At 50.2% G+C, this 113,514-nt stretch overlaps 5 protein-coding genes across 6 annotated transcripts; 2 read left to right on the top strand and 3 right to left on the bottom strand.

Annotated features, from left to right (window-relative positions):
- The first annotated feature begins 6,649 nt into the window (after nucleotides 1-6,649).
- Nucleotides 6,650-7,723, top strand: CMKLR1 (chemerin chemokine-like receptor 1). The gene has a single exon (XM_070950893.1). It carries the CDS (start codon nucleotides 6,650-6,652, stop codon nucleotides 7,721-7,723), a length of 1,074 nt encoding a protein of 357 aa, XP_070806994.1.
- Nucleotides 7,724-16,162: 8,439 nt separating this feature from the next.
- On the bottom strand, nucleotides 16,163-27,604 carry WSCD2 (WSC domain containing 2). Its single transcript, XM_070950912.1, has 8 exons — nucleotides 27,229-27,604; nucleotides 23,250-23,364; nucleotides 21,933-22,117; nucleotides 21,663-21,784; nucleotides 21,043-21,217; nucleotides 20,169-20,333; nucleotides 17,487-17,687; nucleotides 16,163-16,730 (listed from the first exon to the last, which is right to left on the bottom strand). Exons 1-8 carry the CDS (start codon nucleotides 27,602-27,604, stop codon nucleotides 16,378-16,380), a joined length of 1,692 nt encoding a protein of 563 aa, XP_070807013.1. The 3' UTR covers nucleotides 16,163-16,377.
- Nucleotides 27,605-49,950: 22,346 nt separating this feature from the next.
- RPH3A (rabphilin 3A) lies at nucleotides 49,951-78,539 on the bottom strand. The gene is made up of 19 exons (XM_070950429.1): nucleotides 78,491-78,539; nucleotides 67,695-67,789; nucleotides 64,882-65,025; nucleotides 61,882-62,011; nucleotides 61,275-61,361; nucleotides 60,281-60,437; nucleotides 59,259-59,294; nucleotides 58,128-58,289; nucleotides 57,626-57,718; nucleotides 57,118-57,336; nucleotides 55,691-55,770; nucleotides 54,643-54,717; nucleotides 54,416-54,525; nucleotides 53,330-53,456; nucleotides 52,574-52,630; nucleotides 51,945-52,096; nucleotides 51,275-51,356; nucleotides 50,639-50,735; nucleotides 49,951-50,126 (listed from the first exon to the last, which is right to left on the bottom strand). The coding sequence occupies exons 2-19, from the start codon at nucleotides 67,769-67,771 to the stop codon at nucleotides 49,996-49,998; spliced, it is 2,016 nt and encodes a 671-aa protein (XP_070806530.1). The 5' UTR covers nucleotides 67,772-67,789; nucleotides 78,491-78,539; the 3' UTR covers nucleotides 49,951-49,995.
- A 9,747-nt stretch (nucleotides 78,540-88,286) lies between these two features.
- PTPN11 (protein tyrosine phosphatase non-receptor type 11) lies at nucleotides 88,287-104,046 on the bottom strand. Of its 2 annotated transcripts, none has more exons than XM_070950430.1 (16): nucleotides 103,875-104,046; nucleotides 100,232-100,354; nucleotides 99,675-99,869; nucleotides 98,734-98,926; nucleotides 97,831-97,947; nucleotides 97,074-97,187; nucleotides 96,224-96,320; nucleotides 95,516-95,595; nucleotides 95,134-95,292; nucleotides 94,143-94,274; nucleotides 93,756-93,910; nucleotides 93,454-93,521; nucleotides 92,650-92,801; nucleotides 91,701-91,813; nucleotides 91,459-91,561; nucleotides 88,287-90,742 (listed from the first exon to the last, which is right to left on the bottom strand). In XM_070950430.1, the coding sequence occupies exons 1-15, from the start codon at nucleotides 103,886-103,888 to the stop codon at nucleotides 91,489-91,491; spliced, it is 1,785 nt and encodes a 594-aa protein (XP_070806531.1). In that variant the 5' UTR covers nucleotides 103,889-104,046; the 3' UTR covers nucleotides 88,287-90,742; nucleotides 91,459-91,488. The 2 variants fall into 2 exon arrangements, with proteins under 2 accessions (XP_070806531.1, XP_070806532.1); XM_070950431.1 differs by having other exon boundaries at nucleotides 91,701-91,810.
- Nucleotides 104,047-104,642: 596 nt separating this feature from the next.
- Nucleotides 104,643-107,720, top strand: RPL6 (ribosomal protein L6). Its single transcript, XM_070950432.1, has 7 exons — nucleotides 104,643-104,662; nucleotides 105,466-105,615; nucleotides 106,197-106,295; nucleotides 106,417-106,560; nucleotides 106,659-106,707; nucleotides 106,948-107,132; nucleotides 107,518-107,720. The coding sequence occupies exons 2-7, from the start codon at nucleotides 105,466-105,468 to the stop codon at nucleotides 107,668-107,670; spliced, it is 780 nt and encodes a 259-aa protein (XP_070806533.1). The 5' UTR covers nucleotides 104,643-104,662; the 3' UTR covers nucleotides 107,671-107,720.
- Nucleotides 107,721-113,514: the final 5,794 nt, after the last annotated feature.

Below are 113,514 nucleotides of genomic sequence, written 5' to 3'. Positions count from 1 at the left end.
GTCTGCCAGCTGAGATGATCCCTTGGCCTGATCCAGCTTCCAGGCACTTTTGGAGATCTTCCATGGCAGGGGTGGGTTCTACTTATCTTTACTACCGGTTCGCAACGGGATTGCGTGCCTTGGTTCTGCTCATGCACAGAAGCTTCTGCGCATGTGCAGATCACTTCTAATGACCTTAGGGTCAGTGGGCGGAGCCTCCCGCCAGTTTTACTACCGGTTCTATAGAACCGGTCCAAACCAGGGGCAACCCACCACTGTTCCATGGGGTGCCCAAGAACCCCTCACTCCAAAGAAGCCTGAGTGAATGAATTTTCTTAGGAAGTTGAGGGCACATTCTACCATGATTTCTATCATCCATGGCCCCAGCTTGATCTCCTGTTAAGCTTTCTTCTTTCCTTGTCCCTGGGGAAGCAGCTAAACCCAGAATTGTCAAAGAGAGGGCAGGGGTTAAGTCTGTTTGCAATGCAACCTGGGCTAGAGATAAGCAGGGGAGCTATCTTAGATCAAAGCAACTGAGAGCCTGGGAAAACTTCTCCCCATCTGTGTCCCCACCCTGGCTGTGCAAAGCCACGCCTGGGTGGCTGTTTATCTGGGCCGGAGCATGAAACAATATTTCGTCTCCCTGCCTCTTTCCAGCTGGCATCCATGCTCAACAAGTGCCAAAGAGCATTGTGGGAGGATCTGAAAATCTTTCCGAGGGCAGCACTGAAAATAATTTCACTCTGATCGGAGCACCTGGCATACCCGGAAAGAGGCTCGCCCTGAGCCAGGTGATCACGTCATAAATTAAATACTTCCCTCTGATCCTGAAGGAATCACCTTAAGACTCTCCCCTCTTCAGTTTCACGGCTTCTGCATTTCAGGCTTCTGGGCAGACTCCAACTAGGGCTACAAATGCTTGTCTTTCCCAGTTGGGCTCCGATTTCACTCGGGGGTGGAACTCCAGCTGGCCAAAAGAGATGGTTGCCTTGATGTAGATTAAATGCTTGGGAAGGACAGTATGTCAGCAAGCATGGAGAGCCTTGATGGATGGAAGTTGGGTATTGTCTCAAGGAAGAGGTGGCCATTGGGTCCTTGAAATCAGTGGCCACCTTTGCTTGAGACAATGCCCAAGTCTCATCTTGTGGCCAGGATCATGAGATGGCAGAAGATGAAGGTGGTGGGGGTTGCACCAGAAATGACAAATACAGGAAGTCAAGAAGGATAAGGGAGTTAATAATATCTTATCACACTTGCTCCACCTTCTCTTCCTTTCTTTGCATGTTGCTTCTTCTTTTCCTTGCATTGTTTTCTAATTTATGCAGGTTAGCATCCAGATTGCTGGTCTTGAAGACTTCCTTGAGCCAAAACATCTTCTGAAAGGGACGTTTCCTCACCAGCAAAATAAGACCACCATCTCTTCACAAGGTGAGGAGTCCAGGGAGTCCCTCTATGCTGGTTGGGTGGGGAGGGGGCTTGAGGAATGATAGACAGCCACATCACCTCCTGGGGCAAATTAGAGTAGCAAGGAAGTTGGGAGTGCAGAGCCAAAGACCTCCTGGGAAGAGCTACCATTTGCCTGAGGGTGAGACCAATTTTCTCTCAATCCATTCCAAGGGACAGAGCCACTAAGATTTAAAATTGGCTGCAACCCAATTTGTGGGTGGGTGGGGGATGAGTGGGTGGGGGGGTGGGAGATGCTTTGCAAACTCAGCACACCTGGCTTATTTTTCATGCAACCAAACTGGTGTGATGGGTCACCAAATTGGAAGTTCTTCCACCTTCCCCTTCTGTCTTTGTCGATCTAGGGGTCCCTGGTGAAATCAGTTGATCTCCTTGGATAAACCAAACGTGGCCTAGGATCCATTTTCCGGGGTGCATCTAGAAAAGAGGTGCAACTTAGATCGCACTGTGGTGGCCACAACTCTCTTGACTTTTTTGACTCTACTCTGTAGGCACCTCTGGCGACTTGCATCAGAAGGGAGAGATATTAGTCACCCATTCAGGCACAGCTAGGCTCACCTCCTCTTAAAAACACAGTCCTGACTTGGAATGCATGCGCACATTTTTTTTTGGGGGGGGGGGGCTATGGGCAGGAATTCCAGGATATCAGCAATTTTGGATAGAAAGCAGAGGGAGCAGGTGGCTGCATGGCTAAACCAGGCCAAGGTTTGTCTTGGGGGAGGCAGGAACTCTTTAGCCAGATCCTAAGCAGAGAGGGGGATGGAGAAGGCCGCCTTTGTTCTGTGGTTTGTGTAGCCTTCTTCCATCTTGACCTCCCTCCCGGCCTGAGATTCCCTTAGTTTTCCTTTTCGGCTTGTGGCTGGGTTTCCAAGCACCTGATAGCCTTGGCATTGTGCGCACAAAAGCTGGGCAGATAATTCTACAGACACCCTTATCTCCTAGACAGCAACAATTTGGGTGCCCTGGAGCCTGCCAGGAATAACAAAGCTCTGCAGGTTGCCCGTCCTTGGTGGGGCAGAGATAGAAAACCAAGGGAAAGGCAGCCCTTTAGCTTGGGGGGGGGGGTTGCTTGGGGGGGCTGACTATGTTGGTGGCCAGGGCCTGAGTCAGGAGGCTTCTAAATCAGGACATCCTGTTTGGGTTTTGAGAAGAAAAAGTGCTGAGTTGGTTGCACGTGTTGCTTTGCAGAATCTCTTTGCAAAGTTGGAGGAGGCTGCTGGAAGTCCACCCAGATTGAGAACAGAAATAAAACTGTGAATGTTCCCATCAGAAGTAGAGCCACCGCCCTTAATCCCAAGGCTCTCTCTGGCAGTGCTTTATGGGCCATTGGGCATTCTGATGACACACAAAAATGTGAAGAATCGGTCCCACCAGCCCAAGAAGGACATGCTTAGAAGCTCTGGTACTTATTCTGAAGTCCTAGTTGGGCTTTTCCTCAGGCCTGTTCCACCTTCCGAGAAGTTCTGCTCCACCCTCAGAAACCCCTTCTTTGGAGATGTCAATTCTGAGGTCAAAAGCAGAGGAAGGTCATTCATTAGCTTGAAGGGACATTCCAGGGGACTTTGTTGGTCCCAGGACACAGAAACTATTGGGTGATCAGGACATGTTTTCATTTATTCAGAGACATTGCCCCAAAGTATTTATGCAATGAATCTGACCAGGTAGGCTACGTTCGTACATGCATCCTATCACCTTCTTGGCAGAACACTTCCCTTCACACCTATCCTGCTCCTTGAAGTAACCACTAGAGTAGGAGGGCTACTCCAGGGCTAGCTACGTGGTCTGACCAGAGCTTGTGTTGAAAGGCACAATAGGCAGCCAGGGGAGAAAATCCCCTTCACTGAGCAGTATTATCCATAGCCCTTCAGTCTTGAGGACACAAAATTCTTGTCGTGCCTCTGAGACGCCTTGGGCCACAACCTCCAGTCCGTCTCTCAGAGATTAATTCCTTTTCATCCCCAAAGAGTCCATGGTGGCACTCCAGAGAGAGGTGGGATTCTGATTTGACCAGAATTCTCTCCCTGGAGCATTTCTTAACCAACCACTTTTCCCCCTGAGTGAAGCTTTCCGAAGGGCCGTGGCCAGGAATCTCTCTGCAGCCAGCCAATTGAGGGTTGCTGAGGCGTAAGGAAGATCCCTGAGGGAATAAAGAATGAATTAGATGGAGCCACCGGGGAGTTTTTCTCCCCAAATAGGTCCCATTAATTAGTCCGTGGTGAAGAACTGCATCAGGAGAAGAAAGGAAACCTTGGCTGGGTTAGGACACGTATAGGAAGTAGGAATGAAAAGGCCACAGATGTTGCCCTGCTCTTCTTGAAAAAAGATCCTTGCATTTCTAAAAAAAACTTTCAAAAAAAGTTGGAAGGGTCCCTGGAGGTCTTCTATTCCAACCCCCTGTTCAAGCAGGAGGCCTTAGACAATTCCAGACAAATGGCCGTCCAATCTCTTCTTAGAAACCCCCAATGTTGGAGCACTCACAGCTTCTGGGGTCAAGTCGTTCCACGGATGAAACGTTCTACTGGTTAATTGAATTAATTAAACGAGGGGGTGAAATCCCACAAGGCAGTCCTTTTCTGGAAAGAAGCCATGTTTGTCCTTACAAAAATGCACGACTCCAACCTGCCCAATCCAGAACCTTCATTTTGTAGGATCCTCCCAAACTTCCTCTCCTTGAGAGAGAACTTACACCACCCCCCTCACTCCCCCCTCCCCAAGCTCAGCCTTTTTGGATGGCCATTGCTGGCTCCATCCAGGATGGCAGAGTTTCTGATTCTGCCAATTCACAGGCACCCAAACCTCTGCCCACCTGCCAACCCGGACCAGGAGGGAAAGCGAAACAAAGACAAACTTCCCTGAAAGAGTTTCCTCTTTCCAAAAAAAACGCCTGCAAAGCAGCAGAAACCCAGTCCTCGCCTCGAATGGCTCATGAAAGAGGAACATTGCTTTCTTGTCGTTGGCTGATATTCTTCATTCCGCCGGGTGTCATTATTGTATGTTTTGTACCCTTGGCAGGAAAAGTTCCCGTAAGGCCGATTCAGCTGAACTCGCCCCGGCTGCTCTTTCTCCGTATTCCTGCTTTAAGCCTCGCTTGTTGACGGTAAGAAGACTCAGCTCTTTCTTCGCTCCTGTCCCTGGCTTTGTCTCTCTGGCTCAGAAAATCTGTGGTTTGCCTATGATTTGGGATGCCGTTTGGAGAAACGAAACCTGTGCAGATAGAATAGAATAACAAAGTGGAAGGGACCTTGGAGGTCTTCTAGTCCAGCCCCCTGCTTAGGCAGGAAACCTTACACCACTTCAGACAAATGGTTATCCAACCTCTTCTTAAAAACTTCCAGTGTTGGAGCATTCACAACTTCAGTTGTTCCACTGTTTAATTGTTCTAACTGTCAAGAAATTTCTCTTTAGTTCTAAGTCGCTTCCCTCCTCGATTAGTATCCACCCATTGCTTCTTGTCCTACCTTCGGGTGCTTTGGAGAATAGCTTGACTCCCTCTTCTTTGGGGCAGCCCCTGAGATATTGGAACCCTGCTATCATGTCTCCCCTAGTCCTTCTCTTCATCAGACTAGACATACCCAGTTCCTGCAACTGTTCTTCATATGTTTTAGCTCTTGCTCTTCTCTGCACTCTTTCTAGAGTCTCCACATCTTTTTAACATCAGGGCAACCAAAACTGGACGCAATATTCTAAGTGTGGCCTTACCAAGGCTTTATAAAGTGGTATTAACACTTCACGTGTAGATATTATTGTACCTGGCTGGGCGTGTGTGATTTTGCAGTGGGTCCTTGGGAGCCACCTTCAGGGAGAGCAGCATGGAAGCTGATCAAAGAGAGATAAAATCCTAGAATTAAAGAGACATTTCCTGACTTTGAGAACTATCAATCAGTGGAAGAGTTTGCCTCTGGAAGTTGTGGGTGCTCCATCACTGGAGGTTTTTAACGAGATTGGATCATTTGTCCAGCATGGTAGAGGGTCTCCTGCTTGAGCAGGGAATTGGAACTTCAAGGTTTTTTCCAACTCTGTTTATTCTGTATTCTGATCCAACTGGACAATAACTTGCAATGTCTGCTCTCTTGGCTTCATCATATGATCACTGACATGGTCAAGGAACCTTGGATCTGGAACCGTTCTGGAATCCTATTACAGCTCGCCCACAGCTTTGGAAAGACAGTTCATCTGGGTCTTCTAGAGGCCAGATGGCTTGGCCTCATCTTGGTGGCAGAAGCCCATTGCCCGTCTATTTCCTTGCCCCCAAATGTAAAACCTGGCCATGAAATATTAATGTTTTTGTTTGCTTGGAAATCCTTTGTCTGACTTTTAAGCTCCAGCTTAAAATTTCTCACTTGGTTCCATTCGGCAGGATCTCCAAGAAGAAGAGCAGTGCTGAAAAAAAATCTGAATGCTTTTGAGTTGCATTCTTAGATTAGATTTAACCCAGTTTCTCTCAACACATGGACTTCAGCTCCCAGAATTCTCCAGCCAGTCATGCTGGGAGCTGAAGTCCACGTATCTTAAAGTGTCCACGGTTAAGAAACATTGTCCTAACCAATCAAAGTTTTCTACTCCCATTTGTATTGTCTTTGACAACAGTTTTGAACATTGCAAGTGATGCCATTACAATTTCAAAGCTCACCAGGGCTTTTCTTTCACATAAAAAACATGTTAGCCTTCTATTTATTATGTATTAAATAATTTACACCACTGTGCTCTACTTTTCCTTCTTCTTTCTTAAATGTCAGCTAGACAAAGTCTACCGGTGCTTTAATACAGTTTGATCTAACAGAGGTACCGGACCGATGTTCCACCACTAGACGTGTGATCTACCTTGTCTCTCCTGCAAGGGATTCTGGGACATTTTCCAAGGCAGCGCAGGATGCTCATTTATTTTGTAGAATGCCGTATTCAGCCTCCTCTGTCCGTCCATGCATTGGAATTGGCGTCACTGGGTAGGATTGGGGTCATCCAAGGAAGAAGTTGTGTACAAATTAGGCTATGTTCTTCTCCATCCATCCATATCAATTAGTTTTGACTTGCAACAATAGTTCTTTGTTGTTACTCAGTTGTTACTCAGCCGTTATCGGCAGTTTTAGATGAGGCTAACTCTCACTGGCTTGTCCTATCAGCCTTCACTCTTCTGTGTTTCCTAACCGTGGTGTGAAGCTACTTTGGCACCATGTCAGTTTTTGACCAATCTGTGTTCCAACAGGTCATGGGAGAATTGGAGAACACTACGGATTACTTAGACTATATTTTCGAAGACCTCATCCCTGTTAGAGACACATATAGCAAAAAACCCCAAATAGACCCCCTGACCGTCGTTCAAGTGGTCGCTGCTGTCATCTACAGCGTCACCTGCCTCCTGGGTCTATTGGGCAATGGTTTGGTCATCGCCATTATCTTCAAGATGAAGAAGTCGGTCACCACGATCTGGTTCCTCAACTTGGCAGCCGCTGACTTCCTGTTCAACGTCTTCCTGCCCCTGAACATCGCCTACACCGCCATGGGCTTCCACTGGGTTTTCGGCAGAGACATGTGCAAAGTCAACAATTTGCTTCTCAACCTCAACATGTACACCAGCCTGTTTCTGCTGACCACAATCAGCTTTGATCGCTGCATTTTGGTGGTCTTCCCAGTCCAATCCCAAAAGCGTCGGACCCCGACTATTGCCTGGTTGCTCTGCATCCTAATTTGGGTGACTGGATTTCTAATGAGCTCCCCTTCCCTTGTTTTTCGAGACACCACAACCTTCCACGACCGCATCCTTTGTTTTCACAACTTCTCCTTGTCCAGTTCTCCAAACGACACCGCCCTTGGCCACCAGAGACATAAAATGGTAACCATCATTCGCTTCTTGTTGGGGTTTATCATACCGATGATCATTATCACAGTATGTTACATTACCATAATTTTTCGGCTGAAAAAGAATCGTCTCGCCAAGTCCAAGAAGCCCTTGAGGATTATTGTCGCCATTATCACCACCTTCTTCTTGTGTTGGTGTCCATACCATACTCTCCACCTCCTGGAAACTGATCACCACTCAGTTCCAAACAGCGTCTTCGAGATTGGGCTTCCCCTTGTCACCGCCATCGCTGCTTCTAACAGCTGCATGAACCCCATTCTGTACGTCTTCATGGGCCAAGATTTCAAGAAGTTCAAGGTAACCATCCTATCCAGACTGGCTAATGCCCTGACCGAGGACACAATCAATTCGGTCCACTCATTCTCACGCAAAAGCATCACCAAAGCCAGTTCGATGACTGAAAAAGAATCATTTTTACTCTGAGCTTTGGAACCCAACGTGGATTACAGTAGATCATTGGTTTCCAGCAATGGTCGAAAACTCCTCGTGGTTGCCTTCTTGGATTACTCCAGTGGTTTCAGGAGAAACTTGACATTGGCTTGGTGAATCTAAGCCAATGGTGGCTATGTGATTCTGAGTACACTCTTGTTTATTCTTGTCACAGCTTTTTGAAGGTTATGGCATAAACACCTGCTCCTAACCACATAAACAAACTTCACGACAAAGGAAGGCCCAACGGTTGAACTTCAGCCTGCAAAGTCTTCACTGCATCCTACAAATTCTTGGCAATAAGCATATTTTGAGCTCTGGGGGAAATTGAGCACCCCCTTCACTGGTCTGAGAATTGGGAAGCTTAGGGTTAACTCATTTTAGACAGGACACCGAAACAGGTGTGTGTGTGTGTGTGTGTGTTTCCTATTCATTTGTACCTGTGTAAATTCAGGTGTGATTTCTCATTCTATCACCTTCCATGTGAGCAGACATGCAACAGGCTCATTTTCTGCAATCCCCAATTTTCCCTGTGGAGAATTTAATTCTAGTAAAACAACTATAACCACAACCCTTTCCTTCCACACTATACAGGTTTTGTCCAGCAACTTTTTCTCTTTTGTTGACTTTTCCATGAGATTTCATAGTCCACAAATAAATCTTTTCTCTAGGAGGTGGGCTGGGCATCCCGTCTATTCAATTTCATGCCCAGTTAATTTGGGAAATCATTCATTTCCTCCTTTTTTTCCTTTTCACTGAATAGACTTAAATCTGAGACGCTGAGCTAGAATCCAGCCCTGGGTTTATAGCTTGATAAGTTACTATTACTTATCCCAAATCTAACAAAATCGCTTTTGATTGTATCTGGAAAGACACAGACTATGGAACCTCTCCTTCTGTCCCCAAAAGGGTCAGGCAGAACAACTTCTCCACCTCTGGAATAGATCAACAAGGATTTCTAACTACTGGTGGTTTACAAAAATACCATCAAAATTAAAAGGAAGTTGTGTAAATTTGCTGCATCAGGAACAATCTCTTGCATGGAAGAAATAGTCCCTGGTCTCAGAACACAGGCAGAGGCATCCAACGATCTTTTCCAGTTGGTGAATCTTGAGGATTTAGTAAATAAAAGTAACTTCAACTATTGGCATGAGAGTCCATTGCCCTCAGTCCAAGTCCTAGCAATATGGCATGTGTTGAAAATTGATCTGTTGTGTCAGGTTTTCTACAAATGAAAAAGTATGTACCAGTAATTGTGTTGTAGGTAACATTCCTAACAAATATATCTGTATTTAAGATAAGTTGGGGGTTTTTTTAAACTTGGTATTTCTAAAGATATGTGCTGAGTTTTTTTTTTCCATAAGCAATTTTGTAAGGTCCATCTTTTATAAATGAAAAATAATAAATTCCAAACAGTGATATCCTGTAGCATTTGTGTTGCCAAGTGGAGCGTACATTAAATAAAGAGACACGCTTTTGTGCGATGGTTTGAGTGAAGAAATATTTGGAGAGGAATTACTAATAAGAAAGGTGGCTGGGGAATTCTGGGTGTTGAAGTCCAGCAGTCTTAAAGTTGCCAAGATTGGACATCCCTGAAATAAATACCCCAGAGAAATCTGGTGTCTTCATTGGTCTCTTCTATAAGAACCTTAATTGTGGAGTTTTTCATGATCTCTGCTTCTTCTCGGTTCTGGAGGGACTGCTAAAAAACATCACCAATAAACAACAGCCTTTAGCACCTCCATGTTTTTCATCTTCAAAGTGTTTTGCACATTTTCATCTAATTAATCAGAGTGTTACCCAAAGAGGGCAAATTTGTGAGGGAGATGATCAAGAAAAAATTCCTCTTGGAAGCAGACCAAGAGGCGTTGGATGAGCCAACGGAAGCTTCGTCTTAAGACGAAGGCTGCAGTCTCAAATAATGTATTTTCATACTTATTTCCACATAGGCATGCACCTTTAGGCAGATTTTTAAGTTGCAGTTGCAGTTCTACAAGGAAGACCTTCCAGAACAGGTCCTCTCCATTGAGGTCAAGAAGGGGCTTGGAGAAACATCTGCTGAAGAACCTAAGAGAGAAAGAAAGAGTCTGGAAACATTTGTAAGATTTTTGGGAATTGTAAGCCAATTATTGGGCAGGCAGTGACTTGAGGGCTGCCACGTTCTCTTGTTGACCTCCAACCTGATCCTGTTGCTCATACAAAGATCCTGGAACTCAGCTGCCCAACTGCAAGAGGTCTTGGCACAATGAAGTCATGGCCTCCACACCTCTAAGGAAGCTCAACCTCTTGAACATAATCTGGGGTAATTGACTGGAATGACCTCTGCTTGAGACCCTGGGGAGTGGGTCTAGAGGCACAAGCCCACCTGTCGTGGCCATGTGAGCCAGGATGTGTCTTCTGAAGAGACAGATGCACGTTGTCTTCAATTGCTGCAGAAGTTCCATTTGTCATCTGTTGTTTATTTCCCCAGCTCGTCCTCTCCAGAAAGCCGTAATCTCTGCAAACAGCTTTCCCGAACTGATGAGTGATGCACATACCCTTGGGTTAAACCACCAACATAAAGCACACTTGGTGAAAGCAAATATTTGATTTCCATCCTTCCAGTTTGTTTGCCTGTTTAATGTGGCTCCAACCTCTTTCACATACAAATAAGGGTGTCTTGGAGGAAGCCGCTTTTCGTGCTTTTCACAAGCTAGAGATGCTTTTTTTTCTGCTTTTTTTTTCCATGAGGAAATATGTTCAGTTTTGGGGTACAATTAGATGCCATCAAATTAGCCCCAACTCTGGAAACTCAACAAACACCCTCATCGTGACCTGACTCCAGACAGAGTTATCCTCAGCTCCCCCCAACAGCCTCCTTGATCTTCTTCCTTCAAAGGGGCCTCCAAACTTGGCAACATGAAGACTTGAGGACTTCCAACTCCCAGAATTCCTCAGCCAGTCTTCAGGTGGCCAAGTTTGAAGGCCCCTGACCTCATCCATCATCTCTTTCTTCTACTTCTCATACCTTCACCTGGTTTAGAAGTTTCTTCTCATCCATCATCTCAGTGTTTCTCAATCTTTGCAACTTTAAGAGGTGAGGAACACAAGTACCAGAATTCCCCAGCCAGCATATCTAAGGCTTAGACAGTGGTATATCAAAGATAAATCAACTAAATCCACCATTGGGCCGTAATGTGATCCCATGGTCTAAGTGTGGTTTCAGATACAAGATGTTGGCTCTTCCAATTGTATCACCAACCATGTCCACATTCAAGGTTGCCCGAGAACCCCTTAGATCCCAGGATCCATTTCTGCCCTCCTTTTTGTGAAACGGGGCCACGTCTTCTGGTGGCACCAAGCAGGGGAGAAAAGAGGTCCTTTTGAGCATGCTGAAGAGCGGCTCTTGAAATGCCATCAAGCTGAGAGGGGGATGTTGTCCTTGGCGCGCCTGAGGCTGAGCAAGATGTAAATTGCTCCAAAACAGAGAGCAATCTTGTCTGTGTCATTAATAATTCTCTCTGAAATAAACATAACTGCATATTTGCTTGATCGTATCGGAGGGCGAACGCAGCCGGCTGACATGACTACAGAGGGAGATATTGTTGGCCAGTTGCAAGGGAATAAGTGAAGAGAAGGAAGGAAAGAGAGGAAGGAAGGAAGGAAGGATGGAAGGAAGGGGATGGTGTAGGGAAGGAGGGAGGAGGGAAGGAGAGGAAAGGGAGGGAGGAGAGGGAGGGAAGGAAGGAGGGAAAGAAAGAAAGAAGGAAAGAAAGAAGGAAGGAAAGAATGAAAAAAGGAAAGAAGGAAAGGACAAGAACTATCTCTTGTGGATAGTTTTCTGGTTTCATGCTTGTTACAAGAGTTCAATAGCAGGTGTCCTTATTCCATTTCCCTTCCTTCTGCTTCCATTGTCTTCTTGGAATCGCTCAGAGCCCTCCTCCCCCTCGCCTGCCTCTCTCCCTTTCCGTGTGTCAGGAGCTGATGGGTGCTGGTGAAGCCACGTTGCGCAATTACGCTCCTTCTCTGCATCCTTTCAGGCATCTGGGCTGGTTCCAATCGCACGCTCATGTCAACATTGGAAGAGATTCCTCTCTCAGTGACACCCATAACATTTGGGTCTAGCCTGCCTTGCTTTCCATAATTACGGGGTGGCGTGCGGTCCTCCCCACTCCCAGTTAGCTGTCGGGCTTTGGAAACAAAGCTGCGTGGCATGTTCTTTCCATCAATCACCCCCTTTTGTTTGAGAAATGGATGGGAGCAAAACAAAAGGAAGACATATTTGTTTTCTTCCCGGATGCCATGTTGCTTGGACGGATCCCCATCTCAATCCCAGCTCCCCGTGTTCTGGCAGATGGTTGACCGTAAATTTTATGGAAAAAGCGTAAAAGTGATAAACAAACATGTTTCTTTTGTGAATGTCGCGGCATGCAAGACTTATGTTCTCATCTTCCTATGCGTTTTATTGCTTTTATTAACATACGCGTGGAAGACTCTCTGGGTTGTATCATTAACCACCCTCTCCTCAAATCATCTAAATTAAAACTGACATTTGTGATGTTCAGCAGAGGGAAGATCCCCGTTTTTCTGCTCCCATTAATTGCAACGGCCTTACTTCTCCACTGGAGGAATTTTCTTGGTATCCTGTCTCCTTCTTCCCCATAACAGGCGTGGTATGGTGTGCTCGTCTTCCCTCAAGAGTGTGTATTCTTATTTGTGAAAAGGTGGTCATAACAAATTGTTTCCCATATGGATTGTGTTTCCCCAACTAAGGCAACTGCGTTTTCCAAGTGCAGATGTCAACATCCCATAGTTTTATACGCTTACAGAGCTCCATTGCAAATATTTGGGGAGTGCTGAGTCTTCAAGATAAATGAATAAACACAATATATTCAGAATAACAAGGAATCCATCTCTCCAGTCTGGGTTTAAAGTCACACTTGGGGCTTCAGAAAGACAATAAAAACTTGAAACAAGAAGGAAAGTGGGTAGATCTAAAGATGGCTTGAGGTGCCCCCAAGGATTCCCTACTGACCAATAAGATTGTTGACTTTCTTCCTTTAAACAGATGATTTCCTTCATACAGTGATGTCATCATTTGAAAATATTTTGCAGTTCTGTCTAGGTTGGGGATCAGTGATGGAGCTGAAGCCTTGGGAATCCAGGGGCTTTTGATTAATTTCTGGGGTACAAAGCTTTGCTCTGACACATAACAATTTAGTGCAATATTGAGATGATGGGAGAACTGAAGAACTGAAAACCCTCCAGAAGATATATAAAAAAACAGGTTTTAATGCTGCCTTCTGAAGGACTGGAAACAGGATCTCTCAATTTGCCATTGAGACATCATGACAAATCCAAAGGACTTCATTCCCAATTCTCTCTCTCTCTCTCTCTCCTCTTTTGAGGATCTTAGGAAATTGATTATTTCCTAGAGTTGCTCAATGTTTCATTGGGAGCCAACTTAGAAACCAATGAATTCCTTCACTGGATGCCTCTGGGACCAGTCTTGGTCTCCACAGAGGAGGAGATCAAAAGAGCTTTCAGTTCATTGTGTGTGTGTGTGTGTGTGGCCATTTTTATCTGTGCAAAAGGGAACATCTCTTCATTTTTCAGGCCTCACGTTCACCTATTTCCGTTCTGAATCATTTCTCTCCATCTGCTGAAACAGCCCCCCGTCCAAAGTATTTTTAAATTTTACAGGGAGAGCCAGCCTGGGTTTCAATGGGAAGGCAGGGTTGCTATAGCAACCACTAGGTATAACCAACCAGCAGTTGTCTATGCCTCCCGGGGAGGGGTGGCATCTCAAAATTAATAAGCCAGTGGGATGCAAAGCAAAGCAAAATCCTAAGGAAGGTTAGAGACTAAACGGGAGACCCACATCCATCTTTGAATGGGTCAAGGAGCTGGGTGCGATTCTCTGGAATGAACAGCCCTCTTCATTCCTGCCTAGGCAGCAACATCTTGGGGGGGGCACCCTCCACACAACTTCTACTGCAGTGGGAAATGGGGTGCAGAAGCAGCTGGAGTTTGCATGATGGGCATTTCTTTCCGTTCCAGGGCATTTCTGGAGGGTTTTGAGTAGCTCAGCAGCTCTGCAAGGCGGCAGGAAAACATCCGCCTCACGAGCCAAAGGGCTGAAAAAAGAGAAACAGGCAGACAGGCAGAAGATTTGTTTTCCTAGCTCTCTTATCTGCCTATTTTGAATTTTCCTGATCTGGCGTAATCCAGCGATAAGTCCCTCCGATGGCGAAATCCGACGCTTGTGAATTAATCAATTTGGAGGGATTTGCACCATATCCTGAGTCACAGTCTAGCCAAGCAAGCTTCGTTTACGCAACATGGGGATGGCAAATCCGAATCACAATTAACACTCACACGTTTCAGCCTTTTGTGGGAATGTCATTGCTCAGTCTTGGCCTGACCTGGTTAACTATGATGTGCGAGCACAATTAGGATGAAAGCAAATTTCAGATAGACACTGGAAAATCTTATCTTGAAGGCTGCAGTTATTTCTTAGTGAGTCTGGACTCTCATAACTATGCAATAGTGGAGACATTATTATTTTTTTCCTTCCTTCCTCCCTCCCTCCCTCCCTCCCTCCCTCCTCCCTCCCTCCCTCCCCTCAACATCTCATCCCCCAAACAGCCTTCAGTCAGTTAATTTTCCTATTTTTGTGCCTACCAGGGACATCAAAGCATGCGTGCAGGATGTCTTAAGAACTTCTGGAATTACATTCTTGGCCTTGCTTATATTTCCCAAGAAGTTGTGATTGTGAACTCCCTTTTTCTCCATTAGCTACTGCATCAACACAAGGAAAGGGCAGTGAGAGACAGTCCCAGGCCTTGGCCTGGAAGGAGAGGCCACCCAGGGCAGAGGAGATCTGCAGCCCCTCCTCAAAATGATCTGATCAAAATGCGTTGACATCTCCGGGGGGGGGGGGGCTGAGTGAAAGACCTGGCAGTGGGAGCACCTGTGAAAACACTCAACCGGAGCCCCTCATTTTGTATTCAGCACCATGGTCAGTGCAAGCTGGAAGGGAGGGATGTGCAGGAAAGGAGAGAGGGGATAGAAACAAGAGAGGGGAGGGCACAGACCCCTTCTGGTAGGAAGCATTCCAGCCCCTCCTTTCCCCACCCACAGTCCTGTAAACCCACACCAAGCCCCAGTGATGTTCCTGCTGCCGCTGGACTGAAGCCGCCGTCACGTTCAGCTCAGCTCTGCCCCTTCCCCAGCGCCCCCCTGCTCATCCCTCATCCTGCCCGGTAGCTGATGGGCAGGGGAGGCTTGCTTTGCAAGCAGATTCTTTGCCAAAGGAGAAGCATCAGCACAATGCAAAACAGGAATGCTCTGTTCGGAAATACAAAACGACACCCCACCAACGAGTGGAAGCTGCAGAGAAATGTCGCAATGGGCAGTGTGGCTATTCTGGACTTTGGACAGACAGTTATGCTATGCCATTCTCACAAGGCTGCCATTCGCGTTCTCTGAGCTTCTTCTCCTCCTCAGCATTGGGTGATCCCAGAACGTAGCTGGTACTCGTTAGGTAATTGAAAAACAGCCTCATGGATTTTTTTTCCAGTCTAACTTTTTTTTTTTTGCTTTTATGCAGACAAAAGAAGGAAGAAGGAAGAAGGAAGGAGGAGGAGGAGGAAAAGAAGGAAGGAAGGAAGGAAGGAAGGAAGGAAGGAATGAAAGAAAGAAAGAGAGAGAGAGAGAGAGATATGATAGACAGACAGCAGATATAAATAAATAGAGGCGATGGATGATAGGTGACATAGATAGGCTAAATCATATCTGGAATCTATGTTATTTAAGACATGAGATAAAATTCTAATCCATGTGAACATCTTCATAGCATGGCAACTGCCTAGTTGCTCCTTGAAAGATCAGAAGGAGGTAGAGATACAACTGGATGATGAATATAGATTAGGGAGAGACAGATGCTTAGTTGTATCTGTGACTAGATCCACCAACTCATACCCCAAATAGTGCCATCCCCCCAAACACGGACGCCGAATGCCACAAAAGACCCACAGCTGTGGAGATTTTAACAAAATGTTGGTTTAATGGGCAGCATTTAACCTGAGGATTGTTCAGATGGAGTCCAGCAGCTCTGAGGCTGCCCCAAGAAGGAAGATGCAGAAACTATATTGCTAGCACAAAGCTCAGCATCGATCAGTTGAACCATCCTAACCAGCCTTTGAAAGTAAACAGGTTCTAAATGTCGAGGATTCCAAAAAAGAGGATTCTTCTTGGGTCAGCAGAATCAAGGAAGGTGATCACACGGTGGGATTTTTAACCAAATTGTTTGTTTAGAACTGGGTTCAAAAAGGCAACCAGCTAAGGAAGAGCAGAGTGATCTTACTTGGGCAGGAAGGAACACAAAAATTCTGGGGTGGGGAGGAAGCAGCAGCAGAAGCAGCAACAGCAGCAGCAAAGATCTCCCACCGATGGGCCTCGTTTTCTGGAGACTGGTTGGCCAAAACATCTTCTGTCAACCATGAATATCGCCATCTTTGCTCATGCAAAAGAGTTCTTTAAAAGCGAGCACCGGCAGGATGAGTCCTCCTACACCCCCACCCACTGGGTGGAAATGGTTCCTGGCCAGGAGGAAGCGAATTTGCACCTCCAAAGGAGATCAGTTCCTCGGCCCCAACCACTGTCCATCATCTGGGATAGTAGTCTTTGGGGACACCGGTGAGGTTCCTGAGTTTCAGAGCCATGTCCACCGTTTTGATGTAGCCGTTGATCATTTTCTTCATCTCTGGGGTGTAAGGGTCATACTCCAGTTTCCTCAGCCCTGATCGCTTGAAGTTTCCGTCCTTCTGCCCCTCAACGCACAGCAAGCGGTCCTCGTGAACCGCGATGTCCAGCAGGCTGACCATCCTCTTGAGCTGGACGAAGAGATCCTGCTTGAGGTCCTCAAAATGGACCACCAAGACCTTCTTGCCAAATTTCAACCAGTCGAGGGTGTGAGTCACCCACCACGGAGCATAGTTCTTGACAAACTCCGGCCATTCTGAGTGAAGGAAGAAAATACGTTATTCGCTAAGCCTTCCTTGGCATCTTCAGGGTCTGTCTGGACTTTTATTCCCCCCCACAACCAGAGATAAAAGCTTTAAATAGCCTCTTTGCTTCATTTAAACATCTTGTCAAATCCTATCTCTAGAGCGGTGGAGATATTTAGCCATAATAACATTCCTTTCTCTGAGAGTCAAGGACATTCGGGCCTGGAGTGGCGTGACTGTGAGGCCTCTCCAGTTGGGACAGTGCATTGATTGGACCATATGATGGACATGGGGGTGCAGGGGGGGAGGGACGTGGACTGTCCTTTGGGTGGGGAAAACCTGGAAGCTTTCAGATTCAGGTTTTCCCAGATGTGCCAATATGACATCTCTCATAAAATGGAACTTTGAGGAACTTCTAGCCTCGGAGTCTTCTTTCGTTGGGGGTGCTACTTGGAACCCTGACAGTAGAGAGCTGGAGGTCCTAGGACTGAACGGGTCCATGACAGTCACAAAATATGGACATCCACCCTCCTCCCAAGACATGACCCTCACTCAGAGCACAGAGGTGGGAAGAAGCAGGAGAAGCCATATCGATGAAAGTTGAGGCTTATCCTGGTCAGTTGTGGCTCTTCTAAAGCCTGCGGTCAACCTGGCTTCTCTTGAAGCTCTGTCTCTGCATCTGAGCTTCTGGGTCTTGAAGTTCAAGGAAGGTGGTGGAGCTGCAGAAACCCGTAATTTGGAAGAGCATCCCAGCCGGGCAGACCTACCCTTGCCCTTCCAGTGGGCATGAGAAGCAAAGCCGATGTGACCCCCGTACTTCCGGTTGAACTCCGCCATCAGTGCTTTGAAGGGGTTGCGAACCAGGAGGATGGCCGAGTCAAAGGCTTCGATCTCCTTCTGCCCACTCTCGTGGGTTTTGATGCATATCGTCCGACCGCTGCGCCAGTGATCCCGTTCGCCTTTGAACCCTTGGGGCAAGGTGGGGGAGGGGAGAGGGAGGAAATGAAAGAGTCAACCGTGAGCATCAAACAGGGGGAAAGGGAAGGAGGGTGACAGAAGTGGCCTGGCAACTCTTTAGCTGGTCTAATGACTCTGGGAAGGCCAGGCAGGGCACGGGGCAGAGAAGGAGAAAGGCATGGAGAATTATTTAAAGCCAGGAGGGGCTTCCCCTTGACTGGCTGTTGAAAAATAATTTAAAATAGGAACTAATTGGGAGGAAATCCTAAAATAAAAATGGCCCTCCACGTAGGGATAAAGCTGGCAGGTTTTCAGGAATCTCTCCCTCCCTCCCTCCCTCCCTCCTTCTCTCTCTCTCTCTCAATCATCTCTTAATCATCTCTCATATCTAATCATCTATTATCTCTCTCTCTCATCAACTACCCCCTTTCTTTCTTATCTATCTATGACTATCATTAAGTGTTGTACCTTATGATTCTTGGCGAATGTATCTTTTCTTTCATGTACTCCGAGAGCGTATGCACCAAAGACAAATTCCTTGTGTGTCCAATCACACTTGGCCAATAAAGAATTCTATCCTATCCTATTCTATTTATCTATCATCTATCTATCGTATCTAATCATCTATTCTCTCTCCCTCTCCCCCCCCTCCTCTCCCTCTCGCTGCATCACTGGAGGTTTTCAAGAAGAGATGGGACAATCGCTTGTCTGAAATGGTCTTGGGTCTCCTGTTGGATCAGGGGGCTGGACCAGAAGACCTCCGAGGACCCTTCCGACTCTGTCCTTCTGTTTTCTGCTTTACTCTTCAACTTCTTGGGCAGGTTGGCTTCAGGCCTTCTTCTCTGCATTTCCTCCTCCCAAATCAGCTTAACGGATGCTTTTCAGACAGGGGAGTCCCGCATGGACGGAATCCTTAAATCTCAGCACATCCCTCCTTTCCCTGGTGAGAGGATCAGAGGCTGATCACTGTAACGGAGCTTTCCGTGGGATGCCAAGCTACCCTTGAAAATTTACCGGGGCTTTCTCTATGAAGTGGCTGCTTGTTAACCGATTTGTCTTTTTTCTCCCACGGATCTTTTAAAACTATAATGAGCTAGAACTACCAAGGTTTGGTCTCCAGGCAACTGCAAATTCCAGGAAAAGGATCTGAAGCTGGCTTGACAATTTGAAAGGAACAGAGGGAGGGAGGGAGAGAGAGAAAGAAAGAAAGGAAGATGATAAAGCGATGGCCAGAAGAGGCGAATTCCCAAATTGTCTGGGCTGGGCTGAGTTTGAAAGAAATGGTGGGGTCAAAGCTCCAGTCTTCCAGCGATGACCTTGATCTCTCTGGAGTTCTTTCTGACAAGGCCAGATGCCAACAGGGCAGCCTAGGCCAGAGGCCTACAGCCTTGGCAACTTGTGGACTTCTGGGCTGGGGAATTCTGGGAGTTGAAGTCCACAAGTCTTAAAGTTGCCCGACCTAGGAGATGTTCTACCAGGTAGTTGAAGCAAAGCCAGAAGACCAAGAGTTGTGCAGAAAAAGTGTTCCACTATTTAGGCCACGGGTCTCCAACCTTGGCAACTTTAAGACTTGTGGACTTCAACTCCCAGGATTACTCAGCCAGCAAACTCTGGGAGTTGAAGTCCACAAGTCTTAAAGTTGCCAAGGTTGGAGACCCCTGATTTAGACTACAGAGAAGAGAATCCATTCACTGTGTTCTGACCTAGGCTCCCTTAAAAAGCAGGAAGCAGGAATTGGTCCCTGCAAAACCTCTTTTATTTACATGACTGAGGATTCCTTTCATTCACAGTCAGCAAGGTTTGTCCAAACAGTTTTTCAAAGGAATATTTATCAACACACCTTATCTTGCTTGGCAAGCTGCCATGTAACTTGTTTCCAAATGCAGAGTAAAGCAAAACTTGGCACAAAGTCTCTGGGATACATGGACAGATCTTTCCACTCTTGAAACTACCGAACGGACGAATTGTTTCCTGAAAAAGCCCCCTCCCTGTTTGCTCCTCTTTTGTTTCCTATAGGAGGGGCCAATCACCTCCAAGGTATGGCTTTACTCCCGAGTTGACCCTGCTTTCTTAATTGTTCTTGTCTTCTAGCAGCTCTGTGCATGCGCACATTGGGAACAGGTTCCAGTTGTTCCTCTGTCTCACTGCTGTCTATCTCCCTCTCTGCCTCTGACGCAGAGCCCTCATCCGAGCCTTCCCCAGCCATCCCAGGACTGGCCCATGTTCCTCCCCAATCTCCTCACTGTCTGACCCTCCTGCCAGCTCTGCTGTCTGCCTGCTGGCCAAAACACACTGCCTGGATTTTGTGGGAGACATGCTGGTTGGTCTTCCATGGTGGAAGCTGCTGAGGTAGGGAGGGTCAAATTCATAGCTGAGTGAGGTTTTCAGCTGAGTTCTCCTCCAATGGCTCAGGGCAAGTCCGGCCCACTCTCCAATCCCACCCCCCCTTCCACACCCATTTCAACTCCCAAGGAAGCCATGCTTGCCATCACCTTTATTATAAAGAGAGCCATCAAAATAATAACTCCCCGTATAGAAACCCGTGGCCAGTTCAATCAGATGCCGTGCCCACGTGTTGCCCGCTCCGGGAAAGCTGGCAAGTGCAACCAATTGTTTTGCTCGAGCTGTGAGAAATCTCCGATCCATACATCGGTTATCTGTGAAGCAGAGAACAAGAGAAGGTCCCTGAGGTCACGGAGGAGATGTTTCTGAGGGCCACTGGTGCAACTCCCACCTCTGAAGGTGTCCTGGATGGCATGGGGAAAGGAGAAGGAGTTTCAAGACCCCTTGCTCATCCCAGACCACTCATTCTGGTGGCCTTCTCTCGGTTGCCCCAGGCTGGCTGGCAGTGCTGCAGAGCAGAAGGTTTTGAAGCTATCTCATTGAGCTTCTCAAAGAGATGCTTGGCTTAAAAAATTTTTATTTATTTATTTTACATGGAAGCTGAGACTCAGATTGTCAGCTGGGAGGTGACCACACTCCCAAGATTTACATCTGAAACCTTCTCCAGCTCTCAAGTGATGGAGGGAGGACACCTTCCTTCTTTGAGCCCTCAGACCAGGGCTCGAAGAAAGAGAAGTGTCCTCTCTCATCCGGCTGCAGTTCTGGAAGGCCACCCATCTGGAAGGGGCAGAGGCTGAGAAACACTAGAGGCTCTGTGTATTTTGGGCCCCCACCCCAAAGCAGGGACTATGCTATGGTTTTACAAATTAATAACCAGAGAAAGGAGCTCCAAGAGGTGATGGGCACAGTGTACCCGGGACTCCAGACTCCCTTGTTGATGGAACAGGAGGCTGCCAGGGTGCCCAGGATATCTTCTGAATGCCACCAGCCCCCCATCCCCACCACCTCCCCTGCCCCTGATACCTTGCACTTGGGTCTGGTATACAATGAAATAGTCGGAAGTGCCGCAGCTTTCAAATTCCTCCCCGTTGCATCTCTGGGCGCAAAGATGCTCTCCTTCTCGTTCATGCAAGGAGAAAAGAGTGGTGGGGAAACCACAGTGGCAGAAGGTGCCAGCCAGAGCTGCCAGAGGGTATTCCTAGGAGGGAGGGAGGGAGAATTCACTGCTAGGCATGGGGCAAATGCTTTGGGAGCAGAGAGGGACGGAGGTCAGCTCCTGCCTGCCACATGGGAAGGGCTGATGCAGAGGTCCTGGCATTCTCATGAAGACCGTGGGAAGGGAGAAGGGATGCCCAGCCCTCTTGATTCTGCCCTTCAGGGCCCTGCGTGGCTCCTGCCCCCATGGTCCAGCCCCTGTTTTCCGCTGGCCTCCCTGGCAGCCCCTGGAGAGGAGATGCTGCCCCACCCAGGAGTCAAGTAGTGACCGCTGGTGGCCAAAGAATGCCTCCATGGAGCCTGCATTGGCACCCAGGAAGAGTGGAGGCATATGGACCCTGGTGGTCCAACCCAGGCAGGGAACTTTGGAGAAAAGCCACGTCCTTGTGCCAGACTTTGGGGCACAAGGCAGCCCCCCTTCTGCTCACCTTTCCTGTGCAGAGGTCAACGCATCGGTCCACAGACATGTTCCTCATGGGCCTGCTTGCCAACAAAGCCGAGGAGAGGTTCTCTGGCCGGCGGAAGCAGCCGCGGAAGATGGCGCTGCCATCTGGGGAGAGAAGCAGAGGGAGGTTTCTTTGCTAGAATTCAGAGAGAGAGATCCAAAAGGCACAAGGCCCTTCCTCATTCCGCCCATCCAGTTAACCAAAACACCTCGACACTGTGCCAAGGCCCTCAACAACGGAGGCCACACTCACACCTCCTGGTGGATTCCTGGGCCAGCTCCAGGCGGTAGATGGACAGCCGGTTTGGTCCCCCACAAAAGCTGCTCTTTTCTCCTTTGCACTCCATGTTGCACTCGATGTCGCTCACGTTCACGGCCAGGATCTTGTGCCCACAGTAGCACTCTGCCCCGAACTCCAGCCCCGCGTAGAGGTAGCCCCTGCCACAGACAAAGGCACCCTGAATGTGGGAATCCTCCAGACACAGAGACCGGATGTCCCTGAACGACGGGGATTCCTGGGCCGTGTCATCATCGTACACTAACTGGGTTAGTTGAACCAAGGCCACACCTGGGCTTAACTTGAGGAATTCTGAGCAATTGGGTGGAGATTTACAGGGCAGGAGAAAGGGACGAAATCAGGATGGATCTCTGGGCACTGATCCTATCGCCTTTCAGCTTTAACCATATTTCACCGTTTCCCACCCCAACCATTAGCTTGACGAGGAATAAATTCAGCAAGTAGAAAAAATCAAAGTGGCCTCTACTTTTCCTCTCAAGTAGGTCAGGGAGAGAAACGCGATTCGGTGTCTTGTGTGACTCCTGACCAGGCAGGTAGAAAAACACATATTTCCCAAGAGGAAAGGCTACCATCACTCTATGGATGGTAGACAGCCATATTACTTCAAGACTGGCTGGATTGTGTGATATATTGTGTGTGGGGGTGGAGGGGAGTAATATGTGTCTTTTGCCACTGCTATCATCTTTTGAAGCAATCACTTAGGGGAAAATCTCCCGCAGGTAGCAGTCAGAGGAGGAAGTCCTGCCCCAGAGCAGAATTGCAAAGTATTTGTGGTTCAAGAAATTGGAGAAGAAGGAAATTCATGGATGTTCTCTAGGGAAGGAATGTCTTCTTGGTCTATAGGGCTCAGCATTTCTTTTTTCCTCTGTCCCACCCTCTTTGAATTGCTCCCAACCTCCCCCCCCAGTACAAAAAAGTCTCCCAGATAACCTCAATTCAGCATGATTTGGCTCCAACCATTTGGCATCATGTCCCTCGCTTCCCCCCTCCCCAACCATTCAACGCAAGGTAACCCAAGAGGCATCAAGACCTTCCTTCCAATTTATAAAATGGAACGGATCAACGTCTGCCTTCCCTGGGAGCTCCCCCTGGTCCTGAAATGTCTGGCAGTCATTGCCACAGGAGTCCATCCATAGGCCCTGTGCAACATCTGGACTGGCTGCCCTCATGGCAAAGAGTCCCAGGGAGAACCTGAAACTGCCAATCCCAACAAGAAGGAGACGCACTCGATGCCTGGAGTTAATGAACTCCTGGTGTCGTTTGCCACCCTACCGTTCGGCGCAGTTGTCCTGGCAACGGAACAGTGTCATTTTTTTGTAGTCAAAGAAGGACACTCCGCGGAGGGCTCTCTGGTGGGTGTTGTCGACATAACAGCCGATGTATTTTGCTGGTGGAAGGAGAAAAAATGTTAGCATCCACCCTTTGGAAGGAAGAGGCCGCTTCAAGAGAGGGGCAGACCTGATACACTCCAGATCTTGAGTCAGGGAGTCCAGGGAAGGCTGGGCTAAAGGGATTATCCAGAGTGACAATTCTCAGTACTAGCGTGGCCTGGGGAGAATTCCCATGCTGTTTTTCCAGATTCTGCATTTTTAAAAAATTATTGTAAGACCTACGAGATCCCATCCGAAAGCTGCTGCACCTAGCAGGTTTCTCTAACCACCGCACAGCCTCCCTCCTCCCACCAAAGTTTGCACTGCTTGTCCAGGGAACCATCCATCAGAGTGACAAGCCAGCTTCGCTAGTGCCTGGATGTGAATTCAAAGCACGCTCTCCTGCATACCGATGGCTCTTTCGATTTACAAGACCAGACTTGGCGCAAGGAAACCTGTTGGGCGTGCCTCTTTCTGGCTCGGCAAGGGGAAGAAAGAGGTGGCACTGCCAGTCCACCTTCGGCCTTCGGTTTGCCAAGATGAGTCACCTACACAGCTGGGGAAGAGTTGCCTCAACTCCCCAAAGCTTACAGCTCTGATCTTTCCAGAGTCAGTCTTCAATCTGAAAGAAGACCAAGGCTGAAGTTAGTCCAGTGATCCATCTGGACTGGACTGAGGTGCTGAACTACCACTCCCATCATCCCCAGCCAGCAAGGCAAACTCTAATAATAATAATAATAACAATCTGGCTTTATAATAAAACGCCATCGGCATTGACAACATCCCCACCCGTCAATTGCAAAAGGCAGTTTTACTGGGAACAGCTGTCACCCTACAACGATGCCTTGATCACCATCAAACCTCCACATCTGCCTATTCTGGGTCTTTGGGAAGGGCTCGATAGGCGGATAAAAATGCCTATCTGAAAATCTGGCTGAGTGTGCGACAAACCACACTTGTGCAACCTTCTGAGAGGAAGCTTGAGGCCTGAAACATCCTACCCTTTTGCTTTAGCTTTCGGGAGAAACTGACTTTTTTAAAAAAAGTCAATTGCATGGATACCCCCACACCCCAAATCCTGTCACTAAATTGTAGGAGGTTTAGAAGGGAGGAAAAAGAGGTTGGCAATTGATAGCAAAATCCTTTCAGTTCAGTCTTGGGGAAAATCCCCCAACTCCTCTCCCCCCCACTACTGTCCATGGGTTTTTTTCAAAGGTCTGGTTTGCTCCGCCCCCTCCCCCCTAGCCCCCCTTGCCCTGGTCCAGATGGGGCTCCTGGCCAAAGAAAAGGAGTGGTGGGGTGAGATGGGCCCAGTGGGAATGGGGACCCCCCTCTGCTCTTGCCCTCCTGTGGAGCATCAACCAAGAAAGGGAGGATGGATCGTGTCCAGGAGAGACACCCCCACTTTGTTCCGATGATTTCCAGGCTCGGCCTCCCTTCCCGGCAGCCAGAGCAGAGAGCCACCTTCCCGGAGGTTAATTGTGGGGGATGCATTGCATATGGCTGGGCCTGCCAAGCAAGGCTGCCGTCGGTGGCAATCGGATCTCCCTCGCCATCTGCTAGAAATTCTGGGAATGTCAAATCAAATTAGACTAATGAGCCTGGCTGAACGGGTTTCCAGAACGGGCCCACCACCTCCCTGCCATTCATTGGGTGGGTGGGGGGGAACCCTTAGCTGAAGCCAAAAAGCCACCAGGAAGCCAAAATTCAGGTGCTTCTTTTGGGGAACTGCCAAAGCAAAAGATCTTTGGGTCAGGAATCTGCTATGCAGGACGAACGATGGGGAGCCTTTTCAGCTCTTTTGGATTATCTTGCCAGCTGAGACGAGGTCTGCCCCATTCCTTTGGCCTTCCTGGAGGGCATTAAAGCCAGGCTCCGCCCTTCATCTGGGGTCCTGGGGCAAGAGGTGGGTTTCAGCAGGTTCTGACCAGTTCTGGAGAACCGGTAGCAGAAATTTTGAGTAGTTTGGAGAACCGGCAAATACCATCTCTGACTGGCCCCGCCCCCATCTATTCTCTGCCTCCTGAGTCCCAGCTGATTGGGAGGAAATGGGGATTTTGAAGTATCCTTCCCCTGGAATGGGGAGGGAATGGAGATTTTACAGTATCCTTCCCCTGCCATGCCCACCAAGCCACACCTACAGAACCGGTAGTATTTGAAATTTGAAACCCACCACTGCCTGGGGCCCTGATGGGTCCCTCTGTGTTGGATGCGGCCGGTGGATTAACAGAGAGGATGCAATCCCCGTACAATCTTCTCTTTGGCTGTTTATCTTGGCAGTTAATGCTTCTTATTATTTTCTATTTACGGTTTTAAAGGTAAGCTGGCCAGAGTTGCCAGGCAGAGTGAGATGGGCAGCCTATCTCACTGAATATATAAATAAAAATAAGAAATAAATGGCAGCAGCTGGGGAAGGCAGCTCTGGGCAATCTTGACACTAAAGCATCTTCCTGCACCCGTGCCAGGAAGGAGTAATGATCCTTGGGCTCTCCAGATGTCTTTCTCGGCCCAAACGAGGCAGCCTTAAACGCTAGAAACCAGGAACTAACTCTTTAAAAATGCAATTACGATGTGGATGTGGAGAGAGGAAGGGAAGGAGGGAGGGAGGGAGGGAGGGGAGGTCTTTCTATTTTAGGAGATGATTGTCCCCCCCAGGTGAGCAGCTTCTCAGATGGAGGAAATGAGGAAGATGTTGAGCTTCACTCAGGCCACAGATGCCACCCAACAGGCAGCATGAAAAGGGAAGCTGGTGAAGCTGGAAACTTTCCAGACTGGGCCAGCAGCTCTGTCCCATCTCCACCTTTCAGAAGATCTCAGAATCTCTCTCTATTTTCCTGGGTCTTTTCTGCAGAAGAAACGTTTCGTCTCAGCCCCGATGTTTCCTTATTTACTACATTTCTTGGGTTGGGGGGTGGGGGTGGGGCGAGGGAATGCAGTGATTTATTCTTCCCCACCCGATTTCTAACAGAGAACTGTCTTGGCAAAGTCAGACAAAGTGCTTTGGGTTTTTTTGTTTTTGTTTTCCTGGAAATAAAGTTATGTTCTTTGAAGTATATTAAAAAGAGAGAGAGAGAAAGAAAGAAAGAAAGATTAATCATTTAGACGGATTACTTCTACCTGCTGGCTGCAATCGTAGGAGATTCTGGTGGGAATAGATGAGGAATTGAGACAATGAACATGTCCGAATGTTGAGCCCATCTTTAAGATAGAGGTCGAGAGGGGCAGTTTGAAATCCATCTGATTTCAGAAGCAGGTAAAATTCCGGAAGAAAGGATTAAGCAATCCTTTGATGGACAGCAAGAAAATAATTCATTTATTTTGGGCAGCAGCAGATTATCAAGAATAAGGAATGTTTACCTCCCACCTCCCTCCACTGCCAGTAAAATCACCCAGTTGATAGATAAGGGGTTCATCAGGAACATAGTATAACTTGATTTCAAAAACCTAACACAGCTGCCAAAAGAACCTTCTTGTAAAGTGATCAGAAGAACTCAACTATGAGATGAGTGGGTAACAGATCAAGCCCCCCCCCACCCCCCAAGAGAACCTCTGAAGCAAACCAAGAGCATTTTGGAATGAATGGATGAAGATGTGTGAAATCAATGGAAAGAACATTGAAACGATGTGCAAAAATGTGAAGGACACAAGGGAAGGATTTGGGTTGGAGCAACACAAGGGTTTAACAGAATGAGCCAACCCTCTGATGTGGCAGCTAAAAATGACCAATGCCATCTTAAACGGCAGCCTGTCCCAAAACTAGAGAATGTTTTGATCAAATTAAGGCAACCCTACCGTCCGAGGGACCGGGATAAAAAAATAAGATTTCCATTTCCATTCTCCGCATGCTATTCCCAATTTATCCTGAAGCAAAAGACCGTTACCTCTATCTTCCTCCTTCTCATGAACACTCCTCCCCTTGAGTACTCGAGTCCACGTCTCCCCATAATCACCTCTGCTCCTCCCAGCTGCGTCCTTCGGAGGGTTCTTGAACCAAGTCCCGTACCTCCGGGCCAAGACCAGAGACTCCGGCATCGCTCTAAATTCCCGGCCAAGCGGCAGCGCCCCCAACTGAGCTTCCGTCCCTTCTGCAGCACCGTTGCTGGGCCGGGGGGCAGCCCCCGGGACCCTCGTCTCCCCACTGAAGCCAGCATGGAGGAAGACCAAACTGCCAGCCGTCAGGTAGAGCACGATCAAGGTGAAGAAACGGATGGGTTTCCGCCAAAAGTATCTTTGGAATTTCAGCAAGAGCTTGGCCATGTCAGCGTCATTACGGATTTTCACGGAGTCCGGGTGGAGAAACGAGCAAAGAAGCAGCCTGCCCACACTTGGAAAACACCCTTCTGAGCAGAGAGGAGGAACCTCTTCCTGCCGTCTAAGAGGCCATGGGTCTGATGCCACGAATCTGGTGCCACGGTTGGGTCCTCAGTGCCGTTCTCTCAATAAATCAGCCCAGCTTGGATACTCCTGTCCATGCATTGATTCAAAATGAGAAGGTTGCAGAGTTGCTCCAGATAAAGGACTTGTTCTTTGCACTAGTTCTTGGTCTTCTCCTGCCACAGAGCAGCCAAGGATGAAGTTATCATGGTCAACCTGGAGGTCAGGAGTTGCCGCTGCTGCTTTTAACCTGGCAAGTCCACCTGCCTTGGAAAGGAAGTTCACCAACGTTCACCAAAGCGGAGACGCATCCAAGGAGTTTTGAGGTATCCAATAATGTCCAGGAACACATCTGAACCAACTGCCATTCATTGTCACGGGGTGGGAAGAAAATTGAACCTAGAAATCAATGGAAAAGAGAATATTAGGACAAAAAAGACATTTCTCTTTGAGCTAAGCACTAAAGAGGATCTCTCCATCATGATTTTAAACCATGCTTGTCTCTGGAGGTGAGGAAGGGGACAGTTTTCCTACAGTTTCCGTTCTCTTTCCCAGTTTTTAGAAGAGTTAACATGATCAAGGAGGGATTCCAGATCCCGGCTGCTATTTCACAAAAGTCGGTCTCAGAGCAAGGGCTGAAAACAGGGTGGGAGGACCTTTATGACATCATCACACGGACACCTCTGATTGGCTACTGGAGCCAATCGCAAGGGTTTCTCTTGGTCCCACCCTCTCCAAAGGAGAGTTTCCCAACCTTAGCCACTTTAAGAAGTGTGGACTTCAACTCCCAGAATCTCCCAGCCAGTATGGCTGGCTGGGGGATTCTGGGAGTTGAAGTCTACACTTCTTAAAGTGGCCAAGGTTGAGAAACATTGCCCCATACCTCCCTCCCAGCCAAGGGAGGCTTCAGAAAGCAAGAACTTGTTCAGACAACATTGCCAATACTCTACTGCCCAATGACGTTGCCATCACCCTGATCTCCACAATCTTCCTCAGGAACACCATGTTCCAAGGCAAAAAAAGCTGGGCTGTTTCCTCCCCAATGACCCATCATCCTTGCCCTGGCTCATCTTAAGATGCTAAAACCACCCTGGCCTACTTGAAGAGGCCCTTGTTCTCCTACCACCAGGTGGATGCTGTAAGAAGCCCAGGAGAGAGGCAAAATCTCCTAACAAGGATAAAATCTTGTCTCTCGCTTGCTTTCTTCGGCTTTAGAGAGATTCATGAGAGCCGTGGCTGCACTGCAGGGTCCCCTTCTGCTCTCAGAGCTGAGTTAAGGTCTCCCCTGCAAGCGGAGGCGAAGAAAACTACGACCCAAAAACCAGGAACAAACGAAGAAGCAAATAAATGGGGAAGACTGAATGCCATTAGTTTAATGGACTCTAATGTTCCTACCATCTGTCTTGAGATGATTAAGTAAAAAATATCACTGGGGCAGACGGCGTGGAGTATAAATAAATGTTTTAATTCTGCTTCCTCGTATAACGATCCAAACACGACTTTGTCTCTGAAGCGTGAAGTTTATGGCAATCGACGGAAGGAGGTGGGGGGAGGGGGGAACCTTCTGTGGTTGCAGGGAAGAAAGCAATTTGAAAGAGAGAGAGAGAGACAAAATGAAGCTTTTAAACAAGCCTTTTTAAAAATCTTTTCTTCTAATCTACAACCTTGAGTCCTTGGGAATCTCCGTTCCGCTTTGCAATTCCTTATTCCCTGTTTGTTGCACCATTCAAAATCATCGTCTGCAGCCGTCTGGAGGGCGGGGGTCTGCAGGGAATTATTCTCCGCTAGCAAGAGTGAACTTTGAAAGCCTTGTTATTGCCTCATGCACGGTCAAAATCAAGATCTCTCAACCGTGCCATCCCTGTCAATCATTCCATCAGGCAAGGAGGCTACAGTAAGGAAGGCTGGATAGGAGGAATGGGAGAATTCCCAGCTGTCTGACCCCCTTCTGGGAGGGAAGGAGGGAGACGAGGGCTTTGTTTCTGGCGACACTGTTGAGTTTGCCATAGTTGTGAGACCGGAAGGGGTGTCTCGGGGAAGCCCAGGACTGTAGCAAGAGAAACCCCTCAAGCCTAAAGTGGGCGGAAATGGGAGAACGCATCACTGAGCAATTCCCCCTTGTTTACACCTGGGATAAAGCTGATCTTCAGAATCGCTTGGACGGGTTTTCAAGAGTGCATCGTCTCGTGGAGAGACGAGTGATCCTTCTCCCTTGAGGATAACGTGGCTCAACAGGTAGGGCGGTGCTTGTCTCACTGCCTCCGTCGCAGTCGTTCTGAGCCTCGACTGGGGTCTCCGTACGGCTCGTGGCTGCTCTTAACCTGGTTTGGCTTCTCTCCGCAGTGCCTCCAGCGGCCCGTGAGGAAAAGCCTGATTTAGAGCCATGGCAGGCAAGTCAATCGCTTTCTCTGCCTGCAGGACCACCCACCCACCCACCCGCCGCAAAGGCGAATGGCTGCTCAGCTGCAGACTTGGCCACCTTCTGCAGGCCAAGGCATCAAAGGACCATCCTTTCCCCTCCTTTCAGCTCAGGAAGAAGCTAAAGAGAGCCAGGCAAACCCTTCGCGTCAAGCAGGCAGTTAAGCCGGAACAGCGAGGTTGTGGGTGCAAATTCAGCCCCAACTGGCTAAAGGCTCTTAGGAAGCAGGAAGGAGAGAGAGACAGAATTCTGCATTCTGCATTCAATTCAGAGAATAGACAGGCAGCCTTTGACTTACAGCAGGTCGTTTACCGTCCACTCGAGGTTACAATGGCACTGAAACAAGTGACTTAGGACCATTTTTCACACTTACGACCGTTGCAGCTTCCTTGTGGCCAGGCAATCAAATTTAAGACGCATGGACAACGGATTCGTATTTATGACGGTTGCATTTTTATGGACTTTCTGACAAGCCAGATTCACTTAACAAGCAGGTTACAACCGCAGTGATTCACTTAACACCCATGGCAAGAAAGGTTGTAAAATGGGGCAAAGCTCACTTCACTGCCTCGCTTAACGGCAGAAATGTTGGGCTCAATGGTGGTCGTAAATCGAGGACCCCCTGTATAAGGTTTCGTAATGAAGGCCCTAAGAAGCTGGAGAGATTCCCAGGGACTGATTTACGTGAGGCCTGGAAGCCATCCGGCCACCTCAGGCGGGAGCTGCAGGAGCAAAATCCAACACAGGCTGAAGGAGAAGTGGGGCAAGCCAGTTCCCCAGCATTTGGGGCAATGGGCTATTTAGTGCATTGCTGGAAGAAAAGTGAAACGCTTGTCTTGCCTTCTGTTATTCTTGCTTTGAACAGTGATGCTGATCTCTCAACCTGGGGGTTGCCTCTTAGTAGCAGAGAGGAAAAATTAAAACAATAATCCAGGGAAACGTACACACGCCTGGCCCTTTCCTAAGGCCCTCGACTTCAGCGGGCTTTAATGGGTCAGTTTTGTAAAGTCACAATAAGCTGACAAGGGAACACAAGGGACACTAAATTATTCAGTTCCCTCAATTGCTCTGTTACCAGCGAACAGTAGAACAAGCTTGGCCTTCTCTTCCGAGCGGTGGTGGCTGGGTTGTTGGGTTTTTTTTGCAAAGTGTGCCCGAGTGCTACCCAACGTCTGTGGAAACCCCAGATACTTCGGACAAGAGAAAGAAAAGAAGAGAACCACAACTGAGCAAAGACAATGTCTCTATTGTGGCTAGAGTTTCCAGCCAAGGAGGAGGAGGAGGAGGGGTTGGAAAGTTACTGCAAGGATGGAAAACCACCTGCCAATCGCCCAAAGCTGATGCCCCTCCCCATTCAGCTGAAGGATGGCATTCATTCTCTCCCCCCCCTTCCTCTGGCCCAGGCTGGCATTCCTGCATATTCAGCCTCTTCAAACGTGGGCAGGGAGCGCCTTTCTCTCTGAGAGAAAGCTGAGCTTTTCAGAAGGGCTGGGCAGCGTCCCGAGAAGAATCTGCAGAGCCTGAGAAAAGTTACGAGTTCAGGAAAGGCCGGGAAGACGAGACAAGCCAAGAAAAGATGATTGAGAAGAACTCAACCCAGAATGGAGCTAAGGCACCGCCATGGATGCGCCTGACGGCAAAGCTTGAAAATGGGGACATGCCCTAAGATTGTCGGTTTGCTATTCCCCTGGTTTACTAGGATTTATTTTCCCCCCCTCTATATCTAAGTTTTCTTCTTACGTGAAATTGCAACCAGTAGAAGACTGTTAAGATTGGGTTGCAAAGAGCAGTCCAGCGTCTGGTGATAAATGAAGTTCTCCTCTGAAACGCTGGCTGGGGCTACAGGTCAGGTCATCCCAGGAGGGAGGGAGCCAGCCAAGGACACGATTCTTAGGGTTGGAGGACTGCCCTCCCAAAGCCTAGGAGATCTCGTTGCCCCCCCAGAAGTCAAAAGGCCAGCTGGAGGACCAGGAGACCCTGCAGAAGGTTGCAATCAAAGAGGGCCGGGCTTCTCCATCTTCTGCACCCCCATCGCCCAGCGACTTGCCCCGCCTGGTTCACCCCAAAGACAGGAATTCTCTCTTGAAAGCCAACATTTGAACAGGGCAGGATGGGGACAGTTAGTGAAGAGGCAAAGCATTGGGGACCAAGGTTTGGAAATCAAACAGAGACGTTTGAGAATAGAGAGAAAGACCTGGAGACAGGCAGAACTTCCTTCATTCAAGGGGCTGATCTCCCCCTGGGGCTGGTGGGGGAGGGGGAAGCCTGTCCTGGGGTTTCTTGAGGAGGTGCCTGTCTCAGGTGGTAATAGGAGGCCCCCGACAGTCCAAGAAAGCCACATTCTTCCCTTTGTAAGGTGATATATCAGCAGCCCTGAACAACCAACAAAAGGAATTGTGCTTCAAGTGCAAGACCAGGCTAAGTGGCCAGCTCAGCTTTGGTTCACTGACTGAAGGAGGAATTTTCTCTACCTCTGGTCATATAGTCTACCTTTAGACCAGGTAGGTGGAGTCTGGAGGCTCCAGGAAGATGGCAGCCCTGCCAGGTACTCTCAGCACTCCAAAAAGCACCCGCAAGACAGGTGGTGGGTGACTTTGGTTACGCAATCAGGATCCGCTCTCATTAGAAAACTATGGATTTTGCATTTTAAGTACCCTTTAATCCTAGGCAACCCCTTTCCACAACCTGGTGCCTTCCAGATTACTGGATGCGACTCCCATAATCCCAGGCAATTTATAGAGGGCACGGGTTCATTCCCTTCCGAGAGGTGGAGGTTGAAGGACATCAGCCCCTGGCTCAATGGAGAGCCCCCGTGCCAGCCTTGCCAACTTAACACTTTGGGGTTTCCTGGTTCGGCTGATCTTTTCCATAAGCTCTGGCCAAACTTGGGTTTCTCTCGGGGAACGGGGGGGGGGGCTCTAAATGATGGAGAACAGGCCACTGTGGGAGGGGGTGTTGCACGGTTAAACCACAAGGCCGCTTCTGCTTCCTCCATAGGAAACCCTGAGCTTGGGGAGGGTGGGGAAACCACACACCCCTCCAAGAAAAGGGGGAAGTGAATTCTGGGTAGCTGCCAGCCCTCTCCTCTCTCCCCCTCCCCAGAAATAGATAAGAAAGCAGCTCCTTCTTCCAAGGAAGTCAAAAAAAAGACACAACCACAACCACAGGATCAAATCCCACCCCATTTTACACGCGTCACATATCCAACATGCCAAAGAAGGGGAAGGGACCTTGAACCCAGGGTCCAGCCATTCTGGCTTTTTAGACACTCCACCCCACGTCTGGGGGGGGGGACGCCCTTGGCCACACAAAACCCCCCAGCAGGATTAGACCCGATCAAAGGAATCTGACACCGTGGAAATTTTAACCCCGCCCTGCCTGTCCCTCTTCACAACAGCCTCACAACAGCCTTCAGACCTAACAGGTTCTGGAGAACCCGTAGCGGAAATTTTAAGTAGTTCAGAGAACCGGCAAATACCACCTCTGGCTGGCCCCAGAGTGGGGTGGGAATGGAGATTTTGCAGTATCCTTCCCCTGGAGTGGGGTGGGAATGGAGATTTTGCAGTATCTTTCCCATGCCACGCCCACCAAGCCACGTCCACAGAACCGGTAGGGGAAAAATTTGGATTTCACCCCTGCGTCAGACAAAAATTAAAATTGCTCCTCCCGGGGTGGGGGGTTGCAACATGTGAAAATGAGAAGGAAAATAAATAAATAAATAAATTTGGAGGAAAAGCGAGCAACTTGCCCTGCGCTCAGAGAGATTATTTGAAGGCTGCCAACTTTCAATATGTTTGCAGAGGAAGGCAAGCACAGGCATCAAGTATTAATCAAGCCTCTAATTAATTGTGACTCGCCTTGATGCAAATTTAATGCATTCGGCGTCACTACAGATTGTCATGTTGTTGTTTTTAAGGGATGAGATCAAGGTGATCGTATTTCTCTGGCTTTTTTTAAAAGAATGCCATCCACCCAAAGGAACAGCTGTTTTTCTACAGACGCCGAAATATGTCAGCCGAGGCGGGGAGCGAGAGCCCGTCTGGACGGGGGCAGCCAGAGGTGGTGGGACCACAGGGCCATCCCATCCATCGGGCCTTGCCAGGCTGAGCCTGTTTCTAATTTCCCCCTGGGTGGTTATGGCTGTTCTGTCACGAAAGCCATAACTGAGGCTTGCAAGTCTATTTTTTCCCCCTTGTTTTAAGATTCTTTTAAAAATAAAACAGGGGAAAAAAAACCACATAAAGCCAATATTAGCCTGTAATATTGTTTGGCCTTCTTCCCTTAAAGCTGGAGGAAGCATGGTCAAAAAGGAAGCGAGGGGTTTGTTCCACTGCTGTTTGAGAATCAGAAGACCGTCGAGAGAAAAAAGCAAGAAAATTCTTCCACCCGAGGCCTCTGTGGACCAAAGAGAAGGGAGCTGTTATTCTGAGGAACAGCTTCAGAGGAGAGGAAAAAAACGAGACCCAGAGACACAGGCGCAACCTATGTGCACAAGCCACATCTAACAAGGCTCCATAAAGGACCCATGAAGGGGGACTCTGATCTACAAAATGCCTTTTCCCACAATACATTTAAATGCTAGACTCAAAACAGCACACAATCCTTGGGAATGCCTTGGCACAACCTTGGTTTGGCACATGTCAAGCAGTGGTGGGTTGCCCCCGGTTCGGACCGGTTTGCAAGAACCGGTAGTAAAACCGGCAGGAGGCTCCGCCCACTGACCGAGATGTCATCATAAGTGAGAGCGCACGCGCGGGCATGATGGGAACCGATAGTAAACCGGTTTAGTAGAACCCACCCCTGATGTCAAGTATCCAAATTAGCTGTATTTAAGCTAATTTATCTCTTGCAAGCTCAGAAAATGGGCTTCTTCAGTAACCAGGTTGAGAAAGTTCTCCAGACATGACTGTCCAACATTTCTCTCTTCAGTTACAGGCTTGTCTTCTCCGGCTGAGTTCAATGGTCAAAGAAAAGCTGGAAGATTTAGATCTGGGAAAAAAGAGTCACTAGAATATGCGTGCAGTCTTGGTGGACGAGGGAAGCCAATTAAAATTATGAACATATGTTGGAAGAACTAAAAAGAGACGTTTGTTCTCTCTTTTCTAATTTGGGAGTGTGGCGTCAGCTGGTTTTCCTTGGTGGCACTTTCGGGGCAGACCAAAGAAAGATGTTGGTCACACAACATAGTCATCCCTCGAGAATTTGTCCCCAAGACTGGTGGGAACCGCTCTAGTTTCGTTTCTGGTGGGAAGATGCTTCTCAGCAATGGTCCCTGCATCTCCAGCTGGGCTTCCAAACACCTTCTCCAAGTGATCTTCAGATTTGGTCCACAACTCCATCCTCTCCTGGATCCAAACCATCTGATAAGGAGAAGACCCATTTTAGGTCCCCCCTGGCTCTTTTTCTGAAAGGATGTTAAAGTCACACAGATCATAACCTTCGGTGACCAAGATGGAAACCAAGCGAGGCCTCTAACCAGCTGATCCTAAGTTCTACCCCTAGTCTGAGGATACGAGGAATATAAAATGGAAAAAACCCTCAGCTCTGACTCCTTGCCAAAGCACATCCACGTCTTTTCGCCCCGACAGAGAGGGTTGCCTTCTCAGGAGCAGCTGCAGGGCCCCCGGGGTGGGCCTGGCTATTGCATGCTGGTTGGGAATGGTACCAGTTGAAGTCTCCCCATTTAAGGAGAGGCCCTAGTAAACTGGCTCCAGATGCTTCTTCCTGCTGCAGTGCAGTTATCCTCGGAGAGGCCCAGTTACTTCTCCTCCTCTCTTCCACCACAACCCTACGTTTGTGATTCTGGCAGAGAGAGAGAGATGGAGGGAGAGGGAGAGGGAGAGAGAGAGAGGGAGAGAGAGAAAAAAAGAAAGAGAGAGAGAGAGAGGGAGAGAGAGAGAAGCCCTTTGCAAAAGACGAATGAACAAACGGATGAGGAAAGGGAGGTTTAAAAAAAATCCCCTGCATGCTGCCTGCAATGGATGCACTTAAAAAAATTAACTAGCTGCTGGAATGGGGGGGTGGGAAGGAGCCAGATGAACGAGAGAAGGGATCAAAGCCCCTTGATCCCATTTGCTAGTTACTGATACCATTACATCTTCCTCTTCCAGCGTGTGACATGTGGCCTCTATAGATTATTCACTCTGAAAATGGGAAGTTAGGACAGGTCAAGTTAATCCCAAAGGGACCAGCTGTTCCTCTGCTCGCAACGGGGGCCTGCGAGGGCTTTTCCAGAAGCCCACCTAAAGAGGCTTCTTCCTACATGCAGTTTGGGGGTACAGGTCTTTACAGAATGCCATGTGTGGATGAAGCCACGGTACCCCTTATTCCACCTGCCCCTTTCCACCCAAGCTACAGCCATGTAATTGGTGGATTCAAGGCAATGTGGATGGGGCCACTCATAACCCCCCCATCAGCCCCCCCCCCTCCCCGCAGTTCAGCCTTGCTGGATCTCAGCCCATCTGGATGAGCCCTTTGGTCCAACTCCAGCTTTGGAGCGGATCTTCTAATGGGATGCTGGGTGCAGAATCTTATTTGGAAGAGAAGGTCTGTCACCCACTGAGGTCAAGAGGCAGCAAGGGAAGCTGGGACGCAGAAGAGCCATTTCCCCTGAATCTGCATCAGGCAGCTGGGCTGAAGTTACCTCCAGCTATTCATGCCCAAATGCCTTTCCTGTGCGGAAGGCCTCCAGACTCCCTGCTGGGCTAATATCCCAGGCCTTCAAAGGAGCATCTTCTCCCCACATCCACACACAGATGGAGTACACTCTGGCCCCAGATGCTGTCCAATGGAGTTGGAGCAGCCCAACCATTTGGAAGAGTCCTTGGTGCTCTTGACCTCCAAAGGGGGTTTGTCTCGAGCAAACGGGACTCTGCTCACAGTCAGGACCTCCAGGAAAACATCTAGTCTGCATTCAGGCACCAATGGGTGGCTAAACTATGACCTCTGACGCGGCCCTTACTCCTTCGATTTTTCATCAGCTTTACAAGGAAGGAAGGAAGGGGAGGAGGAGGAGGAGGAGGAGGAGGAGGAGGAGGAGGAGGAAAGGAAGGAGGAAAGGAAGGAAGGAAGGAAGGAAGGAAGGAAGGAAGGAAGGAAGAAAGGAAGGAAGGAAGGAAGGAAGGAAGGAAGGAAGGAGGGAGGGAGGGAGGGAGGGAAGGAAGGAAGGAAGGAAGGGGAGGAGGAGGAGGAGGAGGAGGAGGAGGAGGAGGAGGAGGAGGAGGAAAGGAAGGAGGAAAGGAAGGAAGGAAAGAAGGAAGGAAGGAAGGGGGGAGGGAGGGAGGGAGGGAAGGAAGGAGGGAAGGAAGGAGGGAGGGGGAGGGAGGGAGGGAGGGAGGCAAGGAAGGAGGATGCTTACTCTTCTCCTTCAGTGTCCGTAGTTCCAGGGAGTTGATCCACCCTGTTCCTTTCTTAAAATGCCCCCATCCAACTAAGTCCCTCATGGAACTTTTAAGAAAATTTTGAATTCCATGAACTGAATGCCATCATGGTTACAACTGCAGCCACAGGGCAGCCTCTCTGCTGCCTCACACAACAGCAACAACTGTGCCTCTAAAATGGGGACAGAATCCCCCATCCCACAACCCATCCCTTCCCCAGCTCTGAGCCCAGAGGATGCTGAAAGGTCATTAACAGGTAATTAATCCGAGATTTCAGGAGATAACAGCCAAGCAACCAGCTTCAGGCAAGTTGTCCTGTCTTGTTCTGAGTTGTGAAAGGCTCCCTTCTTTCTCATGTCCCCAGAAGATGGGGGTCTCCTTTCCCTCTCCTCACAAAGACCAAAAATCCCCCCTGCAACCCCAACAAGACCCTGGCCCAAAGTCTTTCTTAGGACCTCCCCCCACTCTCTCCCTCTCTCCCTCCCTCCCTCTCTCTCTCCCCCTCCCTCTCTCCCTCTCTCCTTGAGGAGGGTCTGAAAGGCTTGGTGGAAAGGACGATTGAAGGAACACTTCACCCCCTTGGAGAAAATGCCCACTGGGAAACCGAAGGCCCTAAGGACAGAGAGAGGCTCTTTGGCCCCATGGACCTAAGGGAAGAAAGGACAACCTGCCCACCTCTCTGGCTAGTAGTAAAAGGGGAAGGGGAGATGTGACAAGACCCCGGTTCTCTTTGCCAGACCCGGAGCAAAACTTCACCCAAATGGCCTCCCAAGGAAGCCTCTCCCGGATGAACCCAGAAATCCAAAGCCATGGGATGCTACCTGAGCTCCTTACCTGGGAAAAGTCACCTTTCTGAGGTCATCTGAGGTCAAATCCTTTCCTCCTCCTCCTCCTCTTCCTCCTCCTCCTCCACTTGGCAGCTTCTAAGGGCACCTCCAGGCTCCCCTGGGAATCCCTCTGGGCATGCCAGGTCCTGGAGGGATGCTTGGGGGGCAGCCGGGCATTCAGAGGAGAAGGCTGGGAGGGTCTTCCCCGAAGCTGGCGGGCTGCAGGCAGATGGCCCCGTCCTCCCTTCCGAGCCTGCCACTCGGAGGCTGCAGCGCTCTGGGCTGGATGGCAGAGGCGGAAGCCCCCGTCATGGCTGGCCGGCTGGCTTCGCCTGTGGGGGGCTCACATGCTGGCGTTGGGCGGGCTGCGACCACCGGAGAAGGAAACTCCTGGTCTTCAAGGACTCCCCAGGCTGGAGGCGGCAGGCCGGGCACGGATCGCGGCGGCTCCAACTGCTGCCAGGGCTGCCCTCCCTTCGTGCCCGCTTCCAGCAGGAGCCTCTGCTGCCTCCCTCCCGGCCTCTGCCGAAGCTCCGACTGAGCTCCGCTCCGCTCGCCCGCTCGCCAGCCTTCAGCTCTGCCTCCTGCTTAACTCCTTCGCTGCCAACGTCGCCCCTTTTGGCAAGGAGCTGCCAGCGGAGAGGCTGCCTCCTCCCAGGGAGGCTTCGGGGGAGGCTGGGGAAAGCAGCCCTGGGGCCCGGGGACCCCTCCTCCAGGCCCTGCAGCGAAGGTTAAGGGGAAACAGGGAGCTTGTCTGGTGCATTCGGTGCCCTTCTGGATTGGCAAGGGGAGCCCAGGAGCTCCAGATGAGGATGCTTGGAGGGATGGAAAGAAGGGACGGGGGAAGGCTTGCCCAAGGAGAGATGCAGCCCAGGATGAAAGGCAGCTGAGAGGTTAACCCAGGAGGTCCCTGTTGGTGATGGGGAGATCCCAGAACATCTGGAGAACATCCCAACCGAGAAGGCTTCTTTAGGGAAAATGCTTCCATTCTAGGAAAGGAAAATTCCAGGAAGGAGCTCAGCTCCCCTTCCTTACAAGGCTGAATTCTGTCTCTCTTATGCTGTGAAGGAGGACAGAGATCTTCGTGTTCTAAAAATCAGACTTCATGAGTTAATCAGCTCTTTGAGGAAAGAAAGACAGATGTTTGGTGAGCAACCGGTCCAGCAGCTGCTGTTGTCACGAATTGTAAGTGTGGGTCTGTGGGGTTAGGCCTTTGCCTTCTCGGCTGATACTTTCCTCCAGGAGGCGGGAGGGTTTTTCAAGCAGAAAAGATTGCAGAGATCTTAAAGGAGGGCTGGAGAGAAAGACTGGGATTAGAAAGAGAATGAAAAATGGGAATGGAAGAAAGGAGAGCAGCAGGAAGGAAGGAAGGCTAAGCAAGGAAAGGTGAGGAAGGAGAAGGAAGGAAGGAAGGCAGGGAGGGAGGGAGGGAGGGAGGAGGAGAGGAAGGAAGGGAGGAGAGGGAAGGGAGGAAGGAGAGGGAAAGAGGGAAGGAAGGAAGGAGAGGGAAGGAAGGGAGGAGAGGGAAAAGGGAGGGAGGGGAGGAAGGAAGGAAGGAGAGGAAAAGAGGGGAGGTAGGGAGGTAGGGGAGGAAGGAAGGAAGGAGAGGGAAGGAAGGGAGGAGAGGGAAAGAGGGGAGGGAGTGGGGAAGGAAGGAAAGAAGGATGGATCATGGTTAAGAGGAAGGACCTCACCAAAGCATCCATCCCTCAGTCCTGCAGACTTGGGGATTTACCAGCAAACTCTTTTGTTACCAGCACATTCCATAAGCTGCCATCCTCTTGTGCCAACCATGCCTGGGGTACCTCCCTCCCTCCTCCCTCTCCTAGCAAGACAGGGAGAGGCAGACTGACCAAGGTTTGCCTGGACACAGAAAGTTGGTTCAGCTCTTTAGCCAGAGGGAGCCATTGTCCCCGTGCCCTACCAAACTTGGTCAAATGTCTCAGGTCCAAAAGAGGCCAAATCCCTGATCTGTAAAACCTCCCTCCTGTTACTACCCCCCTCCCCATTTTATTACTTGTCCCTCAAAAAAGGCCTCTCTGCTAAATAAGTCCTGTAAGAAGATTTCAGACCCACAGAATTATTAGATAATGGCTGCTTTCTCCCGCATTAACTCCTATTGTTTTAGTAGTTGGGGGATAAAGACAAAAAGAATCTTGCAGATTAATGCCAGGAGCAAGGAGATTAAAAGATTAAAGGGGAAACGAGTCCACTGGACGGAGACGGGCCTTTCTTTCCCATCTCTTCCAACAGTTTGCTTGCAGCTTTCTGCCCCAAAGTCTGGGATAAGCCTGGTATAATGGACCAAATCATTCCCGCCCCCTCCCCCCGCCCCTCAGTGTTTCTAGAAACATCCTTCCTGCATCAAAGGGATGGGGGAAACTCCCAGAAGGAGACCAAGCGTCTGACTCGCTCTGTGACTCTTTTAGTGGTGTTTAATGAACACCAAGTCTCCTTCCTTAGGGACTGGCAGATCTGAGGTTCAATCTAATTTGAGTCCTGCAATTACAATCCTGGGAAGCAGCAGCCCCAAAGCAGTGCTGGACAATGGTGGCAATAACCTAGTTTAACTGCCCAATATGAGGCAAGACTGAAGCCCCAGGTGGCAGGGGCAGAACCCGGGGCAGGTATTGTCCCACCTGCTCAACAGTCAACCTGAAGGCAGCTTTGCGGAGACCATCTCAGCATCAGTTGTAGAACCATCCCTGGTTCCCTTGAGGGATTCTGCTTGGGAGTCCAGCCTTCACCCATAGGGGACCTGTCCTTGGCTTTTCGGGGCGACTGTCAGGCCTGGAAGCCATCTTTCAGGCCTGCCACATTGACTACTGTGGGAAACTGAGAGGGGGGAATTGTATGGAGCCAGGGTGATAATGTAGTCATAATAACATTCCTTTCTCAGAGAGTCAAGGACATCTTGCCCTGCACCTGGAGGGCTGGAACTGGGAGGCATCTCCAGTTGGGATGGTTCATTGATTGGACCATGTGATGGACATCTGGGTGCTGGGCAGGGACTTGGACTTTCCTTTGGATGGGAAAAACTCAGATTCGGGTTTTCCCAGATGTGCCAATATGACATCTCTAATAAAATGGGACTTTGAGGAACTTCAAGCCTCGGAGTCTTTTTTCGTTGGGGGTGTCCCTGGGAACCCTGACAGCGATATTCCCCCAGCCCAAACATTAGCTCAAAGCTTTATCTTACTTCTCCTGGGACGACTTTCCTCCCCAAAGACGAGGGAAGCGTAGCAGGATCATCTTATTTTCTTCCCCAACATCTGGCATTCCAGAGGAATTAAAGTCTAGCCGTCACAAGAGGTAATCACAGCTAGCCTCCCTTAATTAGGCCAATCCCCTTTAAAGCCTTTTAAGAATGGGTGGCCACAATCAGGATCAGCTTAGGCCAAACCTCGGCCAGGTGTCAGCTTTGCATGAAAAACAATGAATTCTTCACTCCAGCTAAAGGCAGCTGATCCCCTGGGTTTTCTTAACCCCAAGATCTGCCTTTCTGATTGCAAGATCCAATCTGGCTCTTCAGTAAACCTCTGACCGACCCAGATTGGATCTTGCAACCTTATTCTGAGACACGTACGGTATATTCATTCATCTTTCTGGCCTTTTGATGGGGTTCGTAGTTACACAAGAAAGTGGCGTGGAGTCCCTTAAAATAATTGAAAAGCTATTCAGAACCCATGGAAGATGCTTTAAATGAGAGGAAGAGAAGGAGGGAGAGGGAAGAGCAATGCAAAACTTCTGAGCTAGCATTTTCTTCCTGCCTCTTCCCTGTTTAATCGGACAATTGTACACTTTACAGAATCAATGGTGACCTTAGCAAAGAGCCTAGGACCTGGGAGAAGGAGGGAGGCCTTGGCCAGAGAAATGTTGTTATTAATCCCCAATGGCTCTTTCTCTGCTCTCGGGTGTTTGGCTGGGCAACCCTGACCAGTCGGAGGTTTCCTGCTGGGCAAGACCCCCTTTTGTCTCCCTGCCATTCCTCCTGCCAGGACTGGCAGATCTCGGGCCACAGTGAGGTGTCTGGCCTGGGCACCATCCAGCAGAAGACGGAAGCGTCTTAGAGGCCCAGAGTACCCCCAGCAATGTCAGCTATGCTGGCAGGGACCACTTCCTGCTCAAAGCCCCCTCCCTGCCCCTTGCTGACCTGGAGAGCTGCAGCTGATGGGCCTTGCTGGTGGGTAGCAGGAAGGGTTTTGCAGGGAGATGCTGACAGCCCCCTGAACAGCTGCCAAGGATGAACAGGCCTGGTGCATCCTTCCCCTCTTCCTTCCTGAGGGGGCTATCTGTCCAAACTCTCCTTGACATATTAGTGCTCCAACTGTTGGCTGAGAGAATCAATTAATTTGCTTCTGCCAGAGATGAGAACCGCTGTGGTTGACCTGCCTTCCTTCCATGCCCTCTACAGAGGCAGGCTGGTTTGACTCGGTACCCGACGGATCAATACCGATCCTGGTGGTGATGCCTGATAAGAGATTATGGCTACTCTGGGGAGCCACTGAATAAGGTAATCGGCCATCAGAGCTCTTCTGGCCATTTTTATCGGGTGGAGAAGACCGGATTTGAGAGCCAGGACAGAGCATAACTTTGGAATTGAGAGCACCAGGTCAGAGTTGTAGCAACCACCAATTTTCCCCCTGCTAGGAGATGAATTCAGCTGAGCCAAGGACATGCATCTCTAAAAATGCAGAACTTGGAATTAGGAGCACCCCTCCTGGGGCCAGATTGCTTCCTCATGACCTCAAACGTGTAAAATATGAACAAAGATTTGCCTGTGTTCAAAGTAGCCGAAATTCAGGTGAAATCCGGGGCTTAATCCATACTATTTTAGAAAGGAGGCCACTTTAGGACACAGATCAAACACTGATACTCTGTTTGCCATGACCCCCAAAATAAGTAGACTGAGAGACACGCAGACTTTTATGGGGAAAAGTGGGGCTTGATTGCCATCTGAGTTAACCTCTTGCTAGAGGTCAGGAGCAACCTGGCTCATCTGGCAGAAGAATGATGCCTTGGAGAACCTGACCCACCAGAAATCTTAAAAATTGCAACCACCTCAAGAACCCAACCCTGCTGGCTGCCAATTTCTAGGACAGCATCTTTAGCTGCTTGGACCAAGCCCAGCCTTGGAAGCTGTCCTTGGTGCTGAATCTTCCCCCTCGGAAGGTGAACAGGAGACACCTTCCTGGACAGGTAAACTTGTTCCCTCCATCTCTCAAGGCCTTGTGCAGAACTGGTTCACCAGCACAGCCAGCAAAACTGGGCTTTCGAAAACTGGCAGGGCAGGGCTGGTTGCTAACTTGCACTAAGGCTCATGCACATTTTCCCAGCTGTCATCACCAGCTTCCTGGGCATCAGAGATCAATGGGAGAAGGCAAAATCCCAAGGAAAAGTCAACCTCCGGGGGAAGATTTGATGTTGTACAAATGGCCACACTGTAGTGTTTTACCTCTGGCTTTCTCCAGCATCTGGCCGAGTGGGTTTGGGGTCTTCCATTGCCCCCTTTGCCTGGGAGGACTGCCCCAAATCTTTGTGGTTGCAGAAGAATTGCACGGGTATTGGCTGTGTCATCCTGCCCGCAGCTTCCACTGTCCACGGGTGTTCTGGCTTTCACCGCCCACACCACAATATTCCGAGCTGCCCATCTGCTGCAAACAAAGCCTCTTTCCTTTGGACGGGGGGGAGGAAAAATCTTGGAGCAGCAGAGAAGAAATACTCTCGGCATTCAGCCTGCGATTACTGAAAGTGGCCGAGCAGGAGCTGAGCAGTGTTCTGGCTAAATGCTCCAATTTTCTCCGGCCCTCGCTTGACACGACTGCAGCATTTTCTAGCTGCGAGAAAATGAGAGTGGCAGAAACACTAAAAAGGGGAGAAGGGTTTTTTTTTTCCTTTTGGGCAGGGGGGTTTCCTTTGCTTGTTGTTTTCATTGCCTTAATAAATCCTGAGGACATGCTAAACCCAGATGCGGTTTTCAAAATCTCAGCAGGTTGCAGAGGGTTGTTGCATTTCCTGCCACTAAAGATTGGTGATAGGGTTCGGATGACGCTCAGAAAGATTTCCTGGGGTTTTCAGAAAATAAAAATAAACGAAGGAGTGGTTTATACGGACCAGATTCTGATCCATACAAGAATAAATTGGTGGACGCAGATCTTCTCTCTGGCATGAAAACAAAGCTATTTTCACCAGCAATGTACTTTTGGGTATCAAACACCCAAAGCAAAGCTGGCTCAGCAAGAACCTGGTTTGACAAGGAGATTATTGATCTGGGGGTTATTGATCAGTCCTACTTTGGAAACAGATGGGCCTCTGGGATCCAGTCCTCGTGGTTCAGAAGATCCCAGGATAAAGGAAGGGGGAGGATTCAGTGCAGCCAATTCGGGGACTGGAGGCTAAAACATATACACAATGTTTGCAGGGATTGGGTATGTCTCGTTTAATGAAAAGAAGGACTAGAGGTGACATGATAGCAGGCTTCCAATATTTGAGGGGCTGCCACAAAGAAGAGGGGGTCAACCTATTCTCCAAAGCCCCTGAAGGCAGGACAAGAAGCAATGGATGGAAACTCATCAAGGAGAGAAGCAACTTAGAACTAAGGAGGAATTTCCTGACAGTGAGAACAATTAATCAGTGGAGCAGCTTCCCTCTAGAAATTGTGGGTGCTCCATCACTGGAGGTTTTAAAGATTGAATAGCCATTTGTCCAGGATCTCCTGCTTAAGCAGGGGGCTGGACTAGAAGACCTCCAAGGTCCCTTCCAACTCTGTCATTCTGGTTCCACTTTCTGAACGTTCCCAAGCCCACCACTTGGCTTCCCCTTCTGATATTTAACATCCGTGCCCCATTATCACCGGTCGATATTGCAGTTATTACTTAATGAGCTTAAAACTTGTCATTCTGGAGTTCCACCCGATCTGCGCATCACATGGCAGCTAATAGCCGCCGAAGTTATTTGGGGCTCTTAATGAAAATGCAAATACGGAGGCATTAATCAGACAATTACTTCTTAAGCACAAGACAGGCGACGCTCCACCTAATTAAGAGATAAACAAAGTTAATCAGGGCTCTGACAACATCAGTTAAGGGGACGGATGGGCTGTGAAAAGGAATATTGCAGAATGAGGGATTAATGGGGAGACCCCCTCCCCACATCTGTTTCTTCTCTGCGGCTGAATTTGCGGATGAAAGGGAGCTAAATGTTGTTGTTATTATTAAACTTTAAAAAAAATACTTTCTGTTTTGAAAGTTGAGTCATGGTCAGCGAACAAAACGCTAACGTCAAATCATCATCATCCTCCATTTACAGGATGTGTCCAGATTCTAAGAAGGAATTGGAGCTAAATTCACAATATATTGCAGAGTTTAATGGACTGAGGCTGGAAGTTTATGTAGCCGTAGTCAGACTATTATAAATTCTTTTTCTTTCCTTAGATAAAGGGTGCTGAAGATTAAATTCTTCTTCACATATGCGATTTGAATACCTATGGGGCTCTGTGTGGGAGCAGGAAATCTTGGAAAAAATCCCCAAATCTAGAAATCTAGCATCTCAAGGAGAGTGTTACCTTCCCTCTGGCATCTGAGTTATTTTATTGAGCGAGCCTATCCTCTGCTATTTGTAGAATGGCGGCTCATAGATTTTTATCCCACTGCTGACACCAGGAATCTATTTCTCAGGCGGTCAAATATGTCATTAGAGCAGCTGTGTAATCAAAGCCTCACCTCTCTTTATGGGTGCTGCAGATTTTTAAAAAGGGGGAAGGGGTGTCACAGGGTTGTAGCTGCTTTATTGACTTTTTTGACCCCCCTTCCTGCGGACACTGTGGTACCTATAGTTTGATCTCACCTTTAAGGCCCAGCATTTTCTGACCCTAGGAAAATCATTTGCCCCCAAAGGGCTCCTAAAATCTCCCTTACAAACTGAGCAATATTAAATAAGCTGCCCCTTGTTCTTGGCAAGGACTTGTGTTATTTTTACCCTCCTTTGTGGGGTTTTTTAAATAAATAAATAAACTGTCCATCCAAGAATGGTTAAAACAGGGGAATGGAATAAAACAGGGGAAGAGCTGGGTTCAAATTCATCGACAGCCACACAAACTCTGAGTGGGACTTTTATTTACTCTCAGCCCAGCCTACCTCACAGGGCTGTTGTTTGGGGATGGCTACCTGGAAGCTACCTGGAGCTCCTGAGGAAAATGTGGAGTATCCATCTAATAGGTAAGAAATAACACGGTCTGAAAACCAGGCATTTTCTGGCAGGGGAGCTCCTCCTGCTGACTATCATTTCAATAGAATAAGCATAAAGCATGATCCATATTCAAGGCATGGTAGCCCCAAAGCCTCGGCCTCCTCCCCCCTTTTCCAATTATATTTGAGATTCATCTTTGGCTACAACACCTTGGCTTATAAAAATGCAGATGGAGTCGATAGCAGAGCCCCAGATTTACGAGGCTGTTGGAAAGCAATACTCCCTGCTGGTCATAACTTATGTTTCTGTTTGTGCTGCACACCAGTCTTCTAATATAAATATGTTTCTTAAATATATATGCCCGGTTATTGATTCTCCGAAGTAGGCTGAGCAAATTACTGCGACTCATCTATTGTGCCATCGACCTGATTCATGGTTAAAAAAAAAGAAAAAAAGGAGGGGGGAAATTATATTCTGGAGAAGCTTGAAGCATGATGGGGGGACTTCAACTCCCAGAATTCTTTGGCCACAATCTCTGCCAAGGGAAGGATGGATGGATAGAGAGAGACACAGATCAATTAAATAAATAAATAAATAAATAAATAAATAAATAAATAAACAAACAAACAAACAAACAAACAAACAAATAAATAAATAAATCCTCTTTCCCCCCTCATCCCAGTCTGTCCTCCCTATGCACCCAGTCTTGCATAGCTGGGCTGATACTGCCACCTGCTGTCCATTCTGAGAAATACAGCAAGTTGCTTTCCCCCCCCCCCTTCCCTTGGCTTGGTTGATTGCAAAGAGAAGGAGCTTCTTTTGACTTCTGCAGAACATTTTTTCAGGGCCCTCCGAAAAGGCCCTCTTCCCTTCTCCAAAGCTGGATGGTTTGCTGTGAACTGTCTTAGACTCGACTCTCGGTGAACCCCCGTTTTGTGCTCCCCTTCCAGTGACCGTTCCCCATTTCAGAACAATGGTTGCTCTGGGAGACGGTCAGATCCCTGGACAGTCAAAAGGCTTCAATGGGTGTTTTGCTCCTATGCAAATCTCTGGCTTTACCCGGTGGGCAAAGGGAAGAGAACTCTCTCTGACCTGAGGCAGAGAAAAACAAGCAAAGGCCAAATGGGAAGACCCTCCCTCCACCAACAGCAGTTAAAAGGGATCCATTTTGGACCCCCCCCCCCCCATGAGCTGCAGAGCCTCACAATCAAATCCGAATCAAAACGAATTTCATGGCCTTGGCAAGGTCCAATCCCTTCTCCTTTAGCTGAGCCGGAGGCGCGTTGTCGAGAAAGGGGGAACGGACAGAAAGCAGACAGCACTACGCAGCTTCTCCTACGGTTCTCTTTATTACGTCGGGCGTTGAGAAGGGCGGCTTGGCAGGGAGGGGGGGTCCGGCAGGAGGGTTACAAGAGCATGCAGTGGAAAATTGGGCAGACCCCTTTATTGTTGGTGACACCGTTTGCCCGCGAGATAAGTTGCCAACGTTGGTTTGTCTCGGTGAAGTCATTGCATGCTGAACCGAACGCAACTGTGAAGAGCGAAAAGAAGGCCGGGTGGGTGGGTGGGAGGGGGCCTTTGGGGGGGGTGTTTCTAAGAGCATGCTTTAATTACAAAGAGAGAAGGCAGGAAGGACACCTTCATTGCAAATGTTCACCCATCATTGGGGGAGGGGAAAGGAGGGGGGGTCTTCAAATCAATCGGAAAGGAGGAGAGGTGGGGCTCTCTGCCAACAGGTACTTTCATACTGTAGGTACAAAACAGTATTGGAAAAAGATTTTGAGAAAACCGAGTGGCTTTGGGGGGGGGGGTTCTCAGTGGGGGGGACAGGGCAGGGGAGGAGAGTAGCCATTTCCCCCCCTTTTCTCCATTCTGTCCATCCTGATCCAGCATCTCCCTTCAAGGAAGGCTGTGAAGCAGAATCATTCCGTCTTTTGAGACCGAGAGACGGACGTTGCCCGCTTCTTACAATTAGATGCTTCTTCGCAGAATCCTATCCGCTCTCTGAAATTCGGCAAGGGATCCAAGACAAAGCCATGTCAAGTCCAACCCGAGAGAGAAGAAAACAGATTTGAAGATGCGTCTAAAAATGATATTTGCGGCCCCGATAAATTTGAAGAGCTGTGTCCCACGTGCGCTAACCGGACCCCCATTTCTGGCCTGATGGGAAGCTCTCGTCACCAGCTTTCTGAGGCTTGGGTGATGTCTGGGGAGGGGGGGGGGGCGAAGCAAGGCTGCTGGTTGCCACTGATTTTGTTCTTAGCCAGCAAATCTCTTCAACTGCTTGAGGGGTGAAGGTCAAAGGATGGGATGCAGGAATGCTGAGGAATTTCAGAGGAGAGGCCTCCTTGCAGAGAATGTTTGGCCATCCAGGACAGATGTGGGTGTGTAAGTTGTGGGCTCTTTCTCAAGCAATGGGGACGATTAGATTCTCTTGGACAAAGACAAGGAGGAATCGTCCAGGTATCGCCCCAAAAATCACAGGAATACTGAGCGAAGGAAATCGCTGGTTGTTTTCCACAAACGGAAAACAGGTTGGGGAGGGAAGGAGCCCAATTCAGGGCCTGGAGAACGTGGTTTGTGAATTGAGGGGAGACCCCTCCTCTCTGTCTCTGGGCCCCCTCCCCTTTTCCCCAGTCTCTTTGAGGAACACGGCCGCCACCTCTGCCTGCCCGGGGGTCTCTATCTCCAAGATTAGGGGTAAGATTGCTGTGGGGTTTGGGGAGCAGGGAAAGGAGAGGAAGAGGAGAGAGGGAGGGAAGGAAGAGAAATAAGGAGAAGGGAGGGAGGGAGGGAGGGAGGGAGGGAAGAAGGGAAGGAAGAAAGGGGATGAGAGGGGGAGGAAGGAAGGAAGGAAGGAAGGAAGGAAGGAAGGAAGGAAAGGAAGAGGAGGGAGGGAAGGAAGGAAGAGAAATAAGGAGAAGGGAGGGAGGGAAGGAAGGAAGGAGAGGAAGAGGAGGGAAGGAAGGAAGGAAGAGAAATAAGAAGGGAGAGAGGGAGGGAGGAAGGGAAAGAAGGAAGGAATAAGGGAAAAGGAGGGAGGGAGGGAGGGAGGGAAGGAAGGAAGGAAGGAGTTTCAAGAACACTTGGGAGCGCAAGTCTCTTCAGCCAAAGGGGGGAGATGAAGGTGGCATTGGAAGGGGCAGGGGGAGATAATTTAGCTGCCAAGAAGCCGAGCCGAACTGAGGGTGCTCAATGGTGGGCTATTGCTTGAAAACCCCGGAGCCCCCCTTGTGGGAGGCTGTGAGAGGCCCAGAGCCAAGCAGAGTGAGATGACCTGGGCCGAGAGAGGGGAGGGCTTGAGCCCGGCTCCTGCAGGGGAGGGAGGGAGGGAGGGAGGGAGGGAGGGGACCCTGCAGAGAACCTAGCTGTGGGGTTTCCCAAGAGCAAAAGGGACACAGGGGTGTTGGAAGAAAAGATGGGCTGAAGATGGGGGGCGGAGGGCAGAGGGGCACAGCCCCCTTAATCGCTGGACACGTGGTGCTCGTTCTGTAAGGCGTGCCAGCGTTCGATCTTCTTATCCTTGTTTTTGAGACACTCGTACCAGTGTTTCAAGCGCTCGCCTTTCGCTGTGATGCCCAGCTGGCAGCCGCCTGCGGCAGAGAGAGAAAGTTGGGAGGGGGTCAGGAAGGGCAAAGAGGGCCCACCACCCTGCACCTAAGGGGTCCCAGCAGGCCCCTTCCCAGGTCTTCTGCCTTAAACGAAAGGGGCCACTGAAGACCCAGAAAGCTGAACATTAGGGCAAGTCCTTTAAGGCAGGGCTCTCCACCCTTGGCAGCGTTAAGACCCGTGGACTTCTGCCCCCAGAATTCTCGTTTTAGATTAAATTATATTAAATTGTTCTAATTCTAGACCAGAAGTGGCCAACTTTGCGACTTTTAAGACTTGTGGACTTCAACTCCCAGAATTCTAGCTGGCTGGGGAATTCTGGGAGTTGAAGTCCACAGGTCTTAAAGGTTGGAGGCCCCTGCTTTAAGGTGTCATTTCACCCTCCTCCCCACAAGACTGACACGCGGGATGAGCCTCCTTCCTGGAATCCCCCCTCAAAACAAGCCAGCAGACCCCTCCCCAAAGAGTCCCTATCCTGCTCCCTGCAGCCACTCACCAATATAATCGTTGGACTTCCCAATGTCGTAATCCCAGACGGAGATATCCAGGGATTTCTTGGCCAGGTCGCTGTGTTTAATGTCGTAGAAAAATTCCTATCCAAACAGACAAGAGATCAAGAGGCAGGAGCAGATCAACAACAGTAACCAGACAAAAGGAGTGTGTCTGTGTGGGTTTGTGTCTTTGAAGAAGGGAACTGATTTGCTACCAGCTTCCCCTTCCCCTTCCTTCCCTCCCTCCCTCCCTCCCTCTCTTTTTTCTTTCTTTCTTTCTTTCTTTCTCTTTCTTTCTTTCTTTTTCTTTCTTTCTTTCTTTCTTTCTTTCTTTCTTTCTTTCTTTCTTTCTTTCTTTCTTTCTTTCTTTCTTTCTTTCTTTCTCTTTCTTTCTTTCTCTTTCTCTTCCTTCCTTTCCATCTCTCCCTCACTCCCTTCCTGTCTCTTTTCTTCGGCATCCAGGTGCTTTTTTTTTAAAAGAGTGAAACATTATGTTTGAAAATATATTTTTAAACCGTTTACCCACCACCTGCCTGAAGCAGCCAAGCCAGGTGACAAGCAGAAAAAGGCAAACAGGCTGGTGGGGGCATCGAGATCAGGAAAAACTTTGGGGGCCAACAGAAATCCGGCTCCTGCCTCACCTCGTTGAATTCGGGGTTCAGCGTCTTCTTCTTAATCTGCGTCTTTTGCTTCGCTTTCTTGCCCATGTCGGGTTTTAAGCAACTGCGGAAGGGAAGAAGAGGAAAAGTTGAAAAGAGGAAAAGAGGCAGGAAAAAAAGCAAAAGAAATCAAGGCACAGAGCTGACAACCAAGGAACCTGTTCCTAAAATTCACCTCTGGGGACAGCTGACTGGGGGTATTTGGGGAGGCCGATCCACCTGCCAATCAGCTTTCTTCTTACTTTCCTCCCCAAAAACAAAGGTGCGTCTTATACTCCGAAAAATACAGTACTTACCTTCCCTACCGGTTCAGAAGTGCGTGCATGGGTCATGTGCATGCTTGGACCCTCTGCGCATGGGCAAAGCCTTCTGTGCATGTGCAGAGGGTCAAAAACAGGTTACTTCCTGGTTAAAACCAGAAAGTAACGAGGTCTGGGCGGGTGGGCAGAGCCTCGCCGCTACCAGTCTGAAACGGTAGCATTTCACCCCTGGTTGGCCCCCAACTCTGCAACCCCTGGACCCCTCTCTACTCCCTAGGCCGAGATTACAAGACTCCCTCCCACCCCCCCCAAAAGCCGTGCCTTTTCTGAGCCTGGTCAGAGGAGGCTTTGCCAGGCCTCCCACCAAGGGGCCCTTTCAGAGACAGACCTACATTTTGACAAAGGGGTCCGAGTAGCCATTGGCATCCATGGCGGCTAAGTGGACGCAGCGCACAACGCCGACCACCAGGCCTCCTTTCTGGGTGTTGTACATGAGGGAGACCAGGATCTTCCCGCGTTCCTCCACCTCTCCGCCTTGGTCCATCTGTGGGGAAGAGAAAAGGGGGTTATGGGGGGGGGAGGGCACTTGTGCATCTCTCGCCCTGCTCCACCACCCTCGAAGCTGACCCCACCCAGAGCACGGAACAACTCAAAGGAGCAGGGCAAGAGCAGAAGAGGCGGAGAGACCACCTGGCCCAGAGAAAGGTCGTAACGTCACCTTCATCATCATCATCATCATCTCCAGAGAGCCCCTCCTCTCTCCCACCCTCTCAACGCTGGGGCAGGGGAGGCTCAGCCCTCAGAGGAGCCTCTTAATGGAAGCCCCTACATCTGAGAGTCTGGAAATAATGACAGCTGGGATCAAAGCTCCATTCGGCCACTGGGAGGCAGGAGAAATTACTGGCAGACCGCAAAGGCTCCATCAGGCCACCAGGGGGCGCACTGGCCAAAGAAATGGAAGGCTCCAAATCTTTGCTTCTCCAACTCCGGTTTCTGCAGGGGAAGCCAAACTACATCTTACTTCGTCTTCGTATAAGGCCATTCCTCGCGAGGAGCTGCTGGTTCCTGTCCGCTTCATCTGGGAGGAGCAGAGGAGAAGCAGCATCACCACCACCCAGAAGGCAATTAAAGGCTGCCTATTTTATTCCTTTTTTTACTTATTATACAAGGGAGAACCTCCCAAACTCTGTATTTTCCACACACCCCGCTCCCAATTGAACTGAGATTTAAGTTTTATCAGGGCATCAATGTTATTTTTTGCCTTAAATGGGTTTTGTGTGTGTGTGTGTGTGTGTTTTGGATTGTATTGTGTTTTCATTCCTCTTTGTTGCCTAGAGTTCCTCCTGGCTTATAAGCAGCTATCCGAGTTTGTTACTAGCACTAGCACTTAAGAATTATAGACCGCTTTGTAGTGCTTTCACAGCCCTCTCTAAGCGGTTTACAGAGTCAGCCTCTTGCAAACCACAACAATCTGGGTCCTCCTTTTACCCACCTCGGAAGGACCGAAGGCTGAGTCAACCTTGAGCCAGTGAGATTCAAACTGCCCAATTTGCAGGCAGCCGGCAGTCGGCAGAAGGAGGCTGCAGTCCTGCACTCTAACCACTGCGCCACCACGGCTCATGAATAAATAAACCGCCTTTTCTGAGATCTGAACCTGCCGCTGAAACCGCTCCTGCCTCCGTCACGCGCCTTCATCCCCCTTCTCCTGGCACAAAGTGGCAGAGTTCGGACGAGCGGAGCCAAGCAAGCAAAAGCAGGCAGAGATGGAGATACCCACCGGGACGACCCTTTCCAGGCAGATGTTGAAGTTCTTCTTCTGGTTGACTTTCAGCTTCTTGAGGGCCACCCTCGTCTCCCCGATGAACTCGTTGTGGCCGAATTTGTCTTCGTCACAGACAGAGATCCTAAGCAGGAGAAGGGAAAACTCACCCAGGTCTCTCGAGGGAAAAGCCCCACCGGGTGGGAACTCCCCACTGCCCCAACTCAGTGTGAGGACATGGAAAGTCCTGCAGCTTCTGTAAAAGCAGGCAGTCCTCGACTTACGACCACAATTGAGCCCAACAGTTCTGTTGCTCAGTGAGAGATTGGTTCAGTGAATTTTGCCTCGTTTTATGACCTTTCTCGCCACCTTTGTTAAGCGAATCACGGCAGTCGTTGAGCTGGTAATGTGGTTGTTAAGTGAATCTGCCTTCCCCAATTGACTCTGCTTGTCAAAAGGAGATCATGTGACCTCGGGACACAGCAACGGTCGTAAGGATGAACCGGTTGCCAAAACGCCTGAATTTTGATTGCGTGACCCCGGGGATGCTAACGAAGGTCGTAACCCCACCCTATTGGCCTTCCGAAAAGCGGTGAAAACCTGGCTTTTCCGGCAGGCCTGGGGCCGTTGATCTCGCTCTTGTGATCCGGCGAGATCCGGCCATGAATGGTGTGAATGAATTTTAATGTTTTTAATTTTTAAATGTTTTTTATAATGATTTTAAATGCATTGTGAGCCGCCCTGAGTCTTCGGAGAGGGGCGGCATACAAATTGAATTAATAAATAATAAATAAATAAATAAGTGTGGAAAACGGTCCTAAGCCACTTTTTCCAGTGCCCTTGTAACTTTGGTTGCTAAATGGATTGCTGTTAAGTCGAGGACTACCTACAGGCCAGGGGTCTCCAACCTTGGCAACTTTACGACTTGTGGACTTCAACTCCCAGAATTCCTCAGCCAGAATTCTGGGAGTTGAAGTCCACAAGTTGTAAAGTAAGCCCTGTGTTTTTTCTGCCTGGGGAATTCTGGGAGTTGAAGTCCCCCCATCCCCCCCGTCCTAAAGACAGGAAAAGAGCCTCTGGCAGAGAGCCAACCCGTTCTCTTGCCTTAAGGTCTTCCTCTGCATGTCCTCATCCGTGATGCCGTGATAGACCAGCGTTTCATTCCACACAGGATTCCGAGTGTTTCTCAGCGTCTTGGTCCGGAGTTTGTTGGACTGGCAGAAACAGGGGGCAAAAAAAGGCAAATGGGCATCTCTCTCTTCAATCCAAAAGGTCCCATTTCACAGACCGGACTGAGCCATGCTGGAGCCCAGACCCCCCCCCCCCTTTACCTTGCTGGCCCCCGGCAACAGGTGCAGTTTGACGTAGGGATCTGCCAGCCCGTTGGAATCCATTGGCTTTAAGCCCTGGTAGAAAAAAGATCCCACAAAGGTCAACGAGAGGAGGAAACGGGGCAGAGAGAACTGCAGATTAACAGAGTTGGAAGGTCAGAGGTCATCTAGTCCAACCCTCCACCCCCACCCAAGCAGGAGACCCTACACCATTTCTGACAGGTGGCAGCCCAGTCTCTTCTTGAAAGCCTCCAGCGATGAAATTCCCACAACTTCCGAAGGCAACTTTTGTTCCACTGGTTCTCAATGTCAGAAAATTTCTTATTTCCAGGTTGAACCTCTCCTTGTTCAGTTTCCATCCATTATTCCTTGTCCGGCCTTTGGGTGCCTTGGAAAACAGCTTGACCCCCTTCCTCTTCTCTGGGGCAGCCCCTCAAATATTGGAAGATGCTATCCTGTCTCCCCTGGTCCTTCTCTTCACTAGACTAGCCAGGTCCAGTTCCTGCAACCGTTCATCGCATGTTTGAGCCTCCAGTCCCCTCATCATCCTGGTTGCTCTTCTCTGCACTCTTTCTAGAGTCTCAACATCTTTTTTATAGTGTGGTGGCCAAAACTGGATGCAGGATTCTAGGTGTGGCCTTACTAAGGCTTTATATAAAGAAATATTACTTCTTTACTTGTTTCCTTGCCGCCAGTTTTTTTTTTTTTTTTTTAAATTTGATTTATATGCCGCCCTTCTCCGAAGACTCAGGGCGGCTTACAATGTGCTCAGCAATAGCCTTCATCCTTTTGTATATTTATACAAAGTCAGCTTATTGCCCCCACAACTGGGTCCTCAATTTACCTACCTTAGAAAGGATGGAAGGCTGAGTCAACCTTGAGCCTTGGCGAGATTCGAACCCTGCAGTAATTGCAGGCAGCTGGTCTTAATAAGCTTAATAACAGGGTGCCTTAAACCCCTGTACTACCAAGGCTTAAAATCCACGTGTTCGGATGCAAAGACCCAGTTGCTCTCCCTGATGGGGAGAAACGGGAGGGGGGGGAGTACCTTGGCCTTAATGATGGCGCATTGCAAGGAGCTGTTTTCCTGGTTGTACAAGAGGCTGAAGTCCAAAGACCCCAGGGTGGCTGTTGGGAAAGGAGCAAAGGGTGAATTGGGGGGGTTCCCCGTTCATCCCAAAAGACAAACCCCCCCACCCCACCCCCCAAAGCCGTTTGAATATAGCAGCAGTGAGGAACCCTTGGCCTTCAGCTTACATTGCAAAAGGCAAGGCACCCAAGGAAGAGGGCACAGGAGGGCAGAGGAAAGTGAGATTTTGAAGAGGGCGAGGGCAGGGCTGGGATGGGCACAGGGGAGCAGCAGGGGAAGGAAGAGAAGGGGCTGAGTGGAAGGGGGTCTTGTCAGAGGGACCCTGGGGAGAATTGCCTCTGGGTCTGGATTCCTCTCGAGCTCTCGCTCTGCAATTGTGTCCCAGTCGCCAGCAGTATTGAGTTTTGGGCCCCCCAGATGAATAATTCAAAACCCCCCAAAACAAAGTGGAAGGTTGGGGGGAGGGGGGGAAGGGGAGGGGGAGGCAGGCTTGTTAAGGAGGAGGGGAAATGGACGCACTCCATCCGCGCCTGGCCCACTTAGTACAGTGTTTCTCAACCTTGGTAGCTTGAAGATGGGTGGACTTCAACTCCCAGAATCCCCCAGCCAGCAGCGCTGGCTGGGGGATTCTGGGAGTTGAAGCCCACCCATCTTCAAGCTTCCAAGGTTGAGAAACACTGACTTAGTAGATCCCGGGGAAGCCAGCCTGAGATTCCCAAGATCACCGTCATTAGCATAAAAAAACAAACAAACAAAAAACAAACCCTCCTTCGGAGGCCAAGCTAGACTGGCATATTTTAGGAATACAGGTAGTCCTCAACTTACGACCACAGATTCGCTGTCGCTGAGCGAAACATTTATTAAGCGAAACTTGGCCCGTTTTACGACCTTCCTTGCCGCAGTTGTTAAGCGAATCACGGCAGCTGGTAAGTTAGGAAGAGACGGCCGTTAAGGGAACCCGCCTTCCCCATTGACTCTGCTTGTCAGGAAGTCGCAAAAGGGGATCACGTGACCCCGGGACAGTGCAATCGTCGTAAATACGAGTCAATTGAGTCAAGTGTCTGGATTTGGATCCCGTGATCATGGGGATGCGGCAACAGTCGTAAGTGTGAAAAACGGTCGTAGGTCGCTTTTTCAGTGCCGTTGTAACGTCTAACGGTCACTGAATGAACTGTCGTAAGTCGAGGACAACCTGTGGGGCAGTGAGAGAGGAGATGGAGAAGAGGCTGCCAGGGAAGGTCAGATTCTCCAGCTGAGCCACACTTTGGGTCCGAAAAGTAAGCTCCTAGTCCTCAAGGTGGCCCAACTTGAGAATGGAGTCCGGAGGCCTTAAGGTGGCCGAGGTTAAACCCTGCTGGGAAGCGAGGGAGGCTCCATTCACCCACTTGTCTCATCCGAGTCGTAGCTGTTGGCTTCCTCTTCGTCGTCATCGTCAGGAGGAGGGGGCCGGGTGGCCGCAGGGGGAGCCACGGCCTGGCCGTACGGAGCCGCCTGCCGTGGGGGCCTCTCTGCTCCCACTGTGGGGTACCCGGGCCCGGAGCTCTCGTCCCTGGGTGGTGGTGCAGCAGAAAGAGAGGCAGGGGGCTCCGCCTGGGAGGACGCACCTGTGAAAGCAGAGAGCTGCTGGAGCAAAACCGACTTTTCCTCTGGAAACAGACATGGACATAATCAGGTCCAACTGTCTGCGATGGGCCACGTCAGGAAAGAAGCCCATCTGAGGTTACGGCGGTGGACGATCAGCCCAGGGGCTCTTGCTAAGCTCAGCTCTTGACCTCAGGAGAGAAGGTGGGTTATGGGCAGGTGGCTGAATCTCGTGGCCTGGCCCTCCACCCCTTCCCACGCAGGCCCTGCTGGGCATGGGGGCCCCGGCGTGACGCAGCCACCGTACTGGACCTGGTCCTGCCCCCTGGGCAGAGAGGCTCTGGTGGGGAGGCGCAGCAGGGTCTCTGGCGCCAGCAGCTGGGGCCGCGTTGGCTCGCTTGATCCCTAAGTGGGAAAAAGAAGGCAGAAAAAAAGGTCGCGGAAGGGATCCAGCTGCAGAGATCTGATGGAATCTGCTGGGGGCAGATCCACCGAGATGAGGATGACGAAGAAGGGCCACTGAAATAAGCTCAGAGGCACTCTTTTCATGGCAGTGGTTGCCAGATTTACACCACCCACAGATTGAAGCTTGTCCTTCAGAGCAGAGTATTCACGGCCACTGTATTGCCAGAATCAGAAAGGGTGAAGGAAGTCTGTCTGGGGAATTCTGGGAGATGGAAGACCACCCCCCTTAAAATTGCCAAGGCTGAAAAACACAACTCTTCTGCACAGCTGCCGGAGGAAGAGCCGGCCTCTCACGTGTCCACGCATCCTTACACAGATCCCCCCTCATCTTCCTCTGCTCCCCCCTCACCTCCTGGGCTCCGAGCGACTTCATTCTCAGGTGGATAATCCTGGCTTGGCCGGGCATTTCTGGGGTGTTCGCTGCCACTCGGTGCCATCCTGGCCTCAGAAGGTTTCCGGTGAAGTGGGGGGTAATTTCCCCGATTGGAAGCAGGGGCTGCTGGCTCAGTTCCTGGTTTTTTGGGGGGGTGGGGTGGGGAGAAATGAGACAACTAGAAAGCTCCAGGTACCCCTGTTGTTTTCTGCAGTTGCTCCCTTGAATAAATGGGGTTTGGGGGCAGCCAGGGAGCCCCTCCTTCCTTGCACCCTCTTCCCCCCCCCGCCCCCAATGATCTTCTCCCCCAGCAGCGATCAGCAAGGAAGAAAGGAAGCTAAATGCTTTGCAAAGGATTCTGATTTTTATTCGTCTCAGGTAAAGCCAAGACTCTCCCTGCCTGTCTGGGATGGAAAAGAGGGATTTTATTTTATTTCTCTCCCCCCCCCCCAAATAGAAACTGAGCTCTCTCTATCTCTCTTTCTTTCTCTCCTCTCTCTTCTCTCTCTCTCTCTCTTTTCTTTCTCTTCTCTGTCCTCTCTCTTCTCCTTCCTCTTTCTCTCTCTCTCCTCTCTGTCCTCTCTCTCTTTCTCTTCTCTTTCCTCTTTCTCTCTCTGTCCTCTCTCTTTTTTCTTTCTCTTCTCTGTCCTCTCTCTTCTCTCTCTCTTCTCCTTCCTCTTTCTCTCTCTCTCCTCTCTCTCCCTCCTGCCCCCCCCCCCCTTGGCTGCCTGGATCAGCTGTTCTGGGGAGCCAGCTAATGAGTGTTCAGACAGCGTCAATCAGACAGCCCGGCCTGGCGTTCCCGGCGGGCTTGACAATTCCAGGCAATTGACAGAGTAATTCAGATTTTAATAATGGCCCAATCACTCAAAATGAGCTGTTCCGGATGAGCAGCTGACAACTGCAGCTTCAGGGAGGGGGGGCACCCAAGGCCAGGCCGGGGCAGAGCAGATCTGCAGAAGCTGAGGGTGGGAGTGGCAGGTGTGTGTGTGTGTCAGCCTGAAACACCCCCCCCCCCCAAAAAAAACCAGTCCCCCCAAAATGGAACCTCACTTGAAAGGCAAAGGGAGGAAAAGCAACATTGGCAGGGAAGCGTCTGTGTCTTACCGTACGAGCCTTGTTGGGCAGAAGCAGCAGCTGCAGCTTGATTTGGGGGAGAAAAAAAGGAGATTTCAGGTCACCGAAGCAGAAAACGGACAGATAATTATTGGTTTCGCTCTCCTTTATTTGCGACTTTATCAACTGCTTCCGCAAAGGCGACTCTGCAGACACCGAAAAGACACTACAGGACAGAGGAGGGTGGAGGCTGCCCTCTGAGCCCTTCTGCACGCGTTATTATTATGGGATGCCGAAATTTGCCTCCAAAGACCTCCCTGGTACCTGGGCACAACCCCTCCCCCCCAAAAGCCCCCTATTTTCTTTGGTAAAGGCTGCCGGGTGTGATCCCTTTGCCAGCCTCCCGATGGGGACACTCAAAATCTTCTTGGGTTGATGATTTTGTCTGCCTCGTCCAGACAAATCTGAGGCCCATTTCATTGGAAAGATCTTCTCCAGGCTGGAAAAGCCAGAGAGATTTTGACACAAGGCTGGTCGGCTTCAGGCTGCTGTGTTAAGCCTTCAGCCTTTCAGTCCAAACTCTCTTGATGGCTAAAAAGTGACATTTCACCCCCCCCCCCCATGCGCAAAGATGGCTAGAAGGAAGCAGAGCATCTTCTTCAGTGCCTAAATTGGACAGGCAAACTGCCCCCATGTCCTTGTCCCAACCCTCCTGAGAAAAATAAATCCTTCTGAAAATACTCTTTTCCTTCCTTTGGTGCCCTGATGCTGCCCTTTCCTGAAAGGCACGAGAGCGGAAACTAATCAAGGAGAGAAGCAACTTAGAACGAAGGAGGAATTTCCTGGCAGGGAGAACAGTGAAGCAGTGGAACGGAAGTTGCCTCGAGAAGTTGTGGATGTAGGCTTTTAAGAAGAGGCTGGGCAACCCTTTGTCCGGAAGGCTATACAGTCTCCTGCCTTGAGCAGGCCTCCAAGTTCCCTTCCAACTCTGTCATTCTGAGATGAGGCTGAGCCCGCATTCCTGCCTCCCTGCAATCCCTCCAAAGTCCGACGGCCAAACCTTTAGGGCTCACCGGGGATCTGCTGGTGGGAATACGGTGCTGCTGGCTCCTGCATTGGGGGAGCAGGTCTGCTGGTGGCTGGCTGGGGCTTCTTGGCAATGGGCATGGGCTGCGGAAGCGTCTGCTTGGGCAAACCCTTGAAGAACCAGGCGCCGGAGCGTTTCCATACCTGGAGAGCGGAGAGCAAAGGAGAGGGAGGGGTTCCATGGGGCATGAAAGAGGGGTCCAGATTAAAAGGGTCCGGTCAACGGGATGGGAGGGGAGGGGGACAATCCTCGTATGGGCCACTCCTGGGGCTCAAAGGACTTTTAACCCTCTGGATCCCACTCCTACGCTGGCCTTCCAATGGTGCTCTTTTTGATTTTATTTATTAAATTTATATGCCGCCTATGTTGCTCTACAAATGCAATAAAAATATAAAAGCAATTACAAATATAACAGCAATTAAAAGGGCTAAGCTTTGCTAAGCATTCCTTCTTTTATGTACACTGAGAGTTTATGCACCGAAGACAAATTCCTTGTGTGTCCAATCACACTTGGCCAATAAAGAATTCTATTCTATTCTATTCTATTCTATTCTATTCTATTCTATTCTATTCTATTCTATTCTATTCTATTCTATTCTATTCTATTCTATTCTATTCCATTCCATTCCATTCCATTCCATTCCATTCCATTCCATTCCATTCCTATTCCTATTCCTATTCCTATTCCTATATTCTATTCTATTTCTATTCCTTTCTCAGAACTGAACGCTCTGCAGGGTTCCTACTATGAACCCTGAAGGAGGAGGAATTTTTCCCTCCTCCAGACCCCCATCGCTTAAGAGCAGCCTTCCTCTTGAAAAGGGGCTCCGGCTGCAGGAAGGAAAAGGGGCTCCAGCTGTTTGCCACAGCTGTGCTCCAGCTTTGCTGCATCCAAAGGGTGCAGGACCCCAGTGTTCCCCAAAGGCTTCGGAACAGCCTGGGCTGATCCCGGAGGGGCGAGGGGCGTTTCCAGAGCCCACCTCTCTCTGCTCGGTGCAGATCTTGCACAGCCAGACGGAGTGGGGCCGGTTGTTGGTGGTCTGGATGCCGCATTTGGTGCAAACGTTCTGCAAGGAAGAGAAAGACGCAAGGATGGCGCCTGTCCCAGGTGGCAGTGGAGAAGGCTCCGGGTTCAAAGTTGCCCATTGCCAGAGCAGTGTTTCGTTACTCATGTCTGCAGCCAAGATGCCACCAGCTTGGCTTCGGGCAGAGGCCCGCCTCCCGTTCAGTTCACTTAATTAACAGACTTAATTAAGATTAATTTTAAAACAATAAGCTTTAGCAACGGCGGGGAAAGGCAGAAAGCAAGGCATTTTGCAAATGGGAGAGAAAGAGAAAGAGAAAGAAAGAAAAAGAGAGAGAGAAAGAGAGAAAAAGAGAGAAAGAGAGAGAGAAAGAGAGAAGAGAAACAAAAAGAGAAAGAAAGAGAAAAGAAAGAAAAAGAGAGAGAGAGAAGAAGAGAGAGAAAAAGAGAGAGAAAGAGAGAAAGAAAGAGAGAGAGAGATGCTACATGGAAGCAGAAGGCAGAAAGAAGACCCCTCCTGCAGGGGGGCAAGAAAACCTGCAGGACAGGGACCCCCCCCTCACCTTTTTGCAGTCTTCACACACCACGCAAGCCGAGCCCGGGTGACCCAGCTGTTCTCCGCATAAAATGCAGCGGTCCACTCCGTCCCCTGCGATGTTACGCCGCATGTCGTCCAGGCGGTTCATGAGGCGCCTAAACCAAGGGGTGGGTGTGAGATCTAGAGACCCCCTCCCCCCACCAGGCCAGAATCAAGCCCCCTTTGCAAATGAGGAGGGGGGGAGACCCCCTCCCACCCTCCACCCTTCAAGCGGGCGGTTTGGACGCACGGAGGAGAGACAGCCCGAAGTGGGGGAAATGGAAGAGGGGAGGGGGCTGCCAGCAGATTGAATCAGACAAGAAAGGGCCCGATTCTGGTTCGTTTTGGTCCTATTACCAACTGTGGTCACCTTGAGATTTTTTTCAAGCCTGGGATTTCTGTGCCCAGCCCCTAGCCATCCGGAAAAGTTGGGGAAGTCCACATTTTGGGAAAACCGAGCCAGCCCCCCTCCCCCCTTAAAGCGCCCCCTCTCTCAGGCCCCCTCGTCATCTGTTGTTTGGGCTGGCAGAGGAAGGGAGGCTTGGGCGGCGTGTCTGTTGGCTGCCAGTTCGGCTTTCCAGACAGCCAATCTGCTTGACGGATCGCAGCAAGATCTCAATATTTCTCCAGGGAGAGAGCGCACACATTCCGATTTGGCACACGCAGCCCCACGTTAAGGGGCTGGGCTGCTTCGCGAGGGCTTCGCGGGGAAGCTGCCGCTGACAAGCCATCACCGCAGGTTCACAGGCGAAGCCAAAGGCAGAACACGCGGGTGTCATGCGGGAACAAAGCCGGGCTGCACCGTCCCTGCAGGAGGGGATTTTAGACACCATGACGCTCATTTTTTAAAATAAATACGGCGGTGCCTTAAGGAAGGCAGCGATGCGTCAAAGAAACGCCGACCACGAAGCCCCACCTGGCAGGTAGTCTTCGACTTACGACCGCCATCGAGCCCAGAATTTCTGTTCTTAAGCGAGACATTTGCCCCATCTCACGACCTTTCTAGCCACCGTTGTTAAGCGAATCATTGCACTGCAGAGTTAGTAACCCGGTGGTTAGACGAATCCATTGGCTTCTGCCCGTCAGGAGGTCGCAAAAGGGGATTCTGTGATCCCGGGGGACACTGCAACCGTCGTAAAAGTGAATCAGTTGCCAAGTGTCCAAATTTTTATCGTGTGACCGTGGGGGGGTGCTGCAACGGTCGTAAGTGCGAAAAGAGGCCCTAAGTCACTTTTTCCCCATGCCGTCGTAACTTTGAACGGTCACTAAACGGACTGTTGTAAGCCGAGGACTGCCTGTATTCTTGCCTGATCTCGGAGGCCAGAGTGCAGCCACAGCCGCCATCACAACCGCACAGAGTAATAATCCTCGTAAGCTTCCAAACTCAGCAACAGGATTCCAAGAACCGGCCAAAGTCCGGACTCTGCATTCCTAAGCCGTTTTCAGCTACAGGAGGCCAGGCGAACGGGGTGGGGAGGGGGCTTGGGGAGGGGGGGTTTCCACAGGGCAGCCAGAGAGAAATCTCCTTGGGCAGGAGAGAGCAGGGGAGGGGCAAAGAATCCCAAAGGTTGGCAGAACACCTGAACTTCCCGCAACGGGAATTGTGGCAACTTCCCACTTACGGCGGCCCTGCCTAGGTGGCAACCAGGAATTCTAACCTGGGCTTCTCTCTCTTCCTGGCCCCTGCTTTGCCCTCCTGCCCAAGTCCGGGAGAACTTCAACAGACCTCCTGTTCCTTGTCCAGCCTGGGTGACCATCTCAAGGCGAGAAGATCCCCGGTGCCCAATTCTGAACTCATATCTGCCCGCAAGGCCACACGGTCTGATCTAGAGGATGCTAGGAATGTGGGAAATGTTGCCTCGCCCACCCACCCACCCCCTTCCTTCCTCTCTGGAAAACTGCACGCTTTCTCCCTTTGCATTTTGCATACATTTTGCAGCTGCTGTCAGCCGCTTCCCGGTGAGATACGTTCCTTCTTGTCTTCCCCTGGAAAGAATTGGTGCAGTGCAGCACCGGAGAGGAGAGGGACTAAGTCGGCTGAACTCTTTCCTCCCTCCCCGCAGGGCTGGTAAAGGGTAGAGCAGCAGGGATTAAAGAAAAATAATAATCACAACAACAACAACAATACTGCTGTACCAGGAGATGCCAGAGTCAAATAGCGCAAACGAAATAGCGCAATCTGACCATCGAAACTACACGGCTATGGATGAAACATGTGAGAGTGATACCCATTGTCATCAGGGCACTTGGTAGCATGTCCAAGAATTTTACAAAACACATCAAGAAATTGAGGCTTCCTGCAATAGCACCAGTGGAACTCCAAAAAACTGCACTACTTGGAACATCGTACATCTTAAGAAGGTACTTGGTTGATCCCTAGGATGCTGGCAGCAACCCCTATCAACCATTTAGCAACAGTCAATGGTATTTGTGATGCATTTTTGAATGTCCAGTTGACTCATGTTTAATGAATAAAGTATATAAAGGAGGAGGAGGAGGAGAAAAGGAGGAAGAAGAAGAAGAGGAAGAAGAAGGAGGAGGAAGAGGAGGAGGAGGAGGAGGAGGAGAAGGTACTTGGTTGATCCCTAGGACGCTGGCAGCAACCCGTATCAACCATTAGCCCCCGTCAGTGGTATCTGTGACACATTTTTAAATGATCAGTTGACTGAATTTCATGTTTAATGAATAAAAGAGATAATAATAATAATAATAATAATAATAATAATAATAATAATAATAATAATAAAAAAAAACAGAGAAACCTGGGAATGTGATTTTTCTCTGCACTCTTCTTTTGAGCAGCTCCACTCATCCGACGGCAGGGAAAGAAACGAGGAAGCTGACCCCGAACTATCTTCCTCTTCCTCTCCCCACCCCCCAGTCGGGACTACTTCCTTTGAGGAGGGGGCTCCTGGTCTGGGGAGGTATTGGAGACCGAAGGGCACTAAGGAATGCCGAGACCCCCAAAGGTCCCTCCCTTCCTCACCGGATCCTGTCTTGCTCCATCTCCTCCATCTTCTCGGCTCTCGCGATGACACGGTTGATGATCTCTTTCTCTTCATCCGTCAGTTCTTCGCCCTTCCGCCCACGTTCCGGCTGCTTTCCATGGGCCGAGTGACCCTCAGGAGCTCTGGGGAGAAAAAAGCCCACATCACCCCATAAAGGAGGACTCTATGCCAAGTCTTGAAGGGCCAGGCAAATGTGCCACCATCGAGAGAGCGTTCCCGTTGAGATTCCACCTCTTTATTTACTTAGTAAATTTCACGTTTCTTAACCGCCTTTGGAGGCTCACGGCCAGGCTAGTCCTTACATGATAAAGCCATCAGAAAGGCTTTTGTGGTCGGTACTTAAAACCTGAATTCAGAAGGGGGTTTCAGTGCTGGTACATATGACCAGAAGGTAGCTGAGCAGCCTGCAGAGAACTGCTCTCACCCCTTCAGAAGAGAAGAGGGCTCCCCATTGGGGGCCCAGCCTGGCCAAGGCCCTTCCCACTAGCTGTGGCTCCCAGGAGTGGCACATGGACTTCATTGCAAGGGTTTGTCCTTTGAGGGGCCCCCTGTGGGACATGATCTTCTGGAACAGGGATTTGTTCAAAAGATCCAACCACCGGTATCGTCGATCCATTCCGGCTGCCATCAGTTGCTGGGGCTGCAGAGAGAGGAAAAAGCTGGCTTGGGTTTGCCAAGGAAGAGCAAAGTGGAAAAATAAGGGTTGTGCCTCCGAAGCCAGCTCCGTTAATAATCTGTTTGTCCTCTTCAAATAATAAGTCAGCATCTCTGGCTCACGGTGCTGTATGAATCAGCCGGCTTCGTTTCCTGACAGCGGCAGGCTATATTTTGCTAAATAATAAAAGGAGTTTGCGTGCAGCGGGCCAGCCTCTCCGAGGGGATGCAGAAAACAAGCCTGCTACAATTAAAGTGAAAATGCCAGAAATTTTAGAGAGTGCAGGAAGGAACTAAAGCCTAATCACAAAAGTATTGGGGATGCTTGGCAAAGGAACAGCAACCCTAAAGCAAATAAAATAAATAGAACTGATGTTTCGATGTGCCAAAATTCACCAGCAACCAACGTCAAGATACCCGCAGAGCCGTGGCCCTAGCAGCCAAATCCCTCGGGGTTGTGCTCCCCCCCCCCCCCGCCAAGTGACCTGCAAGCAATTTAAAACCTAATGAATTCCCCCCACTCCTCCGTATGTCTTCTCCTTCCTTCTCCGCAGGCCATTAGCATCCAGGCAGTTGATAAGGAGTGGAGAGTTCTTGTGCGGAGCAAGAGATGCATATATTATTTAAATTCCCGGAATTGAATTCAGGCACTAAACCGAGGAGCGAGGCGAGATAGAACAGGCGCTTCGGGGTGGAAATTAACAGGCTGAATTCAATTACATGGGGCAAAGCCGGTCAGCGAGATGCGGAGGTCAAATGAGGAAATTCTGATTAATGCGCAGACAAACCCCGGGCTCAGAGACAGCCTTGGGGCGCAGACACCCATCTCATGACTGGAAAGGAGGAGAGGGTGCCAGGGTGTGTGTGGGGGGGAATGGAAATTCCCTGGCTGACAATCCTGGGATGGAAGGGGCCCTTGAGGTCATCAGGTCCAGCCTTCTGTTTGGTGCAGGAACATAGCTAGAGCATCTAAAGCAGGGTGCGGCATTGTGGCAACTTTAGGACCTGTGGACTTCAACTCCCAGAATTCCTGAATCCAGAAGTCGTTAAGTTGCGATAGTCAGAAGATTATAAGAATAAATGTACAATTATGATGATAATACAGAGAGATAGAATAAATCTGAAAAGTAACTGAAAGAAAGTATCTACGATTAGAATACAGGAGTTGCTCGGATACCAAAGGAGGAGAATATTCCACAGCAAAGAAGGTAGAAAGGAGAGAGGAGGAGAGGGTAGGAAGAGGAGAGGGAGGGAGGGAGAGGAATGGAAGAAAGGGAAAAGGAGAGGAAGGAAGGGTAGGGGACAGGAGTAGGAGAGAAGGTGAGAAGGGGGAAAAGAAGAGAGAAATGGGGGAAAGGAAAAGGAAGTAGGATGAGGTAGGAGAGGAGGAAGGAGAAAGTAGGAGAGGAGAAGAGGGAGGGAAGGGAAAGAAAGGAGGAGAAGAAGAAGGTTTGTTGTGAAATAAGGGAAGAAAGAGTAGAAGAGCAACTCCGAATGTAATTAAAATGCCTTATTTTAATGCTTTCTTTGAGGAAAACATGTATATGTAGGATTTATTATGTATAAGAAAATGTACATTTTCTATTATGTGTATAAGAAATAAAACCGAAAAAACTTTTCAAAAAACCCCCAAAAAAGTTGCGATAGTCGCCCACCCCCTGAAAGAGACGCCTCTCTATCCCTTCCTTGGAAACCTCCAGCGTAAGAGACCCCACCAGTTCTCTGGCCCCGCCGGGACCTCCAGCTCCTTCTAGGGACCCACCACCAGTGGGGGTATTCAGCAGGTTCTATCCGGTTCGGGCGAAGCGATAGGGCCACCACCGGGAGGCTCCGCCCACCTATCCAGACGTCGCCACGTCCTGTGTTTGATGCTCTGCGTGCGCTCACATTTACAAACTGGTAGCGAAGGTAAGTGAATCCCAACCCCTTCCCACAACCCCCATGGAACCACCCGTAGCCTCACAACCCCTATGCTTTGGTCTTGGTGTGCTGTCCACAACCACGGTGGGCACATCCTGCAAAGGCACCCACCCGTGAAGGCTACCGTAATTCAGGAAATCAGGGTTACCCAAACCAAGGCTTAGTGTGGCATGGGCATCCAGCTGCCAAGGGAACTCTACGGCTGGGACTTGCTCACCTGCTCTGAAGAGCCATCTGCCGATCACTCTGATACCCCCACTGGCCGGGGCTGCTGCTGACTGCCGTGTCCGTCATGGTCTAAGTCAGGAGAGTCTGAAAAACAAAAGATGTGCAAGCTTGAAGTGGGAGGAGGAAGAAGAAGAGGAGGAGGTGTCATATATGGAGCTCTCCACTTTTCGGGACATCTACAGTTGCAATCTCCTTCCCATGCACCCAAACATCACAGACGTTGTGGTGGAAGGTAGTCTGGATTCCCAGGAGGGAGGGGCCGCCTTCCAGAGGCCAAAGAGGCAGCAAAGCATGGAGAATTTGGTCGGCAGGAAAGGGTTAAGGGGGCTCCTCCCCAGCAGTTCCCAGAGCATCAATAGTTGCTTGACTCTGGCAAGATTCTGTCTAACGGCAAAGAACAATCAAGAAATTACTCAGAAGTCCCTCCACCTGTCCTGCGGAAACATCCCGGGTGCCACCAAGAGCCGTCTGAAAACATCCCTAGCCGGAGCGCAAGGGGCGGTTCTATGGCCCAACCGGAGCTTTTCTGCCTGCATCAAGGCACCCAGCCATTGCAAGGAGAAAAAGTTTCCCGGTAGAGTACTCTTGCAAATGGATCCTTGCTGCATGCCAACTTGCTTCCAACTGGAAGCCGGCCAGCAGAAAGGCACTTTAGCAATCAAACTGGGAGAGTTGGAAGAGGCGCCCGTGTGGATGGCTTCCTTCTGCTTCCTTCCACCATCCATCATTCCTCGCTTCTGGTGCCTCAGCAGAGCTCTGACAGTCTTTCTGCAAATCTCCCCACTGTTAATTTTCTAAATGGCTCAGAATGTCTCTTTCTTCAATGTCATTTCTACTTTGGCCCAGATTTCACTGAAACCACCAGTCTTAATGCCCTCTTCGCCCCTGGCCAGAATCGCAAAATGTAGCCCTTGGGGCTATGCAGGGATTTCGGCCTTTGCGGGACTTTTACACCTAAAAAACACACCTGCAGCCCGCCCATGTCCACCTCGAGGGCCAGTGAGTCACCTCTCTCTGCCCACGAAACAGGCCAGGTGACCTCTGTCCACCGGAGGCTTCCTGGAGACTGCAGTCCCCATCACCTCCGTGCAGCTCTTCCCTGCTCCCCCATCTCCCCTCCGAAGCCCAAATTTAAGTGGAAGAAAGAACCACAAATAGGTCTTTGGCCAGCAAGGAGAGAGACACTTTTAGCCACTTTTCAAAGAGAATTTGCCTTCCAAATGGCTAGCTGACATTCCCATGGAGAACCAGGCGGGCAACCATGAGGAGGAGACAGGCCTGTTATTGGGCTTTGCACACACACACACCAGTTGTGTTGCTTATCTAACTCCATCAACAGATTCTTGGCTGGCTGAAGAGCATCTGGAGAAACTGCCAAGTTTCCTCTAAGTAACTCATTCTAGGCCTGCGGGAAAGCAGCAGAGCCTCCCTCTGCCTCTGGTGGACCCACCCAATTCCTGGAGGGGGAGAAGGAAAGCGGCACAGGGGGCTTCCTGCAGAAGAGGTGGGGGGGGGAGGCGGAGCACTCCCTGTTTGAGCAAATGACTGGGGACCGCCTACCATCGAAAGAAGAAAAAAAATAAATAGAAAAAACGATGCGTTGGAAGTTACAGTTGTGACTGTGCAGGATTGATTCAGCTGCTGGCCACGTATTTTTTTTTTTTCTATTGACCCCGTCCAAAGTTATAATGGGAAGAGCCGCTGGAGGGGCCTCTAGGAAGCTGCCCCAAAGGGGAGCAGGAAGGCAGGTTCTGCAAGGCAGGGAGGGCAGCTGGCATCCAGGAGACACAGCTTTCCCCGGCATCCCTCAAAGCTGAACCAAGAGTTGGGAAAGGGGCCTTAGAGACGGGCGAAAGGGCCGGTGCTCCAGAGAGGGAGGCAGCTCCAGCCAAAGGCTCCAGAGCTTAGAGGAAGGCAAGGCCGGTTCTGCAATGCAGCTCTCTTCCATCCTGATGGGGTGGGGAGGGCAGAGAAGGTGGCCACAAATGCCACGAAGGAGTCAGAGTTTGGCTTCTTTTGTTCCTTCCTGCTTTACTCCGTCTCTCTCTCTCTCTTTTTTAAACGGGGTGGGGAACCCACTGAGAAACTTCAAAGTGCCATTGGTCTGAACGGATGGGGAGGGAGAGATGGATGGAAGGGAGAAGGGGAAGAAAGAAAGAGAGCGGGGGAGGGGGAGGGAAATAAATCCGGAGATTTCTCTCCCTCCCTCTTTCCTCCTCTTTCTTCTCCCTTCCATCCGTCTCCTCCTCCCTTCCCGCTTCCTGAGCGCATTTCAGAATTAATGACAGACCGGTCCTTTCCTGGTTAGAAGAGAGAGACTGAGATGGACAGATTCAGATCACATTTATTTACATAACACAAGAGATGTGTGTGTGGGGGGGGCAGAGGCATCACCTCCCCCTCTCCTCTTCTCTGACTCAATTCAAACCATCCAAGTCTTTCCCTTCCACCAGTGCAGATCAGCATTCGAGGCTATTTCAACCACGTGGCCAGGAAATCACCTGTAAAGCCTTCTGCTGTTTGCAGAGACGATTTGCAAAGGGGGGGGGGGAATTCTGAGCCCCTCCCCCCCCGGCTAACTCTTAAACAGTTTGATTCTCTTGGGGGCCGAAGGAACCCACAACTGTCCTAAAGACGCCCTGCTGTTCCCCATTAGCCATTTCGCAAGCTGTGGTCTCGCCCGTCCTCCTCCTTCTCTCGGTCTCTTTCAAAGCCTCCCTCTTTGAACCAGGCTGCCTCTGCTGTCCTATCTGGGTCTGGCATCCCAATTAAAACCAGTGGGACAACCCCCACCCCACCATCCCCCACTCCTCCTTTTGCAGGATGCTGACAAGGAAGAGAAGCACGGAGTTAATTGCACTGTAAATTACAGCCAATTCGCCAGAGAACCGATTCAGGATACGAAGGGCACATCAATTCATTTCTCTCCCAACTCATCACTTCGTTTGCCCCAGTTCATCCCAAAGGTCCTGGACCCTTCTTCCTCTCCCCCAGAGAGAGAGGGCAGAAGGGCTGCAGCTAAGCGTTGCTCAGTGACAAAGGGTGGGGGGGGCAGGGAAGTCTTGCACGCTCCGCGTTCTTCTGCAGAGCTTCTGAGGCAAGTCAACGGCTCTTCCTTCCTTGCAAAACAGCGGATGGATAACGGATGCAAGCCGAAGGGGAGGAAAAAGGCAGGACGAGAGAGAAATCAGCATCTCTTTTCTACCTCTGCAGAAACAGGCTGGAAGGGACTTGGAGAGGGGGCCAGCGAGGCCATTGTTCCGGGGGGGGGGGGGGGCAGAGGGGAAGGCCAGGATGAGGATAATGGAGGTCCCATGACTGATTCAGAGGGGAGCTGTCCAAGGTAGTCAGAGTAGAATATCTGCAGTCAGTGGCAGCTCCTTTCCTACTTCCTCGGGTACCCAGATCTCAAACAGTCCCCACCCTCTTCTGGAGAGCCCCCCTTTCCACGGCAGCCCCCGCTCAGTTTGCATTCAGGCTGGCTGACCCCATCCCCACCCCCTTGCCCACAAGTCTGCCTGCGGAAGCCACATTCGAGGCTGGCGAGGCATGCCAAAAACTCATCAGATGCCTAATTACCCATTCCTGAAAAGTTGCTCCGCCTTCAGCTGCAGGAGATCTGAAAACTGAGCTGCTTCCAGAGAGGGGAAGAAATTAAATCCAGTGGCCCAGTTTCTCCACGGAGGAGAGCCTCCCTCGGCCTGCCTCCGCCCAAGAGCTTGTTGGCGTCCATTGTTTTGCATTCAGAAAGAGGGAATCAAACTGGTAGCCATGATAGTTTGCTGGAGAAGGAGGAGAGCCCCAGCTGGACACAAACTCAGCATGCTTTGCGCTGCCCAAACCAAGAAAATTCTAAGCAACAGTTGCCTAGCATGGCTGTTCCACAATATTTACAACAAATCCACTCCTCCTCTTCCTCTTCTTTCCTTTCTTCCACTATTCTCCCCCTTCCTTCCTTCCTTCCTTCCTTCCTTCCTTCCTTCCTTCTCCTCCTCTTTCTTTCATCAACTCCCTTCCCTTCCCACGCAGCATGAAAAATTCAACCCTGCTTTCTCCAATTCTGCTCTCCTTCTTCAACCTCTCAACTCAGCCAGTCATCAATCCAGTCCACCTTTCACCTTCCTCCCTTCAGGGACCTTCAAACGTCAAAATTTCCATTCCGGGAGGTACTTGTCCCCCCCAATGCAACCACCAGCCCTTTTTTGCACACCTTTTTCCTCCCTGTTCAGCACCTGATCTGTTTTCCCTTTCTTGCTATCCCTCAGTCCTACCTAGAGCAAATCTCTTTGCAATGTGTGTTGCAATGTGGGTGGTGGGAGAACCATGTCACCAGCAGGCCAGGCCTGGAAGCACCAAAAGAGCCTCCCCCCTCCCCTGCAGGAGGGGCCACACACCCCCTGAGTTTGTTTAAAGGCTGTCACCTCCTGCAGCAGGAGAGTGTCTCCCTTCCCCATTGCAGGGCAAATCCCGGTCATTTCCCCCCCTACAAGGATCTCGCTTGTCTTCCTGCTGCATTTCTGGGGGGGGGAGGAGGGGGCTTTCCAAAAGATCCCTTTGGATTCCTTTCTCAGGGCTGCCTGAATCTCAGCAAAGCGGGAATCCGAAAAAGCAGCCAGCCACTGCAGCGCCCTGCAAACCCTGCGATGCAGAGACGGCATCAGCCAACCCACCCCTTCCCCTGAAATTGCGGAGACTAATTACAGGGGAAACAAGAGCTCCCTGGGTGGGCAAAGGGATGGGTCAGAAGGAAAGTTGCATCCTGGGCTCTGCTCTCAATCTCACTTGCTTCCCCCTTTGGTGATGGAGCAGGATTGAAAGCACTGCAGCCATTTGGGGTGGAGGGAAGGGGAGGATGGGAGGGAAGGGCCCTTGGGGCCGACACACGGGCTGGCTCTGGATGCTGGCTCTGCACCCCAACAATCACCCCATATCCCCCTGCAGAGAGTCAAAGCCTCACAGAGAAAAGGGAGTGAGTCCTGAGCTTTTTCGACCTGACCAAACCAGAAATGAAGCTGAACATCCCAGGAATTGTCAGGGAAAGAAGGAGATTTTGCAGGAAGGATGTTCTCTTCCAGGTGTGAGAAGGGAAGAGAAGGCGAGCTCAGCAAAGGCTCCCAACCTCGCACCCCCAGCGCTCTCCCCTGCCTCCTCTAAGGAACTCGTATCCAGCCTGGCGTTGACTCTAGAACTGGCTTGCCAGGTCGTCTTGGCCAAGCGACCAAGAGGGGGTTGACTCCAAAGGAAGTCAATAGTAGGAAAGGTCCTCCAAGGTCCTTTCCTACTGTGTTATTCTGAGGGAGCACAAGCTTGCATAGCAGTAGGAGACCTAACAAGTGAGTGCTGAGGCAACGATGGACAATGCCTTGGACCCCACAACAACTGGCCAAGAAAGCATCTGGAGAAAACCCAGCAGCAGAGAGATTCACAGGGCTGCCTCCACTGTCTTTGCAGGCAGGATTAGCAAATGTTTTCCCCAGGGTAGGAACTTCCTACTTGGGGTCTACCTCATCCAGGAGGTGCCTAGACTGCCCAATAACGCAGCCCTCTAGTCTTGGACCTTCCCCTAGGAGCTTTTCTCTCAAGCGTTTCCAGGGATTTGGTTGCCCAGTTTTCTTCTCTCGTGGACCAGAATATTTTTTTTCCTGGGGTCCCTCTCTTCCTTCCTTCCACTGCGAGGGTTCAGAATCCTGCCCGGATGGAGCCGAGCACGTTCTGAGGGTGCCCAGTCAGCAAGGCAGCGTGGGGCACGAGGCGCCTTTGCTGCAAGGAGCAGAAAACTTCAGCCGGGCACAGCAGCCTCTTCGCGTGGCCAGAGGAGATGTTGCCTGCGGGAAGGAAGGAAGGAAGGAAGGAAGGAAGGAAGGAAGGAAGGAAGGAAGGAAGGAAGGGAGCCATAATCCACACCTGACTCTGCTCCCTCTCTCTTCCAAGCTCTTATCCGCCAAGCTTGCAGCAAGGACAGCTTGAAAAGCAGCACGTGGCACGGCTGGGCCAGATCATAAATCACACGAAATAATCCATGCACGGAGAGCAGCCTCCGCGTCCATGCCAGGCACCCTGAAAAATCATCCCTGCCATTCATTGCGAGGCCAGCAAAGACATCCCGAGTGGTTGCTTCGTGGTGGCGTAAAATGATGGCTCCCTTCAGCGGCTGCAGATCGTTTGTTCCACTCCTGGATGGGGAAGGCGGTTACTACGGATGGAGGCGATTCAAAAATCAGGGTGGGGCGGGTGAGGGAAGGGTTTAACAAATCCCATCTCGAAGGGGATGCCCCTACTGAGGGGGAGACGCTGAAGTCCAACTGGTGCCCTCCCACAGGAGCCAAAAAAAAAAAATCCCCCCTCACCCAGGGTGGGCTACGTTTCAAGCCCCCCTTCGCCCCTTGCCAGCTCCTCTGCATTTCTGCCCCTTCTTGGTTTAAAGGTTCAGTCCGTGCTTAGGGCTGGTCGGTTCCCCTCTGAAGCCCTCGTCCAGATTCGGTTGCAGATCTTCCTGCTGTCTTTGGTTCTCTGAGACCCGCTGGAATGAAGCTGTGATGCGTGTGTTTCAGCCGTGAATGAAGGGAGCCGTGGAGGGCAAGACGATACGCCCACCTGGCCCTCAATGGACCATGGGTGGCTTCTAGGAAGCCCACAGAGAGGCCCCGAGGTCTTCTCCAATATCTTTTTCTCCAGTCTGGGTGCTTCAGCCCCACTGACGGAGGCTCCATAGGGCAAAGGCCCTCTTTCCAGATGTCATCTCCCAAGCTTCCTCATCCCAAGCAAGAGGAGGTCTACCCAGAAGACTAACTTAATCTAGGAGAGCCTCTTGCGTCACCAGGCCCGTTCTCCTCTGCCCTGCCTGCTGTGGTTTGAGCGGCCTTCAACAGGCCTCGGGGTTGACCCTGAAGCCTTCCATGGTCAAGACGAGGCTTCACACTCAAGCGCTACGCCCTTCCCAGCCCCCAGCCCCACCGAGGCTGGTTCTTTTCCCAAGGAGGGAGGCAGCTGCTCCAAAGACCAGGGTTGGAATAGGTGTTGGGGGTGCCAACCAGTATATCCACCAAGCAAGCTGGCTTCGCAACAGGACCCTGTCCAGTCTGGGGGGCTGAACTGGCCTGAACTGCCCTCAAGGTAGCTTCTTACGAGGAACAGGCAGGTGGGGGCAGGAAGACCCCTTTCCTCTTCCCCCAAATTTGTCTATAGGACGTTGGGTTCTGGATTCAGGTTCATCCAACGGAAGCGCCTAAACTAGCGACTTGGGTCTTTTCAGATCCTTGTTCCAGGCCTCTCTTGCACTGGGCCTCCTTCGCCCCTTGCCAGCTCCTCTGCATTTCTGCCCCTCACCCAGGCGGGCGTCCTTCCTTTCCCTGTGGGGAAGGGCCCTCCCAGCAGCCTCACCATGGCAACCGCCCCTCTGGGAAGATGCACCGGCTCCACCAGGCTGATGGAAAAGCTGTCAGGAACAATAAACTTGCTGACAGCCACAAATCCCTTTTGCAAATTCCAGGCGGGATGTTTAATAGCCCCCAGCGAGATTTTGCAGTTGGCTGAAAAGAGGCCACCTGTTTGTGTGGCGTTTCCTCTCCCCCCTTCCCCCCCTTGCAGCTTCCTCTGCACCAATTCTGCATTCACGCCTGGATTTCTCTCCTCCAAGAGCAAAACCTCCTCCCGGGGACAAAATAGTTGGGCCTCCTCCCCAAATCAGATCATGGTTACACTTTTAACACTTCGGCTCGTTTAGATTGCAGAAATAAGAGGCAAAAAGAATCCTTTCCCTCGCTTAGTTGGGAGATCCCCCGTCCCTTGGCCTTTGGAGCAGAAGGGGCTTCAGTGGCACCAGCCTTTCTCCTCCTGTCCTGGAAATTTTATTTTTGGCTTTGCTCTTCACACCTTCTGGGTGCAATGGGGGTTTTAACGAAATGGAAGCAAACCGTCAGAATCTGCTTTCAAACTGACGCACCGGCACCAAGGAGGAAACTCCAGGTACGCCCCAGCCAAAATCTCCTCCTTTGCAGAGCTTGGGGGCTGTGGTGTATTTTGCAGGAAACAACTCCAGGCAGACCTTCCTGAATTCAGCAATGGAAGAGGGTGCCTTGTGCTCAGCCAGAGGAAAAGTGTCCGCTCAGTCCGCTGCTTCTCTGCCCACCGAGTTTCCATTTTTCGTGTCGGCGAAGGTGGGGTAGATACCTCAGGCTACCTCTGCTTCAGACGGCTGCCCTTGCGATCCAGCGGTCAAGCGATGAGTCCGGGGTTCCAAACGTCAGTCGTGGGACATGCTAAGATGGAGGGCGACTCCAGTCTCACAAGCATAAGTGGACAAGCTTACCCTTCATCTAAAGCAGGGGTCTCCAACCTTGACAACTTTAAGCCTGGCGGACTTCAACTCCCAGAATTCGGCCAAATGCTTCCCCAGATGGGGCTAAATGCCAGCGGTCTCAGCCGAAGGGGAAACTGGTGAAGTTCAGCAACCGCTGACATTTTCAGACAAAAAAAAAAAGGGTGTGTATGTGTTTTGAGCTTTGTCTTGGTCCAGAAAAGCACGGACTGTCCTGTGCATCCATCCTACTGCCCTCCTCTTAGCCTCAGTTGCCCCGTCTGTAAAATGGGGATCGTTGTGATGTGGTCTGTTGGCAGCTCAGTGGAAAACAAATAGCTTTTCCTTCCTCTCTCAAGCTCAGGAAACAAAGTGGTTTTTACTGATGGGAACACACAACCATATAAGACTCGGAGAGGTTTTAAAGATTCGATTCGCCTCCAGGAAAAAGCCCCTTGGAAGACCGAGGGGGCCTGGTAGATATTGACAGGGTGGGGGGTGCCCAGCACCAGCTAACAAGCTTCCTCTGTTTCAGCCACCTGACATGCCGAAACCTCAGGCCACCAGCTGGAGTGAAAATGTCACTGCTCATTTAGAAATGGATTTGAGCCCCGTTCTTGGCTAAGAGACAGCTCTGCAGGACGTTATTCCTTCTTTTTAAAAATAAAAATAAAAACTGGATTTGGCGCCTGGTGACTCTCCATTCCCTTTGCTGAAAAGGATGAAGTTTGTCCAAGTTCGAACTGGACACGGGTGCAACAGACGGCAAACAACCCACAGCCGGCCCGGCTGGGAAGTGCAGCTCAGAGGGCTCCCTTTGCCCCCTTCTCAAATTGCACACGGATGATAAGTCGTGCCGATGAGAATAAGGACAGAGCACAGGATGATTTAAATCGCCAGACTCTACGGCATTCAGTATTTCTCGACCTGGCTGGCTGGGGAATTCTGGGAGCTGACGTCCGTGCCGCTTAAAGTCGCCAAGGCTGAGGAACAATGCTCTGAGGCATTAGGGAGCAAAGATGCAGGAGGCAAAAGCTCAGGGAGGAAGCTCTCTGCACATGTTCAGAGGCCTTTGCAAGGTAGAAGCCATCTAAAACTCAATGATGTTTGGAAAAACGTTGCCCCATCCCAGGCTTGTCCCTTAAACAGCTTCAAAACCGAAAGGACTTTAGGGACCATGCTGGCCCGGACCCCCTCCCCATCCAGGCAGTCCATTAGTACAAGAAGGAAGTCTATGTCATTCCTGCTGGCTGGGAATTCTGGGTTCTGTGCTCCCAGCATCCCTGCCATGTAGGAATGCGGTGTGGAGGGATCGGACGGTCACTGCTGCCTTTCGCTCCTACATCTCATGCCCACAAACTGGTGCCTCCTTCACCCTCTCACCAAACTCACTTCCCCCCATAGGATGTCCCTCATGGGCCGGGGGGGGGGGAGGGGGAAGAGGGACCCTGGGGTGGGGACAGTCACGGTCCCATCTAAACATCTCCAGGGAGGCCATCTGGAAGCTTCAACCACTCTCGCTGGACACAAAACAGACCCCATCGCTTGTTCTCCTCCTCCTGGCAGACACCCCCAAACCTTCCCCATTGCCACACCCCAGTCGAGAAGCAGCTCTCCCCACAAAAGGTTTCTTCCTTCCGGCCCCCTAGAAGAGGGGAACACGGCTCTCTGCCCCGCCCTGCCCTGGTCGCTCTGACCCAAAGCCCGTCTTGTTCAGGGTGGCCCAGCCATGGCTCCCCCCCCCAACCCTGCAGGGCCTCTTTTCCTCCCAGAGACGGGGAGGGCTGCAGGAAAGGGCCCCACGAGGGCTGAGGAACCCTCTCCGAAGCAGCAGGGGTGCTCAGAATTAGCCCGGAGCAAAGCACCCCGTAATTATTTCAAAGCATTTGGGGCTCCAAAGAGGTTCCAAGAGCAAAGCAACTCACACTTTCTTCTCCCAAGGCAGCCCCACCAAAGCCCATGTGCTTTGCTTCCAGGGTTCCACAGGAGGAGACCGAGCAGCCGGTGGAGCTTCAGAGAGTGGGTCTCTCTCCAAGGGTCCAGAGGCAGCCTGGCTCACCTGCCGGACTTCTGCTCCCAGACCCCAGACTTTGCTGGAGTGGCCGGATTTCAGCTGGCCCCCCTGCACCTTGCAGCTCTTCAGAGTTCGGACCTGGGCTTCTCTGCGCATAAAATGCCGCACCCGCTTTCTCCTGGCACCAGCGTGGCCCGGATGTGCCCAGCACAAAGGAACCTGAACCGGTCGGTCAGCTGGAAGCACATGCCCAACTTTGCCCGGCCCGAGTGCGCCACGTCCACTGAAAAGCCGGTGGTGCCGACGGCAGGAGTGGCCGGCCGGTGCGTCCGAAAGCAGGACAGGGGTGGCTTTTTCACAGGGGAGGGAGGCTGAACATCGTTTCCCTCCACGCACAGGTCCTTTCAAAGCAGGCCAGCCCACGTCTCTCCCAGGGAGTCGCGTTTTGTGCCACCCACACCCCAGGCAGCCTTACCTGAGGACCAGCGAAGCGCTCTCTGCGATGCCGCCACAGGAATTTCCCCCCAGACGGTCTGCAAGAGCCGGAACGGAGCTCCTCCTGAGCTCCACCGCCAAAGCTGCTTGTCGGAGGAACAAAAGAGCCCTAAAAGAAAGGACCAGGACGCACGCGGGTCTCTCTGCTGTATTTCCAGCCAGTGATGAGACTGCCCGGCCAAGGAGTGACGGAGGGAGGGAGGGAGCACGCAGATATGCGTGCTTGTCTCTGTCGCTCAACGCCTGCCTGCCTTTCGGAGGTGCAGCTGTGGAGTGAAGCTCTCCCCTCCCTCAGTCGGCATGCGCAAGGCTGCTGGCCCGATGATCAATACCACCATGGCTTTGTCCGAGAACTGCTGGACTGGGAGGGAAGGGAAACTGGAACGCAACAGCCCAAGGCTTGGGGGGGAAGGGAAGGGAACAGCCAGAGACTGACCTCAGTCCAACCGTGTTTGCAGTGACATTAGTGGAGCGGGAATGTGTCCTGGGAAGCCCGAGGGTCCTGCATGCCCTGAGGTGGTTTGATGGACGACATTCCACGAGGCGGCTTCCCGCTTCCGAAGGAGCAGGTTGGCGGGGCCCATGGAGAGGAAACGTCAGGCACAGCACATGGGGGTGCAGGCAGGCAGCATGCTTCGCACGTCAGAACTGCAATGCCCTGCGCTCGTTTTCCACAAGGGACCTGGCAGCCTGCAACCTCCGTTTGGTCTTCAGACCTGCCAGGAAATCCTCTCCTGCTCCCTCTGGCCTCAACAGAGAGGTCCAGCATGAAGCGGATCTCAGGCTGACCTGCCCTGGATCCTCCTTGCAAGCAGAGAGGAGGCGAGGGTCGATGATCCTCCTTCCCCACTCCCCGGCATAGGCAGAGGGAAGACTGAGACCAGGCCTTGGCATAAAGGGCCAAAGCCAACTTTTCACTGGGCGCCGTTGCAGGCTCACAAAATGAGCAAACCTGGAAAGCAGATCTGGGCTAGGCCGGCCAGGGACCCCAAGTAGGAAGGGAAAGAGATCTGAGAGAAAAAGCTCAGCTCTGCCCCAGCTTGGAGCATCCGAATGAAGAACCGAGCGGAGGACTGGATCCCCTCTCCAGTTAAGGCCCAGGACGGTCTACGGAGATTCTCCGTCACTCAGGACACGGTTGCCCCAAAGATACTTTTCCAAGAGGCCTTCTTGTGTTTCTTTGAAGACGTCTCACTTCTCATCCAAGAAGCTTCTTCAAAGTTGAGTTGCCTCTTGAAAAAGCACCCCCCCCTCCAGAGCCCCAGTTCGGGATTGAAACGTCTCTGATCCAGGCACGAAGCGTCCCTGGAAGGATTCTTGCCTGCTCCTCTTCTTAATCCGCAGCCTCGCCCTGGTTTCAGAGAGGAACCGGCCAAGGAGGATTAAATGCTGCCTACTTCCCAGGTTCCACAACAGTTAGCGGGGGCATCTCTTTTTGGGCAGAAGTGGCCAGGAAAACCGGCTCTGGGGTCTCTCCAACCCAGAGGCCACGAGCTGACCAATCTCTGAGAAAAAGAAGAGAAGGTGCCCATCCAAGGAATTCTGCAAGCTGCGGGAGGGGTGACACTCCAAACATGCTCGAAACTTGACAAGCTGTGGCGACTTCAGCCCAATTGCCTTCCTCGTCTTTTTAACTCCCCCTGAACACCCCCCAATTTTCTCGTCCTTCAGCTCTGATCAACACCCTTGATTCCGCATCCCTGACACCTCCGGTTTTAATGCTAAGCAAATGATTTCGGCCCCGTTGCTATTTCCAGCCTCCACGATGCCATTAATAATGTGTGTCAAACACTAACAATTAGAAGGAGAGGGGGGGGGGAATGCCAGAGTGGAACTGGAATAATTCACCAAGAGCCATCCACGGAGTAGTAAAATCTAAGTCACGGTAGCTGGTGGGCAAGGCTTGGAGCTCCTGATTGGAGGAGGGGGTTTTGACTGTATGACTGTAACTTGTTCCTGTATGCTTATGATTTATATTGATTTTTTTCCTAGTATGATTTGATTGCTTATTTGTTCCCTATGACTATCATTAAGTGTTGTACCTGATGATTCTTGACTAATGAATCTTGTCTTTTTATGTACACTGAGAGCATATGCACCAAAGACAAATTCCTTGTGTGTCCAATCACACTTGGCCAATAAAGAATTCTGATCTAATCTTAAACCCAGGAAAAACTTCCTTGCAGGAGTCTGACCAGGTGAGGGTTTTTCCCCTCCCACTGAAGCATCAGAGGGTCAGCGGAAGGCCTGCGGGAGAGCGCACTGCCCAGGGGCAACTCTCTCCTGTGAGGGACTGACCCAGGAAGGACATTAGGAGAGGCAGCTCACAAGCCTGCCCGGTCCCATCTGCTGCTGCTGCTCGAGGCCAAGCTCTCCCTTCTGCAGGTGGAAGGAAGCTCCCTTCTCAGCTCCAGAACACCTCCGGAAATTGTGTCACCACCACTATGCATCTCCTGGTTTCATATCCAGTTCCAGGCGACAGATATTAAAATTCTAGCCAATTTTTAATATCTTCACACGGTATTTAATTCTACGACGTCATTTGATGAATGTCTGGCCAGATGGGAGGCAGAGAAGCTGGGACCTTCCAGGCAAGGTACAAAATGCCTGACCCCTGAATGGGAATGAATGCTCAGAATGGGAAGGAAGGTTTTCTTTTTTAAAAAAAGAAAAAAAGTCTTGACATTTATTTAAACATAACCTGTAGCTCTCTGGTGGCGTAAACTGCCAGCGTGAGCCATTCTGATTAAATTAGACCATGAAAGGGAAGAAGAGATCTATGTTTTTGTAAATTATATTGAAAGGAGGACGAAGGTCGCTCGCCTCAAAATTAACTGGAAAGCTATAACTCTCTATGGCTTCACGAGATTTTGGTGCTTGCTAGCATCCTCTCTTTAAAATTTAATCTAAATATATGCGCATACGTGAAGGCAATGGAGGCTGTGAAGACAATTACATTTAAACCTCAGCCATCAATAAAATATTCCCTGGGCAACCTTTGAAATACAAAACAAAATAACTGCATCGATACTCAACTAGACTGTTTGATCCAGAGAGAAAAAGCAAAATTCTATTTGATGCTTCCTTTAAAGCCAGTTACAAAGCAGCCAGAGGTATTCAAAAGAGTTTCTCTGGAGAGCTGGCAAAGTCAGGGTTATATAGGAGGAAGGCAGTACATCCAAACTCAAACAATGTTAAGTATTAAGCCTCTTTCCACTGACGAGGAGGCAGTCATAATGGCTAGGTCATCTGCGCAAACACAGCAAGGATTTTCTAGGTCTTTTAAGGGTGTTTAAGGGGAAGGGTTTTCCACACCCCCTCTTCCTTTGGAACAGGCCTTTTGCAGAAACCCTCCTTCAATCCTAGGCTGCATTAACAGAGGGATGGAGTCAAGATCGTGTGAAGGACTCGTACCGCTTTATAAAGCCTTAGTCAGACCACACCTGGAATCCTGCACCCAGTTTTGGTTGCCATATTATAAAAAAGACGTTGAGACTCTGGAAAGAGTGCAGAGAAGAGCAACCAAGATGATTAGGGGGCTGGAGGCTAAAACGTACAAAGAACGGCTGCAGGTATTGGGTATGTCTAGTCTAGTGAAAAGAAGGCAGAGGGATGACATAACAGCAATGTTCCAATATTTGTGGGGCTGCCACAAAGAAGAGCGGGGCAACTTTCCAAAGCACCTGAAGGCAGGACAAGAAGCAACGGATGGAAACTCATCAAGGAGAGAAGCAACCCGGAACTAAGGAGAAATTTCCTGATAGTGAGAACAATTAACCAGTGGGAGCTCCATCACTAAAGGTCTTCAAGAAGAGATTGGACAGCCATTTGTCTGGAACCGTCTAGGGTCTACTGCTTGAGGAAGGGTTGGACTAGAAGACCTCCAAGGTCCCTTCCAACCCTCTTGTTCTGTTATTCTTTTCATGCCTGCCTCAATTCAAAGCAACCGCTTTTTTTGGAAAGCCACGGATGACCCACAGAAGCCTAGACGGCCCAGCCTTGTTTCAGCACCAAGGACAGCGGCTCCACAGGACGGAAGGGCCGGCCGGATGTCTCTTCCAGAATCCAGGTAACCCTCGGCTTAAGACCACGATTGAGCCCCAAATTTCTGTGGCTAAGTGAGACATTTGTTAAGTGAGTTTTTGCCCCATTTTACGACTTTTCTTGCCAGAATTGTTCAGCGAATGGCTGCAGTTGTTAAGTTAGTGAGACGGTTGTTAAGAGAATCCATCTTCCCCATGGACTTGGCTTGTGAGATGGCCGCAAGAGGGGATCACTTCACCAGGAGACACTGCAACCGTCATAAATACGAGTCAGTGGCCAGGCGTCTGAATTTTGTTCATGTGGCCATGGAGATGTTGTGCGTGTGTTATTGTAACTTTGAACGGTTGCTAAACGAACCGTTGTAAGTCGAGGACCTGTAACAACAGCAGCTGCCATCATCCTTTATTAAATTTATATGCCACCCAAATTCAGCCATTCTAGCTCGCTTAGTTCAGGCCCCAAACACTCTTAAAATCTCAATTTAACAGGCTGCACCCCAGCAGGCTTGGGCTGCAAAGGACCGCAGTTCTGCCTGAACGCCTTCCCCCAAAATCGCAGCCCGTTCCAGGGCATTCAACATTTCCCCGACAAGGAAACCAAATCCATGGTAATTTCACATCTACAGCTGACACAATTCACCACAAGGTCTGTTAAGATATAATGTGATGGATATTTGGGAGCGATAATCCTCCCGCAGGCCTGTTCAATCAAGGTTCCATGATAATAATATTTATCTATCGAGGCTCCCTTCCAGGCAGAATTCCAAGACTGCAGGTTTCTAGTCACCCCAGATGGGAAGAAGAAGGAGAAGGAGGAGAAGAAAGCTGGGGTGAGCCTCTCCCTCTGCCCGCAACTTCACTGCAGCCAGCCTTCAGCAGGTACGCATGACTGCGAAACCAGAGCCTGGAATTCATCCGTGTCCCCATTCTGCCTTCATGCATGCAAAGATTGGTTTAGCTTCCTGGGGGGAGGAGGGGGAGGAGGGAAGGGGGTTTTGTTCACACTGATGGCTGGGAGGAAAAGCTTTGGAGAGGGACACCTTCCTGCAACATCCTATCCTCTGTTTTTAAAAGGGATATGTTTTCTTGTTCCAAGAAAGAAAGAGAGAGAGAGAGAGAGAGAGGGAGAAGGAGAGAGGGGGGAGAGAAAAGAAGTGGGGAGAGAGAGAGAGAGGAGAGAAAGAGGACAGAAAGAGAGAGGGAGGGAGAAAAGAAGGGAGAGGGAGAAAGGAGAAAGAGGGACAGAGAAAATAAGGGGGAGAGGGAGGGAGGGAGAAGGAGAAAGAGAGAGAGGGGGAGGAGGAGAGAGAAAGGAGAGAGAAAAGAAGGAGAGAGAAAAGAAGGGGGAGAGAGAGGACAGAGAGAGGGAGGGAGAGAGAAGGAAGAGAGAGGGAGGGAGGGGGGAGAGAAAGGAGAGCAAGAGAGGAAAAAGAGGGAGAGAAAAGAAGGGGGTGAGAGAGAGGAGAGAGGAGAGAGAGAGAGAGAGAGAGAGAGAGAGAGAGAGAATGTTACTGGAAAAAATGTGTGCTTTTAATTAACCAATGGCTAATTAGCCCTGCAAGGAAAATTTGGTATGTCACTGTGTTGTACCTACCAAGGGGAAAGAGGCAGGGGGCTGGGCTCTGCCTGCAGGGAATTAGGGTGGGTGGGTGGGGGGCTTCATTTGTTCAGAAACAGAACCAATAGATGTGACGGAAGATAAAGTGCTACGATGCAGAAGGTAAAAACACTGGCAACAAGTATATTTATAGCCGACCCGTGTTAATAAATAAAGCCCGAGCCGCGCATTTTTATCAGGTTAGGAAGCAAAGGCTGGACTTGTAGATGATTCCTGTTGATTTTTGCGTCCGTGTACAGCCTCGCTGGAGCATCTGTGAGCATCTGTTGCTAACGCTATTGAGTTACCTTCCCGAATTAACCTTCAGAAGAGGGGAAAGAGAGGCTGCGGCTTGTTCCTAAGGCGCCTTCCTCTCAATACAGACATTTGGGGACCGTTTTACCTTCAGGATCGAAGGAGAAAGATGGATTGCGCTGCCTTTTCTTCACCTTGGGTCTCTCGGAAACGGTGGCGATTGCTTCGTTCCTTTCAACACTTGTTCGGAGATCAACTTGATTCCCGACGCGCGCATTCTGGCGGCTCACCAAGACTGAAGATGACCCAGCAAAAAAGGAACAGGAAGCTCCTCCTTTGGCCTGCCCTCTGAAAAGGTCCCATCCAGCACCTGAGGGACAGCTGGCTTCATTGGCCGGGGTGGGTGGGGGCGAGAACCTTCCCTGTGGACTGCCACCCTCCCCCTCCTTTTTCGGATGTGCCTTGCAAAGCAACTGCAGCTCACTGCAGAGAGCCGGTGGCCGAAGGGCTGCAATTAATTGGAAAGCGTGCCACTGCTCCTCTAATGAAAAGGCTGCGATGAGACAGCCGAAGGGATGCTAACAATGGCATTTCCACACACCTCCACCCCCACCCCCAGCAAGCAGATGATCCAATGCACGGCTGTCAGAAGCCCCCAAATTTTGCAACTGATGAGGCCAAAATGGACCCGGCTGGAGGCTAAAAAAAAAAACACCACTCACCATTGAACTGGGTGAGGTTTGGTGCCGTGCAAGCACTCCCGCAGGTGGGAGTTTCAATCCCTGGCCACGCCGGGAGTGGCTTCAAAACTCCTTGCCCCAATTCCAGAGACTCACTGCTACTCAAGCAGGCCGATTCGAGGCTAGATGAACGGAGGGCCAGAGGTAGCCCTCAGGGAGCTCTTTGTGCCGCGGACAGAAGGGCTGGGCCCTCCGGCTTCTGACAGCTCTGGGCCATGTGCCCAGGGCCCTGAGATTTAGTGCCAAAGAGATTTGGACGTGGGCTTGAACCATTTTCTAAGGACCTCCTCTCTCTCCCCCTCCCCCCATCCCCCAAATTATTAAGAGTTGCAGGTTGCAGAAGGAGAGGACATTCTGTCCTTTGATAGCTTGCTCCAAAGGGGAGAAGCTTCGGATGGTGGAGACTTTGCACAAGGAAAACGATGGTTTGGGGGGAGGGGAAACTTAAGGGCCTTTCTCTCCCTCCATCCCCCCTCCCTCTCTTTGGGTGAAACACAGGCGCCTCTGATAATACCCAGCCTGATTTGCTTATATGTTAATTCCCGGGCAGACGGGAAGAAGGCAATTAGGAGAGGCAATTAAACAGCTTTGTTGTTCACAACACGCGTTGCCAAAGCCCAAAGCCAGCTCTTCTCCCTCGCCTTCCTTGAAAAGCAGCTTTCATGCAACAAAAAGGGAAAACAGAGCAACGACAGACAGATGGAGTGCAGCACCCCAGAAACATCTGAACTCTGCTAGAAGAATTTTAAGGTTCTGCTCCGGGCAAGCCAACTCTCTTAAGATCGGGTTTCTGAGCAGAATTTCCTCCTGAGGTCTTAGGAAAACTCTTAGGGAAAATTAGCAGGATGCCAACGGGGCTGCCACCAATCGTGGACGCATCTTGTGGGTATCCTGACCACCTCATTCTTCTGTTTGAAGTCTCATCTGGAGGCAGCGAGTGTCACGCGTCCATATGAAGAATCGTTTTCTTTAAAGCCTGCCACTGATGTTCCCATGCCCTTTATGCCTGTGGGACTGCAGCGTCCATCATCCTGGCTGGAAGGATCGCTCAGGAGCTTCAGTTGGCATCTTAACAAGAGCAAATCCAAGATCTCTCCTGCAACTTTCTCCAACTGAGTGTGTGTGCGTGTCTGCTGAGATAATAATAACAGTAACAGAGTTGGAAAGGACCTTGGAGGCCATCTAGTCCAACCCCCTTGTATAGGAGACCTGTACTAGGGATTCGAACCGCTGAACTGCCGACCTTTCTGATCGACAAGCTCAGCCACTGAGCCACAATAACGAGTGCAATTCAGAAACTAGCTCCCCTCAGATCAAAAGTGGAGAATGAAGCTTCAATGATTTCCAAAATTGGGAGCCAAGCAATGAGATCATCGTAGGCCTTTCAAACTTGGGGGGAGTTGAAACTGTCTGGACTCCCCTCAACTCCTGGGTGGGTGTTGTAAACCATGGGAGCGCCCCTTCCTTCTGCACCCAGGCCACCAAAGGGAAGGGATTCAAAGGCCTTTCAGGAGCTGAGATTACCTTGCTGGTACCCTATTTGCAGGGCATGGACTAGAAGGGGCAAAGAGAGGGAAAGGTGCAGAGGACAGGGCTGGGGGGGGAGGTTTAAGTAAGCAGCCCCCCCCAGCCTTCAAAGCGAGAAAGGTGGAGGGAAGAGCAGAATGATGGCTAGCTAATTGTAAGTCTTTTTTTTTGCTAACTCCGTTTCCCTCCTGCTTGGGGTGGGGGGATGGGGGAGGCTGATCTGCATCCCAGCAAATTTGCAATTTCTTGAATTTCTTGGCAAGGGGAGCGGACGCAGGCAGGGAGCGAAGGCGACTCCCTCGCTTGCTGGAAAGTCAGATGCATTCGCTGGTGCAGGACTGCAGGGGTGGAAGGCTGCCACGATGCATCAGCCCACGTTGGCCTGGCATCCCAGGATTCTGCTCTGCTTCCCCTGCCCAGCTGGAGGGAGGGGAGGCCCTGAGGGGCGAGGGGGGGGGCTTACGATGCCCTGTCTGTCTTCTAGATAAATGGGGGGGGGGGGGGAGCATCGGTTCCAGGTTAAGTAGCCCAGATGAGAAATGGGGGTCAAGGTGGGGGGGGGAGAGGCAGAGCAGAGAGAAACAGGAACATCGCCATGGCAACGGTGAGATGGCTGGGCTGCCACTGGTCCTCGCTGATGCTTGGAGGTGTCAGTCAGGCCGAGGGGAAGCAAGGAATGGCACAAAGTCTGCCCAACTAGAGCAACTCTTCAAATACAAAGGAAACCAGCTCAGGGACTAGAGTAGTAAAGACAGAAAGTACGCCAGGAGTCTGGCGAACCAGATCTGGGGGCTCAGGTCCTGAGGTTGGGGGGCTCCGATAACCCCCCCCCTTCATTGCCTTGAAAACATCCGCTCGTTTGCATCTCTCTCTCTCTCTCTCTCTCTCTCTCTCTCTGCAAAATCAGATTGTTGATCCTTCTGGACATCCAGGTCTAATGCGCTTTGAGAAGAGAACCTCGTCTAACCAACATCTCGTTCTTCCCAAAAAAAAAAATTAAGAACAAAATGCTACTAAGCTGCCTTGGCCCCAAAGACGGATTGATCAAACAGTTTGACGTTTGCAATACTCTAGTCCTCATGATTGAAAAGTTCAGCAAATGGCCTTCCTGGATCGTCTCTCGTTACGTTCTTCTCCAGACAAGATGTGCACTTCTGGGGAAAGGCCCTGCTTTCCAGCTTCCCCTCCCGTTTCTGGTGCAAAGAGGCTGAATTCTGTTTGAGCGGAAGGCCGGCCGTGGGGGGAAACACCAGGGCTGCGGAAGGAGGCTCTCAAGCGGCCCAGCCTTGCATAATTGATAGCTCCCCCTGCATCATCAGGACTCCAGGACAAAGTTTTCACACAGCAAAATTCGAGCACTGGTCTTATTCACTGGTTCCGATTTAAGCCAGCCCCGCTGGAGAAAAGCATTTAGGAAACGGGGGGGGTAAGAAAATGTATTTATTTATTTACTCATTTATTAAGTTCTGGTGTTTTACAAACAGCGCTTTTTGTTTTTTGTACTCCCGAGAAGCCTTGGCGCAATTTTTTTTTAAAAAAAAATTCTCAGCACAGCCAGCAACGCAGCTACACTCGACACCCATAAATAAGAGTCCGCAAACAGACATCTGGAGGTTTGTTTTTTTCTGGTTGGTTGGTCGTCTGGTGAATGCCACGCGCCAAACCGCCACGGAACAGCCTAGGGGATTGGCAGCCGAAAGGCAGCGGACGGGAGGCTACAACAGGGGCCACAGCCGGGGAGACCCCACCAGCCCCTTAAGCCATGACCCCAATTCCAACAGGTCTCACATCAGCTGGGAAACACCCCCTCCCCCCCCCCACTTCCCTGAACGTGGGAGCCTGCACTTTGATTGGTGTACACACCAACAATGTTCTTTACAGGCAGGTCCTTTTCAAGGAAAGAGTTGCCTATTTTTTTTTTTAAATCTCCATTTACGTTTACATTTCATGTAATACTCTGGGTAGAATACTTCATACGCTGCTCGGAAAGGAGGAGGAAGGATAAGAGGGGAAGAGCTGTTTCTAGCCAGGGGAAAAATACACAAGTCTCCTCTCACGGAGGCCTCTGCATTTGTTTGCTTGCTTGCTTTTCTTTTAAGTCACAAGGGTGTTCATAAATTAAAAAGGAAGGAAAGGAGACCACTTGGAAAGGCCACAGAAGAAGAGGAGGAGCAACATCTTAGGAAAGAACCAGAAGAAAAGAGGAGGCAAAAGAACAACAGGTACCCCCTCACACCATAATTGGGGCTCGATCCTCCCACGATTAGATTACAGAAGCTGGATAAAAAAGAGGGGGGGGGAAAACCCAGCTCTGCAGGAAAGTTAGAGCAGAAGCAAGAGACCAGGAAATGGCCTTTGTGGCTTTTTCCCAAATGCCGAAGGGAGGTTGGGACTACTGTGGTGAGCACAAGGACCAGGCAGCCCAGACAAGAAGCCGATTTGAGCAGCGCTGACTTCAAAAACAAGCGAGCATCCCCTAAAGCAGGGGGCCCCAACCTTGGCCTCTTTAAAGCTTGTGGACTTCAACTCCCAGAATCCCCCAGCCAGCATGAATTCTGGGCGTTGAAGTCTTAAAGCGGCCAAGGTTGGGGATCCCTGCCTTAAACCACAACGAAGCCAGGTTCCTCCTTATCAGACTGTCCAAGCACAGAGACCCTGAAAGGAAACAGCAACCCCCTGCGGACCCCCTCCTCAAACACCCAGAAACTCTCAAGAGATTGCTGGTTCCTGCTCTCTGGGCAGCATCCCAACCCACCGACCCAGCCAGTCAAGAGAGACCCCTGGACTTCCTTCTCCCACCTCAAATCTCCTTCTCCACCCTGCTGTCCACCATGAAGAAGGCGACTGGCTTGAGGTGCGTAATAGCCCTATGCTGGGCATCGCTACACCAGCTGGATTTGGCTTGGGGGGAGCAGACGAAAAAAGACCCACCAAAGAGGGTTGAAAGAGATGTAGCTTAAACCCCCCCCCCTCTCCTCCCCTGGCTCTCTTTCAAAAGCTGGACGGGGCACCCCCGTTTGTCCTTTGAAGACAATGTGGTGGAAACTGGAAAAGCAGACAGGGTGAGTCGTTCCGAAGCTCCATTCAGACATTCCCCCCCCCCCTTCAAAAAAAATCATCTTATCATCTTCTTCATCCTTCTTCATCTTCTTCTTGATATGACGGAGGCCTGGGTGAATCCAGGAATGCTCACAAGGGATTCGTGGAGAGGCGATGACCCTTTGGAGAAGTCACTAAGCATCCGAGGGGGAGGGAGGGTGTCAGGATATCCCTCCTGGCTGAAATCCTACCCACCCCCCAAGTGCCCCCCCTCGCCCCGACAGCAAAGAGCCAGCCGACGGAACAGGCTCTAAAAAAACCGGTTTAATCTGGTGCAAAAACGCATCATTGGAAGTTCTAGAATTTATCGTTTCAAGGAACAAGGAAAAAAAAAAAAGACCCCCAGCGTGGAATTTCACGAGGACTAGAAACTTGATCAAATCTGTGGACAGCCAGACCGCCTTCCAGAGAGTTAGTTGGCTTGGAAACAGCCCTGGATGCCTCCTGATTAACATAACTGGTTTCTTCCCCAAAGTATCAGTTGTCCCACAACTTATTTTTCTGATATATATATATATATATATTTTAAGGGAAAGAGATAGCTTTGAAAAAACAAAAACAAATTTGGAACAGTTCAAAAAAAAATAAAATAAAAGCTTCTTGAGTCCAGGACAGAAAGAAAGGGGAGAAGGAAAAAAAACCCAACAACGTTCAAGTACAACAAAGTATTGGTCTGCATTGGAGGCAAAAATAAAAATAAAAATAATAATCGTATGTTCCAGAGGGCAAACGGCATCAACAAAAAACAAAAATCAGTTGTAAAAACGAGTTGTTTTTTTTTTAAAGAAAACGAATTAGGAGTTTCTTTGAAAGGAGATCTTAAGTTCCGCTTATTATTGAAGGGTTAAAACGTCATAAATAAGAAGAAGGCTCTAGGCAGAGGTCTTCAAGGGACGGAGCCCAGCTTGTTTCGCTTCCTTGTTTTTTTTAAAAAAACGAGAGACAGAGAGAGAGAGAGCGGCATTTCAATTCTGCAAAGAGGACAGGAAGAGAAAGGCCTTTTAGACGAGAGACACCCCACACGGACATATCCTGCCTTCCGAGCCTGGAGAGAGCGAGAGCAGCCGCCGTGGAAACTCAAGTCACAATCCCTGGGCAGCTGCGTTTTCCCAACCCTCCGGCTTTTTATTCCTGCCTCCAGTTCGAATCTCAACAACGTTTTAATGATTTCTTTTATCGCACCTCTGCTCTGGAGGGAGCAGGGAGGTTTCTTAAAAGTGATAAATAAATGAAAATAAGTAAATAAGCAGGACTGTGTTGGGCAGAAGCCCAAAGGGAAGAATCACAAGAGGGATGGTGGAAAAATTCATAAAATCTCCTCTCCCTCCAATTTTAAGAGAGAATCTTGAGATCATCTCTGGAACAGAATACTAGACAGGAAACCTCCATTCGGGAGATTTAAGATGATCTCCCTCAGACAAAGATCTCAGACCAGATTAATATTTCCCTTTCCTGAGGACTAGCACCTTGGGTTTATTAAGCCCCACCCTCAGATAAAGATCTCAGACCAGACTAATATTCCCTTTTCCTGAGGACTAGCAGCTTGGGTTTGTTAAATTTTCCTCTTCTTGGGATTTTTCTCCCTGGAGACGGCGAAAACTGCCCCCCAGACTCGTCCTTTGACGCTGATCTACCCTCCCCGGCTGCTTAAGGTCAGTCCCGCAGGAACCCCGTTATCTAGACTTGCCTTCCTCACGCGGAAACTCTCGCCGTCGTCTCATCTGAAGCTTTTCTGCTGGTGCATCAGACCGACGTTCTCATAAACTCGCATGGCGTTGTCCTCCCTCATCCTGGAAAGCGGGGGGGGGGGGTCAAGGAGAAATTCAGAACCCCGAACCCTGTCATGCCAAGGTTCTCCCTGCCGCCCTTTTGGATCTGGGAGAGTTCAAGCAATCGAGGGAGGGGACGGGCGGCGAGGCCACTACTCACTCGGGACAGGCCGGGCTGGGAGTACACGGCGGGAGAGGACTTTGGTCCCCGCTGGCCTGATCCGCTAAGGAGTATTTGATGTTGGTGTACTCGTGTCCTTTCCGCTTGCTCTTCTGAAAGGGAGGGGGGAAGAGGGGGGAAGAATCACTGCCATGTCCCTCCCGGCAAGCAACGCGCTTTTGGTTCTTCTCAAAGAGCCCCCTCCCCTTAATTCCACCACTTCTCCACCTCCCACCTAACATAAGGAGGCTTGGTTGCTTCAGGATTCCCAAGATGGGGAAACTTGGTTGCCGGGACTAGACAGCTCCCTGTCTCATGGCTTCTTCTGATGGGTGAATTTGGCTTATCCCAGGTTAGATCTTGGTCAATCCCCGGTCAAACACTTTAGCAGGGTAGCCACTTGGTGACAAAGCTGCCGTCTCTCCTATGGGCCACTAAGAGAGGAGAAGGCAACAAATACACCCGGGGGGTGTGGGGGGTGTGGATGGCTGTTTTCTGCCTTCCTCCAACTCTTCTTGGCCGAAGTCCCTCCGACTCTCGGCCCCAGCTTTCAGCCCCAGAGCCAAAGAGACCACCTTCCCTGCTAGGTAGGCCAGAGGAACCTGTTCCTGAGGGGTCCTTGGTGCTCTCTGAGCTGGGAGGTTTTCTTGCAGATGTTACATTATCCAAACGAGGTCAAATCATCAGTGCTAGTAACTAGACTTGACCAGCACTGATGATGTTCCCTAGTTGGGTCATGAAATGTCTGCAAGAAAACAACCAAGCTCAGAGAGCACCAAGGACCCTACAGTTCTCCTCCTCCCCCTGTCCGCAAACCCCACTGCCTTCTAGCACTGATGCTGTTACCTAGTAGGGTCATAAAACGCCTGCAAGAAAACCATACAGCTCAGAGAGCACCAAGGACCCCACAGATCAACCCTGAGCTACAAAGGTTCTCCTTTTTTGGTACCTGCTCCTCCTCAATCCGGCGCTGCAACGTCTCGATGTAGTGCTGGACGGCCATGTAAATAAACCGGTACTGGGCCTCGGTCTGCACCATCCCTGACCGCTGGGACCTCACCATCTGGATGGTCTTCGGGACGTCGATGTCGCAGTCCACCCCTGGAGGGGAGAAGAGAGGGAGGGAGATGGGCTCAGCTGGAGAGAATGGGGAAGGGCCCCTTCGCAGGACTCTTTACTCAAGTTCCCAAACCACACGGATTCGTCTATGGTGATTCTCACTCATCCAGGCCGTGGGGGCGTTTTTACCCCCCCCACTCCCAAAGGCAGCTGGGGTTTCTTGGATTTTTCCTTGAAAACCTTTCGCTTTTCTCACTCAAGAAGCTTCTTCCGTTCTCAAAGAAGAAAACCCAGGAAGTCCAGGTGCCTTTTGGAAAAATTGTCCCTTTGGGGCAACCGCAGGGACTGGCTTGAATTGTGGTTTCCAAACAAGCCATTGTGCCTGTGGCATGTCCATCCCATAAACCATGATCCAGAAAACGCCATGGCTGGCCTCACTTAATGCCCGGTGCTCAAAAGCCCCAATTATGCTCAGGGCAATATGTACCCACACACACACGCACCCATCAGCCCTGCGCTCCTCCACGGGTTGTGAGACTACAACTCCCAGGAAACCTGGCCTATGGGTGTGTGTGTGTGTGTGTGTGGAATCAGCCAACACTGTAACAGATGCGTGTCCTCCACACACAACGACCAGCCGTGGTCTTCCTCTCAACCTTTGAGGTGGTGAAGCAGTCGGTCTGCTGGGACTCACCTTTCTCCCGGATGACGTCGATGAGAATGTCGATCACAATGAACGTCCCAGTCCGACCGATTCCGGCACTGTGGGGTGGGAGGAGAGAGAGAGAGAGAGAGACCGTCACATGGGTTCGAGTCCTGTTCCTCCTTCTCAGGCTGAGCAACCTTTCCGTTTTTCCTGCAGTATTTCTCAACCTAAGGCCGCCTGAAGCTGGGTGGACTTCAACTCCAACAGCAAAGCTGGCTGGGGAATTCTGGGAGTTGAAGTCCACAGTGCTTAAAGGTTGCCAAGGTTGAGAAACACGGTTCTACTGGTACCTGCAATGGACGACGACCGGACCAGCCTCTGCAATGTTCTCCTGCTTGTGGTGCACCTCCTCTAGAAAATCCAGGACGCCGCCAGGATCGCTGGGCACCCCGTGGTCAGGCCAAGCCCGGAAGTGATACTGCCACACTGTCCGCTCGGTGTTGCCCTGGAAGAGAGCCCCCCCCCCAGAGGTACTTTGATGAGTCCCTCAGAGGCGGGAGGAGCAGCCTTCGCCTCCAAAATCAGCAGAAGTGGGGAAGATCCAGAGGCCCATCGCAAAACACAACAGCGGTGTGGGAGAAAGCACATGGACGCCCCTCAATCCAAGCTCCTTCTCCCTTTCACCACGTGGCCGAGATGCCTGGCTGACGGTCGTTCGGCATCTTCCGGAAACGCACCTGCCCAACTTTGGAGAGCTTGAGTTCTCGTAGTGTGTAGTCGTGAGCCGTGCTCTCTTTGACGTTACGGACGCGCATCACGCCGTATTCCTTCAGGGCCTGCTCATCCGGCCAGTACTTCACACATTTGCTCTGGAAGAACAGGGAGGGGGGCAGGGGCGGATTAACAGATGAACAGAGTTGGAAGGGGCCTTGGAGGTCATCTAGTCCAACCCCCCGCCCAAGCCGGAGACCCTACACCATTTCTGACAGGTGGCAGTCCAGTCTCTTCTTGAAAGTCTCCAGTGATGAAACTCCCACAACTTCTGAAGGCAACTTCTGTTCCATGGGTTGATAGTTCTCACTGTCAGAAAGTTCCTTCTTATTTCTAAGTTGAATCTCTCCTTGGTCAGTTTCCATCCATTCTCCCTTGTCTGCCCTTCAGGTGCTTTGGAGAATAGCTTGACCCCCTTTCTCCTCTTTGTGGCAGACCCTCAAGTATTGGAAGATGCTATCCTGTCTCCCCTGGTCCTTCTCTTCGCTAGACTAGTCATGCCCAGTTCCTCTAACCGTTCATCGTATGTTTGATCCTCCAGTCCCCTCATCAACCTGGTTGCTCTTCTCTGCACTTTTTCTAGAGTCTCCACATCTTTTTTTTATAGTGTGGTGACCAAAACTGGATGCAGGATTCCAAGTGTGGCCTTACTAAGGCTTTATAGAGTGGTCTTAGTACCTTACTTGATCTTCAGCTAGCAAGGGAAGGAGAGCAAAGGCTTATGGGAGCTCATGTTTAATTCAAGTGGCAAATTTGGGGGGTGGGCGGCTGAGGGCAATTGTTAACATTATTCTGTTGTTGCTTTGCATGTACACTGAGAGCTTCTGCACCCGAGAGGAATCCCTTGTGAGTCTAATCACACTTGACCAAATAAAGCATTGGCTTCAAATTCCCTGCCTGAGCTGCTGTTCTCCCCTTGATCCCGGGGGAGCGGTGGATCCCTTCCACTGGCCTTACCTTCCCCCTCTCCACTTCCTTTGTAGTCATGACGATCACGCGGGAATTCTCCTGGAAGACCATCCGCCAGAAGTCGTTCACCGTGTTCTGCAGGCAGCCCTGGGTGGCGATGTAGCTCTTCTTGGCCTTGGCGTTGTTGCACTTGGTTTCAAATTCCGGCTGTGGAACAACGGGAGCGTCAGCAGGCGGGTCTCGTCCGCGGAGGGAGGGGGGCCTTTGGGAGACTTAAGGCCCACTCCCCCCCCCCTTGGAGGAAAAGCTCAGGGGGGGGGGATGTCCCTCCTGCTCTGTTTGGGGAAACTCCGAGCGAGGTCATCCTGCCCCACCAGAGAAGAAAGTGGTGGTCCACTCAACTTCCCCGGTAGGAGGGCGACTCTCTTACCATGATGATGTTGGCATTGATGTAATCCGAAACTGGCTCATTTGGATCGCCGTCGTGAAGGACAACCCGGGTGTGGTCAACTAGAAAGCGAGGACAAAGACAGACTCCTAATCCAGGGAATAGTTGTCAAGCAGCAACCGCCAACTCTTGAGTTGCCAGCAGCCATTCAGGCAGTTGCCGGGAGGATGGCAGAAATCAAGAGTCCTTGGCAGCCGTGGAGATGCTTGGAGATGCTAAAACGGAGCCTGCAATTTTCTGCATATAAAGTCACTGATTCCCTGCAGCTCCATCGGGCTGCAAATATCCGTAGCCTCCAGCACATCAGGCCTCTGCCGTGGGTCCCAGACTGCCCCACAACAGATGCCAGGACCTCCACGTTCCTGAGAGAGAATTCAATTGCAGGAAACAAAGGTTCCAGCAAAATCCCAGCTTTTAGGAAAGGGGCGTCCAGTGAGCAGGCTACAGATGGCTCCCTGGGCCCCCTTTCCCCGGTTGCCTTAAAGTTTGCAGGGATTTTTCTGCTCAAATGCCAGCAATGCAGTCACAGAAGCAGGATATCCCTCTGCTGTTTGCATAAAGGCCGAGAAAAATGATATTACGCCTTTAAAAATGGGAAGAAGAGTTGGGCCCACCCCAAATGTCTACTTGCTAGCGCCCCCCCCACCCCCGACCCCCCGAGTTAGGAAGTGGAAAGAGATCCATGCTCACAAGGCAAAATGTTTTTGTATCTGTTCTTGTTCTTATTCTCCTGGCGTTGCCCTTCTTTCCGGCTGTAGAGGAGCTTACATTCCTGCTGCTGGAGAGTCTGGAAAAACAAGGAAGAGCAAAACAGTGAAGGGTCCGGGAACCGCCTTCTGACCCACCCACCCCTCAAGCAGGGGAAGAGAGCCAGAAGGCGTCTCCTCCACCCAGAAGCCTCTCCTAGTCTGGATTACAATGCCCATCGCTTCTGGCCCGCCAGGTTAAAACAGGTGAGCTTCCCAAGATGACCAAATGGAACTGGGGCTCCCCCTAGTGTTCCTCTCCTGGCATAACACAGAGACGGGCTCTGGCCCTCTGTAGGAAAAGCAGGGGGAATTCAGCCGTTGTGTCCTAGAGAGAGAAAAGGTTGCCAGTCTCCTCTCAAGGGGCCCTTTTCTGCCTGAAAGCAGCTCACTCGGTCTCCGAGCAATTAAAGGCTCCGAGTTCCAGACTGCCAGTAGACAAATTCACAAGCCAAATCAATCTCTAATATGGACGTTTTCATATGAATGCATCCAGCTCTACCCACTAGGTGTTTTTCAACAGGGGAATGCTGGGAGTTGAAGACTTATGCCCAGCTCTTTCCATGCAACCCAAAAGGGCCTTATCTGTTTACCCTTATCTGGGTTTACCAACTGCTCCAAAGATTTCCTTAAGAGCTCACATTCTGTTAACCCCACCCCCACCCCCAGAGCATCTAGATGCCTGCGGCCCTCCCCAGCTGCCAAAGGGACAGTCACACTTCTCAATCCCACCGAAGGACAGCAAGAAGATGATCCTGGGTGAGGACAGGACATATATTCTCTCCCGAAAGTACCTCAAATTCTTCCCAAAAGCCTTGCTTCACTTTGTCGGTAGTTTCAGCCAACTTGCTCAGTTCTCGCACCCGGCTCTCAATCTCAGCTGCGTTGATGCGGGTGGTGTTGAGAGGCTAGCGGGGGTGGGGTGGGAGGGAGAGACAGAGGGGGGTGGTCAAATAATGCACACATGTCAGGCACAAGGAATCAAGAATGATACTGTGGATTGCTCACAGTAGTTTATTGCTGTTTGCCTGTGAACAGGAATCTTGCCAGACTAAAGCACACTCTGCATGACTATCAAATAACGCCTGTGAAGATTTAGGGAGGATCCCTTCTGGTCCTTATCCTCCAAATCAAGGACTCAAGGCTGATTTGCCTCTGAGCTCCTTGGGAAAGCCTCTCCCTCCTGCACGTCAGCTCCAGATTCCACCACACATCGAAAGGAAGAGCCAAGCAGCCCGCAAGGACAGAATCCTCACAGGGTCAGCTGGAAGCTAGACTGGGATCTAAAGTCTCTGAATGTGACAGCATCAAGCTGCAAACTTTCCAGGAAGGCTGTGAATTATCCAGCTTGCGAAGTGGATTGCCCGCTAATTACAACAGAGATGCTCCCATGCTCGGCAAAAGGCAGGCGGCAATGAACCCCAAGTGATTCCCACCAGCGGTGGTGGTGATTGATTTCCACCAGTGGTGGAAAGGGAGAAGCAAGGAGAACAGAAACACCCAGGCGTTATGGCCAAGAGTTCTCAGTCAACCATAGCTGGCCTTCCTCACCTGCTTCAGCTGAAGGACAGTCCCCAGAGTCTCCACCATTGGGTTCTTCTTGTAATGCTCAACCAGATCTGTCAAGGAGTCAAACTTCTCCCCTCCTCCAACGTCATACTTCATATCCTAAATAGGGAGGGAGGGAGAGGCAGAGGGCTAGTGGGTTTCACTGGAAGTGGGGGGAGGGATTTGAGCTATTTTGGAGGTTTTCCTCAAGGTTGCTTAAGATCAACCTAACTTCTAAAGAGTCTAAATTTTTCTAAGTTATTCTTAATCCACTGGTTAACTGAGTTACATCACCATGGTGATGTAGAAGCAGTCTTGGCCAAAAAAAGCCACCTTCACTTTTGAGACAGTGGACACACAATTCGAACTTAGCTGGGTCATTCATTCATTCATTCATTCATTCCCTTTTTCCACATACTGCAGAGGTACCAGACAGGTCTTGCAGCTGCTGTTTCCTTAAGCCAAGGGTGTGCAACCTTGGCAACTTTAAGACCTGTAGATTTCGACTCCCAGAATTCCTCAGCTGGAGGAATTCCCCATGCTGACTGGGGAATTCTGGGAGTTGAAGTCCACAGGTCTTAAAGTTGCCAAGATTGCACACTTCTGCTCTAGAGGGCACCCATGCTGGCTGGGGAATTCTGAAGCCCATAAGTCCTAAAGTTCCAAGGTTAGACCACTCCTCCATAAGCAAAATCTGGCTGACGAACCGGACGGCTTTTTATCCAACAAAGGATATGATAAGCCAGGTTCTGATTTACCGAGGCCTGGCCTTTCACAAGCTGTCTCCCAACCAAGGCGAACTATCAAGAGAACTGGCCCTATCCTTTCCCCCCTCTGGACTGATGGAGAAACCCCCACCACAAAGGCTTCCGGCCTTATTTCACCTCCCCATCCCTGCGCTGTTACCTGGCAACGGATCATGACATGCGTGACTTTGGACTTCCCATCATTGCTCTCGCCTTTGTCATCCCCGGTCCGGACGGAAAGCACGAAGTCCCCCGGATGGCTTTGGCTCTCGCGGACTAAAAAGCTGCCGTGCTTCCCTTTTTCCGTCAGCAGCTTTTCCGCTTCCTTTCCAGACAGGTGACCATGGAACCACCTGCGGGGAGGCAGAGAAAATAGTTAGGGAGCCCCGAGTAGCTTCCCTGGCCCTTTGCAAGAGAGAGGCTTCCCAAAATCAGAGCTGCCTTTGAAAGGGAGAAAGTTCCCTCGCTCTTGAGGCAGCAGAAGCCGCTGAGAGCAGATTAAGAGGAAAATGTACCGATTTTGAAAAGGAGCGCCTATTAAGGCAATTAAGGTAGGAGATGCTGCTCTGTCCCCACCTCCCCACCTCCTTCCCAAGGGTGGGAATTGGTGTCGAGTCCAGAGAGTTCGGTGATACAGGTCGTCCTTGACTTATGACTACAACTGAGCACCAAATTTCAGTTGTTAAGTGAATTTTGCCCCATTTTATAACCTTTCTTGCCACAGTTATTAAGTGAATCACTGCAATTAAGTTAGTAACATGGTTATTAAGTGAATCTGGCTTCCCCATTGACTTTGCTCGTCAGATGGGGATCACATGACCCCGCGACCCTGCAACCGTCATAAACACGAGTCTGAATTTTAACCAGGGGTATGCTGCAATGGACATAAGTATGAAAAATGATCGCAAGTCACTTATTTCAGGGCTATTTAGCTTCAGTCACTAAACGAATGGTTTTAAGTTGAGAAATACCTGTCCCCACAGCCCGTAAGACCTGAATCGCAGCAGAGGGAACTGCATGGCTTCCGGACTGCCTCCAGGCCCTTCCGCCCAGGATGGACCTCACCCAAGGCGGGCTCCCTGATGCTGCCGCCCTGCTCACCTTTCAGAAGTGGGATCCGCACAGTTGAGCGGGTACTTCAACTCAATCACGTCCCCGTTCTTCTCCTTGAGCTGTCCGTGGTGCTCCATGTAGTACTGGACCAGCTCCGCCAACGTGGCAAACTTCTCCCCCCCGTAGAGGTCATAGTAGTCGCCCGTGTTCTGGATCTTGATGTGAGTGACCGCCCCATTGCGCCTGGTCGGTCCAGACGGTCAAGAGGAAGAGAGGAGAGAAACGAGAGCTGATGGCAATGAACAGAAAACGGCCTTCTACTGGTAGCCTCCTGGGGAGGGAGAGCAGGCTGACTCCAAACCTCCCGCCTCCCTATTGAACATTCTTGGAGAGGGAGGGAGGGAGGGAGGGAGGGAGGTCTTAGCTAGGAGCAGCTTGCAAAGATGGATATTATTCTCCTACTGCTTGCACTTGCTGTAAGGCAGCCTCCCCAAGAGACTTACCTACTTAAACCATTTACTTCTGTTTTTCAAAACCTTTCTGTAAAATGACATTAAATTTTAGAAAACCCCAAGACGGCTACCAGGTCCTCTCAGTGGACTTACCGGACTGAAAGGGTGAAGTCCCCCGGGTTGCTTTTACTGGGCCGAGCCAGGAAGCTGCCATCAACTCCTCTGGTCAGGAGCAGGTTCTCCGCTTCCACTCCGGTAATGTTGGGGTGAAACCATCTGGGAAAAGAGAAAAGGAGGGGAGGGTTTTGAAAGGTCACTTTTAGTGAAGAGAAAAGGGTTTCCTTTTTTTAAAAAAAAAATACATCGTTATCTTTTACAGAAGTAAAAGATAAAACATGAAAACACGTAAAAAAAAGATAAAAGAAAAAGTGAAAAAAATAGACTAAAAAAAGGAAAAAAGAATGCGGATAGAAAAAGACGTGGGAAGCGTTACCCACAGAAGGAAACCAGGCACAAAAATCTGAGGGCACACCTTCCCCATAAAACATTACTACAAGGATGCTACATGTCTACTTTGTGGATAAGGGCAATGAAGAAGCCCCTGAGGATTCAGACCGTTTCATTTGGACCTGAGATCTCTTGTACCAGAGCAGGTGGCTTGCTGCTGTCCTGCCATGATTTCTGCCCCTTTCAGGGAGCAGGGAAAACTGGATGGGAGTAAGAACCGGCCTCTTGCAAACCAGGATTAAAGTGGGATGAAACAATCCGAATGCAGAGACATCTCCTCGTCCATGGGAAGCTGATTAAGACCACCAGTTGCTCCCACATAACCAGCAAGAGAAACTGAGAAGGCAGCTACCACCTCATTGTTGCCTTGTAACCAGGAATCTGCTCCCGTTCTGAGAGTTGATCTGATTCTGGATTCCGCTGGAGGGTCAGGAGGAAAAGGAGGAGGAGGAGGAGGAGAAGAAGGAAGGGGCTATATGGCTTAGCTGAGCCTGGCCCCTCTCTTCACTCCGGTGCAAACAGGCTCCATATATGCTTGCACCCACAGCCACACCCTTCTCGTCAACTAAGCCAGCACCTTGCTGTTTGAAGGTCTCCCCCAAGGGGCTGAACCTTCATTCGCCTCCTCTCCTATCAACCGGGTCTGGCTTATTTTTAGAAATCTGGTTAACTAAGTCAACATTTTGGCTAAATCTGTACTCTCCCACTTGAGGGGGAAAGCCTGACGTTTCTCAAAGGCCCAGGGAGTTAACTAGGATGGGTAATGGGCATATTTATACTCTTCCACAGAGACATGCAGTTAGTGGACAGAGGAACAGGACTGGGCTGGGCAGGGTCGCGTGATCAGAAGTTGGGCACTTGGCAACTGGCACGTACCTATGACCATTGCAGGGTACCAGGGTCATGTGATCACCCCTTGCGACCTTCCCAGCCACCTTCCGACAAGCAAAGTCAACGGGGGAAAGCCAGATCCACTTAACGACCACATGATTCACTTAACAAGGGCAGCAAATCGCTTAACAAACTTAACTGTCTTGCTTAATAATGGAAATTTCAGGCTCAACTGTGGTTGTAAATCAACGACCAACTGAATTAACAACTTTTAGGGATCACCCTCGGAATACTTCAGGCTACCCACTGATGACCAGCTCAGAATTTTGAAGGGTTTTTTGTGACGGCAGGATGAGCAGAGCCACTGCGGAAGGGCGAAGGTGGGGGCCATAAAAAGCACCGTCCTGCAACCTTTTGGCAGAGAGCAACTTCCGGGGACGGACAGCCAACCGACCGAGGCAAGGATTCTATTTCCAGCACGGATGGCAAAGCTCCCTGGCGCTCTGGGTATATTTGTCACCAAGTGGGAAGCGGCATTTTGTCACCAGTTGGAAATAGAAGGCTCCGGGGGTGTCTCAAGTCAGCTGTAGGCCGGCCAGTTATGCCAAGTGGTTCCGGAGACAGGATCAAAGGAGCCCACAAAATGGAACGCGCACATTTTAGGCTGATAAGTCTACCCAGTTCTATAGTTGGGGGTGGGCTGGGCTCTTTTTTTCAACCCCAGGAGAGAAAGACGGTGCTGGGATTGGAGCAAGTTTAAGACTGTTTCAAGAATGGCTGTTAAAAGAATTGTAGAGCTAGCTTTTCCAAGAGCCGGTATTTGGACATTTAGCAAAATATAAAGGAGGCTATTAATTTAAAAAAAAAAAAAGGATCCAGCATTAACTATTCATACATCAGAATGTATGTTAAGTTACACCGAACTAGTTCATCTGAAAACATGATCAGCACTCCCTATGCTAATAGATGAACTCTAACACTAAACTAGCAAAACTGGTAATGGATAATTAGGCAGAGAAAATGCAGGAAATAACTCTTTTTCCAGAGAAAAAGGGATCCTATTTTTGAGAGTCTGGATGGGATTTTATAAAGAAAAATCTCCTGCAATTACTCTACTGACAGCCTCATAATGAAGTAATGAGAGGTGAGTTCACTGTAAATTTTTGAAGAGAAAAATAATTGGGCTGTTCTTAAAAGAACATGTTAAAGTCATTTTCTCCTAATTGGTACTCAGTTATGGAGTAGAATGTTCTTATCACATTTGGTTGAGAAGTCTGGTTTTATCATAATTGGAACACTGCTGAAAAGTTATTTCTCATTTCTTGGTTCTTGCCTTGTACAATTAAAAAACGGCACCATTTCACCCCATCCCCTCAGCATCAGAGCGCTTCTGTTTTGCTTATCGTGTCCGCCAAAATTGTTTATTTTATAATCTTTATAAATTTTTATAAATTTTATTTATTGTTTTATAGTAGCTATCTCCAGTTTCTTAAATTTGTTTATTTACCTTACACCAAGTTTATGGGGAAGTTTTGAGGGTTCCCCCCCCTCAAATGCGATGTGGCTGTTTTAAGATTTGCAATGCACTTTTCCTGCTTCCTGCTGCAAAATAATTTAGGGGATCATTTTAGCTCAAAATTTAGAATATTAGGTTTTGGGAGCCGGGGTCAGAGGTTACCCATCCCAGGCTTAAAGGCAACAGATAAGGAGTCTCATCGTACCGTATCTCGGCCATCCACTTCTGTTCACCTTGGGTCCTCTTTGGAGCCCCTGTGAGTGGCTTTGGTCAGCTCCAACCCCCCCCCCCCCTTAATCACTACCCGGCCACACATTGGGGCAGTGAAAGTAAGAGATCAGCTTGGCCGTGTTGGTGAAAGGGCTCAGCCTGAGCAACCAAGGCTGGAAGGTTTTCTCCCCGGGAAGCCTCTCTGGAGCCTCCGTCCTCTCCCCCCTCTGGCTTCAACTGGAGGCAGCGGCCTCCATCCTCCACTTCCTGGTGGTCTCAGACTCCCCCCCCCAACAAGCTCGTCCTTTTGGATCACAGCCCCCATCCTCCGCAGCCAGCAGGGTTTGCGAAGCTACAGGCTGTCACACCAGGGAGAAACCGTGTTGGGACCTGCTGGCTGGGGAGGATGGGAGCTGTGGTGGCTGCCCCCAGGGGCGGCTGCCCTGAGAAGGAGCCAAAGCAGGCTGGAAATGCTGGGCGACCCCCGAGGGCCAGGCTCCTCTGGGAGGGAAGGATGGGTATTGTAGTCCCGCACATCTGGACCCAGAAAGTCAGCAGCAGGCCCTCCACGGTGGGGGGGTGGGGGGTGACACGCAGGCTGCCCCGCGCCCCCCTCGTCCCCATGGCAACGGCCCTGGGGAGGGAGGGAGGGAGGCAAGCTGGGCGCCCCTCCCCCCCGAAGGGGCGGGGCCTGAGCCTTCCTCTCTTTCCCTCCCCCCCCCCGCTTCTCACCTCCTCGAGGTCATCTTCCCGCCTCCGTCTTCCTCACATGGGGCCCCTGGGTCCCGCGGGGAGCCCGGCCCGGGAGGAGGCGAACCGAAGTCGGCCCGGGCCCGGCTGCATCCAGGCCCGGGAGAGGGGAAGGCAGAAAGAGCCCCGAGGAGCGATCCGTCGCGATGCTTAAGACGTCACCGCCGCGCGACCAGGCTTCCCCCCCTCTCGGGATGGCAAGGAAGGGGCGGGGTCGCCAGTCGTTCTGAGCATAGAGGCAGGCGGCGCCTAGAACGGCCACACGGTGGGAACGCGCTTTCCGCTCTAGGCTGCGGCGTCTCTATAGCGAGCACCCTTTCAGTGCCCAATGGGCCTCGTCTTCTCCATCCCATTGCGTTGCCCTGTCCTGGGCGGCCTTGTTCAGGAAAGAAATAAAGTATAATATGTATTGATTGTTATTGTTGCGCCGCAGGAATCATAACTATTTTATCAAGGGGGCTTTTCTGTTATGATAGGCAGCCCTTCAATCAGTGTTTCTCAACCTTTTAAGGTTTGTGGACTTCAATTCCCAGAATTCTCCAGCCAGCACTGGAATCGATGACCACCGAATAAGGCCTGTAGGAAATAAAACGCGAATGGCACGAATGACGGAGGAAAACCGCCTCGAATTCTGAGTCGGCTCTCGGGAGGGCGCATTGCACGAAGTGAACTACCTCTCCCAGAGTGCTTGGGGGCACGCCCGGTGACGTCACGCGCCTGCTCTTCAGCGCCGAAGCCCCGGATATTGCCTCTTTTTCCTTCTGCCCAAGGTAAGGATGGTGCGGCCGTGGCGCTGGCTTCCCGGGGCCCGGCGTCGGCATCCACCGCCATCCGCCTCGGAGAACCACCGGGCCGGGCATAGGCCGGGCGGGGATGCTCCGGGGGCTTTGCGCGGGAGGCGCCGGGCTGCTTCTGCTGGGGCCGAGCGAAAGATTAGGCCGGCTGGCTCTCCCCGGGCTGCCCTGTCACTCGGGGCCGCTTCGCCTAGGCCCCTGAAAGCGAGGAGGGGGCGCCCGGGAATGCCCCTCCCAGAGAGGAAGGTTTTTGGCCCGGAACGACCCTCGGGCTTCGGAATAGCCGCCTTCCCTGGCCGGGGAAGCGGATTCAGCCCCTGCCCGCACCGAATGGCAGATCCCCCCCCCCCCAACCGGCCTAGCCTAAATGGTTTTTAATTGGGATTTTAAATTTTATGGATTTGGGGTTTTAAATTGGGTAGCCAATGATTTAATTCTTTTAATTATGTTACCTTTTGCATTTGTATGTTTTTTAATTTTGGCTGTTCTCCGCCCTGAGTCCCTTCCGGGAGAAGGGCGGTATACAAATTAGATTAATAAATAAATAAGTAAAAACCTTGCAACTGTCCTGGGAGTCTTTATAGTTTCCAAAGACGTTGGGAGTGTAGTTTGTATGTAAAAAAAATATGTATCTGGTGTAGCTGTGCAACCAGTTTGCAACGTTTTGGAAGTGGAGAATTGTGTCTCTAGAAGGGGGTACCGAGACGCAGGATCTGGAGCCCTCTGGCTTTTCTTGGGTTACAAATTGCAAATGGATGTTTCCCTTTTTTTGTTGTTAGATGGCAGGCGAGAAGAAAACCAGGAGGGTCCGGAAGGTCCATGCCAGCCGCAATCCGGTGCTGGCCCGAGGGATCGGGAGATATTCCCGGTCGGCCATGTATGCACGGAAGGCCATGTACAAGCGGAAGTACAACGCGCCGGAGACAAAGGTACGAGCAGAGGGGAGACTTTGCAACTCTTCGTGTTAAGGCTGGATAATTGGCACAATGGATGGGTATGGATTGGTATAAACCATTTGGCAGCTTGAAGATGGGTGGACTGCAACTCCCAGAATTCCCCAGCCAGCATGGGAGTTAAAGTCCATCTTCAAGCGGCTCTGGTGGAGAAAAAGTGGATTAATCTATGGAAGATGAGTGTTTCAAAAGCGATTGGTTTTAATCTGCCAAAGAATGCCATAATATACGGACAAACTTTTCTTGATCTGCCTTAATCATACTGGAGATAAACGAGATAACTCTCCTCATTAAACGTGGAGGACATTAAGCTGGGTAGATGCAGATCACAGGATTGCTCCAGTGACAATTTTTTTTTATTGCCTGCAAGTTTGACTCACCGAAGTCAAACAGAAAGAGAGACGGGGGTCCTAATGGTTAAGAGACTGGCGTTGGGGCACACCAGGGACCTCACTGGGGGGGACTTTGGGCCGGTCACTCTTGCTCAGGCTGTGATGGGGGAGTCAAATTGGAGAAGGAATGATGGGGTACAATTTTGGTGTTTTTTTTTTCCCCAGATAGAAAAAAAGAAGAAAGAGAAGGAGGCAGCCACTGTTACAAAGCCTGTTGGGGGTGATAAGAATGGAGGCACCCGGGTGGTCAAACTTCGCAAGATGGTAAGAGCTTGTGGCCAAAATGATGTGGCCGAGAGAGAGCTCCTGTCCTCCTCTGCGTTCAATAGGCTGCTTTGATTCTTAACAAGGTCCTGAATTCAGGCCTGTCTTTTCTTCCTCGCAGCCCAGATACTACCCCACGGAGGACGTTTCCCGAAAACTCCTGAGCCACGGCAAAAAACCTTTTTCCCTCCACAAGAGGCGGCTACGGGCTTCGATTTCCCCAGGAACGGTGGTGATCCTTCTCACTGGCCGCCACAGGGGCAAGGTAACGGGGCCTTTGGGGCTCCTCTCGTTAGGGGCATTCAGGAGACAGGCAGGGATTCCAACAACTGACTCTCTCCCCTCTTGTCTTTGTGTTTCCAGCGGGTGGTTTTCTTGAAGCAGCTTGGAAGTGGACTGTTGCTTGTGACAGGTAAGCTCGTTTCACGTTTATATAGCCTCTGTTCCTTTTCTGTGATCCTTGTTAATGTTCCTTTTTAATTTCATACCATTCCGCATAATGAGCCTTGGTATAAAAAGAAGAAAAGATAGCAAATAACCATAGTAAAAGATTTGTCTTCTGAGGGTGGAGAATCTTCACAAGTTGGGGAGAAATAAGTGTTTTCTGACCATCAGAGGTCTCCATGTACATTATTTTGCCTTCTGTTTTCAGGGCCCTTGGCTATCAACCGTGTCCCTCTGCGCAGAGCTCACCAAAAGTTTGTCATTGCTACTTCGACTAAGGTTGATATCTCGGGGGTCAAAGTTCCAAAGCATCTCAGTGACGTTTACTTCAAGAAGAAGAAGCTGCGTAAGCCCAAACATCAAGAGGGCGAAATTTTTGATACTGAGAAAGCGGTATGTATAGAGCTTCTCGCCTTGAGTGTGCTTCCAAGATTGCATTCTGCATAACTCAAAAGCCAACAAGGGGGCAGGCTGGCACCTGAAGTCCCTCCTGGTTTATGAATCTGTAGATAGGTTTTTCAGTATCTTTGCATTTAAGAAAGCAGATTAAATAGAAACACTCTATATTTCATGTTTCTGTAGAACATGTCACAGTCCAAAGAACCTCTTCCAAGAGGGTGTTAGGAAAGGAAAATAAATCAATTTTGGATGCACTTTGTGAAATAACATTGGCAAGGTTTGCTGTTTAGAAATGGCAACGGGGAAGGAACCGCTGGCCCCCGTATGACAGCCGTGGGAAAAGGAATAAATGGCTGAAGTAGCGTTTCCGTTTTTTCAGAAATACGAGATTGCAGATCAGCGCAAGGCAGACCAGAAGACTGTGGACTCCCAGCTTCTGCCCGTCATCAAGAAGGTTCCTCAGCTCCGGGGCTACCTGCGTTCGACCTTTTCACTCTCCAATGGAGTTTATCCTCACAAATTGGTCTTCTAAATAGTCCGAAAATACCACAGTAAAAGTTTTGGGGGAAAAAACTACTAAAAGCTCTGCTGGTTTTATTTTCTAGTATTGTATTTTGGTTTGTCTGCGTGCAAGCAGACTCTTTGATGGTTGAAAATTTGCCATCACTCTTTACAGGAGGTTCCTTCTCCTCATCTTCCAGTACTCGGGATCGGTTTGAAGCCAAATGTGCACCCTACTCAGTTTAGTTAATGGGAGGAAACTCTGCAGGTGACGGCTTCAGAGCTCGTCCCTAGGCTTTGCCAACTGCTGGCCTACGTGGCCTTCCGTGCCAGTGGGGCAAAGCTGTAGCTGTGCTGAAGACCTGACGCCAGCCTTGGAGCGCTTGCGGTATTCATGTGTCCATGTTCAACTGGCATGCTTGCTTATTAGTAAATAAGTGGTGGTGTGGGGTTTTTTTTTCTTTTGGTCAGGAGAGGGAGCTCGTGTGCAATGCTTGAATCACAGCCTTACAAAGGCACGACGTTTTGGACAATTGCGTTAATTAAAAATTACACGTTTTGTGTTAATTAAAGGTTTTGTGGTTTGAGAAAAGCTATAACGCCATAAGCATTAAGAAGCATCTAATCTAGCTTTCCTCAACAGACGTCGGGTCTGAATCTCACTTTCTGGGCTCCAGTTGGCTGGATCTCTAGCTCCATTTCATGTATCGCACTGTGTGTTTTTATTGGATTGAGATTTAGAAGGTTGTGTGAATCCAGCTGGTTACTTGGTCAACAGGCCACCATTTAGAAGACTGATGTGTGGGGCAGGACCAGCCGTTTTGGTCATGATGGTTCTCACAGATAAGGAATTTGGGGCTGATTACCCCTCCAGCTAGCTGTCAGTTTCACAAAGCCTCAGGACGATGGCAACATTTGAGCGCGCTTTTTCAAAGCATTTCTATAACCGCCCATCTTATACCAAACTCTGGGCAGCTCCCCCTCTGGTTCTGCAGAGGGTGGGAATCTTGCCAAGCAAGCCATTCGTGATTCATTTTTGGAAGTGTGATGAAAGGAGCTTGGCCCAGTTTGGGCTCCCGTGAAGGCAGGCAGTTTCCGCTTTAAAGCAGGCTGGGGTCACATGGAGGCCAAGGCTCCTGCTCGGAACAGACTGGGTTAAAATGAGAAGCGTGGTTCAAGCAGCTGCTTATTTAGGGCTCGCATTTGTACGAATTTGCTGCAACGATGGCTATAGCAAAGAAACAAATTAGCCGTTCAGTCGTTAGGGAGAAACCTGTAAAAGTGACCTCTGCTTAAAAGAAGACCACAGCACCTTTGTTCTGAAGGCTGCACCTGGCAAGCTGCCTCCCCAGATAGCAGAGCCTGTACGGCTGCTTTGTGCGGCGGAGTGCTCAGCAAAACAATTTGGAAATGACAGGAAATCACCCGTCAATCCTGGAGGCAGGTCAACGGTGAGGAAGGACACAGGATGAATTGGACCAAGCCTTGTGGTTGGCTGTTGGTAGTGCTAATTGCTCCCCTGGCATGAGGTTAGACGAGTAGGATGAATGCGCTTGGTGTCAACAAAATTGACTCAGGGACATTACATTCTACTTGTCTATGGAGATTGTCAGTCATCCAGGTCAAGGTTGTCCCAAAGATGCTTTTTCAAGAGGCAACTGGCTGGATTGCAGTAAAAGAGAAACCTGGTTTATCGGAGGGGTTTTTTTTTTTGTATTCCCAAAGAACTGGTCTAAATCAGAGACACTTGGGAAGTGTTTGTCATAACAACAAAGCTTGATTTATTGATTTATTGTACAGGAAATCAAGGACAGAGGAAACAACATTTAGTGCTTTTTTATTTTTGTATTGAATTTATCTTTGAAATCTATACAAAGAACTGTGTATATTATTTTGGCTCTAAGCAAAGGCCATAGTAAGGTAGCATTTATCCCCACAGACAGGTTTTGCCATATATCAGGTAGTGCTGAGCCATTAGTAAAGCATTTAAAGTCAAAGAGGATGAAAAAAAGACAATCCTTGATTCAGGATTCATGTGCTGTGTTGGCTGAACCCAGTGATTAGTTAGTAGATCACAATTTAAGGCTTAGTGTAGTGTGAACCGATACAAAATAAACATGAACATAATCCCGAAAACTAAAGGGAGAATTTACATATAATTTAGTCCCCATCAAATAAAAAATTAATATTAGGTTTTTTGGGGGGAAACCATGCATGCATGTTTGTTTACTTAGGAAGTTCTTCGGATTTGGTTGGTCTCTTCCTAGGAATGGAGGATGAGTCATTAGCTGTCTATTGATGCAAACAGGTAGAATGGCAACAGAGCCAATTACCAGAATAAAGAGTCACACTGCTGAATTATGTAGCCCAAAGCATGATTCATGTAAACTTGTGAGATGCTTGGGACAAAAAGATGTCTTTTTAAATATTCTCATAATTGGTGGTCTTGTATTAATCACGCAGGATGGAATTATATGATCCTGGGGGGCTCTCAGGTGTTGCCACAGGAGGGAAAAACTTTTCAGAAGCCAAATAAGAGGCAGATATTTCGGGTTTTTCAAGCCATGATTATTTAGGGATAAATAACACTAAATTTGTTTTTAAATGAGTTACAGGTATTGCAGGAACATTAGATCAATATTATGCTCACTTCTCACCGCTAAAATGCACATTGTAGTCCTCCAATATATTGTTTTCTTCTGTGTTTCCTAGGTAGGACTAATCAAGATCACAGGGTTTTTAACTACTTCCTCCCTAGACTGGTGTTACTAAATGTTGATGTGTTGTATCACCCTTTATGTTGAGATGATCTTTAGAGGGAGGTAATATCCTGTCACTTCAGTGTAATCAAAAGGAGAGTCATAGTTAAAGGAGTATGGGTGATGAGACTTCAGCCCTGCCCAATTTATCAACTCTGAGATCAGTCCCAAATGCACATTCCTGAAAGCATCATTGATCCCATTATGCAATGATATTTCACCCTATGTAAATGTATGTTAATTTAGGTCAATCTACATAGCTTTCCACTAATGATACAGTTCAGGGATTAAAAAGTGTGTGAAGCTGAGCTAAAAATCAGAAGGGAAACAAGCAGAAAGTGATTGGCAAAAATTTAAATTGGAAAATAAATTCTTGAGTACCATTCTAAATCAATTAGACCACCTTAGAGGAGGATCTCCTGTGTATATTCAGAAGTACCCTTTCCTGTTTTCTGGGGGCAATATATGGTACAGTGTAAAGCAGAGATGTCCAACCTTGGCAATTTTAATACATGTGGATTTCAAGTCCCAGAATTCCCCAGCCAGCATTATTTGCTTCCCCCCCCCACCTCTTATAATAATGAACATTACAAACAAAACAGTTCCAAGCATGTAAATGGCTATTTTTCCTATGCTAATTAAGTAGCGTTAAACTTTATAAAAAAATTAATTGGGTGGTATGTTAGACTCATGCAGCTGAGTTTTATTTTAATCGCTAAAATAAAAATACACTGTACAGCTGACCAGATGTTCTCTTGTATTGTTCAACCAGCCCAATGCTCTCAGGAAAATTTGCATATTCCAGCAGGCCCTGTTGATTGTTTAAATTATTGTTTAAGGCTTTGATTATAAGATAAGTTGATTTAGTGGGAAGCCTGCATACTCATTATGCTATTTTGAACACGGCATTTTGATAGCCCCCAATGTTCCCAAAATTATGCTTTGTGAGAAAAAATTGCAAGATAAAGCTTACCAAGTTTACTCAATTCTTTGGCCAAAACTTTGCGCACTATCCCACCAGAACTGCCAAAATTAGTGGGTAAGACAAATAATGCATAGTTTTACTAAACATCCAAAATTATTTCCTAGATAATACCCTAAAGTACCACAAAATCCATTTAAATTAAAATCTTTATTGTCAGTGCACAACATATGTACAGTGAGTTTGGTTGAGCTCCCTTTAGAACACCTCTGCGGTTATTTAAAACAATTTCAGTGGCTTGTCTTCCAGATCTTTACTGGTAACTGATTCAAGAGAGGACCTGCCCTTGCATAATTTATAAAAAATTTTTTCAAAGGGCAGGATTCTTTGTGTCTGGTTTTGGTTCTCCTTTGCTTAGCGGTCATCCTATTGGTAGTATCTTCCAGAAGTGGACAGCAACACCTTCATTTCAGCTGTCAGATCATGGCTTTATCTCAAACGATGGTTCCTGAATCTGCTGCTATGGTTCATCATTGGGGTGGGGTGGGGGACTGATCAGCTTGGACAGTATCTGCTTTGACATGTATGTGTCAGAGTTGAAAGAGATGACAGTGCTGGGTTGAACCAAAGATCTGACCCTGTTGCTCTAGTCTTGCATGCCTCTGACCTTGATTAAACGTCCATTCTCTGAAGACACAGCATGGCCGTGAAAATGAAGAGGCCACGCCCTTCTCCACTTTTAAGCAAGGTTTGTTTTCCACTTTATCTGGCTGGAAATGAAGGTCTCTGATAAAATATCAGCTGGATATTATATGCAGCACACAGCGCAGATGCCTTGATTAAGCCTGTTAACTGCATGCTAACAAAAACAGTGCAAAGAAATGATAAAAATTGTGTTTCTTCACTGCTCCCAAAGGAAACAAAACAAATTTTCGATTTCATATTCCCAGCTACAATCCTGAACATTTTTAAAAACAAGACCAGGGGATCATCAATATTTCCTTCCACTATATAGTTATGAGCAGCATTTTTTTCAAACTTAACTTAATTGGGGGGGGGAATCAGTTTTAAAAAATTGCTATACACACAAAAAAACCCCCAATTTTATTTTTATATTTATTTTATCCTACCTTTTTATGATTTCTATAATTCAAGGTGAGGAATAGGCGCGATAGTCCTGCCCCACAACCACCCTGTGAGGTAGGCTTCTCAGGGAGGGAGGGGGGGACTCGCCCAAAGTCACCCACCTGCCTTTCGTGCCTCAGGCGGGACTAGAACTCACAACCTCCAGGTTTTGGGCCTGGTGTTTCACCCTTTGCCAGTCTATTTATTTATTTATTAAATTTAAATTAAATTTATTTATTTATTTATTAAATTGTGGGAGTTGAAGGCCACCTGTCTTAGAGCGACCTGCCCCGCCCTCAGAGCCGGCGACCCTCACCTCCTTCCCCGGCGGCGACAACTGCGGTCTGAGGCGATCCGGACCGGGCGGGTCCATGGTGGGCCAGCCAATGAGCGGCGTCGGGGGCCAGCTCCGTCACGCCCAGTGGGCGGGGTAACGGGCGCGCGCGCACCCTCCTTGGCGGCGCGGGGCATGCCGGGCCGTCCTCCTCCTCCTCCCCCCCCACTCCCTCCCGCCTGAGGTCCTCGCTCGCGCGCCTCCAAGATGGCGTGGCGCCGTCAGCCGGGCGCGTGAGGAGGCCCCGCCTCCTGCTCCCGCCGGGCCCCGCCTCCTCCTCCTCCGCCCATCATGGCGGGGGGTTGAGGGCGCCGCCTCCGCCGCTCCTCCTCCTCCTCCTCCTCCCCCGCCCGCCGCCCGCCCGGCCTGCCTGCCTGCCTGCCTGCCTGCCGGAGCATCCCCGCTTCCCCTCAGCCGTCCCTGCCCGGCCTCCTGGATGGGCTCCCCGGCGGGCGCCTCGGGCTCCGCGGCGGCCGCCGCTGCCGCCGCCGCCGCCGACTCGGCGCAGTGGCTGTCGGTGAAGGAGGAGACCATCTTCCTCCACGACGGGCTGATCCGGGTCACCGACCTGGCCGAGCTGCCCAGCGAGATCATCGGCGTGGCCGAGCCCGGAGACACCGAGCTGGAGGTGAGGGAGGGGGGCTCGGACAATGGCGGCTGAGGGGGGGTCGCCAGGCCTTCACCTGAGGGGAGTCTCTGCGCCCCCTCCCCAAGGAAGGCCCTGGGCTGGCCCCG

The sequence above is a fragment of the Pituophis catenifer genome, unplaced genomic scaffold (assembly GCF_029215685.1).
Source record: "Pituophis catenifer annectens isolate HBS135680 unplaced genomic scaffold, rPitCat1.0.hap2 SCAF_10, whole genome shotgun sequence".
Taxonomy (NCBI): domain Eukaryota; kingdom Metazoa; phylum Chordata; class Lepidosauria; order Squamata; family Colubridae; genus Pituophis; species Pituophis catenifer.
The sequence above is the reverse complement of the archived record's forward strand: the minus strand, read 5'-3'. Positions and strand labels throughout refer to the sequence as shown.

Excerpts from the sequence above, each read along its gene's own strand:
- CMKLR1 (XM_070950893.1), top strand. The coding sequence starts at position 6,650 with ATGGGAGAATTGGAGAACACTACGGATTACTTAGACTATATTTTCGAA.
- WSCD2 (XM_070950912.1), bottom strand. The coding sequence starts at position 27,604 with ATGGCCAAGCTCTTGCTGAAATTCCAAAGATACTTTTGGCGGAAACCC. Across the intron at positions 23,365-27,228 it reads TGAGAAGGAGGAAGATAGAG|CAAAATACATCGGCTGTTAT; the intron begins GTAACGGTCTTT and ends TCCTTCCACCAG. Across the intron at positions 20,334-21,042 it reads ATACCAGACCCAAGTGCAAG|ATAACCGATGTATGGATCGG; the intron begins GTATCAGGGGCA and ends TCTGCTTCACAG.
- RPH3A (XM_070950429.1), bottom strand. The coding sequence starts at position 67,771 with ATGACGGACACGGCAGTCAGCAGCAGCCCCGGCCAGTGGGGGTATCAG. Across the intron at positions 65,026-67,694 it reads CAGATGGCTCTTCAGAGCAG|AGCTCCTGAGGGTCACTCGG; the intron begins GTGAGCAAGTCC and ends TTTTCTCCCCAG. Across the intron at positions 57,719-58,127 it reads AGTCGCTCGGAGCCCAGGAG|GGATCAAGCGAGCCAACGCG; the intron begins GTGAGGGGGGAG and ends TTTCCCACTTAG.
- PTPN11 (XM_070950430.1), bottom strand. Across the intron at positions 97,188-97,830 it reads CTGTCCTTCAGCTGAAGCAG|CCTCTCAACACCACCCGCAT; the intron begins GTGAGGAAGGCC and ends CACCCCCGCTAG. Across the intron at positions 93,911-94,142 it reads AGCTCTCCAAAGTTGGGCAG|GGCAACACCGAGCGGACAGT; the intron begins GTGCGTTTCCGG and ends GCTCTCTTCCAG.
- RPL6 (XM_070950432.1), top strand. The coding sequence starts at position 105,466 with ATGGCAGGCGAGAAGAAAACCAGGAGGGTCCGGAAGGTCCATGCCAGC. Across the intron at positions 105,616-106,196 it reads ACAACGCGCCGGAGACAAAG|ATAGAAAAAAAGAAGAAAGA; the intron begins GTACGAGCAGAG and ends TTTTTTCCCCAG. Across the intron at positions 107,133-107,517 it reads TTTTTGATACTGAGAAAGCG|AAATACGAGATTGCAGATCA; the intron begins GTATGTATAGAG and ends CCGTTTTTTCAG.